At 38.1% G+C, this 144,179-nt stretch overlaps 3 protein-coding genes, 1 non-coding gene and 1 pseudogene across 6 annotated transcripts; 3 read left to right on the top strand and 2 right to left on the bottom strand.

Annotated features, from left to right (window-relative positions):
* Positions 1-15,594: 15,594 nt before the first annotated feature.
* Positions 15,595-23,613, top strand: LOC149018489 (uncharacterized). Of its 2 annotated transcripts, XM_089152715.1 has the most exons (3): positions 15,595-16,003; positions 16,157-17,487; positions 23,484-23,613. In XM_089152715.1, the coding sequence occupies exons 2-3, from the start codon at positions 16,383-16,385 to the stop codon at positions 23,486-23,488; spliced, it is 1,110 nt and encodes a 369-aa protein (XP_089008841.1). In that variant the 5' UTR covers positions 15,595-16,003; positions 16,157-16,382; the 3' UTR covers positions 23,489-23,613. The 2 variants fall into 2 exon arrangements, with proteins under 2 accessions (XP_089008841.1, XP_089008840.1); XM_089152714.1 differs by having other exon boundaries at positions 15,595-17,487.
* Positions 23,614-26,413: 2,800 nt separating this feature from the next.
* Positions 26,414-33,407, top strand: LOC149018490 (RING-H2 finger protein ATL56-like). Of its 2 annotated transcripts, none has more exons than XM_089152717.1 (2): positions 26,414-27,182; positions 31,903-33,407. In XM_089152717.1, exon 1 carries the CDS (start codon positions 26,563-26,565, stop codon positions 27,139-27,141), a length of 579 nt encoding a protein of 192 aa, XP_089008843.1. In that variant the 5' UTR covers positions 26,414-26,562; the 3' UTR covers positions 27,142-27,182; positions 31,903-33,407. The 2 variants fall into 2 exon arrangements, with proteins under 2 accessions (XP_089008843.1, XP_089008842.1); XM_089152716.1 differs by having other exon boundaries at positions 26,416-27,182; positions 31,870-33,407.
* A 1,829-nt stretch (positions 33,408-35,236) lies between these two features.
* On the bottom strand, positions 35,237-85,919 carry LOC149018491 (putative UDP-glucosyl transferase 73B6; annotated as a pseudogene).
* On the top strand, positions 42,614-42,687 carry TRNAV-AAC (transfer RNA valine (anticodon AAC)). The gene has a single exon. It is a non-coding gene; the product is annotated as a tRNA-Val (tRNA).
* Positions 62,596-66,473, bottom strand: LOC149018493 (subtilisin-like protease SBT5.3). The gene is made up of 7 exons (XM_089154373.1): positions 66,387-66,473; positions 66,127-66,248; positions 65,922-66,019; positions 65,616-65,780; positions 64,689-64,797; positions 63,264-64,492; positions 62,596-63,152 (listed from the first exon to the last, which is right to left on the bottom strand). Exons 1-7 carry the CDS (start codon positions 66,471-66,473, stop codon positions 62,596-62,598), a joined length of 2,367 nt encoding a protein of 788 aa, XP_089010499.1.
* Positions 85,920-144,179: the final 58,260 nt, after the last annotated feature.

Here is a 144,179-nt window from a genome sequence, read left to right on the forward strand (position 1 = left end):
ATTCCAGGCTAGAGCAAAAACATAGAATTTTCAACACCTGCTCAAAAGAATTGGAAATAAGATGGCTACATGGAAAGCGTCAAATCTTTCATTTGCAGGAAGGGAAGTACTCATGAAATCGGTACTTCAATCACAACCCATATACCTCATGCAATGCTTTCATTTTCCCAAAATTGTATGCAGGACTTTGGATACAGCATGTCAAAGATTCAGGCTGGGAAAGCCCAACAAAATCAAACAAATGACACTCATCTCTTGGGATCGGTGCTGTAAACCCAAAAATCAAGGAGGACTAGGGTTCAAACGGATGGAGCAGATTAATAGTGCCCTGGTACTCAAACAAGGATGGTGGCTTCTCAACCAACCAAACTCTTTGTGGGGAGAAATCATAAAAGCAAAATATTACCCCAAAACATCTTTCTTCGACCCTAAAGTGCAACACAAAATTGGATCATGGATTTGGAAGAGTATCACCAGATACCCCTCCGCCCGTACAATGGTAAAAAGGAAAATTGGTGATGGGAATAACACGTACTTCTGGTTTGATCCATGGGTTGACTCAACAACAAACCATATGGTAGGTGATTTTAATTCCCTAATAGGGCAAAGGCAAGCTACTGTCAGAGAGGTATATGAACTACAAAGCAATAGGGCGGCAAACCAGCAAAATATCACAGGCCAAATACCTCCACTCCTTTCCTTGTCAAACGCAATAAACCCCACCCTACTATGGACTCATGGTGTCACTTATATCAACAAGTGAATTTCGCAAAACGCGGGAATTGCACTGCTAAGATAAACAGACCATGATTCAACACCAAATGTAGCACAGGGTGGAGGTTTTTGGAAGTTACCTATACATCCAAAATTTAAAACATTCTTTTGGGGTCTCTTAAATGCAGGACTACCAACGAAGAAGATCCTATCCAAATGGATGATTACAAGCCAAACATGCATGCTATGCAACAACGCCGAGGAATCAAACTAGCATCTTTTCATATCATGTGAATGGACAAAGAGAATATGGGCAGCAGGACCACTAGGGTTGCAAACAGGGCACATCCGAAACAACTCTCTCCTTAATCTATGTTTTTCATTCTTTCATGAACGACACATGGATAAACATACAAAAAATGGTTTTTTTCAATTTTCATAATAACATGCTACTTTATCTGGTTAAACAAGAATGCTAAACTCATGAATAATAAAAACCTTGACCCAATCCAACTATTAAATGATGTAAATAGATGGATTAAGGACCAAAAAATTTATCCAAATCACTTAGAGGAGATGACAAATAATGATATTAATTCTTCAAACAGCTGCCTTATTTGCTTATTGTCACAAACAAATTTTGGAAACTTACCAACACTCTTATGTGCAGGTATATCTTCTGAGTCACAAGGAGACAGATGGAGTGTAGGACTACTTGAAAATGGAATCGTTAAGGATCTACAACAAGGCAGGGCACAACCAGGACATCTTTTGAAGTTTTTATTAGAAACTATCTGGACTGAATAAGAAGAGCGATTCAAACCAATGTACAACTACGGTACATTTGGTGTGATCAAACTCTGAACAAACATCTAACTAAGGGTGGGGAGATATCACAAGTATCACCTGCTCTTTTTCCTTTGCTAGCGATGATGATACCAATCACATCGAAACTAGAAGTTTGTAATCTAAAACAGGACACAACAAGAGATTGGCTTCTCAGCCTGACTACTAGACACATAGGGTCTAATTATAAAGACAATATGTCTCACACTAGTTGTAACCTATGCTTAAATCTTTAATCCAACTTTCACTTTTATCATCAAAATAAAAAGTAACGAAAAAACACCCACAAAGCATAGGAACCTCTCAATTTAGTTGGAAAAACCAATCGACACATAAAATCCAAAGTAGAATTTGCAGAGATTAATTCGGTATTGAAACCTAAGGGACTCAAAGCAAGAATATGCACGCTTAGATAGAGGGCACCCAAAAAAAAGGCCAGTTGGGACTCATTAAAAGCTCCACAAATCTCACAAATTTGTACCCAAGGGCAACCACTTACCAAGCAAAGCTTTGACAATGGTTGAAGCAATAGTTGGGTAGAGACAACAAAAGAAGCAAGGACTTGAAGAGATAGAAGAGAGTGCAGGTGAAGTATGAGAGGAGGCAAGAAAATAATGGGAATGGGTTTTAGAGGATTAAGTTATTAAAATCACAATAATAAAGAACTAAACATAGAATTCCTATAACTAGTTAGCAAGAGGGTGGCCATTTTGCGAACTCATAGAAGAAGATTTAGGAGTTTAATTACTTTGTTGAGGGAGTTTGAAGTCAAACTTCCAACGATGGAGTAAATAGAATATATATATATATATATATTAGGGGAATGATAGAAATTTTCTCACTTAATAATAGTGACTAGTGAATTTTTTTTATTATTATTATTTTTTTATTTTTTAAGAGAAGCGGTAATTAATGAATGGAATTCTTGCAATTTAATTATGGCATAAATGTAGCTAAAGGGTTGTGCAATAAATCCTACCATTTAGATTTATTGAATTAAATCTGAATCATTTACTATGGATGGTCTAGATTTAATCCTAATAGCAGGATTTCTATGAGCATTCAGATAAGCAATTTACATGATTCACCCACCACCTTGTTTTTAATTATTCTTTCATCAAGTCCATCAATTTTGTTGTTAGTTTTACCCAAAAAAAAGGTCCATCAATTTTTGTCCTTTTTTGCACCATTTGCATTAATTGGAGCAATTTAAAATACCTAAATACACTTCCTGTTTGAGCACCCCATGCCAACAATTACGAATCTTCTAGAATTTGTGTTCCTAGAATAACTAAAATTTGTTATAAAATAAAGAAAATATATTAGAGATAAAGAAAAAAACTAGAACTAGATCAATCAAATTATTCATTGAGTTGAGTGCATTACATATTTATAGTATAATTAACATCTTCTCTGATATGGAAATATCAAAGTCTACAAAGAAATACAATATATGATTCTTACACACAATAAGATGTTCTTGATATGGAATGATAGATTGCCGTCCAAGATAGAAGGTGCATAGAATGGAAATATTGACTGCCAACATTGTGTATTGAGATGATTGTGATCTTCAATTAAAATGGGAATATAAATCACCAAGATTGCATCGCTGAGGTGGTTGAGATCTTCAATTTGGAAGTATTATCTATTTGGGGATGATGAACATCCACAATCAATATTATTTATAACACTCTCCCCTTAGATGTTCATCAATAAATAATGTACCTTGTTAAAACCTTACTAAAAAAAAACCCCGTGGAAAAAAATCTTAGTGGAGGAAAAAGATTATACATATCTAAATAATAAGTATCACTAGCTGCCTTCATTACAAACCTTACGAGGAAAACCCAATGGGATAAAACATTGGTGAAGGGAAAAAGAATTCAACACATATTTTACTCCCTCTGATAATAAGATCATTGGATATTTGAGTTTACGCATCACAATTTTATGTACCAACTTTTCAAAATTTGAAGTAGGCAATGCCCTAGTAAATAAATCTACTAATCTATCACTTGAACGAATTTGTTGAACATCAATTTCACCATTTCGTTGAAGATCATGAGTGAAGAAGAATTTTAGTGAAATATGTTTCGTTCTATCTTTTTTGATGTATCTATCCTTCAATTGAGCTATACATGTAGTATCTTCATATAGTATTGTTGAAACTCCATTTTTCAATGGAAGACCACATGTTTCTTGGGTGAGTTGAGTTCTACATGATTTAAAGAAGTGATAACTATAGTTTATTCTATTGAACGCCATGAAATAGCTGTACTTCCATTTATGAATAAAATAACCTATTTAAGATCTAGCTTTGTGTGGATCAAATAAATATTTTGCATTTGCATAACCAATAAGTTGATGTCCACATTCATTTGAATAAAATAATCTCATATCAATAGTTCCTCAAAGGTACCTAAATATATGTTTAATACCATTCCAGTGTCTTCATGTTGGAGAAGAACTAAATCATGCTAATAAACTTACGGAAAATGTTATATTTGGTCTTGTACTATTAACAAGATACATTAATGCCTCAAGTGCACTGAGATATGGTACTTTAGGACCAAGAAGTTCTTCATTGTTTTCATGGGGGCAAAATGGATATTTCTTTATTTCAAGCGATCTCACAACTATTGGGATACTCAATGGATGTGTTTTATCCATATAAAATAACTTTAAAATCTTCTGTGTATAAGTTGATTGATGAACGGATATTCCATTTTTCAAATGCTCAATCTACAAACAAATACAATACTTTGTCTCTCCAAGATTTTCATTTCAAATTCTTTCTTCAAATAGTCAACTGCTTTTGTAAGCTCTTCAAGAGTTCCAATGATATTTAAATTATCAACATATGCACTTATTATAATAAAGTTATATCCATATCTTTTAATAAAAACACAAGGGCAAATTGGGTCATTTGTGTACCATTCCTTTAATAAATACTCACTAAGGCGATTATACCTATGCCCTGATTGCTTTAATCCATATAATGATATTTGAAACTTTATTGAACAATTTTTTTGGGAATTTTTATATCTTTCAAGCATTTTGAATCCTTCAGGAATTCTCATATAAATTTCACTATTGAGTGAGCCATATAAATAGGTTGTAACAACATCCATCATACACATGTTAAGCTTTTTATGTACTGCTAGACTAATAAGATATTTGAAGGTGATTACATCCACCATAGGAGAATATGTTTCCATATAATCAATGCTAAGCCTTTGAGAAAATCCTTGTGCTACAACTCGTGTTTTATATCTTACGACTTCATTTTTCTCATTTCTTTTGTTCATAAAAACCCGTTTGTACCCCTACTGACTTTACACCTTCAAGTGTTTGGACTACAGGTCCAAAAACTTTACATTTTTCAAGTGAATTTAGTTCCGCTTGAATTGCATTTTTCTATTTTTTCCAATAATTTCTTTGTTTACATTCATCCATGAATTTAGGTTTAAGATTCTCGTCTTGTTTCATTATTTCAACCAAAGCATTATACGCAAAAATGTTGTTGACAACCATATCTTTTCAATTCCATCTTTTTCCTTTAGTGACATAACTAATCGAAATCTTTTTATTATTTTCAGGTACCTGAACTTCTTCTAAGGTTTTTTGGAAAGGTATGCCTTCAGGATTTTCATGATCAATTGTCTCCATATTATGATCATCTTGATCATTTGCTCCCTTTTTTTCTAGGATTTTTATCTTTAGAACCAATTGGTCTTCCATGTTTTAAACATGGTAGTCTCATGCCCAAAGAATCCCGGGCACAAAAAATTCACAATTAAGATTTGAGCGATTTTCACAGAAATTTGAATGTAGTTTAGTCTTGCATTTGTAATATCTAGAATTTGAAATCTATAGATCAAATCTATGGGACATCAATTCTGTTAATCTATTGGTTGTGGAATATTCACAACTAGAATATAAGATTTAACAATTCTTAGCAAGTCAATAAAAACATCTAGCAGTTGATTCACAATTTTTGTAAATGAATTATTTTTTGAATTTCAAGTTTCACATTACTTAGTTCGAGAATTTAAATGAGATAAAGATAATGTATTCCAATCAATCTTTTTTTTCAATTTTTTATTCTCTCCCTAATGTTGGAAAAACTGATTCATCAAAATGACAATTAAAAAAACTTACTTTAAATAAATCTCCAATCATTGTTTCAAGATATTGAATTATAGAGGGAAATTCATATCTAACATATATTCCCAACTTTCTTTGGGCACCCATCTTTGTATATTATGGTGGAGCAATTGAAACATAAATAGCACAACCAAATAATCTAAGATGAAAAATATTTGGCTCTTGACCATAAGCCAATTGTAATGGAGAGAATTTATGATAACTTATTAGCCTAATGCGTACAAGGGATGCTGCATGTAAAATAGCATATCCCCATGCCCTGACATAAGGAGTTTTGTTCTCATAAGCAATGGTCTAGCTATTAATTGGATATGTTTAATAAATGATTCTTGCAAGATCGTTTTGGGTATGAACATGAGCAACAAGACTATTCAATTGTAATTCTAGTTGACATACAATAATCATTAAAAGCCTGATATGTAAACTCACCAATATTATCAAGACAAATTGTCTTTATTATATAATCTAAAAATTGTGCTCTTAATCTAATTACTTGAGGAAGCAATCTTACAAATGCCAAATTGCAAGTTGATAATAAACATACATGTGACCATCTTGTAGATGCATATAATAAAACTATATAATATCTAAATGGTCCACATGATGATTGAATGTGTTTACATATATCACCCTGTATATAATCCAAAAATGTAGGGGATTAAAATCCAACTTTAACTGGCGATGGTCTAGTAATAAGTTTCCCTTGAGAACAAGCAACACAAGAGATTCATTGAATTGAAGAATCTTATAGTTCTTCAATGGATGACCATGTGCATTTTCAATAATTTTTCGCATCATATTCCACCCCGGATGGCCCAACTGGTCATGCCAAATTATTGGAATCAATTTTCCTTTGATTTACTAAAGCATAGATTTCAACCATGCGACTATTTATGTAGTTCAATTGGAAAGAAAAAATAGATAATTTTTCGAAATATATTTTCTACATATCACTTTTGTAGTAATACAAAGATATTCGGTTTTACCATCATATGCAGTCTCAATATGATAGTCATTTTGACTAATATCTTTGAAAACTAATAAGTTTATTTGAGACTTACTACAAAATAATGCATCATTGATTACCAATTTGGTTCCCTTAGGTAATAGTAAATTAGCTATTCCAGAGCCTTCAATCAATTTAATTTGTACTACCAGTTATTGTATGAACTTTGGCTTCCTCCATCTTCAAATAAGAGAAACTTTTTATCTTTTAGTATAGCATGTGTCGTAGCATTATCTGCGAGGCATTTATCATCTTCACTGATCTTGGATCTAATTTAAAATTGAGGGATATCCATACTCTTCATTAAAATGAAACTTAATACATCAAAAAAAAAAAAAATGTAGAAACTCAAAAAGAAAGGAATAAAACTAAAAGAAAAAAAATAAAATAATTGAAAACATAACATCAATTTTATTCTAACTCAAATACCAAAAAAACCCAAATAAAATAACCAAATCATCAAATATTGTCTTCAAAGAAGTCTGCAGCATCTAGATGTGTAATGTCTGTGAGACCATCAAAATCATATTCTTTATAAGCAAAATTTGCTTCAATACCATTATTTTGGAAAGTCAAATTAGTCTTCACATTATTTTTTTTCTTTTTTATTGAAGCTTAATAAAGCTTGACAAAATATTCTGGAGTACGACAAACACGCAACCAATGGCTTTTCATTCTACATCGGTAACAAACATTATCTTTATTCTTTGAAGAGTTACTTTGAGAATCGTTACGTTTCTCTTGTTTATTCCATCGTGAGGACGATAATTTTTCTGTCTTTTTCTTTGTCCACGTCCACGGCCATGATTATAATTTTGTTTTCTTTCATGCTTATCATGAATTGTTGCATTTACTTTAGGAAATTGAGCAGTAACTAGTAGGACGGACTTCATGTTTTTTAATTAATAATTTATTATTCTACTTAGCCACAATGAGGCATGAGATCAATTTAGAATACTTCTTAAAACCTTTTTTACGATATTGTTGTTGTAACAACACATTTAAAGCATGAAAAGTTGAAAATGTTATTTCTAATAATTCATCATCAATAGTATTTTTCTATATAATTTCAATTGAGAACTAATTTTAAATAATGCAAAATTGTATTCGCTTACAGTTTTAAAATCTTGTAATCTTAGTGCATCCATTCATAGCGAGCTTTAGGTGGGATTACTGTCTTTTGATTATCATACATTTCTTTTAAATTAATCCACAATTCAAGTGGATCTTTCACAGTCAAATATTCTGCTTTCAATCCTTCATGGAGATGATGGCGAAGGAAAATTATGGCATTTGCCTTATCTTGATTGGATGCTTATTTTTTCTTTCATAATTGCATTTCCAAGACCTTAAGCATCAAGGTGGATCTCAGCATCAAAAACCCATTGTTGGGAAATGTCATGCAGATTTGTCACACGGCCCCAACGTTTGATGATGACAAACACTACAATGATTCCATGTAGATGGTTGCCCACCACCACGGGACTCGTTGAAAAATAACCGGATCAAAGAATACGGGAGAGTCGTTCAACCAAATCAAGACAAAGAACCAACGCAAGATGAGTATCAAGACCGTGCTCAAGATCAAGCGAAGATCAAGTCAAAGATCGAGGCGACGCAAGACAGGCCGAAAGGGCTAGGACACCGCATACACATTAATGTAAATGCATCAATCATATGTAATCATGGATTAGAGTGACCTAGGACATGTAGTGAGGTGTACAATGCTATGGTTGACCAAAAAGTCCAAAACCAGGGCCATGCCCGCCCCAAAGGTCAAAAACGAGAGAGGCGATCACCATATGAGAGTCTCAAAAATAGAAGGCGACGGAAGCCCGCGAACCGTGGGCAGTCCAAGCGGACGACCACGGCGACGCCGCCCCGACGAGATAACGGCTAGAAATGGATATCTCACCACGGCAACGGATACCGACACGCGACCGCGGAGTAAAATCTCACGAGATATATCCGGGGGAAAGGGGAGGGCAGAATTGAGGTCTATAAAAGCCCACCACCCCCAGAGAAACCTCTCCCCCATCAAGCAATACTCACCACAAGTGAAAGAGCAAACCGGGGTTAGCACCACAGCTCCCAACTCCAAACGAGGGATATTCCAAAGTAAAAGCAAGCTGAAGCAAAGCTGGAGTATTGAAGGCCATGGACTCAGATGCGCTGATGATTCATTCATCATTGCATCACTCACACAAGGGGTAAAGGTCACTCTCCGTAGGTAATATCTAACACTCTTGTATTGAATGGTATGAATTCTAGTCTAGGGATAGAATGTGTGGGGCCGCCAGAAAGATTATTGGGGCTCGCCCGGAACAAAGATTGTAAAGGACACTGCCCGAACAAAGATGTAAGGGTTGACTCTCTACCCATGTATTGAAAGAGATCATAGTGGAATACTCCTTGAGGTTAAGAGGGATGTAGACTCGGAGTCGAACCACTATAAATTATGTGTTGTGATTGCTTGTTTTCATAGATTTCATTTAAAATCATCAATTCACTTTAAAATTGCAATCAAACCAATAATTTAGTATAAACCACGAGGTACAACCTAATCACCCCCCCCTCTAGGTTGCACCAACACCCATGACAGATAATTCTTGCCCATTATATCGAGGGCCACAAATTCCAATTTCATAAGATTTGACATGATGTAAGCTAATATAAAAGAAGAATAAAAGATAAAATTAAATTTCTTCTAAACATTAATTAATATGTGCATCTTCTAATATTTGAAGTAATGAAGAATATTTGAACATAAAACTAAATATAAAAATTTACCTCAAAACACAATTACTTGGACCGAAGTCGTACATAATTATTTTGACTAGTGTTGTGTTCAAAACACAATTACTTCGAGCAGAATCGTGCACAATTACTTCGACAGAGTTATGCTCAAAATACAATTACTTCAAACATAATCGTGTTGATAATGTGTTATAAAATAAAGAAAATATATTAGAGACAAAGAAGAAAACTAGAATAATATCAATCAAACTATTCGTTGGTTGGGGTACTTATTAAAAGTAGCACTTGAATTGAAAATATCGCTAATATTCATCCCGGATAGTTTGAATATGTTCCAGTAGAAGTAGCATATTATCCCATCCCCCTTAATAACCTTTGAAATAAGAAATAAAATAAATTCAATCAAAGTCTACAAAGAAATACAATATATGATTCTTGTACACAATAAGATGTTCTTGGTATGGAAAAATAGATTGTCACCCAAGATAGAAGGTGCATAGAATGAAAATATTGATTGTCAACATTGTGTGTTGAGATAACTGTGATCTTCAATTAAGATGGGAATGTGAATCACCAAGATTGTATAATGAGGTAGTTGAGATATTTAATTAGAAGTATTATCTATTTGGGGATAATGGACATCCACAATTAATATTATTTATAACAAATTTTCCTTTTCTAATTATATATTTCATTTGAGGTTTCTCTAGGCTAGCTTAGGGGCACCTCGACTCACATGTGTTTATTCAATTTAGTTAGCAATTCACTTTTACCATTTTTTTATTTCCTTTTTATATTTCATATCTAGAGGTGAGGGGCCATGAAATTAAAAATCAGATTAGAAACCTTATGGCTTTTTCCTTTTTTTGGGTAGGAATATGGCATTAATTAGCTAGGTGGGTAAACATCTGGAGTAAAACTTTTATTTGACAACTGTGAATAGGTGTTTCAATCTACCCAACCCATAATTCAAGTAGGGCTGCAACAAGGTCAATTTGGACTAAGTTTTTTAAAACCTTGATCCAACTTGACCCTAAATATCCTTGCATAGTATTGATCCTAACCTTGACCCTACAAGGTCGGACATGGAAGGCTAGGTTAGATATCAAAGCGTGATGTCTAGCTAGTCCTGATCTTGACCCTAACTATGAAACAATAAAACAAGTATTTATATTAATATAGATTGAATCATATTATTCTCTTCCACAAACGTAGGGACTGCAGATCAAAAGTTTTTGTCAATTTGGCACCCGAGTTTTTTCGACCCACGCGCAACCCCTATGATGGGTGAGTCTCCGGGGGATTCTTGCATCCCAAGGATTCTATATCCCTTGCCTAGTGAACCAACTTGATCCTAACCTTGATTTTTTTCTTTCGTTCTTTCCTAATGCTGGATATTGTCTTTCCTAAAAGTACTTCTATCAATATCATAATCATAGAAATTATCCGTTATACGATTTATTATCCAAGAAATTTCTCATAGTCCAAACTTTATCAATGAATAAACATTCCATCAGTATCTATTCATCTAAGGACCAAGATTTCCTTCAAAAGGAATCCCTTAGCAACTTTAGTTTTATTTTTATTTTTTGGTTTTATTTATCAAAATTCAAGAGTAAATACAAAATATATATCATATAGAAATATCCTATTGAACTGCATATTTTTAACACACTTCCTCAAGCGTAATGTATAAAAGATTGTAAGCATGTCACAAAGAACGGACATGGCAGACTTTTAGTGGGAGCATTAGCCACTTGAGCGATAGTAAAGAACAAACAAAACAGTGAGACAACATGAAACCACTAGGTTGTGGAACAAAATAAAAATCTATCTAAAGATGTTGGGTATGTGAATAAAAGATTGGATTAGCTGATAGCTAAGAAGGACCAACATTATCACACCAAATAATGTGTATAATAGGAAGAAAAACTCCAAATTAAACTCACCCAAGAGAGAATGAGTCCTAGTAAGTTCAATTGGAACAGTGCATTGCTTTTGTGAGTACCAAGAAATTATCAAATGAGATCTCAAGGAGATGCACAAATCGGTTGGTGGAACGACGATTATCAGGGCAACTAGCTTAGTTGACAATGGAGTATGCAAAGAGACCAAATGAAGAAAGTGGCCAAGGAATTAGGAAGCGCCAAAAAGATAATGGAGAATCCGTTTGACAGCCGACGAATGCAAGTCAATACAAGAGATGAACTAAATGTGATTGACTGCATAACTATTATCGGATAACATAAATGTGCATTTTACTAATTTGTTTCAATTACTCATTTTATCATGTGTAGGGTACATAATTCACAACTAAACTTTGCATAATGGAGTGTAAAGTCTATTTTGGGGAGGTCAGCTTCAATATATCAGTACAGGAAACTTAGGGAATAAAGATATCATGGAAGTTGTTATAGTTGGACTTCACATGGGAATAGATCAATCAAATCAACAATTGTCTGGTCAAGCTAGCTAACATATGGTGTAACTTGCAAGAAATAGTCGATCTATTTAACATTCAAAGATACATTCAATGGCCGATTGCTCATGTCCTATTTTTTGGCAAACTTAACTTCTTGCATAAACAAGATAGACATCAATACCTTCCAGAACCCCGCTCTAACAATATAGAAATCAGTGCTTTCGAGAACCCCACTCTACAATTATGGTTCACTTCCTTAGCATATAGATCTTCACTAACACTTAAAGAATGCTTGAAATATGGTAGATCAAACCAAATTATGTAAATGCCTTCTTAGTAATATAATTTTTTCTTAAAAAAAAAATGTGAGATCTAAAGTGAGCCCATTGTTTTCCAAGGCAAAGAACCCTAAATGCACTATAAGGGATTACCAATAGCTAAATTGGTTTAGTGTCAGCTGAGATGCCAATTTACTTTAGTAAGCCCATATAAAATATACTTGTGTTGTGTCAAGGTCAAACCATCAGAACTCCGAACAACCCCAGGAATTAGGCCTTACAAAGAAGGTAGTTGGAAGCAAAGATCTTTGACATAATAAAGGAGTGTCACTAAAGACCGGAGAAGCCATATAGAGATAAAAATCAAGAAAGAGAAAGGAAAAGACAGAAGGGGCTTGTAAGATTAAAATTAATAATTAAAAAAATAAAAAATAAAAACTAAAAATTAAAAACTAAAAAGAAGCAACAACTCATGATATCATGTTGAGATTATGAAAAGTGTTTTCATGTTATACAATAAAGCGGTGGGTGGTAGTACATGAGGCACCCTTGTAAGATGCTTATGTGTTTACCCCGCCCCCCCCCCCCCCCCCCCCCCCCCCCCCCCCCCCCTAATCGATCTTTCATAAGAGGGGAGGGTTGGAGTAAATAGCAATGAATTACATGTAGGATAGAAACATGTTTACATGGTTTGTGTAGTTGTTACATGGGAATCTATAGAATTTAATGATCTCTCGGTTATTTTGATTCATATAAAAATCTAGTGGGTTAGCAATTGAGCAAATTTCTATTATTACTTGAAAAAAACTAGTAGATAGGGAAGGGAATCTCGACTATCAATTAGAAAAAAAAATTTCAGATTATAAGGATGGATCAAAGGGTGCGAAGGATTAGTTATGATGAAATCTGGCCCCTAAGTTTTTAGCTATTAACCAATCTCAATTTAAATTTCAATTTGTAATTTAGTCTAGGATAATTCTATTTCTTATTATTTGTTTGAATAAAATTGATATAACTAGTTTGATACTTACTCTATAGTCCTTAAGGGAACAATTTTTTCGTCATTATATTACTTGTTACGGTGGTGTACACTTTCGTTGTTATTTTTCACAACAATAAAGAGTACATGAAATAAATGCGATTGTTAGAGACAACATAAATGTGAGATCTAAAGTAAGCCCATTGTTTTCCAAGGCAATGTACCATCAGACAAAGGAACCATAAATGCATTATAAGGGACTACTAATAGCTAAATTGATTTAGCTTTAGATATGCCAATTTACTTTAGTAAGCCCATATAAAATATACTTGTGTTGTGTCAAGGAATTAGGCCTTGCAAAAAGGTAGTGGAAGCAAAGAGCTTTGACATAGTAAAGGAGCATCATCATTAAAGACGGGAGCACAGAGGGAAAAATCAAGAAAGGGAAGGGAAAGACCGGAGGAGCTTGTAAGATTAATAATAATAATAATTAAAAAGGAAAAGCAATAACAACTCATGATATCATGTTGAGAATATGAAATTGTTTTTCGAACTTTTGGATGGGTGTCCTCAGATGGGCTTCATTAAAATTAATGTGGATGCGGCCCTTAATGGTGAAGGCTTAAACTCCAGGCGATCTTCCGTGAATCTTTGTAGAGATTCTATGGGTAGGCCCATCAAAGGAGTTATGATCCATGATGAGCCCGATTGAAAAACAAGCTCTTGAAGGGGATCAATTCTATCGGGCGTTGAAGTTACTAGCCAAGTGAATACAAATGGCATCTTAATTAGTTGATGAGAATGGCGATGACTATAGGAGCCTATCTATGTTTTTGTCTCGATGTCGACATGGAAGATGAGACCTTGGAAGCCATTAAATATAGTTAGATTGTGAAATCTATCTGAAGAAGACCTTGATTCCGGTGGTACATCCAAAGGTCTAAGTCGCGGGATATTGTGTCGTTTAGCTTCTCGATTTCAAAATGTAGTACCAAATTTTACATCATGTTCAAGCAATGGGTAAGTCCATAATGTTATTTCAGTCTTTATATTTCCTTGGTTTTGGTTGGGAAGACTCAAGTATGTGTTTCGTAGGGTTTTCCAAATAAATTTCAATTTATGGTCTAATTTTTGATCCTTGGTTTCTCGATTTATTTGTCCAAATTCTTTGATGCCTTACATAAGTTACGCTTTGATGATTATTGATTACTTCAAGAAGAACCCTTTTATCGTGCCAATGAATCGCTTTAAAATTTAAAATTTTACGTGGCATATCACAAAAGAGTTCTTTGACAATCAAAAGGATTTGGACTTTTAATAATCTTTTGAAGAACTAAATTGCACAACACATAACACGATCCACTCAAAACAAACCAATTGACGACCACACCAAACTTAGAGGGAAAAATACACTTTTTTCAAGAAAGAGAACCCCGGAAAAGACAGGTTGAGCTTGTAAGATTAATAATAACAATAATTAAAAAAGAAAAAAAGAAAAAGCAATAACAACTCATGATATATGTTGAGAATATGTAAATTGTTTTTCATGTTATATGGTAAAGTTGTGGGTGCACTTCTAGTACATTGGGAGTGAGAAGCTCTCTTATTGCTGAAACGCGTAAACATACACAAACACACTCTGTGCATGTGTTAGCTGTTAATCTTTCCGTAATATGCATGATAACACATCTGGTCTGCCCCCTTCGCAATTCCAAAATGCCAGGCTGGGAAAAGGCAGAAAATGAAGTTGTATCCTTGAAGCACAACTAGATGCTGCTAAGTCATGATGATTAATATCCATTTGATAAAAAACAAAAAAAAACAAAAAGAATTAAGTGAATACAAGTTCTTATTGGGTGTTGAAGTTACTAGACCAAGTGAATACAAATGGTAATAAAAATTAGTTTATAGAATGGCGATGACTATAGGAGCCTATCTTATGTTTTTGATCCCTCGATGTCAACATGGAAGATGAGACCATATTAGTACCATTAAATATAGTTAGATTGTGAAATGTATCGTGAAGAAGACCTTCTACATATATTGGTAAAGAAAAGCATAAGAACTGGTGGTTGCACAATGCGTGCTCATGTAGTTAGCAAAGGTAGGTGTTGGCACATTTAGAAGAAGGGGAGAAGAGATTGAAAGATTGGTGAGAATATAACCAGAAGGAAGGGATGGCTCAAAAAAATTGGGAAAAAATTGAAGAGAGTAAAATAAAACCTTGAATTTATAGAAGCAGTTAGCGATGAAGGATAATTTGGTCATTTTGAAGAAATAATGGAAAAGATTAAGAATGCAACTATTGGATCATTAATGGAGACAAAGCACATATGCATCGACCGTTTTCTGGTTTACAGCGCACGCGCAGAATCATTCGTAGGTTCTCTATCTCATGAACCGATCGTGTGATGTTACGTTTGAGAATCCAAAGAATAGTGTTCTCTTCTTCATTTTTGTCCTCAGCATCTGACGCAAGCTCCCACCCAACTCAGGTCCCCAAAGACTTCGCATTTTCTCTACAGATGCTCCCTTTTCTGGTTTTTGACGTCGCAGATCCTACCACGTGGCCCCAATGGAATCATCGACAAGAATTGGTACCTGAGTGTATTGATTCGTGGGTGGTTGATGCTCTGAAAGTCTTTATCCCTCATTTGCACGATTTTCTTCCTCTTTCTTTATTCTGTTACTTTGATTACTTCACTACAGCATCTTCTTGCTGTGGGAGGAAGGAAGGAAAAGAGGGGGCATCTCAACAGCTGAACCCGGCAAGAGCCTATTCACTAGATTCTTCTTCACTGTTCATTTGGAATGGAACTCTTTGCTTACTTGTAAGTTCATCTGTTAATCTGCATTTCTTTCTTTAATCTCGCATCCATTGTCTGCTTCTACTCATTTCTTCTCTCTTAAGTATAAAGCTTGTATCAAGCTCTGATTGGAGTCTTGATTTATTGAGTAAGTGATGGTTCTTCTGGTGTTTTAAGGATTTGGGTGATGGGTTTGGGTGATGGGTTTCGCTTGAAATTGAGGATAGCACGAAGGTTTTTACACAAGTGAATCATCCCAGATGATAGTTTCGCCGCAAAAATTTCAGAAGGTCAGAGAATTTGATTCTCTAGTTTGGGTTTGTTGAAGGAATGATGGGTTTTTATGGGCTGACTCATGTTTTAGGGATCTTCGGGGTGGTTTTTGCTTGAAATTGTGGATTGGATGGATGGTCTGCAAATAGGGAATCGTCCCATGAATGAGGGTTCCCAGAAAAGAGTCCCAGAGAAGGATGTGTATAAGCCTGCTGAGTGCCTGCAATCGTCACAAATCCAAGTGGGTGGTGGAGAACTTGCAGCAGTAAAACCCCCAGATAGGATTAAAAGGGATGAATGGAGTGAAGGAGGAGTGATGAGCTTACTTGATGTTTATGAAGCAAAATGGTTTCTTAGGAATCGTGCTAAGTTGAAGGGAAGCGATTGGGAGGAGATAGCCCAGCAGGTTTCAGTCCGATGTAGTGCCACAAAGTCGGCAAAGACTCCCAATCAATGTAAGAACAAGATAGAATCCATGAAAAAACGCTATCGGGCAGAATCAGCTGCTAACAACTCTGTTTCCACCTCTTCCTGGCAATTCTATGCCAGGATGGATGGATTATTGAAAGGAACTTACTGCTCTCAATCCAAGGTTGATGGTTGTGCCAATGTTGTGCCTGAGTCTGGTTTGCAGCCTCTGTTGAAAGTAGAAACTGATGACACGCAGCACGTCCTACAATGGGTTAATGACAGCGGACATACCCATCCACAGAACCTTGGGAAGCCTTTAAATTGTGAGCTTGTTGATGTGGAAGCTGATCCAAATATGCAAGACAGCAATCAAGATGACGAGTCTAATGCACTTCCCAGTAACAGGAAATCCTGTAGGATAACAGACAGTGATGAAAGTACTCCGACCAGCAAGACTGCCATCAGGGGAGAAGGGTCTGGCAAGGTCAACCCATATAAGCGAAGGAAGAATTCAAGCAGTGATGTGGCAGAGGAGCGGAGGAAGAATTCAGGCAGTGATGTGGCAGAGAGTATAAGGTTGCTTGCGCATTCTCTCCTGAAGATTGAGCAGGCACGAATGGAAATGCACAAGAATTCAGAACGCCTGAGGGCTGAGGCAGAGATCAGGAGGAGCGAAATGGAGCTCAAGAGAACTGAAATAATAGCTAACACTCAATTGCAGATTGCTAAGCTTTTTGCCAGGAGACCACACAATCAAAAGAATAATGGTGGAAGTTCATCCTTGATGGCCGAACCAACTGTTCCCTCAAGCACGGAGGCGAGTGGTAAGTTTAAGTCCTTTTCTGCTGTTTATAGTTCCTGATCAATTTTTAAGCAATGCTGGTTTGTTTTTTGATTTTATTTTAACAAATTTATACGATTTTAAAGCAAAATTATGCTGAGATTGCTTCATTTTGGTTCTTCACAGAACATTTGACTCTACCTGTGGATTCATGCCATTGGTTTGCTAACTTGGTATTCTTTTTAGTAAGAGAATCCATGGTTCGTGGAACCGAAAATCTTTTCTCTTCCTTTCCCTATTCGTACTTGGATGACAATAAAGTTGTTAATAAGGTTCTGGAAGGGATCTGTTTTATAAACAAATAAAATGTTTGGGTCAGCAATTGAAATTGTACAAAAATGTGAAACTTGGTTTATTTAAACATTGGAAACCCAACAAGTTGTGTATCTAAATCCTCTTTATATATATTATATATGTACGAAGAAAAAGGAATTACTGGTCCCTATCAGCTTACTAGTATGGTCTACTATAGTGTGGTGGAAATTAGAAGCTTGATTTACTTGTCCTCAATTAATAGAAACTATAATTAAAAGGAAGAAGAATTTGGAAAAATAGAAAATGGAATTCAATGAAACATCACACAAGCTCCTGAAGCTTTGAAAGTGAAAGAGAACCTTGGTCATAAAAGTTTGGTAGTTGTATATTCCTCAAAATAAGTCTAGGGAAACTAATGAGCTCAAAATAGGATTAGTGATCTGAAATAGGTGATCTTTAATACAACATCGTGTTTTTGTCCGTAAAGATTATCAAATCACTTGTTTGTTTAATTTTTTGTATGTTCAGATGTCTTCCCCCAAATGGATGTACTACTTATTTTATGAAATTTTTTTGGAGAAGAGTTTTGATAGGCATAAAGGTTTTTTAATTGTAATCCAGTGGTCATGGATTCTGTTGAAAAATAAAACTTGGTGTAATCAGGAGCACAAGATACATGACCTGAAGCCAGGCACGTACTATCGTTGTCCTTAAGACGTAATTTGCCCCTCACGAAAGGTGCTAAGAGGTACCAGCGAACCGTCTCCCAGGATACAAAGAAGCCCAAACTCAAGGTTGTTTCCCGAGTTTCCGCAGCACAAAACTCAAGAACAGAGAAAACTTCGGATTTTCTACTCTACTACTATTGAGAAACTAGAGGGGATGAATAGGCATTGAGGTGCCTCTACTGAACAGTTCATGACTCTATTCGTATGGGTGCACCTCTCTGTAGGGATACAAATGCCAACGTCAGATCCGGGCCGTTGGATCGTCGGCCGCACGATCTAACGGTCTAGATTGAACCATCAAGATGACATTTATGGATCTACTTCCATCGCCCTAGATCGCCGTTGATCAAAATAGACGATCTCGCTCGAGCGTGCTAAGTGCTAAGTGCGGTGCCAAGCGCCAAACAGCCCCACGCGCGCAGGCGCCCGGACGGACACCGTCCTTCGCACACGCATGGCATGTCTTTATATTAAATCAAAGTTAATAGGCGTACCTATAATTAACTTGGATTCCGACATCTCAGTTTCCAATGTGGGACTATATAACACACACTTTCCTAAAATAACCAAAGGAAAGTTTCCGCACTTATAAATCCAATTTTAAATGAAACGTTTATTATTTTATTATATTAAAAATAATACAACCGATTCAAGTCTGAAAACAACCTCTCTATGAAAACAGGGTTAAAGCTCTTTATGTTATGACCCTCCCCTGACCCTGCAGAGGTGGGAGCCTTGTGCATTAGGTATGCCCTTATGACTGGTAGTCTAATATTTCTTCATATGGGTAGTTGACTGTTGGAGATACTTTTGAGGTTTACTTATGTTTTCTTGTTGAAAATTACTTATTGTATTTTTTCTAAGGTTTGTTTCAGTTGGAAATATAATCTTAATATTGATGGCTTTTTGCTGAAAATTCTGAAACCAATTCATCATTTTGAAACTAGAAGATACATATAATTCATGTATTCTATTTTGGTTTTTCAAATTTCTGAGGGATGAACATATTTTCTCCATTTTATCTATCTTTTTGCAGGTTTCTGCCTATTTAGATATTATTTTAGTTTATGAGGTCAACACTTCCTTAACTGCCCCAGACTTCAAATCAATAGCATACAGCAAGTAGCTTAAATGATTCTACTGTTGGTCTACATTTGATGCAAGGAGTCCTGAGAAGTCTACAGGAAATTCTTATGGATTGTTGATTTCATCTTTTATTTTTTTGATAATGAAATCCATGTGTGGCAGTGCACTTATAAGTCAATTCTTTTTCGATTAAGATATGTCTTCAAAAAGTTCTTGTTCTGTTCTAAGCAGTCCACACCCTGGAGGGGAAAGGTTGCTATGATAATGGTCCACATAGATTTCCTGCAATTAGATAATGTTGTCCCACAAACCATTTTATTATTATGGTTGGATAATGGACCCATAGCCTCCTGTTTTTCCATGGGATTTTTTTAGTCCTCTAAATATTATGGCTTGAGGACATAGTGCAAGAGCTCACATGATCTCACTTTTGTCCATTTAGCGAGACAAGATAAAGTGCAAGACAAGATGATGTGATTAGCACATAGGATCTTGAGTCTCGACTCTCAAGTTGCAACATTGATGATTGGATTATTATTTGAACTTTGTAATTTCAACTTTGGACAAGGTGCAATGTATTAGACTTCTTTGAACTGTGAGTATTAATGTATGAGTATATGATGCGCTCATACAGTAGGCCATGTTAAGGTTTCACTTTGGTTTATAGTGGTTTCCAACCTTGTGGCCAAAGATGGAGCTCACATTTACAGTATTTTTTTCTCATAAATCTGAGGTCACCAATGTGTTCAAAAGGGCTAGAATAAGCTGGATGACAGGTTTCTGTCACAGTGTTTGGGAAACAAAATTCCAACAACTTGGTGGGATCTCGCTGAGGTCTTGAGTCAACCCGCTTCCTTGAGTTGGAGAGATGGGCTTTACAATTGAGAACTCAAACCATCCTGGGGGAAGCTTGCCACAATGGATCTCATCATGGATCTGGCTGTTAATCAGCACTTGCCATTTTATACATATCCTTGTTGCAAAACTGTATTACTGTTACCCAAGTAGGTTGAATTAAACTGAGCTACATTTAGCAGGGATTGTATCCATTAATGTAGCTTTGATAGCAAAGGTGAGAAAGTACTCTAATTAATTTCTTGAAGAGTTCCTTTTACATTTGAAAATTAGGGTGTATTGACTACTCTCACCTTTTAGGTTTGTTGCACATTTTGCTACAACATGCATGGGAAACCATGGAAATTGTAAGTCTTGTGGCTTCATGAATAATTTATGTTGTGAATGCTAATAAGCTTGATGTAAAACTTGAGTAAAACTGAACCATCTTCAATGGGACCAAATGGACCAAGTCAAATTGCCCAGCTGGTCTTCTGGAAGGGCTAAAAAGACACCAAAACATTGTTTATGTAAACAGTATCACAGTCCCTTTTTTGTCCTTGATGAGAATATTCCTAGGAGATCTTAGTGGGCTCTGTTTGCATGTACCAACTGCAGCTTCAGTGGACTTAAGGCATATTAGATTTTATAATTTTTAAATCTAATTTCATTAGTTCTATCTTAGTATTCATGCATGTGGCTGAATTATAAAGCCTAATAGTTTCTAAAATTTAGTTTCTAATTTCAAAATTAGGGTGTTCTCTATTTTATTATCACTGAAAAAATTAGCTAAATAATGCAGCAAAGTCTAGTTTCTATATCTTGTTGGGCAAACCTTTGCCTTATAAATTTGCAATTGGCTGTTCACAGCCCAGAAAAATGATGAAGTTAATGAAGAAGCCTTGCTTGCTGCTACTATACTGTTGTCCTTGTTGAGTGATAAGAAGGGTTAACACCTTGGTATGAGAGCTAAACACCTAAGGCTAAGGAGCCTTTCTGTTGAGAGCTAAATCGACTGATCCTATCTATTTTCAATTTCCTTTTCTTTTGTTAATTCCTTTTGTGCTAAGATTATTGAAGCTGCTGCAACAGTGAGACAGACATCGAAAACAGCTGTGACCTCCTTCCTTCAAATTTCCTGCTGTTCATCTCCAGACTACTAGTTGATGTGCTAATGCTGCTGGCCTTGTTGCTGTGCTAGACTGCTGCTAGAACTTCCATGCAAACAGGCGTGTTGACTGGATTTTTTTTTTTGATAGCTGCAACTATCACCGGTCCTACTGGAGATAACAAAGGGTTATAGACCTGACAGACTGTGGGAGAGTCTGTCGTCTATGTTTTTGTGGGATTTACCTTCAACAGAGTTTGCCTAGTCTAATATCTTGAAGATAGTGTAATATGATGAGTCTGGTCTGTTCCTGTCAAACTTAGGCAGTAGCATATGAATGTTTAGAAATCAGGAAGAAACTTTTATTAACCAGACTAGATGGATAAACCTGGTAAGGTGTTAGAGAAGCTGGTGAAAGATTGAGTAAACAGTTATTAGCATGGTATGAACTTTTGATTGTCCACATGCCATGATGTAAGATTTGAGTTGTAGGAATGTTTAAGGTGTGTTTGGTCAAGACTCCTTTTTATGTGTCATGTAAGGGTGCCTCATAACAAACCGACATTAACAGGGTGATGTAGCTCAAGTCTCAAGTCTGAACTACCTGAAGTTGAGTTCGGATCCCCTATCTGCGAGGGTAGAGGATTGTGCTTCCCTCACACTCCACCACACTTTTAGGGGTGGAAGTCCACCTGTGGGTACTGACAAGGTGGACTAGAGGTGGGGCCCCCTGCTAAACATGTGGTAGAGAGGTTGAGGGGAGCACAATCCTCTACCTCATAGATGGAGGATCTCAACTTCCTAAATCAGTCTTTGCTGATTGCTCTACATGTATCTATTACATGATTAATGCAGAGATTCAGACATGACCAAAGTGGTTCAAAGCAAAAATGTGACCATTCTTTTTTGGTGAAATATGATTGTTGTTGACTGACTATTCAGGTTCAACTGTTAAAGTTGCTCTAGCGTGGCCATCTAGGAACATACACAGGCCTCTGTCTTCTTCCTGTGTTCTTTTTATTGTTGGGCGCATATAACATGATATTTGAATAGGAATTGGTTGATTTTTGTGGAATTCTTTAGTGGTGGTGCAACTTATGGTCCTCTATGTTTCTGTTTTTTTTCTTTCTCATCTTCTTCTAAATCTTTAAAAAAAAAGAAGAAGAAGAAAAAAGAAAGAGAACAAGAAAACAAAAGAAAATGGGAATAATTATGATAAGTATTATCTTTGGTAGTAAATAGCTTGTGTTGGAAGACGGATGCTTTTGCAGATTTTTCAGAGGCTGAGTTGGAGGAAGCTGAGTCATTCACTTTCTACTACTGGATTTCTATCATTTCAAGTCAGATTTATGGTCGTATTACATTTGTTAGTAAATAGCTCATAAGAGAAGTAATTCATTTGAAAATGAAATAGTATTTTTTCCAACAGGTCAACTAAATGTGATATCATCTTGTCTTCCACTGCAGTATGATTGCTCTGCTGCCTCCTGAAGAATCAAATTCAACTTTGATAGTTTTTACTTGAATTCAATTTGCATCAAGCTGTTGGGGTTCTTTTTTTTTTTTTTTTTTTTTTTTGGGAGATTGATCAGAGAAGGAAAAGTGAGAATGTGGTATGAAGTAGTAAAACTCATGCATAGAAGAGAGGATATAGCATTCTAGCTAGTCCTGAGCATATTTTAGTATATTTTGGAGCTGTGATATCTGCCGTTGTTGTCCTCTGTCTTTCTAAGAGTTCCTGGTCAAGTGAATCTTTCACTTAGTATTGTCCGTTTGAAATCAAATACAAGCAAAATAGTCTCAACAAATTCTACGATTAATGCCTACTTCTACATTTGCTTTCTGGTCAAGTTAATGTGTTATTTAAACAACATTTCTGCTTGATTAAGTGAAATACCTGTGAGGAAAAATAGAAATAAATGAATTTATAAATGCAAGGATATTGATCCAAGTATGTTCATTTTTCAGGGTGATGAATGCTGATTGTAGGGCATGGCCTAAAGAAGAAACTTCCATGTCAGTTTTCTTGGTCCAGGGGTGATCTGAGCTTGTAGGTAAAGGGGTCAAGCATAAGGAGCTATTAGTCCAAAGGAACTAACAGAATAATTGATTTTTTTTTTTTTGGGGGGGGGGGGGGGGGGGGATGTTTGTTAATAAACTAACGGCTCTTCCAGAAATATTGCGTAAAAGCATGTATTGACCCCATCTTGATTGGAGAAGTATAATGGTGATCCTCTTTTCCGTAGCAGGTGTGTTACATGAGTTTTCCATTCAATACTTCATCTGTGTGTTCACTGTAAAATTAAATGTTGCAGGTTTACCCTTGCAAGTCCCACAATCCATGGTGTTATATTGGCATGCCACTGCTGCTTTGTTAAACTGAAAATGTTTAAACACCATGGCTATGGTATCTGCCTCATTCATCATTTGAAATGAAAAATTCATTTGCTGCTAGATTGTTATGGTTAGGTTGCAAGTGGTGCTTGAAGTCACTTGTGTGCAGTGTTTGTTGTTAAATCTGAATTGAAATTTTTTTAGTAAAAAGAAGCTTGGTTTGATGATGCAAGTTGCAGCTACCATCAGTGGACACCTTAACATCGAAGTCTTTGGTGCTACTGGGTTTTCTTTGCTGACTTAGCAACTCACTTGACTGAAGTTGTATTGAACTGGGTTTTCAACCTGCAAGATTGATGAAATAAGAAAGAAACGGGTAAGGCTAATCATTTGATCAATTCAAAGGCTTTCATGGAGTAGGTAAAAGGTATAGTCTTCTTCTTGAACAGATTGAAATGACTTAGTTTTCCTGGAGATGAACCAGTATTCCAGCTGCTTTCAGTATTTAATAAGAATAGCTCCCAATGTTGACTGTGTTCTGATGATCTTGACTAAACTGTACAGAATTGATTTATGGGTGGACTATGAATTCTAGAAATATAATTAATGCCATATGGCTTAATTTATCTTCTCCTTAGTTATGACCGTCGCATATAATTTACTGAATAGTTTGACCAAAGTATCCCAAATAATTCATGTATGCAAAATACAGAGAAGCTTTTCACAGAAAATTGACTTGCAATAACAATTCAAGCTTTTGATATTGTACTTAACGCTACCTTAGAATTAGGGCTGCAAGTTTAACTCTGGTAGCTGCCTTAAGCGGAACAAGGTCTTGGTTCAAGATTTTGACCATGAACGCGGATCAAGGACGACCTAGATTAGTGTTTGTTTGCTTGATCCATTGACCCATCTCTAATATTTTATGGTCCTGAGCCCAAATAAACAAGAAATCAACTTGCATAGAGAATGAGAAAAGAATCACTACATTTGTCCTTTCTTCTAGGTTTAAGTAATTAATTTTTTTTATATCAGATTTAATTGGGTCAAGGTTAGGATTTAGTAACAAGGGCAATCCAAAAATAGAGACAGACATAGAAACAGAAGCAAGGAGGGACAAGGCCAACTGTCTCAACCCGGCCCACTTAGGGACAATAAGGGTGGGATAGGACTTGGCTTGGCACATTAAGATTTAGGGTCAGGAATAAAAAATTTTCAACTCTGAGTCAGGTTTAGGGGGGGGGGGGGGGAGTATGTTTAACTAAGAACACTAAGAAGTGAGATTAGCTTTTGAAACGCCCTTAGTCCTTATTGAAACCAGGATTACCAATACCATATTTCCCACCATTCCAATAAGCTGATGATGAAGAAGCAAGTTGAAGTCCAACCTTACGAGTTCAGCTCAGCTCTCTGTTACGAAAAAAACCAATGTTTTTTTTGGTACTAGTGCTTTTTAATACTGGAAATTAAACGTTGCCGGATGGATGCGAACCCAAGACCTCCCCATGGCAGTCTGGGCTTTTAACCGCTCTACTAACCCACCATTGACCAAAAAAAAAAAAAAACCAATGTTCTCCCTTGATGTTTTTGAATGTAAAGGATAAGCCTCTGAATTCGAATTCACCGTAACTAACTTTATCCTCGATTGATTTTATATCCAATTGATAAAAAAGAGTTTGAGTTATGGTTAAAGCGTCAGCAAGTTGTAGAGCTTGATTGTAAACAAATTATAATTCAAATTCAAATAATATTAATATAGATCTTCCACTCAAGAATTTGAGTATGAAAGAATTCTCTTTCAATTTAGTTATTTCTCAAATGAAATTCTAACTTTGAACCACACAGCAAGAGTAGGTCTCACATGAGACTCATTGAGTGTGCCTTATTACTATGTGTGGTTCAAAAGGGTTAAGGGAGCACATTGTTCTCCCCGATCGGAGAGCTGATCCAGACTCCACCCTTACATTATATTATTTATCTGAGGATTTCTGGCCGGTTCAGCATTGAACGAACTCAGTACTTTATTCTGCCTTTTATTGTAATGGATTTTCAAATCAGCACCTTTTCAGAGACTGGACGACTTGAGACGGTAGACTAGACTGGAGAGTAGAGACCGCAAAGAGTTTTCTAAATCCGCGGCGCTGACTTGGCCAGGAGCCCACAGTTTCACGGCACTACCGATATTCCGTTTTCCGGGAAGGGCATTAACGACTTTTTACCCCTCAAGTCCTTTTTAGTTTTTTCCGCTTTACAATGGCATTACCGACTTAAGACTTAACCAGGCAAGGAATGTTTCATGCTTACGTGGCACACACCACCCATCATTGCGTGGACTAAATTTCAGTGACCCCGTCAGGCAACCGACTTTTTAGAATCTTTGTAATAAAGATTCCAATTTAATGGTTTTGCGTCAGATGGGTCTACTCTATTGATACATCACCGTCTGATTGTAATAATGAATACACGAACATGATGAAGGGTTAGATTAGACAAATGTGTACGGAAAATCGATTTTGGGATGATGTCCATATCTTCTCCCAAGAATATTCTGAACAGAGATCAGATATCTCTCCTTTTCTTCTGTGCGTATCTATATATCTATCTCATCTCCCTTTGTGAAATTAAAATAAAGCTTTCAAGAACATAACTACCACGCCACAGCCAAAGCAGAAGCGATTTTTATTGAGCACAATTCTTGCAGAGAAAGAGAGAGATGAGCAGAGACGGAGAAAATGGCATTACCTTGCAGCCTGGCCGTGAAAATTCAGTTTTTTCAGGCCGTTACACATCACGACCACACCAAACCACTACAAAGCCGAACCCTAAGCTGCTCTCGTTCTTTCTTCAAGCCATAGTTATGGCCTTCGTTATTTCCCTCTTTTTCATCTTCCTCGGAATCGCTGCCATCGTCCTTCTTCATATTTGTCTCGCAGGTGGGGCGCTGCAACGCCGTCGCCGCCGACAGAGTCTCTCTTTCGATTTTGCTTGTGAAAATGATGAATTGGGTCTTGGGCTGTTGCAAGAAGAGCTGCGTAAACTTTCTTATTTCAAATACAGTGTTGTGTTGGAACGTGGGTTGAATAAAGATTGTGCTGTTTGCTTGGAAGGACTCAAGGAAGGAGAGAGATGCAGGGTTCTTTCAAAATGCAACCATGTATTTCATGCGAATTGTGTTGATTCGTGGTTGATAAGGGTAGCTGCTTGTCCGCTTTGTCGTGCATCTGTTGAACTAGGGTCACAATTGGGTTCGGAGGATTATAGGAAATTGAGGGAAAGGGATCAAGGTTTATAAAACAAATGGGTTCGGACCCTAATTCATCCGTTGATGAATCTGTAAGTTTTTCCTTTTAGACTTTTTCCCTCTTCTAGGTGATGCACTATTGTACACTATGTTAGCAAGATTACAATTTTTGGGTTCTGATTCTTTTGTTCTTTCGAACAAATTTAATCCTTGTGGGATATAATTGAGGCTTGAATGTTATTCGTATTTGATGTCATTGAATGTGGATCAAATTTTACTACAATTACTAATATCTAAATTGAAAAGAATCCAGCATAATTTTTCTTTCTGCTATTTATATATATATTTATTTATTTGTTTATCCAAATTATTAATCGCTTCCTTCTGTTGAGTGCTTTGCTGGAGATATTAATGCACTTCATAGCTTTAAACAGGGAAAAAAGCCTTGTTAGAAAATATCAACCTATTTCGATCTGAGAAGATTACCCACAATATGGTAATCAATTCCGATGCGGTCACTGTGAGCATGGAATAACTGGATTGATTGACAAGAATGACCGGGGAATAAAAACGAGAGAGTTAAGATAGTGACTGAATCTCCTTGAAAACTGCACTTGTTCTAGCATAGCATGGTTGATTGTTTTTTAGTGCCCTGTAAAGGATAAGCCTCTGAATTCAAATCCACCGTAACTAACTCTATCATTGATTGATTTTATCTCCAATCGATCAAGAAGAATGTCAAAGTGTCGACAAGTTGTAGAGTTTGATTGTAAACAGTTGAATTATTCGAATTTGAATTACAACTTGTTTATAATCAAACTCTACAATTTGTGGACACTTTAACCATAACTCAAACTCTTCTTGATTTGTTGGAGATAAGATCAATCGAGGATAGAGTTAAGGTGGATTTGAATTTGAATTTGAATTCAAAGGCTTATCCTTTAAATGCCCCATGATAAAGAATTTGGACCTCAGAGAGTGCAAAGCCAGTGGAAGATCAGCACAGCATGCCAAATGAGCTTCAAAGTTGCAATGAGGTCAAGTAGGATAGGACTCTAAGGGAGACAATTTCAATCCTGCTGCAGCAGAAGTCAAAGAAGGTCTGCAGTCGCTAATGGTAGAATATAGTTGGAGACCAATGTTATTATTTGAATTCTTTTTTCTCTGTGCTGAGATCAAGTGAAATGCCATTGACAGTTAATATTTAAACCATACTTAGTGGGTCTACCATACAAATAAGTTCTGGGGTTCATTTAAATTTTTGTGCTTATAAGAGACCCAGTTGAGGACATTTTCATCTGGACTGAGGGTAAAGGTCTTCTGTTTGGCTGAATTGTGCAAGAGAGTAACATGGAATAGTTTCTGTTGCTGATTCATTTCACTGGATTAGTCACCAGATCAAGTAGTTGGAGTAGCTGGGTGGTAGAGTGGTAGGTTTTTCTCCACTTCAACCCTGATTGTGGGCCCTGTAGGGAACCAAAAAGTTAAGCTCCCAATGGATTTTCTGTGTTTATGAGGCCTGAATCCTTGAGAAGGAGATGACCTTCAAAACAGAAAAAAGCTAGTCCCCCCCTCTCAAAAACCCTTAAAGTGGGATAATCATATCCTTCACAAATGAAGATCGGATTATTTAACTTAGGCAATTTTGAAAGATCTTAAGGAACAACATTCTTATTATTGTCAATGTTGCTTTGGAATCTTAAGTCATTATTATCAACAAAATTCTGTGATTGGGTTGAACAAAAAGATTGGGCCATTGCCCCGAGCAACCTGATATTATTAGATGCAGTGGCAACCGGGAGAAACTAAAGCATTATGGGGAGTAAATCTCTGTTTGTGCCTGCTGGTTTGGATTCGAATCAATGGCGCACCTATTTTTTTATTGAACCTGTTCAATTTCTATGGTCTGGCATCCTCTGACGTGCTGGACAGGGCTGTAGCAGATTCTTGCTTTTGAAAATGAATTGCTTGGGGTAATTTTAGATTCAGAAGTAGTACTTATGGTTTAATTCCCCTGAGCAACCTGATATTATTAGATGTAATGGCAACCAGGAGTAACTAAAACATTATGGGAAGTAAATCTCTGTTTGTGCTTGCTGGTTTGGATTTGAATCAATGAAGCTCCTTTTTTTTTATTGAACCTTTTTTGATTTCTATGGTCTGGCGTCCTCCAACGTGCTGGTCAGGCTGTAGCAGATTCTTGCTTTTGAAAGTGGATGGCTTTGGGTAATTTTAGATTCAGAAGTAGTACTTATGGTGATTGGTTGGAAAGACTTATGTTCTGTGTTGCTTTGTACAGTATCTAGTATGAGATAAGCCTTGGAATTTGGATGAGGAAGTCTAGAACTCACCAAGAGTTTTGGGATTATATTATGTTTGAGACTGGGAAGCAAAGCTTGGAATGATATTCCAGCTGTTTGCAGACTAGTACTCACTTTCTTATTGTGTTTAGTAACTCCTTCCTCATGAAGCCTTTCCAACTTAAATTGGCATCTTTCCTTCCATGGTAATTTTGTGACTTGTTGAATATAATTCCATTTACCTTACACAAAAAACACACAGACACTACAACCACAACAACAACAATAGGAAGAGATGATCATGGAGAGTAAACCCGGTCCCGAGGGCTCCTGTAGAAGCAGAGTCTGGGGGGAAACTTTCCCCCACAGCATTACCCCACCCTCCCTGCCACAAATTTCTTTTGCTGCTAGGCTGTTTCCATGCCTTGACGTCAGGCTTACAACTGTAGTCAACTGACCATTGTGCCTAGGTCCACCCCTACGAGATGACCACAGATGATGACCATAAATAGCTTAAGTGGTTGGGGTTGAGTAGGGTGCACATATTTGAGAGACTTTCGCATACATCTTTCATTTGGTCAAATGTTCAACAGAAAACAATTTTTAACATTTGACTTTTATTGTACAGGCTCTTACTGCAATTCGACAAAGTAAATTTCAGCTGGTATTAAAGCGTGGCTGAAGATTTCAAATATTAAGGCAGTGATCTGAAGGTTTCAAAAATCAATCTTCTTGAAGTTTGGCTGCCAAAGGGTCTTAAAAGTGACAATAGTTTAATTAGGACATTGATTCATGGTGATACAGTATACCCTTTGGCAGCCGCTAATGTCTTTTGGTGTTGATGCGGTGCAACATGCCTATTCTTTGAGTCATGAGTGTGGTTTGAAATACTTATTCCCACCAATTTGAATCCAGGAATTCCAATCTGAGATGTTGAGGGCTTGTAGTGGAGTGGAGGTGGGACGTGGGTTGTGATATTTGTGTTGGTGGGCAAATGATGTGGCAATTGGTTGTGAAGGTGGACTGGCAGTTCTTAGGCAGGGAGATGGAATGGGGATGTTAGATGGCCTTTAGGTTTAGTTCTGGTTAAGAAGGGCAAATAATGTGGCTGTTGATTGTGAAGTGGTAGTTGGTAGGCATGCTGGGGTGGAAGGGTTTAGAATAACAGTAGGCTTAATATATGAATGACGGACTTTGTAATTTTGGGTTTGTCAGTTCAAGCAAAACCAGAAACCAACCTCAGTTTAGGAATAATGCTTAACTAGGTTTACTGTTATAATGGACCAATACTATAAGCCCAAAATAAGGGATTCAAGTCTGCTGTACTGTGTCGTGCGGTAGGGAAACCTTGGTCCGATGAGAAGGCTGGAGTTTGTGGGATGTCTCCTCTATGGTTGATAAGATACTTAGATATCCTACATTCCTACCTCCTCCTTTAATGCGGTTTCTTTACTGTAACAGTTTTCTTCTTTACTATCATGTTTGTGTTTTGGGTTGATCCCCCATTCTTTGTATTTATCCTTTATCAACAAGTTCCAGATCTCATACAGACATTGCAAGACATCTTCAAGTTTCCATCAATTCCTGTCTAGAAAATAGTAGCATTTTCAAGGGTATCCTGCACCTCCATTTTCATGATTCATTTTTGACCCTTTACTGTAGCAACCTGAAATTCTGGTCTGAAATACTCAGCTCAGAGATTTTTGCTTTGGTAAGGTGGAAGATGTCTTAGTTGATCTATCTTTTTTTCTTTATTTGATTTCAGTTATTTTTCTTAATTTTTATCTGTAGTTTACTATTAATCTAGATTATCCAAGGTAGTTGGGCTAATGCCGAGAAGTTTGAATTTAGAGTAAGAGGTGACAACTGATGTGTCTGTTTTTGAACCTGATAAAAGCTACTGTGTCCAACTTTCTGATTCTTGTTTAATGTAGTAATTACTAATAGATTTAAAACCAGCTACGTATTGAGGATGGTGATGATGTGGTGCCTTAAGCCTACACTCACCACGTGGTCTCGAGTTTAAGCCTCCTGTCTGTTACCTTGCCCTGCTGCATATCCTGAAATGAGGTTAGAGGAACCAACAACAACAACAACAATTACTAGTGTGTTTTGTTTTTCTTTTCTTCTTTCTGTAGTCTAGATAGTCGCATGTAGTGACAGATCACAACCATTTTATTATTAGTCTAAACTTTTGTATGTTCTCTGTTTGTGTGGATGGGGTGGAGTTGAGAATGTGAGTTAACGCTACTATGTTTTGAAACCTGAAATTAGCTACTGAGTCTAACTTTGTAGTTCTTGTTTAGTATGTTAGTTACTGATTTCATTCCTTCTACTTTTTATTGCTTCTCTCTCACTATTCTAATCTGAGTTGCTACTCCTATATCAGATTTGGTGGCCTTATATTTCTGCTGTGAGTTACTGTAGTTTATTGTTCTAAAACTGATTTGTCAAGTTTCTATTCTTTGTGCAAGGGCAGATCGCCTAACCCAGTATTGGCAATTTGTCCCAGCTTGGAGGATGGTTCCTTGCACCAAGGATACTCAACTAGAATTCTCGCTTGACGTGACTTGTCAATCTTCTATTGAGAGATGTAAATCCGATGGGGAAATGTTCTTTGCGCAGCAAATTCTCAACCAGAGTTCTGGCCTGACCTGGCTGATCACTCATATATTGGGAGATGTAATTATTCAATGTTGCTCACTTATATTTCTTTTCACTCTGCTAGTAGCATTCAAAATAAAGAGATGGTAAAATGGAACATCTTTACCTTTGGCTGCACTTGTATTCTACATGGCTTGAAATCATTTTATTTTGATTCTGAATGGCAATTAGAACTCAAAAGGTTGTGATCAGAGTGCCTGAATCAAGTGAACACAATCTTGTTGTAATGTACAGGACTTACTGACTTGTGTATTTGAGCTCTACTTTTCCATGTCACAATACTTTCTGATCATCTTCTTTGGGCTCCTCTAACAATAACCACCCTTTGTGCAACTTCTACAGCAAAGCGCAATTCTTCTCCGCTCTCTCCGATATGCCCTTGCCCTTCTCCTTTCATAAGCTATTCCAGTCTTGCAGGGATTTCACCCAGTCCCTCAAACACAAATTTGGCTCCAATTTGGCTGCAGGTACTCGCCTCAGCAATCATATGCCAGAGAGTTCATTGAAGCTCTCCAACAGTGACTTCTATCTGCAGTGGTTGTAGAACCTCTTAATTAATTCCTATGGTGTTCTGCCAACTTTATGTCAACCCTCTTTTCTTCACTCTCTCATCTAAACCTGTTGCTGGGTGCCATAATCTTTGACCTGACCACTCAATGAAGGCATGCTCCAACGTTTCTAATCTGGAAGGAACCTCATCAACTGCTTTTGGGGAAATTCAGCCTTTGTGGCAAATGCAATATTCCATACTTCCTAATTGTTTGCTTACCTAAACCCTTGATGCACCTATTAGTTGGGGACTGGATATTGGTATTACCTCTCCAGCCTTCCTGGGTACTCTCAATTTGATTGCATATGAACAACAGCAAAAGCATCATATCATGCCTACATTAATGTTGAGATTATGTATATGAACTGGTTCTACCTCATTGAAACCGTTGAGGATCATCCAAGTTTTTCAGATAAAATCTTCTCTGTCTAGAAAAGTCTATGTTAAGGGGCTCTCTTTTGTCCATCACTTAAAGATAATAGTTTGCTCCGGTTAATAGAAGATGGAGACACGCACCTGGTAAGTGCAAGGTTCTGTATCTGACTTTGCTTCCTTACGCATCAGGTGAATGAAGATAGGTGATCTACGGAGGCCAAACCGAGATGTATCAGATAGAGAGAGGATATGGATTTTCTGTCCTTGTAAAGAACCAGAAAATCATAGCTTAAGACCTCGAACTTTTCTCAAATGGGTTTTATGGTGTTTGAAGGCCATGAGAGCTTTCTGGATTCTTGATATGGATTCCTGAGCTTTGACCGTTTCCAGTATTGGTTTCTTACGATCTTACGAAGCTTGAGACAAGAAATGGGGAAGAACTGAAAAGAACAAGGGAGAGAGTTCCCGTGTTGCCCAAATATAATAAAGCTAACGTGAGAGAAGGTGTCCAATTAAAAATTACGTTAACCATTCGAATCAATTTGCTCAGTCTACTCATGTGCATAAGAATTAACGAGACGTGAAGAATACAAATTTGCTAAACTGGTGAAAAATAAAAATAAGTCAATAGAAAATCTAGTTAATCGTTGGTTGGTGAATTGCTCAATAGGTAATGATCTTCTTGTGTTATTTGTAATAGTCACCATTTTTTAATATAAAACTATCAATTTCAAAACTAAAAAATAAAGACAATTTTCATTTAAAACCCTTGTACACACTTTGCTTCTGTCTCTTGAATTCAAAAGATAAAATTAAAGACAAATTTTCATTTTTATGACCATAATACTCTTACATCTATTCTATAGTTAGATTTGCATCATGTTATTTAGATCCAACAATAAAAATCGAAAGTACATATTTTTAAATTTACCTTTAAAGGTTTAATAATTTATAAATTGACAAAATAGAATCCTTCAATATGTTGCAACGGTTCCTTTTCATATAAAAGCACGTACTTATTTTGTTTTACAGTGAATCCAACTAGAAGCAAGGATAAGTAGGGGCAGAACCAGGATTTAATATTAGGTGGGGGGAGGAGCGAAAAATGAGAGTCCAGATCATCTTTCCGTTGGAGAAGCACTAATGTTTTTTCTCCACACATATTATGTGGGTCCTTATAAGACCCATTGAGGGTTTCACATATGAGTTATTTTATTATATTAAGGCATAGGCTCACATATATTTGAAAAAAATAGGTAACTTATTACTCATTTTATGATTAGAGTGACTACGGTTGACTCTATTATGTCGGATTAAGGTTGGAATTGTTCCAATGAACTCCGGCTACCCTCAATGATGAGAATTGTCAAGGGTAAAGAAAAAATAAAATGTTCTTCTTAACTTTAGATTGATCTCACCCATTGAATCTTTGTTGGTGCGCAATATCATAAATCCATGAAGAAATTGAGGGATTTTATTTTACAAATTATTAAACCTTTGAATGTAAATTCAAAAGAGCAAATTGCACTGGCACCCCAAAATAGAGGCCTTAAAGCTCTGACACCCCACTTTATATTTAAAAAGGATAGAGACCCCAAAATTGGATTTTCATTGGATATATTTGTCCAATTTATCACTGAAAACCTTTCATACACTGTTTATTATATAAATATTTTTGAAAATAAACAGTAATTTAACTGTTTTTAGTGATGAATTGAACAAATATATCTAATGAAAATCCAATTTTGGGGTCTCTGTGCTTTTTAAACATAAAATGGGGTGTCAATGCTTTAAGGTCTCTATTTTGGGGTACCAGTGCAATTTGCTCATTTAAAAAGTATTCACACATAAACCCATTCTTTTGACTCTCCATTGTAGGATTTAATAGTGATAATATGAAGCAAATCCAACGGTAAAATGGATGTTAACGTATTTTAGTTATAAAAATGAATATTTGTCCTTAATTTGTTCTTTGTGTATACCTCATAGGAGGTAGAAGTAAAATATCATTTTATTTGGACTAAAATGAATTGGACCAAACTTCAAGGAGTTCAAATGAAAATTATCAAAAACTAAAATTTTCAGTTAGAACTTTTAATGTGATTTTAAACTTGTAGGGTTATGGAGCTGTAAGTATAAGTTTTGCAAACTTAAAGGGCATATGGGTAATTTGTTCTTCAAGAAAAGTAACACGGTTATTGATACAATTCTTAATTTTGAAAAGGTGATCCTACCCTTACTTACCCTTGGCCTTTGTTCACAAGGAAACGGATTGAATAAAATTCCTCCAAAGGAGAGAATTAGACTTTTCCTCCAAATCTTTAGGTTGTGCACCAAGGCTCTCTTTTTTCGGTGAAGATGCACCAAGTCTCTCACAAGCAAGGTTCGACATGTCGGCCCGTGTTGCCGTGTTTGACCCTGGCGACACGGCTACTTGAGCGACATGTCGCCAAAAGTCGGGCGACTTTTGGTTGGGGATCGCCGGCCTTGAGAAAACGGTGAGAGATGGGTCTTCATTGACAGCCAGGAAGATGAGAGCCGGGCATTTTGCATTGGGAGGAAATAACGAGAGGGCTTCAAGGAGGACGGAAAGAGAGAGGGAATCGACGAAGATGAGTTTTGATTCGGCGTGGCGAAGGAGGATTGAAATGGTGCGAGTGTCGAGACGGACGTTGATGGTGTTGAGAATTGCTTCGGCCATCGAAATGGCAAAGTGGAGTTCGTACATGGCCGGAATATTTGGGGCAAAGACAGAGATGACCTGGCCTCTTCGAATTCCGAGAGAGGAGATTGCAGAAGTGATTTGGAGGCAACGCTGGTAGGTTTGAGACCAAGTGAAGGTGGTTTCATTGTAGACGATGGAGGCACAGTCACTGTAAATAGTAGAAGCTTGTTGGAGGAACCCTAAGGGTGTGAGAGGAGAAGAATTTGCAGAGTTTGGCTTGAGAAGATCTTAAGTTGGCGACCCTTGGTAGATATTTCGACAATTGACGATATATCGGCGAGAAGTCGGTGATATATCGACGAGAAGTTGGCAATATATTGTTGACTTTTGGTTACTTTGGTGTCGCTGGGGGATGTCGTGTCACCCCCAGCGACATGGCGATTTTTCGCCCCGTGTCGGTGATATATCGCCGACACGAGGAACCATGCTCACAAGTCACAACCCATATAAAAGGATGACACGACATCTCCAACCAAAAAGCAACCTCAACCAGTTGAGCCTCCAATAGATCAACTTGTGTCCCAAATGACATGTAGGTCGCTGATTCTAGCGTGGCGTGCTCTTTAAGCGACTTTATGCACATGTTATTGTGTGATTGGATTGGTTCAGTCGGTGGGTCCTACAACACGAGTGGTCCGGTACACCCTCATTTGGCTCCATTAAGTGTTGTGCCCAAATCTAACCCTTTTGAGTAGACCATGCTAAACTTCGGTTCTTTGGTTTGGCATCTGTCCACACAAAAGAAAGTGATCGCAGAACGACTCCAAATATCAAGTCAAATTCAAAAACAACATCACATCGATAGGGGCTTTTAATTACTCAACCTAATGAGCTTAGTAGAAAGAGTGGGAGTAAATGAGCAACACATTAATTACTATAAGAGAGGGGTATTTATAGTAGAACTTGAATCATGAAGACTGTCGGATCTTCTTGGCTGAACACGTTCTCTCTGAGGTTGACACATCATTGGGTGCAGGTTAATGTTCTGTCAGGTCCATACCTAGCACTAAAAATGCTCGGAGGTTTATGTGACAACTCCAAGCCTGATCACCAAACAAATTTGGCAGGAGCTTTTTTTTTTCTTTGTAAAAAGATAATTTATTGAGGCGTACAAAGCCAAGTACACAGAGAAACAAAGAGACTGTAACCAAGGAGAGGAAATGGGCCAATTCGTAGAGGTCGCGACCGAAAAGGCCCTCCGGGCTAAGGCATCAGCCACATGGTTGATGTCCCTAGAAATATTGGAGAACAAACACCATCCAAAGTACTGGCTTAGGTGGTGGATATCCCAGATTATGGGCTGGATAGCCAACAAGGGAAGCTTGTTCTTGTCCTGAACAAGGAGAAAAAGATTCCTACAGTCTACTTCAAAGATGGCTTCATGAATCCCTTCACCTAAAGTGTAAAGGAGAGCAATCCTAAGAGCCTGAGCTTCAGCCATAAGAGGGGAAGAGGCTATACTAGGCACTGAAACCGCTAGCACAGGGTTCCTCTATGGTTCCGAATTACAAAGCCCAAGCCAGCCTTCCCGGAGCTAGGATTAAAAGCAGCGTCCACACTCACCTTAACCCCAAAAATAGGGGGAGGTCTCTAGCTTAACAATGTTGGCCTACTCTGTTGCATCTGATGAGAGCCTAACTTGGCCTGTCGGGTTTTTGTAAATTCAATTGCCGCGTTCCATGCATACCAACTCACTTCTTCTGGAGACCAAGACCTTTTCTTGAAGATATAATCACTCCGAGCTTTCCATAGGAACCAACACAAGTAAAACAACATTTTTGATGGGCCTTCTTTTTTGTCTTTGGGCCTAAATCCATATTGTTAGATGTTCAAGCCAACTTTCCAATTGTGTTTCTAATTGTTCACACATTTGAAGCCCAATGGGCTGTTGAACCATGCCACCTGAGCGAAGTTATAGTTGAAAAGTATATGGTTGATGGACTCAATGGTGGTTCCACATCTACCACAACTTGAGTCGATATTGAAATTTCTCCTTTGCATGTTCCCTCCACATAAAGAATTTAATTTTTGGGGCCACCGAACTCTTCCAAATGGATATCCAAGTTGTCTCAGGTATTGATTTCCAGTGAGGGGAGTGTGAAGATGAAGCTTGATGGGTGATGGCACTTTCCTGCTCTATAATGAGTGCCTTATAAACCTATTTAACAGTGACTTTTCCATCCTCTAGCCCCCACCCAAGTGAGGGCATCATCCCCTGGAAATAGCCTAAGTTGGATTTGTTGGATTCTTCTACCTATCTAATTGGCAAAAATCTTGTTTACTGCCCTTTGGTATGTTGCCTTTGCATTTTTTAGGTGAATGACATCACCTTATAGTAGTAACTAACTTTGTCAATCATGAAGGCTATATGTTTTTTGTCATCTAGCTAGGTGCATCAGAATTTGATTATACTCGGAGTAAGCATCCATGGAACTAAGCACTTCATGTCTCACAATTGCAACTATAAGGAGGTCAACCCTAGGAAGTAGGTAACAATCTTCGGGACGTGCTTTGTTGAGGTCGGTGTAGTCCATGAACATTTATCATTTTCCATTGTCTTTCTTGACCATTACCACATTAGTCAATCAGGTCGGATGGTCAATACGTTTTACGAAACCTGACTACTTCAATTTTTGAACCTCTATTTGGGTCTCCTCATGTTTCTCAATAGAGAAGTTTCTTCTTTTTTGGACAACTAGAATCACTTGAGGATCAGTACACAATCTATGTTCAACTACTCATTTGTCTATGCCAAGCATATCATTTGCCGACTAGGCAAAGACATCCGATTTTTCTTCTAGAAACTGAGTTCAATCTGGCTTTGAAATCTATTTCTTGTTCAGCACCAATCATTGTTCCCTGATTTGGTTCCTTGGGATTGAGACAAATTCTTTCTAGCTTCTCGATCTATTCGGCTCTATGCATTGCTTATTTGTCTCAATCATTTCTAATTTTGACAGACATGGTCGAACTGGTTTTTTCTCTTTTCTTCATGTAGTTGACATAACTCTGTTGACTGATCTCTGGTTGGCACTGCACTCTTCGATACCATTCTTGGTAGGGAATTTCATCTTCAAGTGTGGTGTGGACACTACTGCTTCTAGAGCATAAAGGGTTCGTCGTCCTAGTATGACATTGTACATTGATCGGTCATGAACAACTATAAAATTTGATTAAATGACCTAATTGCATGGATGCTCGTCAATGAAAGTCAAACTTAATTGTTCCCTTTGCCCGAATAGAGGATCCCGTGAGTCCATATAGCTGAGCTCCACATGGGATAAGCATCTTCTCACTTAGTTTCAATTTTTTGAAAGCTTCTAGGGATAAGTTGTCTGCTGAAGAACCAATATCAACTAAGACCATGTGGACTTCAGTTTTGGCTAGAATGACTTTAATCACCAGGGCATCATCATGGGGAGTCTTTATATCCTACATATCTTTGTAGGAGAAGGTGATCGACTTTGATACCACCCTCTCGTCTGACCTCTCAAGTTTGACATTACCTACGTAACGAGCTTTCGTTTTTCTTGCCGGATCGACTCCTCTATTTGACTACCGATGATATATATATTGGGGATCATTTTCTTTGGTTGTTGTCCTCACTCCTTGGTCGACCTCTGCTAGGGCTTCTATGCCTTTCTTTGCTGGTCAACCTACCTCTTTTCCTGTTTCCGTTGGGTGGTTGAAGGGCTCGAACATACTTCTTCAATTGTCCTTGAGAGATTAATTTCTCAATCTCTGTCTTCAACTACCTGCAATCATCAATCCAATGACCATGATCTTTATGGAACTCACAATTCTTGCTTCTATCACAATCTTTTGGTCGGCGTTGAAGCTTGTTTGGCCATTTAAGTTGTCCTTGGCCTTTGACTTGCATAAGGATCTTTGACCTTCAACTATTCAGGGAAGTGTATGCTCCCTCAGGCTACTTTGTTGGCTCTCGCCGACCACCTTTGCTCGGATTTGTGGTTATTTTTTTGCTTTGCTAGAACATTTCCTTATTTTGTTTATGTGGTTGGCTCTTTCTTTTGGAACTCATTGGTTTTTGATATCTCGGCTTGCTTTTATGGCATTGTTCGAGCAAATCTGCATATCTCTTAGGCATATCTAACAAGATGTGTTCGAGTAGTCCTTCGTGATTGAACCCTTGATAAAGTGCATGAAAGTTTATCTTCTCATCTAAATTCTCAATCTGAATGGTTAAGTTGTTAAACCTCCAAAGATAGCTTCTGACTGACTCCGTACATCCTTGTTTATGGAGAACAAAGTGTCATTTCTTTTCTTTGTACTTACTCCGCTTTGAAAGTGTGATAGAAAAACCCAACCAAGATTGTTAAAATTCTCAATTGTCCCATTTTGGAGTCCCAAAAACCATTTGGATGCGGCTCCAATCAATGAAGTGGGAAAAGTTTTCCACATGGCTACTTCATTATGTTTGTATGAGGACATGATAGACTTGTAGTGCACGATGTGATGTCTTGGGCATCTTGTCCCATCGACCATTGTGAAGGTTGGGCACTTGAAATTCCTTGGCATCTCGGCTTTTGAAATTGCTCAAACAAAAGAATCTTCTTTTAGGACAGAATATAAAGCATCCTTGCCAAATCTTTTAGCTTTTCAACTTCTCATCAAGTTCCTTGAACCGCTTGTTTACATAATTAGCATGTTTGGCTAGAACTTCATTGTTATCTCCTCCTTGTAGGTCGTTGGTAGGATGAGAACTACTTCCTCGATCTTCATAATTGTCACTTGGAGGAGGGTCCTTAGACGCTGCCTCACGTGATGGTCGAGATTTATCCTTGACCTTTCCTTTTCCTTTCTTCGAGATGGTCATGATGAGTGGTTGGGTGGAGGTGTTCGTACCTCCTTTCGCTTTGATATTCGACCGTCTCTGATTTCATCAAGGTTAATTGGATTAACCTGTTGGCCGGTCCCAGGCATTGCTACTTGTTGACGGATACTTGCCCTAATTAGTTTGTTCAAGTCTAGGATTTGCTTTTGCAACTCGTTAAATTGACCGATTGTTACGAACTGATCAGATTGATATGCTAGGGCATCATTATGAGGAACTATTTATACTCCTTAGGGTGCATCCTCTTTATTAATCTCCTATACGCCTTCACTAGAATCATCTCCAACTAACCTTCCTAATCTAGCAAGTATGCGTAATGGCTTTTTGATCATCTTCCCACAGATGGTGCCAATTGTTGCTGCAAAACCTTGCTCGACCGCAATATCAAGTACTGTACCTGTTGAGAATGTACTCGACTGGGTTGGTTAAGTAACACCTCCGACGACCAAGTTAGTTGAATACCTAATCCTTGAATGAAGAAAGCAAGTTGTAGCAAGCATATAGCTAGTTGGTGTGATTCTAAAAAGCGTACTTGATTATGGGTGAAGGTATGGGTATTTATAGTTGAAGTTACTTGGACATATAGAGAGAGAGAGAGAGAGAGAGAGAGAGCAAGCAGAGAGGTAGTTGGTGTGATTCTAAAAGCGACTTGCATATGGGTGATTGAGAGAAGAGAGAGAGAGAGAGAGAGAGAGAGAGAGTTTAACTGGCATTGTGATTGTTGAATCCGACTTGGACTCTAAGAACAATTCGATCTTCCTACCTTGATTGGGATTCCCATCTCTAATTTTAAAGGAAACAATTGCTATTCCCAAGGCCAAGGTTATTGGACGAAGGCACCTTGGGTCATTCGAGGTCCAACCAAGATTTGGTTGAACCATGTTAAACCTGGTCAATCTTTATAAACTTGGTTCGACGGAATTTGTCCATATCAGTAAGTGTCGTGGACGAAAGGAGAAAAAATGTAATACAAATAAGACATCAAATTCTTTTTGGTAGGAATATGACATCAAATTTAACACAAGATGACATGCCATTTGCCTAGGTATAATCAATGTTCGAAATGTTGCCAACATTTCACGTGTCAGTGGTAGACGACACCACCAACATAGCAAAATGTCGCCTACTTTCGGATTGGTGTTGGTGAAAAATCGACCCCTAGTTTCATGGGGGTATTTGTGGTCATTTTGGCATGAATTTTGTTATGTAGCCTAAGTTGAGGCCAATAAATACATTGAAAACATTATTTTGGCCTAAAACATCACGTAAACTAATATTCCTGATCGACAGATGCCCAGTTGTAAGGGGCCAAAATTGAAAGTCTGAAAAATTCATATAAACCAATGTAAACATGCAAAGAGAACACAAGTACACAACTAGTGAAAGAGAAGTACTAAAGTCTACAATCATTATAAAATTATGTTAAGCATGACTCATGCTTCACATTCTCCGCCGGACGGACACGAGGTCCCACTCCCTTGTGAGTAGTCGGGGGGTGGGGTGTATAGAGGTCCTATGTCACTTTGGGCGTTGGAGTTTCTTTGCAGTTTGAGTAAAATAGGGTTAAAATGGAAAAAAATCGAATGAAAATAGAACAACCCGAATTTGGCGATATATCGCCAAGAAATCAACTGTTCACGATATATGGTTGATTTATCGACGTTATATAATCTACTTTAGGTAACCCGCGTTGACCAGGGGGTGTCGTATCGGCTTCAAGGAATACAATGACATATCACTGACATTTTGTACACTGGGTATATTGCATCTTTGCATTCAAAGTTTTAAATTAGAATTTCGATTTGATTTGTGATTTTCATATGAAAAATGATTTTAATTTTCTAACCTTTATATTTACATGATTAGTGCTTGAATGAAAAATGGTGTGGCATGTTTTTTATTGGTAAAATTATGATCCTTTTTATTATAATAAATGGAATGAGATCACCATAATGCTGGAGATGGTTGAATGCCATGTTTGCAAACTGAAGTGCCGTGTTGCATTTTTATGAATATTATTAGAGATCATTAAAGGGAAAAGAATTGACACAGCTGGTTTCGTGGTGTAGTTGGTTATCACGTCAGTCTAACACACTGAAGGTCTCCGGTTCGAGCCCGGGCGAAGCCAAGTCCATGCTTTTACTGAAATTTTTGAATCCCTACAATTCATTTTATACGAAAAATATATAAAAATCATTTGCCACATAGACCCATTTTAAATCCACAAAACATCACCTATAACAAGGAAACAATACAGTTCTTTTGTCGCAGGAACCTTAAATCCTCAAAGCAGAGATCCATCCTGATCTACAACATCAAATTCAGCTTCCCCAGTATGAAACATATAATTGTGACTCAAATCCTAAAACCTAGAGCAAAAATACAATCTCAATAGCAGCTAGGGAGATAGTAGAGACCGACAGAGTTTTAGAAGAGACTCAATAGCTTCATTCTAACTCTTGGACCTGCAAGAGATGGATCTCATCTCCAAGCTTGTCATCCTACTGAGGGAGGAAGAATTGTATTGGCACCAAAAATCCCAGGTAGAGTGGCTTCACGTTGGGGATGGAAACACAACGTTTCTTTCACTCCGACACAAGTTTGCGAGGATAGACCAATGTTAACCATAGCCCATAGGTTCAAATCTCATTTGGGGTAGTGGTTGACTAATGACCTATCTATCTTTGGGGAAATTCTAGGTAACTCCTCTTTATTCTCCTCTACTAATTAAGCCTCAATTCCCCATCAATTCTTAGCACATGTCCACCTTCTGTCTTCCAGCAAGAAAATGAAATGCTTTGCAACCTTTCTCTAGAATTGAGATTAAAGGAACACGTTTTCAAATGAAGGGTAATGAAACCCCAGAATAGATGGTTTACCTGGCAGATTCTATCATAGAAACTGAGAGTTGCTAGGGGATGATATTATTTTGGGAGTCCGTTTCTTTTATAGGGGTTACCTGTTGAAAAGCCTTAATCGAACAATCACCACCCTTATCCCGAAAAGGAAAAACACCAGGAAGTTAGCCTCTTAGGCCTATAAGCCTTTGCATTGTACCCTACAAAATTATAGCCAAGTGTATTATTAATAGATTGAAACCCTTGTTTGCTCATCTTATTAGTGAAACACAAAGTGCCTTTGTGCCCGATAGGGCAATTTTAGACAACATTTATTGGGCACATGAGTGTCTTTACTACATGGAAAAGTCCAGCTCAAAAAAAGGGTACAAAGCTCTCAAGTTAGATCTTTGCAAGGCTTATGATAAAATGCCATTATTTGAAACACTTTGTCTCAATTAGGATTTGCTCCAAAGTGGTGCAATGGGTTCTACAATGCATTTCTACTGTGGAGTATTAGGTTAAAATAAATGGCCAGCTACATGGAAGATTCAACTCCTCTAGGGGATTAAGACAGCGATGCCCACTTAATCCGTACATTTTCATTGTATGTCACAAAGTCCTGTCCAGAAGGCTTTCATTTGTGGTAGGAATCCCTCGCTTCCTAGGTCTTAAGATATCCAGATCAGCCCCCAAAGTTAATCATCTTTTCTTTGCTGATGATTGTATGTTCTTCACCCCTAGCATAGGCAGGGAACACAATTCAAATAGGATAAATCATCCAAGACTAGATAGAGGCCTTAGGGAAACCTATCGACCATTCTAAATCATCTGTCCTATTAAGCAAAGAGGTCGCCCCTCTACATGAACTTATATATTGCAACTCTTCAACATCCGAGAGGTCACATCCCATGGCATCTATTAGGATTACCCTCATCATTAGGAAGCTCAAAGACACAAGTTTTTCCCTACATTTTTGAAAAGTTAGACAGGAAACTAGGAAGACGGAATGAGAAGTTTCTCTACTTAATAGGAAAAAAAGTTTCTCTAATTAATAGGAAAGAAAGTGCTGTTAAGGTTGTTGCTATTTCTGTACCAACTTCTGCAATGTCAACTTTCCTTTTCTTGAAGGATACGAGCTCAAGACAATTATGATAGTTTTGGTGGAAAAACAATAGCAAATTGGGGATCAACTAGGTGAAATGGGAAAAATTGTCTCCCCAAGAAGCAAGGAGGTCTTGGTTTCAAGGATCATCACCAGTTCAAGAAAGCCCTACTGGCTCCACAAGGGTGGAGACTGCTCACCCATCCACACACTCTTTGGGCAAGAACCATGAAGGAAAATTATTTTCCGCGCACATCTTTCTTGGATGCCTCCATGCATGGAGATGTTTCCTGGGGGTGGAGAAGTATCATGGCTGGCTCATGGCTGGCAGGGATGTCCTTAAGTTGGGGCTCTAGAAGAGTGTAGGCAATGGGTTAGACAACTACATTTATTTAGACCCCTGGATAACTAGGGAGTCCACCTCTCACCTACAGCAACACTCCTCATGGCCCCTGTTGTGGGGAGCTAGAGTCCCGAGTCCCCATCTCGGGAGAGAAAGGCACCCCCGTGGGCGGGTGCATCTCATCCTTGAAGAAGGTCCCGAGGGCCTCATTCGGGAGAGATACCTCCCTCTTGGGCAGGCTCGTTTCTTCGTTGGAGAAGGTCCCGAGGGCCTCATTCGGGAGAGATACCTCCCTCTTGGGCAGATTCATTTCTTCGTTGGAGAAGTGCCACACTTGGGAAAAATATCCAACTCTAGCATTTCTCAGAAGACTCTCTTGACTAAGTCAAGAAGAGTTAGTTACTCATAAACACTCAGCATATCTATTCCGAGAATTGGGGAGGTGAGTCATCATAACGGCAATATCAGGTGCGACAAAGAAGGAGCCGTTATTCCACTACACTCACTCCTCAACTATCGATCCGGAATCTAAGGAATCGCCGCCTCCAGGTAACTTCTATATAAACCTACCTCCAACATGGAGAAAGGGAACGAGAACTTTCATCTGAGTACTTACTCATTACGTTCTTGAGAACTCTCTCAAGAACGATTATTGTTATCTAGGCTGATTTGAGCGTCGGAGGCGGTTCCCCGGCCAAAACTAGGCCGGACCGTTCTTGCTTTCTTTGTGTGTGCAGGCATCTCAGTTATTCCAACTTGGTTGGAGAGCTCTTAAGGTGGTCATCTCAATATCCGACTCTCGAAGAAGTTCTATACGCAACAATTTGGCGCCGTCTGTGGGAAACGTCACAAAAAGTCATGACGAGACGTACCACACCTCAGGTGGCAAGTTCTCAAATTCTCACTTTTGCTCGAGAAAGGGAGACAGGAAACGGACGTGTTGAAGAACAAACTCTCCCTTCTCTAGATCGACAAATTCCTATTCCAGAGGAAGGTCAAGAAGGAGTTCCGGAGAATCCCCCGTTAACTATTCCAACTCCATTTGGAGAAGGTGGTTCGAGTCAACCTCCAATTCCAGCGACCGTAGCCGATTTGCAGAATATGCAAAGAGAAGTCCAACAACAAATGTTGGAACTCCAAGGAGTTGTTCAAGGCTTAGTCCATCAGATCGGGGTACCATCCGGACCCCCCAGAAATTCCCAAGAGGGACGAAGGCGTGAAGCCGTCCGTCAGACTCGGGATAGGCAACGTCCGGCGAATGAAGAAAGGAGAAATCCCAGAATACCAAGAAGGCCAGCCGAACGAGTTGGAGAAAGATCTCAAGGAGTGCATATTGAAGAGCCACGTCCCCGAGAGGATCGGTTGAGGGGAAGTGTGTTCCACCGTTTGGCTGGGCTTAGGCAAACTCAAGATTTACCTAGAAAAGGGCGCAGAAATGAAGGAGTTCGGGAGCAAGAAGGAGAAAGTCACGGAAGAGGCCATTCTAGATCTAATAACCCGAGAGGGTCGGTTAGTCAATATGTATCTTCTCATGGACCAACTTCCCAATATTCTGATCTTGGAAGTGTTCGGTCTCCGCAAGTGCGTCAAGAGGCGCATGGTCTCGGGAGAAGATTAGATGCCATGGAGAGACGACTTGATGATCGGGACCTCGATGACGACTATGATGTGGTTGATAGAGAACCCTTCTCAGAAGAAGTCATGAGAGCACCTCTTCCACCAAACTTTATCATGCCGACATTCACTCCCTTTGAAGGTAAGTCCAATCCTCGAGAACATATTAGTTATTTTAAATCGGTCATGGCTGTTATTGGCCGAGAAGATGAGCTATTATGCCGAACTTTTCCGGCATCTCTCAAAGGCCCGGCGATAAAATGGTTTTCTAGCCTACCGCCAAGATCAATCCAAAACTTTCGAGAACTTGGGAGAAAATTTATTGCCCGATTCCGAAGTTGCATCGGGAGTAAGAAGACAGCAGATAGCCTTTTTGCCATCGGGCAAAAACCAAATGAGTCCGTTCGGGACTTTCTTCCGATCGATAAAGTGGCTATCGAGGTAGAAGAGTTGGATGACACGGTGCGACAATGCACTATGGAGCGGAATAACCCAAAGCGTTTGCTCGAGGTATTACCCAAGACAAGGAGGACTATGGAGCACTTCTCAAGAAATGCCAAAAACAAGCAAGGTGGAAGTATCGGCCGGAAGAGTCTACGAGAGGCGTGAAGGAAAAGAAGAATTATGGAGAAAGAGGCAGAATTCAAATGCTCGGGCAAGAGATGACAAAAAGGGAGTTTGGAAAGAAAGACTCGCAATGGAGACTTTACACCTCTTAATACTAAGAGGTCGAAGTTCTATTACAGATCGAAATAACGACAATTTGAAGTGGCGGGCAAGATAAGAGCCGACCGAAGATAGGAATATGACAAAGTATTGCCGTTTCCACAAAGACTACGGTCACCAACGGATGAGTGCGAAATCTAAAGATCGAGATCGAGAAGCTCATCCAGGAGGGCAACGAAAAATATCTTGAAGAAGCGACAAGATCGAGAGAAGTCCCCACCAGATCAACTAAAAGACTCGGATCCAAAAGTCGAGAGGGGATAAGAATCCAGAAGAAACCCGATACGGAGTTTCCCATACATCGTTTGGGAAACGACGGAAGAATCCATAAGAAGGCGAAGCAAAAGGCACGGTTCGGGGATCGATGCAATTGCCAAGAAAACGAAGAAATGACTATGCCCAGATCCAATAACCCAGAGAAGATCTCAAGGGCGTCACTTCTCCTCAGACGATGCTATAGTTATCAAAGTGAAATTGGCAAAGAGAAGTTCACGAGTTCGGGACACGGGATCTTCGGACTACTATCTTATGAAGCATTTAAGAAATTGAAGTTTGAGGACGAGATGATGACTCCATGGGGACTCATTTATATGGGTTGGGGTGTGCCATGTCGAAGGGACTATCAATTGGATCTAAGGATCGGGACCTCCCCTGGGATGGGCAAGCAACATTCATGGTGGTTCGGGACCTTTCAGCACAACGTTCTACTCGGGAGGCCAACTCTTAACGCCTTAGGGGCGGTGGTTCTCCAACACATATGAAGTTGAAGTTTCCAACCACAGGGGAGTCGGGGAGTGCTCTTGGATCAGCGACTCTCCGGACAATGTTAGTGAATTATCTTAAGAAAGTAAAAAGCGAGAGATCGGCAATACAATGAGTATTGAAATTCGGGATGATCGGGATGAAGAAGCTATGCGAGAGCCGAACCAGTTGAAAAGCTGAGGAACAACCATCCGGATCTTCCGAAAGAGGGACTATGATCGGGTCCGAACAGCCTACGGAATTCAAGGAAGAGCTCACCGAGCTTCTCCAAAACAACCAGATGTATTCGCGGGGGGAAGACATGCCGGAATAGATCGAAGAATTGCAGAACATAGCTTATGGATCGGGACGATGCAATTCCAATGATCCAAAAAAGAAGGAATTTTGCCGAGAAACATGCCGCCATGGACCGAAGTAGAGAAACTAGAGCAATGGGTTTTATAAAACCCATAGAATGCCCAACTGGTTGGCGAATGTAGTCATGGTGAAGAAAGCCAAGGCAAATGGAGAATGTGTACAGATTACAAAGACTTGAATAAAGCATGCCCAAAGGATTGCTATCCACTTCCCGGATCGACCTTTTGATCGACGCTACAGCGGGACATGAAGTATTGAGCTTCATGGACGCTATTGGGATATAATCAAATTATGATGAATCCCAAGGACGAGAAGGATACGGCCTTCATGAGGATCGAGAAAGTTACTTTTATAAAGTAATGCCATTCGGGTGAAGAAGCGGGGCCACTTATCGGAGAATGGTAAACAAAGTCTTCAAAGACCAAATAGGAAGAAATATGGAAGTATATGTGGATGATATGCTCATAAAGAGTATCGTCGAAGAAGTCATCTGGAAGATCTTGAAGAAGTTTTGATACTTTGAGAACATACCAGATGAGGCTAAACCGAAGAAATGTGCTTGGAGTTTCTTCGGAAAATTCCTTGGGTTTATGGTATCCAGAAGAGGAATTGAGGCAAACCCGGAGAAAATCAAAGCCTTGCTCGAGATGGAGTCGCAAGGACGGTCAGAGACATCCAATGTCTAACCGGAAGAGTAGCAGCCTAAAAGATTTATCTCACGATCGGGTGAGAAATGTTTGCCTTTTTCAAAGCTCTTAAAGAGCTGGGAAGGCAAAGGATACCTTATGGACCGATGAATGTAGCAAGCGTCGAGAAATTGAAGGAGAAGCTGGGACTCCACCTCTCTAGCCCGACCTTCAACGGGAGAACAATTATTCACATACTTAGCCATTTCTCCAGGCGAAGCGCGGTCTTAGTAAAAGAAGAAGGTACTCACAAAATCGTCTATTTCATAAGTCATGTTTTAATAGATGCCGAGACACGATATCCGGATGTGGATAAACAAGCCTTAGCACTTGTAATCGCATCTCGGAAACTCGGACCATACTTCCAAGCTCATCCAATTGTAGTCTTGACCAACTTCCCGTTGAAGAAGATACTACAGAAACCAGACTTAGCCGGAAGAATGGTCACATGGGCTATTGAGTTGAGCGAGTATCAAATTGAGTATAGAACTCGCCAGCCATAAAGGGACAAGTTCGGCCGACTTCATTCTTGAGAATAGCATGCCTAGTTGGGAGTACAAAATTCACCCGGTCCGAGTTATGGACTTTACATGTTGACGGCCAAGCAACTCTTCGGGGAGTGGAGCGGGACTAATGCTTATCAGCCCGGATGGATTCACTATTCATTATGCTTTAAGATTCAACTTAAAGCCTCTAATAATGAGGCCGAGTATGAAGCCCTACTAGCAGGATTAAGACTTGCCCGAGCCCTAAGAGTCCGAGAATTGAAGTCGAAGCGACTGCAGTTGATCGTGAATCAAGTTGCGTGGCGTGTACGAGGCAAAGGAAACAAGAATGGCAAATTACTTAGACAAAATTGATGATTGTCGCCATTATTTCGATCATCTTGAGATAAAGCAAATCCGAGAAAGGAAAATGAAGTAGCAGACGAGTTATCCAAGTTGGCTTTATCCAAATATTGACCTTAGGCTCAGCCGTTTATATTGAACAGTTAGAAATTCCTAGCATTCGGGAGGCCGAGGCAATGGATATTGAAGAAGAGCCTAGTTGGATGAACCCAATAATATCATATTTGAAGAACGATATCCTTCCGGAAGACGTCAAGGAGGCTAAGGCAGTTACAAATCAAGCAGCGAAGTTCACAATTATTGAAGAACAACTTTATAAAAGATCGGTCACACAGACCTCTTCTAAAGTGTGTTGGCCCTTCTCAAGCTCAATATGCCTTAGACGAAGTACACGAAGGAATATGCGGAGCGCATATGGGAGGTCGTGCTTTAGCCCACAAAATAATACGCCAAGGCCTTTATTGGCCGACTATTGAGAAAGATGCCGAGACTATGTCAGAAAATGCAAGCAAGTGAAAGACCATTTGATTCTCAATAAAGTCTACGTCTCCATTCCGACATCCTTTTTCTTGAAAAGAAAGTTATAGCGAAGAAGACACAAGCATTTCTTACAAAGAGCCCGGAGAGTTCTTAACAAGTTTAAGAACCCGGAGCGCTCTTCAAATCAACGAAGAACCCAAGAGAGTTCTTGACAAATTCAAGAACCCAAGAGCGTTCTTAAGAAGAGCCCGGGAGAGTTCTTAACAAGCAAGAACCCAAGAGCGCTCTTCAAATCAACAAAGAACCCAAGAGAGTTCTGACAAGTCAAGAACCCAAGAGCCCCCCGGGCGCAGCAAGACCCAGGTTCTTAAGAAGAGCCCGGGAGAGTTCTTAACAAGCTTAAGAACCCAGGAGCGCTCTTCAAATCAACGAAGAACCCAAGAGAGTTCAATGGCGTTACACTCGGGACCTCGCTCGGGTAGCCACACGGGAGTTTTCCCCACCTCTCATGAAAGTCCAAGTGAGACTCTCATGAGATGGAATTATTCAATGGCGTTACACTGGGACCTCGCTCGGGTAGCCACTCGGGAGTTTTCCCCACCTCTTATGAAAGTCCAAGTGAGACTCTCATGAGATGGAATTATTCAATGGCGTTACACTCGGGACCTCGCTCCGGTAGCCACTCGGGAGTTTTCCCCACCTCTTATGAAAGTCCAAGTGAGACTCTCATGAGATGGAATTATTCAATGGCGTTACACTCGGGACCTCGCTCGGGTAGCCACTGGGAGTTTTCCCCACCTCTTATGAAAGTCCAAGTGAGACTCATGAGATGGAATTATTCAATGGCGTTACACTCGGGACCTCGCTCGGGTAGCCACTGGGAGTTTCCCCACCTCTTATGAAAGTCCAAGTGAGACTCTCATGAGATGGAATTATTCAATGGCGTTACACTCGGGACCTCGCTCGGGTAGCCACTGGGAGTTTCCCCCACCTCTTATGAAAGTCCAAGTGAGACTCTCATGAGATGGAATTATTCAATGGCGTTACACTCGGGACCTCGCTCGGGTAGCCACACGGGAGTTTTCCCCACCTCTCATGAAAGTCCAAGTGAGACTCTCATGAGATGGAATTATTCAATGGCGTTACACTCGGACCCGCCCCGGGACCCGCTCGGGTAGCCACTCGGGAGTTTTCCCCACCTCTCATGAAAGTCCAAGTGAGACTCTCATGAGATGGAATTATTCAATGGCGTTACACTCGGGACCTCGCTCGGGTAGCCACTCGGGAGTTTTCCCCACCTCTTATGAAAGTCCAAGTGAGACTCTCATGAGATGGAATTATTCAATGGCGTTACACTCGGGACCTCGCTCGGGTAGCCACTGGGAGTTTTCCCCACCTCTTATGAAAGTCCAAGTGAGACTCTCATGAGATGGAATTATTCAATGGCGTTACACTCGGGACCTCGCTCGGGTAGCCACTCGGGAGTTTTCCCCACCTCTTATGAAAGTCCAAGTGAGACTCTCATGAGATGGAATTATTCATTGGCGTTACACTCGGGACCTCGCTCGGGTAGCCACTCGGGAGTTTTCCCCACCTCTTATGAAAATCCAAGTGAGACTTTCATAAGATGGAATTTCTAAGGCGTCACACTTGGGACCTCACTCGGGTAGTCACCCTTAATAAAGGCAATGACATCTCTCGGAGAACCAGGCTGGGGGCTTCTCGACTCGACGAGACTTTAGAGAAATGATGGCTATCATTCAAGACGATGCATTGGAATTTCTTCAAAAGAAAAAACCTTCAAAGAGGTATGAGAAAAGCATTCCATACACTCGAGAAACCGATCGCACGGAATGGGGGGCTCTGTTGTGGGGAGCTAGAGTCCCGAGTCCCCATCTCGGGAGAGAAAGGCACCCCCGTGGGCGGGTGCATCTCATCCTTGAAGAAGGTCCCGAGGGCCTCATTCGGGAGAGATACCTCCCTCTTGGGCAGGCTCGTTTCTTCGTTGGAGAAGGTCCCGAGGGCCTCATTCGGGAGAGATACCTCCCTCTTGGGCAGATTCATTTCTTCGTTGGAGAAGTGCCACACTTGGGAAAAATATCCAACTCTAGCATTTCTCAGAAGACTCTCTTGACTAAGTCAAGAAGAGTTAGTTACTCATAAACACTCAGCATATCTATTCCGAGAATTGGGGAGGTGAGTCATCATAACGGCAATATCAGGTGCGACAAAGAAGGAGCCGTTATTCCACTACACTCACTCCTCAACTATCGATCCGGAATCTAAGGAATCGCCGCCTCCAGGTAACTTCTATATAAACCTACCTCCAACATGGAGAAAGGGAACGAGAACTTTCATCTGAGTACTTACTCATTACGTTCTTGAGAACTCTCTCAAGAACGATTATTGTTATCTAGGCTGATTTGAGCGTCGGAGGCGGTTCCCCGGCCAAAACTAGGCCGGACCGTTCTTGCTTTCTTTGTGTGTGCAGGCATCTCAGTTATTCCAACTTGGTTGGAGAGCTCTTAAGGTGGTCATCTCAATATCCGACTCTCGAAGAAGTTCTATACGCAACAGCCCCCAACTTGTTTCAAATCTCATGAACTTGCAATCAAAGATCTGGAATGCACGAATTTTGAGGACCCTGTTCTCTCCTCAAGAGAGCCTTGCCATACAACCCTTCCTATCCTCTATCAAGAAATTCAAGATGAATGGGTATGGAAGGATTCCAAGTCGAGCGAATCTAGTATCAAATAAGCTTATTACATTCAAAGTTATCACTTTGGGAATCCAGGAACTTCTTCCTCCAATGGCTTGGATTCTTCTTTTTGGGGAGCTATTTGGAATATTAAAGCTCTTCTGAAAATTAAGAGTTTCATTTGGAACGCAGCCTATGATGCCCTGTCTACAAAATAATAGCTTTTTTTGAGAGACAACTCTTGCTCTCCTATGTGTTTCCATTGCATGACTCATATGGATTTTGTAATGCATACTTTATTTCATTGTGATCATGCTGCGGCATATTGGAAAGCATTCGTGCTGAGATTATATAGTAGAGAATTTATTGGAGAATCGATCCATGACTGAGTACCTTTTATAAATGCCAAGTTGGCACTTCAAATCAAATAGATTGGGTCATTCCATTTGGAGTGCACTAATTTGGGTATTATGCAGTGTCACGACCCTAGTTCCTAAAGCTTGGTGGAGCCCACATTACCAACATTCAACCGGGGCACGTGACAGTTCCTCTTAGTATCAACCTGTTAAAGATATTAAAAACAATACTAAACTAGACATCTCCAAGGACTAAGACAAATAACCTGTTTGACAGTTTGACTCATATACATATGTATACATTTCAAAGTATTATTATGTTTACATTTGAGTTTTCAACAGTACCTAGTTAAATACAAACAACTTCAAAAGAAATATATACATTCCACAATCCAGTTTAGCAAACATCAGTTGCAACAAAAAAACAAAAAGGGTTTCCATCTTCTACTTTAAAGGCATTATTGGGTGGCAGCACCTTTGTCCTTGTCGTCTATTTGAGGACCTGTCAACATTTACAATAGTGAGCTTTGTGGGAGCCCAATAAGCAATATAGACAACCATGTAAGTAAATTAGGAAAATCATCATGCATCCATTATCACATTAAAGTCTTATATTATTATGCATTCCGATTTTCTTTTCATTTCCCTTTTTCTATTTCTTTATTAATCCATACCTAAGCGCTACCTGTAGAGAGGACACCTTCAGTCTAAACCACATAAGTAGCATCAGTCTCAGTCTCAGTCTTAGAGGTTCTCATTAAGAGATTCTTTTTTCAGTCTCTTGGCACAAGGCAAGGTGTTCTCCACAGGAGGCCATCATAGGTCTAGTCTATCTTTCCACTTTTCAGTCTTGCTTCATGCCTTTCCATTTGGGTACACTAAGTATCAAAACTTACAGGAGCCATTAAATAGGATTATTCGGGACATGATAAAACACTCTTTGGTTTCCTTTGAAGAAGTGCAACTCACTTGCAAGGTGAGGAGATTCATTACCTATGCTTATTTTTAATTCTTAATGTGATGTTTGACTTGTATATGCAATTTTTTTTTTTTTGGTAAAGAACTTGTATATTCAATTACATGCTGTTGTTTGGAGATGTTTGCATTCTTGTAATGCTCTGAAAGTATAAATTATGATTGTATACATGAATTATTGGAGCCCTGTTAAGTTAGAATAAAATGGACTTGAATTAGGGTTGTGGTTTAACCATTAACCTAGGCACCTTAGAAGGAGCATATAGAGTAGGGAACATCTCTAGGTGGTCTTAGAGGAAACATGTTAGGCACCCCATCATGTAATTACCATATCGGCAGGGGTATTGATGTCGAGTGACCCGTGGTAGCAGTGTGTGGGTGGTGGGTGCTCAAGATTGGTAACTAACCTGTGAGAAGACACAAACACATTGTGGGGGCAATTCATTGGTGGGGTTACATATGATAGGCTTGGGCTCATGGGGGCTCAAGATCATTGAAACTCTTGGTGAGGACATGAGAGCTTCCCGCCCATTATATATGGATGACCAATAGGATTAAGAGGAGGCGTAGTTCAAGTTGGTTGGAACCATAGGATACGTGGACTCTAGATAGGGAAGGATATTGAACCAAGAAGGCAAGAAGCATGAGGAGAGGTATCTGAACCTAGAATGATGTGACTAAGTAGAAGACTATGCATTGCACTAGGTAATACCCTGACATGTGCGTATTCATGCTAATGGTTGTGGTGAGAGAGTGTGGCCCTAATCTCCAACCATGATTGATTAAAGATTGTTATCCCTATACCTCGATGGTGACGCTTAAGGTTGGTGAGACTCCGTGAGAGGTCTGTGTAAGACGACCCAGAGGAGGTTGGTGTATATCTTAGTGTGTGTTTACCTAGATAGAGACTTGCATTGGTTAGAGTATATGAACATCATTATATCACAATGCATAATCATGTCACTCATATAATGTTAGCATGTATGTTATGGTTATTACTTTTGTTGAATGAAAGATATGCATATTTATATGAATTACTTGCTGAGTTCTTTGGAACTTATTCCTCGTGGCTTGTTGTTTCTAGATGTATTCACAGGTGAAGAAGAGACCCCTTAGTTCATGTTTGGAGATACTTCCCCTTGATTATACAACTGAGAAAACAATGGGAAGTGACTATGGCTTGTGGCACGATCCGAGTGCCAGTATGGAGTACTATTACGGCCCTGATCAAATAATGATAGAAGACACCTAGCTCGCTGTTAGGATTATGAGTTAGACATTAACCTAAAGATGCAAGTGTATAACCGCTTGGAGAAGAAGATGAAACATTAAAAGATATAGATTTGTTTTTGATTTATTCCTTTCCCATTAACTTCTTTTTGAGGATTAGTTTTATTAGATTAGACTTCGCTTCTGCTTTTGTTTTGGTGTCCTTCTGAGATCCTTCTGATATCCTTGGTTACTTTTGATGATCTTTCTTTAATATTAAACATTGATTTATTCTTGCTCATGATTGTGTAATTGTGTGGAATGGTGTGTGATGTGACTTGAAACTAGATCTTGTGACTGTGGATCACTTTCTTGGGTATTTGGGTAAATGGACTGGGTGGACGTGACAACGATTGTTCCATTATTAGCATATGCATTTCTCAATTTTATTTAATAAATAATATAATCTTCGTGCCTTGGTCCTAAAAAGTTTACTCAAGAAACTATGTTTATATTTTATGGAAGAGGAATTATATCACTTATGGATAGATTGAACTATCCAATACAGTGGTGACAACTTGTAGAATTCAAATGAAGATGCATTGGGGAGTTGAAGGAAAACAATGGGAATGAGGAATGTCTCTTGTCATTAGGTTTGGGGTTTCTCACGATCCTTTTGGCTTTTTTGTTCTACACAGAAAAAGTGCTAAAGCATAAAATATATTAGGGATAATTATTATTGCCCCCGTACTCTAGCTTAATTACAAAGGGACCCTGCTCTTTATGAAGTAACAATTGCCCTCTTACTTCTAATGATGGTAAGAAACCGTTATAGTTGGATAGGTGGATATTTAATGTTTATTTTTCACTTCTAGAATTAAGAAGAGATAATATAATACATACAAAATACAAATTTTACACTTGTATTTGTCAATTTAGATCCCATAAAGTTAAATCATGTTGAGATTACAAAAAGTCTGAGATTATTTTCTCACTGAATACACCAAGTCGTTTGAAGAGATGGTTTTCTCGTGTTCTAAGAATGTCCTATACATCAGGTCCGAAAAAATATTTTGGAACTTCCCACGAATTTTGGACTTACCAAATCCTCTTTATTTAAGGACACTACTATTAAGGCTGCAGGCGAATTGATGGATGGAAGTCTAAATTTCTTTCACATGCTGGCAAAGAAATTCTTCTAAAATCTGTTGTCTCCTCTATGAGCAATTATGCTGCTATGCATTTTAGATTGCTTGCATCTCACCATCAGGAGGTCAATCGGCTATCTTCAAATTTTTTTTGGGGCGAGAAAGAAGGTCATCAAAAAATACATTGGCTCTCATGGGATCGTCTCTGTGATTCCAAAGATAATGGAGGATTAGGTTTCCGGAACTCATTACTCCAAAATCAAGCCCTTCTTTGCAAGACAACAATAAAGCTATGGTCTGAACCTCATAGTTTCTTCTCCTCTTTTATGCGTGCAATATATTACCACAGATCCTCTTTCTTAGACGCTTCACCTGGTCATCGGCCAAGTTGGGGATGGAGAAGTATATTATGGGGAAGGGAGGTTTTGGTGGAAGGTCTTGGTTGGTCAGTTGGAAGAGGAAACTTGATAGATCCATGGAGAGATAAATGGATACGATGTGACATTGGTATAGAACCAGCCAGAGCACTACTGAATGCACCAGATAATATTTTGGTCTCTGGTTTTATAGATCAATATACTATGACTTGGAAGCTCGATGTGCTGTAGAATTTTGTGGATCCAATGGATGTGAGTAGAATTCTAAAAATAAATTTGAGGATTTATCCAGAAGACGATCATCAATTTTGAAGTGCTATGCGAAGTGGTCACTTCTCTGTTCGAAGCTGTTATCATCTTCTTAAAGCCCGCAAGGATTCCTCCATCTCTCAACATCCTAGTACAGCAAGAGTAAGTTCCTTGAATACCTCTTCTTCTATACTGTGGAAAACAATTTGGTGGTGTAAGACTATACCCAAGATCTCTAGATTCTTGTGGCGTGGAAGTGTTGGAGCTTTGGCAACAAGTTACTCACTTCACTATCGTCATATACAAGTAGACCCACATTGTCCTCGTTGTGGAGATTTGGAAACTATAAATCATATTCTTCTTGGGTGTCCCTTTGCTCGTGCAGTTTGGCATGGATCAAATCTTGGTTTTTCCCCACTTCTTGTACATCACCTAGTTTGAAGGATTTCATTATAAGATGGAATGATCTTGGATGTAGAACTAAGGAGCAATTTCGAACTTTCTATTCTTTTGCGTCTGGACTTACGACAAGTTCAAGAACCCGAGAGCGTTCTTAAGATCATTAGGAAGAGCCCAAGAGAGTTCTTAACTTATAACAAGTTTAAGAACCCAGGAGTGCCCTTCAAAGCGAAAAAGAACCCAAAAGAGTTCTTGACAAGTTCAAGAACGGGAGAGCGTTCTTAAGATTAAGAAGAGCCCGAGAGAGTTCTTAACTTATAACAAGTTTAAGAACCCAGGAGCGCCCTTCAAAGCAAAAAGAACCCAAGAGAGTTCTTGACAAATCCAAGAACTCGAGAGTTTCAAGGTCACCAGAAAAGGTTATTTATATGAAAGTAAAGTAATGCCAAATAATGAATGCATCCAAGACTTGTCAAATTCTCAAAATCTTCCCAATTGTTATTTCCTTGCTCCATATCCATCGATTGAATTGAATTGACCCAAAAAAAAAAAAAAAAAAAAAAAAAGAACAATCCATCCATTGAAAGAAAACCTGTCCAGTGTTGCTTAACTAAAACCCAGAGAAGAGAGAAAAGAATTGAGACGAAAGGGATGATTTTTTTTAATGTCTTTCTTCCAGTTCACTTGTTCTTCATTCCTGGGTTCAGCTGGAAAATGGTTAATGGGTCCTCTTTGTTGAAACCCATCTCCCAAATCCCAATTAATGTTCATTTTTGAAGGCCATGCTTGTCGTTCCTAGCAAGCCAGAGAGACCAGCACACAAACATAAAAAAATCTGAGATCGTGCCATTCGTTGAGGATATAAAAGATGAGTTTGCTTTTCAAGGAATTGCCCTAAGCATTGAAAAATCTATTAGGGGACCTGGATTATATGCAAGAACATCTGAGTTTATGTGCACTCTTGGTGATCTATTCACAGAGACTTCCCACCATGAAGATCATTCAACATATTAACTTATGGAGCTTGGAGTGGCAGAGCTGGGATCATTTGGCAACTCAATGGAAATTTCTTGAATTGGCTGCCAAAGTTAAATCTAGGAGGGCTGCAAATCTGTCATTTTGTATCTACTAGTCTAAGAGAATTCCTTAGATTGGATTTGTAAGTTACTTGGTGACTTTATTAAGTCCCAATTCATATTGTTTGATTCAGTCAAGGTGACCTATATTCCTAGGCATTAGGGTTGCTTCTATGGTTTAATCACAAAATTGAAAGAGATACGGACCACAAGAGAACACAACACTTCCAAGCAAAATCCAAAGTCCAACTTCAAATTTGTTCAAGTCTTATTTTCTTTTATAACTCTTAGTGTGAAATCCCCTAGAATTCTAACCTAGTAAACCTTCAATTTAATTCCACAAACCCGGAGTACTAGTAGAAGAAAGCTGTGGGCCATCCAAGTTGAGGTCGTGGGTCCAGAAGTTGAACCCATGTACATAGACAATAAAGGAGATGGCCAGACCACCATTTTATATTTCAAGAGGAGAGAGAAAGTTTGTTTGGATGGCTTAAAAATGTGATTTTGGCACATACAAAAAAATCAATGCAAGAAGACTCCAATTCTAAGGTAAAGTATACCATTGAGTCAAGCATGTTTAAAGACTTCTACACTCCAAAGCCCGTCAGAATCCGCTATCGTATGAAGAAGTTATGGGGGCAGTTGGTCCAATTGACTGCCTACCCTCACCTAGAAAAAGGGTATTTCGGGTTCTTCACTCTTGAAACGCTATTTTATTGTTCATAAGACTCACAATTTTAAAAAAAAAAATTTAATGCTATTTTGGAGGCTGAGAGCTTGGGAGAAGAGAAAGGTGAAGTGTTGGGTCAAATTATTGCGGATTGCGGTGATTATAGCGCGTGGAGGTTAGAAAATTTTTCTCTTAATTTTCTATGAATTATTTAAGTTGGTGATTGGCATTAATGATGAGAAACGTTGGTAGATGAGTTGTTGGATGTTATTAAATGTTTATTGAAGCTTCATTACATGTTTCCTAGTCTTTTTGAGTGTTAGTTGGTTTTATTTCACCCATTTGAGACTGATTGACCATCTCTGAGATGCTCACTGGCGACTCTATGAAAACCAAATTGGGACTTTTGTGTTGGAGACTAATTGGAGTGTTGGGAAGGTATTCTTATGTCATTGTTGCTATTTCATTGAAGCCCCAAAAGCCCCCACAGATTTGGATTTCGAAATAGAGCATTAGAGACCAAAGTTGGCTCGGAGCCCAGGGGGAAATTGACTAAGGGTAGTTGATCGGTCCTGGTAATCCTGACCGGCCAGGTCCATTTATGTTGATATCCTCCTATTTCCGTAAGTGTTCCATTTGATTCCAATTTTTAAGCTACTCTTCATGTTTTTGCTAGGTTTTGAGTGATATTTTGGCTTGATAATTGCTCACTTTGGTCCTTTGAAGAGTATTAGCACCTTATTAGGTAAGGGAGACGATCTTATAATATCATGTATTTAAATTCATGTTCTATCCTATGTGTATCATGCTTATTATGTGACTGTGCGACCTTGGTAGGACATGTATCAAGGGCAATGACATGAAATTTTAATAATGTTGATTATCTTATTATTTATTTTTAATTACAATTATGATGTTAATGTTATGGTGAGAATGGGGGAATTCCTATGTGTATCATGCTTATTATGTGATTGTGCAACCTTGGTATAGGACATGTATCAAGGGCAGTGACATGAAATTTTAATTACGTTGATTATCTTATTATTTATTTTTAATTACAATTATGATGTTAATGTTATGGTGAGAATGGGGGAAGTATGCATGCTTGTGTATTTCTACTCGGAGTTGTGAGTTCGCCCATTTTTATTGGTATCTTATATTTCATATAGACTTTATATGTGCATATGTTTTGAGTGTATAGACGCATGGTTAGGGTTCTCATTGTGTTATTATCCTATTGGTATGGGCATCGAGGCCGAGTGACCCATGACATGGTCCTAGAGTGGTTGGGACCCAATACCATGTTATTGCAAGTGTCGGAACCACTGTTATACCACGATTCATTCATAGTAGGGTTGCATATAAGAGGTCCATGGGCTTCCCATAGCCTATTATAGTAGGTGATGGGACATGAGTAGTCTTTCTATTTTATGTGGATGACCATAGGGTTACGTGTGCTTTTTGACAGTTGGTAGACACTCCAATGAGGATCGACATTCCCTTGTTTATGCAAGGATATCGGACCGAGTTGGTTGGTGCCATAGGAATGATATTTGAACGTTGAATGATACGATTGCCTATATGATCCCATGCATTGGGCTAGAGAGTTTCCCTGACATGGGTCATATCTCATACCAATGGTCATGGGGAGAAAGTGTGGCTCTATATCCATAGCTATGGTCGATGATTGGACTGTGATCCTAAACCTTGGTCGTAACACCAAGTCAGTTGTAGCCACTAGGGTCTGTGTGAGATTTCGCATGCCTACTGTAGATAGAGACTAGCATGGTTAGACTCATAGGAGCATATTCATACTCACATCGCATCTTACAATTCATTTGCATATTTTATTTCATACGTGAGTTAAATGCTTGGTATATAATATTATTGCCTTCACTAAGATCTTTGGAACTCATCCCATGTGGAAATATTCCTTTTAGACTCTTATACAGGTTATGAGGACACCATCTTCCCGTACTCGGAGCCTCCAGAGTCTGACAATGCACCGAAGATTGATGAGATTGAGACCCATGGCGACACGTGTCCATGCATGAAGTGTTCATATGGTGTTTGATTGTTTCGATTGCCATGTGCTTTTCTATCGGGATATAGTAGACTTTGATTGGCAGTGCATAACTTTAATTAGAGAAATTGAAGGTTTACCCTTTCAAACCTTTTGATAATATGTTAAAACTTATACTATTATATCAATGAATTTAAATGTTTAACTCTGATAATACATTGATATTTAAATCTTGGATAACTGTAATAACTCATATTTTAATACATTTTAATTCCTTGCTCCTTTGATTTTGCTATTGTGTATTGTGGGTTGGCTGCGAGCATAGATCTTGTATTGATGGATCACCTCCATGGGTATGTTGTGGGTATTATGTCTTAAGGTTGACTACATCTCCAATATATGGACAACAATATTACAAATCTTTCACAACATTATCTCTCTAATTTTGTGGCTCCTTTTAAATACTCTGTTGACCCAACAGTACTAGTTTGCCGAAATCCTATTGACTGGTTTAAATTTTCATAATAGGATTTAAAGTCCACAACCATGAAAAATAGAATATCTTGACTTCAGTATCTTTGCCCAGCCAAAAACATGAGAAGATAGACAGACACGCCTTCAAGAACTAACCTTTTGGAAAGCCCTAACAAGTAAATTGGTTTTCCATTTTATTTATTTATTTATTGGGGTAGAAAGCAGAAGGCTTTGAAGAGGTGGAGAGACAAATTGACAAGCTACTCAGATGTGAGGATGTGAAACTTCATGATCACTTGAAGATCCATTAACAATTGTTGTTTTTTAAGTACTTGTGTGTTCCAATCACAAAGAGAATAAAGCAAACAACTGCGGAAGTCTATAAAGTTAGTGCACATTTGGTGCAGATTTAGGTTTCCATCACATTAGCAGAAACACTAGTTCCATCAAAATTCATATGGGACGCATTATTAAGAGCTTACATTGGTGTTTGATGTCTCTAACCCAGCCCAAACACCCCCCCAAGTCAACTCCCACCTTTTCTCTCTTTTAACTTCTCTCTTCTATTCTTCCAGTATTCCCATGTTAAGGATGATAAATGCTCCTATAAGCTTGAACCTCTAGCTATATCACAGCAGCTGCCTTGACCGCAATCGGACTCTTGACATTGTGATGACCATCAGACCAGTTAAGTTCCCCAAATACATAGTCTTTGACTGAACTAGGTCCCTTAGTCTTTATGGTTATGTTGAAAGTCTTCTCTTCTCCAACTGAACTGAATGTAAGGATTTGTGGATCCACCGAGATGGAAATTCCTGGGGGAGAATGAATAGTGGCATTATATGTAGCTGGGAATGTCCCAACATTTTTCAATTTCCTTGTTAAAGAAGCAAAGGCGGAGAGGCTTGGAATTGTGATGGATGGGTAGTTCATGTTTAGGAGACTCATTGCGGGCTCAGGGCATTTGTAAGTCTCATTTCTTCCGATGAATAGGCTCATCTTACTTTCATTGTAGCCAATGGCACATAAAAAGTTCAAGTGGTCAGTGATGTTTAGGTCATAGACTAAACCAGGATCCATGGCAAGGTGTGGTTGAATATGTCCAGCTCCATAACTAAAGGGGGTTGCTTTTATGTACGATGCATTCAACATCGGCTTCATCAAATTATCCCTTGAACTGGCTGCACATCATATATATATAGACGTTAAAGTCATTAGCACAACACCAAAGAGAGAAGCTATGGGGGAAGAGAAAAAAAACTTCATGAAGAGGCCTCAAGAGAATTAATTACCGGTGGTCATGATGGCAGATTTGATAGCGTAGGGGCTCCAATTAGGGTACTGTGCCTTCAGGAGGCCACAAATTGCCGCAACGTGAGGGCAGGCTATGGATGTCCCGGACCCTGACTCAAAAGGACTTTCGCCACCACCAGGCATACCTGAGGGTAATGCATTAGGTGCTTTTGGGGAATAGGAGGCAACTATGTCCAAACCTGGTCCAGTGATATCAGGCTTTAAAATTTCGGGATTCAAAGAGTTGGGTCCTTGGGAGGAGAATGAGCCCATCATAGGTGCTGGTGTTATCCCAAGCATGGTCATGGCCCCTGAGATGTAAGCTGTGGGTGTTGTGGTTGAGTTCATGTACTCAAACAAGGTAATAGTTTCATTGGGTGACAAACGCAATGTAGGGAGCAGGTCAGTGACGGATGCTTTATCTTCTGCTGATTTTATATGATTAACCACTACGATTCCCACAGCCCCTGCTGACACTGTAGTAAAACTCTTTTGAACCAACTCGACACCACCGCCGCTCAAGCACACAACTATCTTACCTTTTACTTGCTTCGGATCTAATGATGTGTGATTACAAAACAAGGCTGCCACAGGCAAAGCCGTGTTCGCTTTCACTACATCACTTCTCACCAGGGGGTACATCTTGCCATTAGATGGTAGGGAACTTTGTAAGAAGCTCAAACCTTGCAATTGCATATGGTTACCAAGCTTCGCATAGGCCACACAATCACGGTCAATGGTGCTAGCAGCCACGGTAAAAAACCAAGGGGCTAAGTTATTAACAGGAGCAGGTTCTGGACCCTGGTTTCCGGCCGAGGCTACCACAATGATACCATGTTTGACTGCATGGAATGAACCAATGGCTTGGCCATCATTGAAGTAATCACGTGCAGTAGGAGTACCTAAGGAGATGGAGATTACATCAACACCATCGTGAATGGCAGCGTCAAAAGCGGCGATTATGTCAGCGTCAAAACATCCTTCCCCATTAAGGATGGGTACTCCGCATGCCCTATAGGCAGCAACACGTGCCCTTGGTGTTCCTCCCTTGGCTGTACCGTTGTTGAATCCGAGTATAGTGGCATTTGGGATAAAGTTTCCACCAAGAATTGATAAGGTTTTGGTCCCATGACCAATTTCGTCGCGTGTGGTATTGAACAAGGCTTTTCCTAGGCCTGCCGCAATGGCTTCATACCCTTTGTTGAAGAACTTGGCACCAATTAGCTTCCTGTATATTCCCATCCGTAAAGAAAATCAATGAATAAATGTCGTATATACATTCTGACTTGCCTACTTCATTGTGAGATGATCGTGGGTGAAGAAAAACTAAATATTTTATTTTCCTCAAAAATATTATAGGTATAGTTTTAGTCAGTTAAAAGTTGGGAAAAGTGGAGGAAGATGTAGAGAGATAGGGACTCGACCTATTGCATCGAACTCCATCAGGAGAAGTGTCCGTACAACCTCCTTTCCATCTTGGTGGGACAGGTCCATACCCCTCATAGCTAAAGCTCTTGGATTCCGGCCATACACCTTCACCACAGGCAAGGCGTATGAAGAATAATAAATTAGAAAAATAAGCTAAAAAAATGAAAGAAGATTTGCAATACAAAAGTGAAGCTAGAAACTGAATTTAGGTGTTTCTTTTTTTTTTTTTTTTGTAAACACTGAATTTCAGATTGAATAGAGAGAAATATTTAGTCAAAAAGTAGAGTTGCTCTATTGGTAATAATCAACACCTCTTGGTGAACCAAGAGGTTGTGGGTTTGACAATATAGTACATGTAACATCCCAATTCCCTATATATAAAAAGCTCATTTGTACAAAAAAGAAATATACAATCAAATTCTCAAAATCTATAAGTTGTATTATCTGAAGTCTGAATTAGTTTTGGTACATGAAGAAAAAAGAGTTTGATTTAAATTGAGGAGTTTAACATGATATTTTAATTGTTGTCCCACATATATAAAACAAGAAAATGTCTCATCTATATAGGTTGGATGAGATAGAAACATTTAGACAAGTGCACTAACTGCATTTACTCTTATTCTTGGATGTAACATCTATCTCTTTCTCTCCCATTCTCTCCCTAGCTTCATATAATCTCATTTGAACCTAGTAAATTATCGACCATGTACATCGAATATGTGAAGCTATATTCTCTACATTCAATTTTCAGGTCACTAGAAAATTGTACTAGCTTGCTAGCTTGTAATTATTATTTGTCAACCCACAACCACAAGATGGCCCTTTTTTTATCCACATGCCCCTGCACCCCTGCCTGGAGAATTTGAGAGACTCGATCACAACAAAATTAAGTGGAGACGAAAAAAATGGTGTGATGAACTTACCTGAGTCAATGTTTGCCATAATCAAATCTTCTCCAAATTTAGTCTTCTCCCACAATGATCCATGTTGAACTTCACCATTTTTCTCCAACCCAAGAAATTCCCACGACCGTGTCGTGTGTAACTGATGTCCTCTATTTGGGAAGACTGATATGACATTGGGATGCTCTACATGAATTGATTCAGCAGGCAAGCTATGAATTATTAACACTACCCTTAACTCAAAAGATCGAGGGTTTAAATATAAAATAACAACAACATATGGATATGGTCCATGCATATATGATTGATGCTTTTAATCTTACGTACTTCGGATCTCTGCTGCTTTCTCTTCTTCAAGGTTTGCAGCAAAGCCATTGATATGATTTGTGTAGCTGTAAACGATCGACTTTTTTGCCGCCTCGGTGCTTTGTTTTTTGGTAGAGAAAATATATTAATGGATAAGATTGGGAAGATTTGCACTACTTCATGAAGTTGCTGCATGCAAAAAAAAAAAAAAAAAATCATTTCTTACCCTCCAACAAAACCTGCCAGAAGCTCATAGTGAGACTGTTCTGCTAGATCCTTATCAACTTGCATGATTTCCCGGCCATGTGAATGTAAATGTGAATGCGATCCCAAGTATACCACATAAGACTGCAATTAACATTGAATGAGTAAATCATATTATATAACAGAATTAAAGCAGACGATCGATCGAGAGATTAACTAAGAAGAAGAATAATTATAATAATAAGACAAGCTAGCTAGCTAGGGTTGATATATTATTATTGCCTTCTTGATAGCGAATGTTGATCTGGTCTGCAAAATGGAGTAAAGCAAGAATGGAAGGAGGAAAAGGGGAAACCTTGAGAACCCCATCTTCCTGCTTCAATTCCCGTCTTGTTGTTGGTGGAAGCAGCTGGGTATCACCTAAAAGCAGTTCTAGCTGTTATGTATTATACATACACAACCGCACGGCTTAACTATTAACCAGATTAGATTATCAAGACTAGTTTCAAAGATAATTTTGTGAGATCCGGTTCCAAAGGTCCATGCATGGTTAATAGCCATCAGAATTTTATTTTTGATTTTTCTTTTCTGTTTTATTTATTTATTTCTCCTTTCTCTTGGTGGTACGGGTGGAAACCCACCTGGATTGGCAAATAGAAAATTTAGAATAGGAAGAATTCCCTTCTCCATCTTACAATAGAAAATCAGAGACAGAAATTAAGTGCCTAACTGAACCTTAAATTTGGAACAATCTTTTTTGAGCAAAGGATCAACTTTATTGATAAGAAAAGAAACGAAAAAAATCCTCTGCTGTGCTGTGTACAGTAGTGTAGCACCACAATTTGACATGTGGTATATTCTTAATAAATGGCTCAGATTAGAAGATAGGGTTTGAAGTAAAAGTGACCTATTTTAACTAACATAAAAAAAAAAAAAAAAAAAAACGGCCCCCCCCCCCTCGCCCCCCATATATAAAATTTCGCCTCCTTATTTTTGGATATTTTTATTTAATAATTTTGGTAAATTTGATGTCTATCCTAATCTAATGCAAATATGTTGGTAAATTTGAATTATTTCCTAAAATTATTCTATTTTTAATTCTCTTACCTAGCCACATTTAATATGTTACCTTCGAGGCCTACATCACTCAGACATAATTGGAATGATTATCCATTCACTCAAAGATTCTATTACAAGATTCATTAATAATTTAAATTGTTTCCATAAATTATTTCATGTATACATTCTTCCCTAATCACATGGCATGTTGACTTCGATAATTTGCCCACGAGTTTAGGGGTATTTTTGGTCATTTTGAACCCAAATGATGCCTATCTAATTTGATGCAAATATGTGGTAAATTTAAATTATTTTCTATAAATATTTCCATTTAAATCTCCTGCCTAACCACATTTAACGGTTACCTTCTAAGGCCTAAATCATTCGGAATAGTTGGAATGATTAACCGACGATTATATTACAAAATCCCTTCAAATTTAAATTGTTTCATAAATTATTTCATGTATATACTCTTCCCTAACCACATTGGCAGTTGACTTGAGGACTAGATTACTTGAATATAGTTGGAAGATTGATCATAATCTTGAAGATTTTGCTATAAAATGTCTCCTATTTATAAATTATTCTATGTATATTGCCCCCTATTACATTTAGCACATTAAATTTTGAGTCTTGAATCATTGGGATAGAATTGGTAAGATTGTGATAGAATCGCGAGAGAAATCGCCTAAAAAGTGCAAGAAATAACATAAAATCACAAATAATAAAATAATAAAATAATAAAATAATAAAATAAATACGCGAACGAGGGGGGGCGGGGCGGGGGGGAAAATCCTCAACGACAGTATTTAAAACCGGGTCCCAAAAACAGGTTTATTTATTTATTTATTTATTAAGCACCACTACTTTCTCTCTTCAATGCATAATCTACCCAAATCTAGTCAGACTAGCAACAACCCGTGAGAGTGTAGGAGCATCTTACAAGACCTGAACATGTCCTTTTTGTTTGGATTGATTGTTTGATAGGTCTTCCACCAAGTCATTTTCTTCATCAGCCACTAGGGATGACCTACCTTCCACACATACCTCATCCACTAAATTATCACTACTGAAATTTAAATCCTTCATGTTGGCTGGAAGTTAGAATTAATTGGTTCCTCTCAACTCTGCGTATTTCGTGTACCCAAGGAGGCCAGATAGTCAGGGGCAGACCCACTAAGGGGCCGGGATGCCCCCCATTTAAATTTTTTTTAAAATTTTTTATAATTCCCTTAATTTTTTTATTTTTTATATTAATTTTCTTTATTTTTTCATTTTTTTTCTATCTTTTCACATGTGAAATATCACTATTTGGCTCCCCTTCAATATTGAGAACAATTTTTAAAGATAAAATAATGAGTATAAATGTCATCCTTAGATAAAAACTAACTTCTTAATCCCTATTTATTCTCCCCTCTTTCTCTCTCACGTCTTTTCTTCCTATTTATTCTCTTCTCATTCTATAAACGTGGATTAAAGAAATTTTTGAAAAAAAAATTCTTATAAGATATTCAAAATGTCATTTCTAATTAGAAACTAACTTCTCAATCCCTAATTATTCTTCATATCTCCTCTCTCCTTATTTTCTTTCTATTTATTGTCTTCCGTTTCTTTCTTCCTTTTTATTCTTCCCTTTCTATAAGCGTGGGTTAAGAAAAATTTGGGAAAAAATCTTCTCTACAATTAGCTATTCTTTCTCTTTCTCAATTTATTTATTGTTTTCCTTATTTATTTTTTATAATTTTATTATTCTTTATTTGATTTAATATTCTTTGTTTCTTTATTTCTTCTGCAATTTTTGTTATTTGATTTTATATTGTAAATAAAATGTCTATGGTTAGTAAGGTAACTAACTACCATTGGTGTGCATCTCTTACCTTAAAAAAAAAAAAATTGGGTTTGCCGGATGAACTTTGGATCCCAAAAAAAAAAAACAAAAATTGGGTTTGCATCTGACTTCTTAGAGTTGAAGTCATGTGTAATTTTTTTTGTACTGATCCTTTAATTTACCTATATCTTGTTGAAAAAAATATCATTATCAATAATTTACTTATTTTTGTCAAATATGTGTGGGTCCCACAAAATATATGTGGACCTATTCCTTAATATAATAAAATAATTCATAGGTGAACCCCCAATGGATCTTACAAGGACCCACACAATATATGTGGCGAAAAAGCATTGGTGCTTCTCCAATCTGGACTTCCATTATTCGCCCCCCCCCCAATATTGAATCTTGGGGTCGGCCCTTGGAGATAGTCCTTGTAAAAGTCCAATATTATCTCCATTAGTCCATGCACAATGGTATCATTAGGAGAGAAGGCTACGATGTGATTTTCTTTGATCTTTTTTTGGTAAAGTTCTTCGATCTATTTGATTCAGTACTCTTAAAAAGTAGCATGCTTAATTCCAAAACATGGTAGAGATTGAAGGCCCATGATTAATTTCCTTTTGAAAGGGCATATATGACAAAAGTAGAGAGGTGAAGCAGGCGTTGGGTTTGATTCTAGATCATCTCTCCATCAGGGGCCCCTAATGCTTTTTTTTATAGCATAATAGTGGTGGGGCCCACCTAAAATTATTAAAAAAAGAGAGAAGTTTTCACCTTAGTGGGTCTCACCTAGCCCCCACCCCCTATTATGAGGTTGAAAAGAGTAGGGAAGCAAATTGTTCTCGCCTGATGGGGAGGTGATCCGGTAGGAGGTGGGTGGGTAATAGTGGGGCTATTTTGTGGATTGGAATTACAATAGGGTTGGTAATAAGGATGCATTTATCATTATTTATTTGATTTAATTTCTCATACTTATTTAATTAAAGAGAGCTAATTGAGTATTTTTGTGTATTTTTCAAAAATAAGATTATTTTGGTTATCAGAGATAATATGAAGTAAAGTTGGTAAATATATTAGATATTGGTGGATTTATATCATAGCATTCAATCTTGCTGCCCAAGAAATCATGAAAAGTGAGATCTTAGCCAAATTGGAAACAGGTGGAGGTCTAAGGAACAAAATTGGTAATAAATATGAAAACCGGGTGTTGTGGAGAGCATATATCCCAAGAGCCCCCTCGGGATGAAGACACCCCCCCCCACGGGACATGTAGGCCTTCTAAGAAAAAGATCTAGGAAACACCATCGGGAGTAGTGCACGTCCCTTTTCGGGAAGAAGCATGAAGACTACTCAGGAGACAAATTCAGGAGTATGCTCAAGTGTACTGAGACTAAGTCCAACATAACGTTGTGAACGATCAAATCAAGAAGGTTAGTTATAGATAACCGCTTGATATAGCCGTTCCGAAAATGACGGAGATGAGTGGGCGAATAACGGCTCTATCTGGCCCGCCAAAGAAGGAGTCACTATTCCCAAGATATCTCACTCACTCCTCAACTAACGATCCGAAACTCAAGGAAGTGCCGCCTCCAGGTATCTTCTATATAAACCCACATTCTACATGGAGAAAGGTACAAGATTCATCTTACCAGTTATTCATTATGTCTTGAGAAGTCTCTCAAGAATCCTTATTGTTGCCTAGGCTGACTTGGGCATCGGAGGCGGTTCCCCAGCCAAAGCTTGGCCGGTCCGTTCTTGTTTTCTTTATGAGTGCAGGTATCTCAGCTATTCCAACTTGGTTGTAGAGCTCTTAAGTTGATCATCTCAGTATCCAGCCATCGAAGAAGTTCTAGACGCAACAAATTGACACCGTCTGTGGAAACCGTCACAGAAAGTCATGACGAGACGTACCACTCCTCAGGTGACAAGTTCCCATCAAGTTACTACTCGAGTGAGAAAAAGGGAGATAGAAAACGGACGTGTTGAAGAACAAATTCTCCCTTCTCCAGATCGACAAATTCTGATTCCAGAGGAAGTTCAAGACGGGATTCCAAAGAATCCTCCGTTAACCATTCCAACTCCGTTTGGAGAAGGAGGTTCGAATCAACCTCTGATTCCAGCGACAATGGCCGATCTGCAAAATATGCAAAGGGAAGTCCAACAACAAATGTTGGAAATCCAAGGAGTTGTTCGTGGCTTAGTCCATCAAGTCGGGCGAAAGCCAAGGAAGAGGTCATTCCAGATCTGATGACCCAAGAGGATCGGTCAGTTCGTCTGGATCTTCTCATGGACCAACTTCCCAATATTCTAATCTTGGAAGTGTTCGATCTCTGCAGGAACGTCGAGAGGCGCGTGGTCTCGGGAGAAGGTTAGATGCCATGGAAAGAAGGCTTGATGATCGGGGCCTTGACGACGACTATGACGTGGTTGACAGAGAGCCTTTCTCAGAAGAAGTCATGAGAGCGCCTCTTCCACCTAACTTCATCATGCCGACGTTCACTCCTTATGAAGGTAAGTCTAATCCTCATGAACATATTAGTTATTTCAAGTCTGTCATGGCGGTGATTGGCCGAGAGGATGAGTTATTATGCCAAACTTTCCCGGCATCTCTCAAAGGTCTAGCGATAAAATGGTTTTCTAGCCTACGGCCAAGATCCATCCGAAACTTCCGAGAACTCGGGAGAAAATTTATTGTCCGATTCCGAAGTTGCATCAGGAGTAAGAAGACAGCAAATAGCCTCTTCGCCATTAGACAAAAGTCAAATGAGTTTGTTCGAAACTACCTCTTGAGATTTGATAAAGTGGCTATTGAGGTAGAAGAGTTGGATGATACAATAGCATATAATGCACTTTGGAGTGGAATAACCCAAACACGTTTGTTAGAGGTATTACTCCAAGATAAGCCAAAGACTTATGGAGCCCTTCTTAAGAAATGCCAAAACAAACAACAGTTGCAAAAGTTATCAAAGTCCGAGAAGAGTCCACGAGAGGGGCGAAGGAGAAGAAGAATTATGGAGAAAATGTCAAAATTTAAACGCTCGGGCAAAGGATGACAAAAAAGGAGGTTGGAAAGAAAGACTCGCCAATGGGGACTTTACACCTCTCAATACTAAGAGGTCAGAAATCCTATTACAGATTAGAGAGAAAGAGAACTTGAAGTGGCCGGGCAAGCTAAGAGCCCGACCCGAATATAGGAATATGACAAAGTATTGCCGCTTTCACAAGGACTACGGCCACCATACGAATGAGTGCAGAAATCTCAAGATTGAGATCGAGAAACTTATCCAAGGAGGTCATCTTGAAAAATATCTTCAAAGAAAGCGACAAGATCGAGAGAAGTCCTCACCTAGATCGACAAAAAGACTCAGATCCAAAAGTCCCAAGAGGGCAGATAAGAATCCCGAGAAGAAACCTGACCATCGGGAATTCTCTCCCATCTATATTGTTTTAGGAAATCCGACTGAGGAATCCATTAAGAAGGCGAAGCAAAAAGCGCGGTTCGTGGGATCAATGCTGTTGCTGAGAAAACGAAGAAATGACTTATGTCCAGATCCAATAACCTTCACGGACGAAGATCTCAAGGGCGTGACTTCTTCTCATGACGATGCTATAGTTATCAAGGTGAAATTGGCAAATACGGAAGTTCACCGAGTTCTTGTGGACACAGGGTCTTCCGCCGACTTGCTATCTTATGAAGCATTTAAGAAGTTGAAATTTGAAGATGAGATGATGACCCCATGTGGGACTCATCTATACGGATTCGCCGGGTCGTTGGCCATATCCGAAGGAACCATTCAATTGGATCTGAGGATCGGGACACCTCCTTGGGATGCTGTCGTCCAGTCAACCTTCATGGTGGTTTGGGACCTCTCAGCTTACAATGTCTTACTCGGGAAACCAACTCTTAATACCTTAGGGGCTGTGGTTTCCCCAACACATATGAAGTTGAAGTTTCCAACAACAACAGGAGTCGGGGAGTGCTCTTCTGACCAGCGACTATCAAGACAATGCTATGTGAGTTATCTCAATAAAGTAAGAAGATCCGAGAGATTGGGCAATACAATGAGTATTGATGTTCGAGATGACCGAGATGAAGAAGCTATGCAGAGAGCCGAACCTGTTGAGAAGCTTGAACGAATTCAACTTCATTCGGATTTTCTCGAGAGAAGGACCATGATTGGTTCAGAACAACCTACAGAATTCAAGGAAGAACTGACTGAGTTTCTCCAGAACAATCTTGATGTATTCGCATGGTCAGCCGAAGACATGCCAGGAATTGATCGAAGAATTGCAGAACACAGCTTATGGATTAGGGAAGATGCAATTCCCATGATCCAAAAAAGAAGGAATTTTTTGCTCGAGAAACATGTTGCCATTAGAATGGAAGTGGAGAAGCTAGAGCAATTGGGTTTCATAAAGCCAATAGAATTCCCAACTTGGTTGGAAAATGTAGAAATGGTGAAAAAGCCAACGGCAAATGGAGAATGTGTACGGATTACACAGACTTGAATAAAGCATGCCCAAAGGATTGCTACCCACTTCCTCGGATCGACCTCTTGATCGACGCCACGATAGGACATGAAGTATTGAGCTTCATGGACGCTTACTCGGGATACAATCAGATTATGATGAATCCCAAGGATGAAAGGGACACGGCCTTCATGACAGATCAAGAAAGCTATTTCTACAAGGTAATGCCTTTCGGGTTGAAGAACGCAGGGGCAACTTATCAAAGAATGGTAAATAAGGTCTTCAAAGACCAAATTGGAAGAAATATGGAAGTATACGTTGATGATATGCTCATTAAGAGTATCGTCCGAAGAAGTCATTTAGAAGATCTTGAAGAAGTCTTTGATATGTTAAGAACGTATCAGATGAGGCTAAATCCAGAGAAGTGTGCATTTGGGGTTTCTTCTGGGAAATTTCTAGGATTTATGATATCCCAACGAGGAATTGGGGTCAACCCGGAAAAAATCAAAGCCTTGCTCAAGATGGAGTCACCAAAGACGGTTAGGGATATCCAATGCCTAACCGGAAGAGTAGCTGCCTTAAACAGATTCATTTCGAGATCAGGTGAAAAATGTTTGCCCTTCTTCAAGGCTCTTAAAGACCTCGGGAAGGCAAAGGACACCCTCTGGACCAACGAATGTCAGGTAGCGTTTGAGAAGTTGAAGGAGAAGCTTGGGTCACCACGTCTCTTAGCCCGACCTTCAACAGGAGAGCAGCTGTTCACAGACTTAGCCATTTCTTCAGTGGCAGTGAGCGCGGTGTTAGTAAAAGAAGAAGGTACTTCACAAAACCCTATCTATTTCATAAGTCATGTTCTAGTGGATGCCGAGACGCGATATCCGGATGTGGACAAACAAACTTTAGCCCTTGTAATTGTATCTCAGAAACTCAGGCCATACTTCCAAGCACATCCAATTGTAGTCTTGACCAACTTCCCGTTGAAGAAGATACTACAGAAACCAGACCTAGCAGGAAGAATGGTAATATGGGCCATTGAGTTAAGTGAATACCAAATCGAGTACAAAACTCGTCCAACTATAAAAGGACAAGTATTGGCCGACTTCGTTCTTGAGAATAGCATGTCCACTTCGGGAGTAGAAAATCCACCCGGTCGGGAGTTTTGGACTTTGTATGTTGACGACTCGAGCAACTCTTCGAGAAGTGGAGCAGGACTAATGCTAATCAGCCCGGACGGATTCACTATTCATTATGCTTTAAGATTCAGCTTCAAAGCCTCCAACAATGACGCCGAGTACGAAGCCCTTCTAGCAGGACTAAGACTTGCCCAAGCCCTAAGAGTCCGAGAATTGGAAGTCCGAAGCGACTATCAGTTAATCATGAATCAAGTTCGCGACATGTACGAGGCAAAAAAAACAAGAATGGAAAATTACTTAGCCAAAATTGATGAATGTCGCCATTATTTCGATCAGCTTGAAATAAAGCCAATTCCAAGAAAGGAAAATGAAGTAGCAGATGAGCTATCCAAGCTGGCTTTATCCAAGTACTCGACCTTAGGCTCAACCGTTTATATTGAACAGTTGGAAATTCCTAGCATTCGGGAAGCTGAGGCGATGGATATTGAAGAAGAGCCTAGTTGGATAAACCCAATTATAGCATATTTGAAGAATGATATCCTTCCAGAAGACGTCAAGGAGGCTAAGGCAATTAAAAATCAAGCAGCAAAGTTCACCATCATTGAAGAGCAACTTTATAAAAGATCAGTCACACAACCTCTCCTAAAGTGTGTTGGCCCTTCTTGAGCTCAATATGCCTTAGCCGAAGTACACGAAGGAATATGCGGCGCATATGGGAGGTCGGGCTTTGGCCCACAAATAATACGCCAAGGCCTTTATAGGCCGACTATTCAAAAGGACGCCGTGGATTATGTCAGAAAATGCAAGCAATGTCAACTTCATGCATCTGTTTCGAGAACTCTGGCTGTCCCTCTTACATCTGTCTCCAGTCCGATCCCTTTCGCCATGTGGGGAATGGATCTGGTGGGAAAGATTCCTAAGGCCACCAACAATAGAGAATATTTGGTTGTGGCAATCGACTATTTCACTAAGTGGGTGGAAGCTGAACTTCTCTCAACCATTACTGAGAAGCAAATGCAGAAGTTCTTTCAAGAAAGGGTCATCTATAGATTTGGAATTCCAAAGATCCTTGTGACCGATGACAGAAAGCAATTTGTCGGAGCCGGCTTCAAGCATTGTTGTGAAAGATATCATATCGAGCATAGAACATTGTCCGTGGCGTATCCACAGAGCAACGGGCAAGTTGAAATAACCAATCGAACGCTTTTGGATGGAATAAAGAAGTGTCTAGAGACAAGTCGGGCCAAGTGGGTAGAAGAACTACCAAGTGTCCTTTGGTCATATCACACCACAACCAGAACTCCTACGAGAGAAACTCCTTTTCGACTAGCCTACGGCACAGAGGCACTTGTCTCGGTAGAAGTATTAGCAGAGTCAAAGAGATACACAGACTTTATTGAAGAAACAAACGAAGAAGGCTTGAAGAGCAATCTTGATCTAATAGACGAAGTGCGAAGCATGTCAGAATATCGAAATCAAAGATATCAGGACCGAGTAGCTGGATACCTCAATGCTCGAGTAAAAAATAGAAGACATCGTTCGGGTGATTTAGTGCTCCGCAAAGTTGCGGCATTAGACCCAAGAAACCAATGCAAGCTATCACCTACATGGGAAGGGCCATATCTCGTCGAGCAAGAGAAAAAACCAGGGACTTACAAGCTAAAAAACTTAGCCACAGGTGAGACGATAGACCGAACTTGGAATTCCATGAATCTTCGAAAATTCTATCAGTAGAACTAGTCAAGATATGTAGCACTTCCAAGCAAGTCGAAACACCATTTGATTTTCAATAAAATCTACGTCTACATTTTTGATATCCTTTTTCTCAAAAAGAAAGTTATAGCGAAGAATACACAAGTATTTCTTCAAATCAAGAAGAACCCAAGAGAGAAATTCGTGTTGAGAGGAAACTAAGTTATAAAAAAGAAACAGAAAAAAAGTGAACCAGGTGAATTCTTTAACGAGAAAAAGGAAAAGAAAGATATTCTTTTTCCTGCCAGTGCAAGAGAGGATGACGTTCTATCCAAAGAGTCATTGGAATCTGAGATCACTCGGGCTTTTCTCTCTCATCAAACAGAGCTTGGAGTCCGAGAAGTCGTTCATAAAGGACAAAATCATTGCCACGGAGACTACCTTTCATCTCTTCACAACTCAACCAACAAGCTGAGAGCTTTGAGAAAGAAATAAAGAGAGCAAATCAAAGAACTTAGGTCAACATGTTTCAAGCAAAGTTGGAAGAGAAAATCATTGTCGAGGAAAAAGCCCTTAGGGAGACAGAGTCAAAGATGGCAGAGAAGTAGAAAAAAATGAATGAGATGAACGACAACTTTCACAAGTAAGCGATCGAAGCTGAGAAGGATCTCATTCTAAAACAACTGAAGGTGAATCGATTGAGGTCCATGGATTTTTTTTTAAGGGGACCAAATAGGTCCATGATGGTTGAGATGCAGAACAACAATGTTGAGGCTCTAAATGAGATTGTTCAGATGCAAATGAAATGCGATGTAGTGGGATAAAAGATTGAGAAAAAGTATGGAAACATGAAGAGAGATGGAAGCTGCTGCCTGAGAGAAGAATGACATTGAGGCAACAAAGTATGAAAAATGATTAGAAAAAGAATAGCACAAGTGGACCATGCTGAGTAAATTTTGTTGGGCTAAACTAGGTTGGACCAAGAAGGGGCCAAAACAAGAGTTTGAGAGAAGACCAATCGAAGGAAGCTGATCCAAAGGAAGCAAGTAAACTTGCTCCCAAAGGGATCAGGAGATGTAAGAGGAAAGGAGTCTAGATAAAGGAGGAGTCTGGAATCCTTCGGGATGCGCAAATCCTTAAGGAAGTCAAACACTGAGATTGAAAGGTCCACAAGAAAGCCCCTCACATAAGATTTGGTGATCCACATCCCAAGGTAAAAACTATATAAACCCTACATCCAAGTAGGGAAAAGGTAACTCGACTCTGTGTGATTTCTTGTTTTCACTTTGAGTGGTGCAATTACTTGCTTTTGAGTGGTGCATATACTTGCTTGATTGTTGGAAGCTAATTTTCGACCCCTAAGGCCAGTCCACGTCAAACCCACTCTTGCATGCCTTCACCGATCAGTCAAATTGAAGAAACATTATTCTGGTGAGTAGTGGTGCCAAATTGTTTCATTACTACATCAGGGGGGAAATGCTTACCATTCTTTAAGGCACTCAAAAATTTCGAGGGGTGAAAAAGAAGCACACGGATCAAGGAGTTTCAGAAGGCTTTTGAAGAATTACAGAAAAAGGAAAAGCTTGGCCAACCAACAATTCTGTCCTGATCAGAAAGAAGAAACACTACAATGTTATTTTGCAACCTCACCCTCAACAGTAAGAGCAATCCTCATTCGAGAAGAAAGCATGAAACAATTACCAGTATACTGCAGTAGCCACATTGTGTTTGATGACTAGATACTCAGAGGTCGAGAAACAAGCATTAACACTAATGACAATAGCCAGAAAGCTATGGCCCTATTTCTAGGCACACCTGGTCGTAGTACTAACAAATTTCCCTCTGAAAAAAATATTGCACACACCCCACTTAGTAGGGAGAATGGTGCCCTGGGTAGTGGAGCTTAGTGAGCATCAGGTAAATTTTCAAGCTGCAAACATCTATTAAAGCCCAAGCCTTAGTAGGCTTCCCAGTCGAGGACAACTACCCAAAGTAATGAAGAAAGGGAGTTCAATCTAGGGCCCTCTAAGTGGTGCATATACTAACTTAATTGTTGGAAGCAAAATTTCGACCCTTGAGGTCAGCCTCTCTTGAAGGCCTTCGTCAATCAGGCAAATTGAAGACACATCTTTTTGGTGAGTAGTGGTGTTGAATTGTTTCATTGCTAGATCAGGGGAAAAATGCCTACCATTCTTTAAGGCACTCAAAAAAGCTCAACGGATCAAGGAGTTTTAGAAAGCTTTTGAAGAATTTAAGGAAAAGCTTGGCGGTCCAACAATTTTGTCCTGACCAGAGAAAGGAGAAACACTACAACTTTATTTTGCAACCTCACCGTCGGAAGAAAGAGCAATCCTTACTCGGGAACAAAGCATGAAACAATTACGGGTACACAACATTAGTCATATTCTGCTTGATGCTAAGACTAGATACTTGGAGGTCGAGAAACAAGCATTAGCACTAATGACATCAACTAGAAAGCTACACCCCTATTTCCAGGTGCACCTGATCGAAGTACCAACAAATTTCCCTCTGAAAAAAATATTGCATGGGTCCCACTTAGTAGTGAGAATGGTGCCTTGAGCATTGGAGCTTAGTGAGCATCAGATAGATTTCAAGCCCCGAACAACTATTAAAGCCCAAGCCTTAGCAAACTTCCTAGTTGAGACAACTACCAAAAGTAATAAAGAAAGGGAGTCATTGAACTCCAAAAGATGGAAGTTATTCATCGATGGTTTGAGTAACTCATCGGGAGCTGGAGCATGAATAGTATTGAAAAGCACAGGAGGCTTTGTAATCCGATATGCCCTCCGATTCGGGTTCCCTGCAAGCAACAATGAAGATGAATATGATGCTTTATTAGCAGGTGACTAACTACTGAATTGTGTGTGGAAGAGTTGGACCTTTATAGTGATTCACAACTCGTAGTGAATCAAGTTTGGGGGGGGAGTACAAGGATAAAGAACTTAGAATTACAAGGTAGGTAGAAAATATAAATCAAGATCAACCAACCTTCACCAATTTAGAAGTCACTCAAATACCAAGGAAATGAAGTCGCCGACGAGTTATTCCAATTAGCAATTGCCAAACATGCAACTCTTCAATCAACTATCTACATAGAAAAATTGCAGAATCGCCGCACAAAGGAACCCAAGAAAATGTACATTGAGGAGGGTCCGATATGGATGAATCCAATAATCAACTATTTGCAAGACAATCATCTTCCTGAGGACCTTAGGGAAGCCCGGCCTGTGAGAATGCATGGTAGGATACACCATCCAGAAAGGGAGGCTTTGTCGAAAATCCTACACATAACCTTTACTAAGGTGCCTTGGTCCTTAGAGTGCCCGGAACACTCATGCAGAAGTACACAAAGGAATATGTGGGGCACACATGGGAGGTTGGGTCCTAGCCCATAAAATCCTTAGGCATGAATTGTTTTGGCCAAAGATGCCTTAGCTTATGTTCAAAGATGCAAACAATGCCAATTACAAGTGAATATACCGAGAAGCCCAATAGTACCACTACTCACATCCATCTTGAACCTGATCCCATTCACAATGTAGTGGATGGACATAATGGGAAAATTTACGAAGACATCCGGACAATGAGAATTCCTGGTTGTGGCACTTGATTATTTCATTAAGTGGGTAGAAGTTGAACCCTTGGCGACCATTATCAAGATATGCATGGAAAGTTATTCATTCTCAACAAGATCATTCACCAATTCAGGCTACCGAAGATTACTATATCATGGAACCCAATTTGAGAACCCACAATTTACTCAATTTTGCGGTCTATATATGATCAAGTATCAAATGTCTTTTGTAACATACCCTCAAAGTAATGGCAAGTCAAGGTAACAAACACGACTCTGTTGGACGGGATCAAGAAGAGACTAGAAGAAAACAAGGCCTTTTGGGTTGAAGAACTGTTGAATGTTCTGTCAGCTTACCATACCACAATATGAACCCCAACTGGCGAGACAACATTCAAGCTAACATACTGAGCAGAGGCCTTTACACCTGTTGAGGCAATGGCTGGAATAGTTTGAGAACGAGAATTCAATGAACAGGCTAACATAGGACTTCTTGATAACCTAGAATTTTTGGATGAGGTTCAGGAAAAAGTAGTGGCCCACATGCAACAATGTCAGAGACGAGTGTCAGCATACTACAACACTTGGGTGAGATCCCAATGATATCGCTCAGGGGACTTGGTTCTAAGGAACACAACAGCTTCTGACCGACGCCATCAAGGGAAGCTCGATCCCAACTAAGAATTAGGGACCCCACATAGTGGTCAAAGAGGTCGGGTTAGGAGCTTATCCTCTGAGGAACACAATTAATGGTCAAGACTGGACCAATCATGGAATGCAGTAGATTGCCAAAGGTTTTACTAGTAATCAAATTTCTGAAAATTTTCAAAGTGTAAGATTTCATAGTTATTCGGTTTGAACATTTTTGATGTGTGGCTCCAATCAAAGATCTACTTATCAATAAAATTATGTTCGAGTATTACTTGTCTATTTTGAAAAATTCCCAGTGTTAATCGGGAAAGGCCTCCGGGAAAACCTCAAAAAACCTTCTCCGAAAGCTTAACAGAACAAAGCTCCATGATTGTGGGCCACACCCCTGTAAAGTTAACTAAGGAGAAATCACAGGGCAAGACCCAAGAAAATGGAGAAGTCTATACTTGGGTATAAGAGTTTGTACTTAAAAAAGATTCTCAAGAATTTTCTAAGGAGCAAAGGTCTCGGTTATCCTAGACAAGACCTAGAGAATCCATACTTAGCAAAATTCCAACATCTGTAAGAATTTTTCTTTTCAAAGAAGGGGACTCGAAAACCCAAGTAAGATCCACAGTTAGAAAATTATCAAAAACACCAATTATTTCACAAATGACACGTAGATTACTGATTCCAGCGTGGCATGCTCGTCAAGCTACTTCACACACATGTTATCCTTCAGTTGGATTGGTTCAGCCAGTGGGTCGTAGAGTATGAGTGGATCAATGCACCATGATTTAGCAACATTAACATAGAAAGACTCATAGGTGGGCACGCAAGGCCCTTCTAGCTCCATGAAGCTGTTCATGATCAACACCACCCTAGTTATTAATTTCATGTTCAGCCAACTCAGCAATGAACTGGGTAATCAGATTGTTTGGATCCGATTTTAAGAACATCTTTGGCACATCGGACAGGGTCATAGGGAAGTGGAGCTGCAAACCGGGTGGATTTAGGGGTTCGGTGTCTGAAGACACATGAAGTTGAGGTGTGAATAGCTGCTATCTTACATACAGCCCAACTAAACACACCCGAACCATGGAAGACGAGTCGAGGAACACTCAATTCTCTACAAACAGGGAGAGTCCAACCTAGGAAGAAATCCCAAATGACATAGACTGGGAGATTATTTATGAGACATATTTTGAAGGAGTTGGTGGAAGGGTTCTTGAAGCTTTCTGGTTGCTTCTACAAAGTGGATATAAGAAGCCATGGAAGATAATTGAGCTGTGGTTTCACATCCTTTGGGAATGTTTTTTGTGATGGGGAATGGAATTTTTGTGACATGCAATTAGGGGTATTCGAAGATGTGTTTGTAAACGAATGAAGCTTTCCTAGAGTGGTGATGTATGTGATGTTGATGTTTCACTGTGAGTGCTTTGGAGAGATCTATAAAAGGGATGTTAGGGATACGGATGCACAACCACGAACAACGAAGAAACACAAGCAAAATACATAAGAGGATTTTAATGTGGTTTGACAAAACCCTGCCTACATTCAGCAGAGAGAAAAGAAGTTTCACTATTTTAGAAAACCTCACACCACTCTCTCACCCACAAAGTGTTACCCTTTGCTTGCCTTGCCCCAATCCCTATCACCAGAATGGGTTCCCCGATCCCCTATAGGGATTGATAGTAAGTTACCCTACAGAGACTATTTATAGGGAAACGTAAAACCCTAATCCCAATATAATTACAATTTTAACCCAGTACTAGTAATTGACCCAAACCCTGTTTAAATTAAAAATACAATCCAATTATAATTATATGGATCCATAGAATACAAGACACCCAAAACCAACAATCGCCACCTAGGCTTGAATTCTATAAACCACCTTATCATTGATGATGTCTCTCTGCAATCACTAGTCTCTGTGTATCTGCCACACATTACCGCATGACTCACATCCCCTTTAGGGATGAAATTCCTGACCACCATCATTAAAACTAATACGGTGCACACCCCTCACATGGGGTGTTTCGTACAGTTCATCCCCATTGTACAACATTACAGCCAACTTCGAGAGATCACTGCCACTCACCAAATTCAAAGCGAAATTCACCCGCTTCTTTCCAAATTTGCCTTGTTTTGTGCTTGAACAACCTGCAAATTCTGCCTACCTGTACCCCTTGCCAAAGTGTCAATTGGAGCTTCATCTGTTTTAACACTCCCTGCAAGTCTATACAACTTACTAATCATCTTTCCTTGCATCACAACCATGGATCCACTTGAAACCTTGAGAAATCCACCTTCAAATGGTCATCTGAAACCTTTAGAATCTAGAGTACTCAAAGAAATCAGATTATTCCTTAGATCTCACACATGTCTAACCCCAGTCAAAGTTCGCACAATCCCATCAAACATGCGAATCCACACATTCCCAACTTCGACGACCCTGCTTTCCGCATTATTTTCCATCTTGACAATACCACCTTCACATGCATGATATGTAACAAATTGATTCCTGACTGAACACATGTGAAAAGAACACCCATAGTCTAAAATCCAATATGAAGTATCCAAACCTGATGATGAAGTCAGAAGGACATTATCTCCTCCATCAATGCTCCATAAGACAACACTAGATGATTCATCACTCTCCTCATTCTTCGTTTTCCTATCCTCCTTATGCCTTGGACAATCCTTCTTTATATGATCTTCCTCTATGCAATAGTAACAAGCTACTTTGCGACTAACAAACTTTGAGTAACCCCTTGACTTGCTAGACCCCTCTATTCTCCCACTTGACCTTCCTCTACTATGACCACCCCTTACAATCAAGGCACTACTTTCATCTGACTCCCTATCATAGCTATTTTTTGCCATATTTCATTCATCAACAATACAGTAATAACATCGTCAAGTTTCAAAGTATCCTTACCAAAAGTAATGTGGTCACAATGTGATGCCAACAAGAGTAACGCCTTGTCTTCCTCCTTGATCTCCTCATCAAGAGTTGACAACTCCATCAAATCCCGTTGAACTCATCCAAGTGCTTGTCAAAATTTTCTCCCTTTGACAATCGAAGGCCATATAATTGTTTATTTAAAAACAACCGATTTGTCAACGACTTGGATTTGTACCTACTCTCCAACTTTGCCTAGACTTCTCTGGATCTACCACCCCAATGACTTCACGAAGAACATTATCCATAAGATACAACTTGATTGTACTATTTGTTAGATCCCTCAACTCTTGCCACTCGTCTTCCTTCATCGCCTCTAGCTTTGCTGGTTTTTTTTTTTTTTTTTTTTTTTGAGAGCCTTAACAGTCCCTTCCCGCATAAGGATGTTCTTTACCTATTGTTGCCACAAGGTGAAATCATTATGGCCATTAAAAAGTTCTATGGAGAAATTAGAACTCTTCACCGCCATCTGATTTGTGCCCTTCATACCTGTCATCAACCTAAAAGACTTGTTTGTAAGACCTTACAAAATCAATACCAACAGAGCGAAATCTCCTTGATTTGTCACTTCCACTGAGTTTGGATGCCCAAAACCTTAAGAACACTTAACTCTATTGTACAAAATATTTTCACACAAAATCTTGTGGAAACAACATGTACAATACCGATTCGATAATAAGAAACAAAAAAAACATTTTTTTCTTTCCCTCCACCTAACCCTTTTTGTTTTCTTTACAGTTCTTCTTCCACGTTCCACCTCTCAGCTTTTTCAATTATTATTATTTTTTCAATTTTTTACATGAGTCCCCTCCGTTTCCATTGGAAACTCAGGGCACCCCCCTCAAAATTGAAATCTTACAACGCCCCTCCATATTTGGCACAGGTTAGGTTTTCATTAGTTTTAACTTTAATTTGACAATTTTACCTTCATTTGAATAAATTTATTTAAAATCCTAAAAAGCTTTTACATGAGCCCCTTCCATTTCAATTGGAAACATTCAACACCTCCCCAAAATCAAAATCTTACAAAGCCCCGTCCACACTTCACACCATCTGCTTTCTTTTAACCGTGATATGATTTTACTTTTTCACCAACATTTAATAAATTTATATAATATCATAAATAATATTTTAATATTGATTTTAGAAACCTAAACAATATTTTGATGTCACCATATTACCCCAAATTATATCACTAAAATTTTCCTCAAATTAAAAAAACTCTTGCATGATCATTTTATCACTCTATGTCCAATGTGATCATATAAACAAATTAATTTGACTTTAATCAGTTTATTGCGTACCTTCACTAATAGTGTGAAGTGTGAAGGTGTTTTGTAAATTTTGATTTTGGAGGGGGTGTGTCATGTTTCCAATGGAAATGAAGGAAGCTCATCTAAAAAAATTCTTATATATTATTTAGGATTTCAAATAAATTTATAAAGTGAGGGTAAAATTTTAAAAGCAAATTTGAAACAAAAGGAAACTTCATGCTACTATAAATGTGGAGGGGGTTTTGTAAGGTTTCATTTTTGAAGGGGGTGTGTTGAATTTTCAATTGAAATGGAGAGGGCTCATGTAAAAAACTTTTTTTTTCAAAGCAATGTAATCATCGCATCCTTAAAGAAAAAGTTAAAAAACTTCAAACTCCTTTTCTTCCTCACGGTCAACACCAGATTGGTTTCTTCCCTGACCTCAACTTTTTTTTTCTTCTTTTCACCTATCCAATCCAATCAAAACACAAGTAAAAAGAGATAAAAAATAAATAAATAAATAAATAAAATAAATAAATAAAATAAAAATCACCATTCTAGTCGTACCTTGGATCAATCCGTCGAATCCTTCCTTGTTCTCCTGGCACCTATTCTTTCCTTTTTGGATTTTCGCATACCTCTGACAACGATCTACTGAAACTTATTCTAATACCACTTGTTAGGATACGGATGCACAACCATGAACAAAGAAGAAACACAAGCAAAATCCACAAAAAGAATTTAACGTGGTTTGGCAAAACATTGCTTACGTTCATTAGAGAGAAAAGAAGTTTCACTATTTTAGAAAACTTCACACCACTCTCTCATCTACAAAGTCTATTTTAGAAAACTTCACACCACTCTCTCATCTACAAAGTGTTATTCTTTGCATGCCTTGCCCCAATCCCTATCACCAGGATGGGTTCCCCAATCTCCTATAGGGATTGATACATATAGGTTATTTTACAGAGACTATTTATAGGAAAATTTAAAACCCTAATCCCAATATAATTACAATTTTAACCGAGTACTAGTAATTGACCCAAAACCTGTTCAAATTAAAAATACAATTCAATTATAATTATATGGACCCACATAATACAAGACACTCAAACCCAACAAAGGATTATATGGCTACGTATCAAGAAATGGAAGATGACTATGTGGGGTGGTGCTGAAGAACCCATTAAATACTACTGCTGCTGCTTTCTTCTACACCTTTGAATGTCTAGGAAGAAAGATCCTGGAAATTTAAGGAGAAAAATAGATAAGCTCCTTAGTGTGGCGAAGAGGTGAACGAGAAAAGAGATGCAGCCAAGCTAGTGCCTTTACTGGAATATAAAGTTCTCTGTCTCCACTCATCTTTAGAAAAATGTTTTTACTTGGTTTTTTTTTAAGTCAAAATTTGCCAACGATTTAAGGGAGGCATGATCATAATGGGTTGCAACTGCATGCAGCCTCCAATTTATTCTAAGATAAATCATGCAACATCACTTATGCATAAAGGAAGACAATAAGATCCTCTCCACCCACCCTCTTTCTCCACTCATTCATCTACACACGAGTGTGAGACTCATACTTCTCTACTTCATACTGACAGACCCGATAAGTGTGGACCTCTGATCATTATCTTTTAGAGTAGAAATAAAACAAGTGGCAAAAAACTGTAAACTTGCAAATCTTATTTTTACCAAAACTTTGGTTCCAACAAGATTCTCCACACTCTTTTAACTATCAATCATCTTATTTTTACAGATTCTTTAAAATGTTACATTGTATGCGTTGCTGCTAAAATTGCCCAAGGGGTTGGATCGTAGTCAGACCCTTTGGTTAATTAGACTCCACTGAGATGCTACTGGATTGATCCTAAAGTAGACCAGAGATCTGCTAAGAACCATAGACAAACGTTAGAGTAGGTCAGCAAGGATGATTTTGGGCCTCCTCAGACGATAAAGTTAGGCAATGAGAAAAATCAAAAAAATATGGAATGGCAGTGAATAATAAGAGAATTAGACAGTCTGAAGTGCGTACCATTGTTTGGCCTTAATCTTATGTATTTAAACTCACTATTAGGATTTAGGATTTAAGCAAGATTGCAAAGTCAACCTTTCTTGGTTGTGGCCTAGGCAGCAATGCTCATTGCCGTTTTGTTGTACCAATTAAATAAAGCAACTTTGATAGTAGAGAGATATGTCTAGGTGGCAGTCACACACCAGATGTGTGGCTGCAGTTAGACCTACTGCTAGGCATCATGGCCCAGGGCCCCAGCCAATCTCAAACTGGGTTGGATTAGGTGGGTTCGCCGGGTTGTACAGAATCGTATGACTTATACAGGTTCACACAATGAAACCTAATTAAGAGCAGGTCATGGTGGTAGCAAGCCCAAGGTGGAGCAAGAAAGGAAGTGAGGATTGCGGGCATGGTGCATGTGTCATCCACATAAATTAAGATAAAAAGTATATCGAAAATACCATGATAAATGAAAAGAGAAGTGTCAGTTTTAGATCTAACAAAACCTAATTCCAGTAAGAAGGAACTAAGAGGATCAAACCAAGCATGAGGGGCCTGTTTGAGACCATAAAGAGATCTGTGAAGTCGACAAACATAGTTAGGATGAAGAGTGTTAGCAAACCCTGGTGGTTGTTTCATGTAGAAAGCCATGGAGGAAGGCATTTTGGATGTCAAGTTGACAACTAGAGATAGAATCAGGCGGATAGTAGTGGGTTTGACAACAGGGCTAAGAGTTTCATTGTAGTCAAGACCCTCTTGTTGATTGAACCCTTTGGCCACTAAGCAGGCTTTGTATATTTCAATAGAACTGTCAACCTTCCTTTTAATTCAAAACACCCACTTGCAACATATAATATTTGTCTGAGGAGGATAAGGGACAAGAGTCCAAGTGCCATTCTTTATTAGAGCATTAAATTCATCATCCATAGCCATTTGTTAGTGAGGGTATTTGTTGGCAGTAATGAAAGAGGTAGGCCCAAGTTGGGTATCATTAAAGATATATGTATGTAGGGCTCTAGGTGGATGGTGGGCTTTGGAGTGAGTTACCATGGGATGGATGTTAAGAGAAGAGGTTGGAGGAGGTGGGGCAGGAGATAGATGGTTAGGATCATAAGGGAGATCAATAACATGATCGAAAGAAGGAGAAGAGGATAAGGATGAGGTTGAGGTGTGGGGCCCAGGGGAAGATTCGGGTGTGAATTGGGGAGGGGAGGCAAGGAGCTCAAGGGGTGGGGATGGGGTGGTGGGCCCATAGGTGGAGGGATGGAATAGGGGAAGGGAGTACAGGAGGGGGACCTCAGTGGGTGATTGATGGTGAAAGGGAAACTGTTTTTCATAAAAAATAACATGAAGGGAAATTAAGAGTTTACTTGTTTGAGGATTGAAGCAACGATAGCCACGATGACAAGGACTGTATCCAAGAAAGACATGCATGCTAGAGAGCGAAACTCTAGCTTGTGTTTATTGTAACGGCGAAGGAAAGGATAGTATGCACAACCAAAAACTCTTAAGGAGGCATAGTCCAGATGGACATTGAAGAGTTTGTAGTGTGGTGAAAAATTGCCCTAAATAGGGGTAGGAATCATATTTATAAGAAATATTGCACTTTCAAAAGCATAGTTCCAAAATTTTCTAGGGCAAGAAGAATAACTAACAAGGTAAGGCCAGTTTCAAAAATATGGCAATGACAGCGCTCGACAGCCCCATTTTTCTCATGAGTGTGAGGACAAGGGAGGCGATGATCAATCCTAAAAGAAGTGAGAAAGGTAGACACAATGTGATATTTGCCACCCCAATCACTTTGAAATTGTTTAATTCGGCTTAAAAATAAATTTTCAACAAGTAATTTAAATTGTTGAAGAATCCCAACAACCACAAATTTCAAATGCATAGGATACAACCAAGTGTATTTACTAAAGGCATCCACAAAAATAACATAGTATCGAAAACCATCAATAGAAGCAATAGGAGAGGGTCCCCACACATTCAAATAAATCAAATCCAAAGGGGCTTTAGAAATTGAAGTAGAAGAGGAGAAGGGAAGTTTATAACTCCTTCCTTTTTTATAAGCATCACACAAAAAATGAATTTTGTTAAAAGTAACAAGTAATTTAAATTGAGAAACAAGACAATGGACTATTTTAAAAGCAGGATGACCAAGTCTGGAGTGCCACTGGGAGACAGAAGCGCGTTCACCAATGAAAGCTTGTGGAGAAAAGTCACCCAAGGACATCTGGTAAAGCCCATTCCTAATGGTTCCTTGGAGAAGACAAGTCCCTGTTGCTCGATCCTTCACATAAAACATGTCAGGATGAAACTCAAAGATAGCATTATTGTCACGAGTAAACTTGGAAACAGATAAAAGGTTCTTTTGAATGGAGGGAACATGAAAAACTTTATTGAGAAAAATAGGAGAATGCTTTGTAGGGAGAGAACAAAGTACCAGTGTGAGTGATTGGCAAGCCTGTACCGTTACCTACCAAAACTTAATCCGAAACAATGTAAGCTTGAGCCTGTTGAAGATTGTCAAGGGCATTGGTGATATGATGTGTAGTCCCAAAGTCAGGATGCCAAGTTTTGTCTGTATAAGGTCCTCCAGAGAGTTCGGAAACATGCACAAAGGGGAGAGCATTGGTTGTACCTTGAATAGCACGAGTGCAACGTTGATAACAATCACGAGCTTTATGGCCGTGACGATCACAAATTTGGGAAGTAATGAGAGAGGCTGCTATTGTTTGTAACCACTAGTAGAAGATGGAGTGGCAAGAAGTGGAGGACAGTACCTAGAAGAACGTCGACGAAAAACTCTGCCTTTGTAGTGCGATCGACCTTGAAAGGGAGGATGATAATTGCGAGCATTGCCAATCTGAGACAGATTAGCCAAAGGTAAAGAGGAGTCATAGGCTATGTAATCCTTAAGATGAATTTCTTGAGTGAGTAACGTTCCTTTTAACTCGACAAAAGTGATAGGGATGCCACGAGTTGTAGAAGTAACAAAGGCCAAAGAATTAGGGCCCAATCCATTGAGAACATGAAGACAAATATCATCATCTGAAATAGTCTTATTGAATTGGTAGTCAGAAGTTGATCGGTAGTATACTTCATAGGAAGAAGATAATCATGAATCGTACTATTACCTCATTTCATGTTTTATAAATGAAGGCGAAGTTGCATAATATTTGTTGTAGAGGGTGTGGCATAGGTAGCTTCAAGATAAAACCAGGCTTCTCTGGTAGTAGAACATCCAACAATTTGAGCATGAACCGATTCTGTGAGCGAGGCAATAAGCCAACACATGAGAAGTTGGTCATGACGAATCCATGAATTGTTAGCAAGATTCGGTTTGTTTATAGGAATGGAGTCTTCTTCAATGACTGTAGTTCCAGGAGGACAGATGGAGGAGCCATCCACAAGAGAAAATAAGTCATAAGTCTTCAAGACAGGAATAAGTTGCGACCTCCATAAAAAGTAATTGCGGTCCATGAGCTTGATGGTCAGCAAATTGTTGAGGGAGGGAAGCGAAGCAGGGGGTGAGAAAAAACTAGTGCTCTGATGCCATGTTAGAAAAGGATAGTTGAATAGAGAAAGAGGGAAGAAGAGAGACACATTGAAGGAGGAGAGATAGAGAGAGATGTGAGGAGAGAGAGAGAGAGAGACTATTATATCACATCAATTTACAAGGAGTCAGTACAAGGCTTTATATAGAAATAGAGTCTTCCTTCCTTAGTGTTCTAAGACTCTTGTAGTTGTGGTTCTAGGACTCTTGAGTTACAATGTTTTGGTTTACATGAAGGTAGATGCTTTAGTTTACATAAGATATTGATTAGGGTTTTGTACCAATCAGTATCAAACTCTTCTTTGGGTTGACTAGAGTCTTTGTGAATACCAACTGTAGAGTTCTTCTTGAATGTAGTAACCGGTGTTTGATTAGCTGTAGGACTTCTAATAGCATTGGAACCCTTGGAAGTCTTGAATGTAGTAAGTGGTGTTTGATTAGTTGTGGGACTTCTAACAGAGGTGGAACTCTTGGAAGCAACCTTAGCCGCATAAGCTTGAGATGAAGTGGTGGTTAGGATATCCTTAATACTTGGACATTCCCTAGTCAGTGTCGCTCGTTGCCGTTTATTTGTACTAGTTAAATAAAGCAACTTTGATCTTACAAAAAAATAAAATAAAAAACTATGATGGTAGAAAGGTAGGTCTAGCTGGCAGTCACACATCAAATGTGTGCATTCAGCCAGATCTACTGGTAGGCCTGGTCAACATTCCTTCGACATGGCCTAGTCAGTGTCACTTGTTGCCGTTTTGTTGTACCAGTTAAACAAAGCAACGTTGATGGTAGAAAGGTAGGTCTAGCTGGCAGTCACACAATAGATGTGTGCTTTCAGCCGTATCTACTGCTCGGCGTCATTGGCTTTGCCTTAGGCTGCCCATGGTCATGCCAGTCATGAACTAGGTTGGATTAGGCAGTTTTGTGGGTTTGTAACAATTAGTCAGTATAAGTCATAACAATATCACTTATACAGGTTCACGGTGAAACATAATTAAGGGCTAGTCATGGTGGTAGCAAGCCCAAGGGGGAGCTTGAAAGGGACTGAGGATTGGGGGGGGGCATGGTGCATTTGTTCTCTATTTCGTTTTGGGAATAGAAGAAGTGAAGGATTATGTGTGACACATTCCTTATAACCTTATGTGCTATGGCCATGTATATTTGACCAGTAGGATAGAAATATCATAACACAAAAAAGTATTTCCTTAATGCCATACTTTCCACTATTTTTAACAATTTTATTATTTTATTTTATTTTATTTTCGTGGCTTGGTATGATTGATGGAATCTTTTTGTTTTAACAAGTAGAATATCACAATTCAAAATATATTCATAGATTTTTATATTAGATCATAGTACTTGGAGAAACTTCCACATGTGTCCACATCTGTCCCAAGGCTAGAAAAGGAAGGTAGGTGGATTACCAAAAAGAAGAAAAGGAGGGTAGGTGCATCAAATCGATAGCGAACACTATAAGAAAGACTAATACTCTTTTTATATGGATTCCACAAAGGTTCTTTTTATTTTATTTTTTATTTATTTTTGTATTTTTTGCAATGATATGCATTTCATAACCTCACATGATGAATGTTATGCTGTCGTATCTTAGTATTAGTAGCAAAGTGATATTCTCTGTAGAAACATTATTTTTTTCCCTCTTTTTCTTCTGTTTTTTCACTAAAAGGTTATTTGCCTTAAAAGAGAAAAAAGCAACAACATATGATAATGAATCATGTTAATATAAATGAGCCAAACAATCAGCGTGCAACATGAGTTGCATCTTTTACATCAGTGGTTCTCACTCAAATAAAAAAACATAATCCGGGATAAATAAGAACACCACCAGAAAAATGTAGAGGAAGAATTAAGTAGAAACAGACCCAACGTCATATGAAGGAACTGAATTCCTTGTTGTCCTTTCAAAGAATAGTAAATAAATCAAAACACTTTAAACACGCCCAACTTAAAATGTTCAGGTGACGATGCCTTCTAAACTTCTAGTTGGGCGTGATTTTCCTCCATTTTTGCAACTGGACTTCAAGCTAATTGGGATTGCCTTTACCAAAAAAGCCCCTGAAGAACACAAAAAAACAGATACATTAATTATATTTTTATTCTTAATTAGTTTAATGATTAAAACACTAAATAATAAAATAACTGCAGAGAAATTAATTTGGTTGTTTTCAGTTTGGGTCCGGTAGGATATTCAAATTGAGAATCTAGAATTCAGAGATGGGAAGTAATAATTGACTAACTTGAACCAATTTCCAACGTTTTTAGCGGCAGAATGTCCACCCTTTGCTATTGCTTTGCCTGTTTTGTCAACATTTTCCCTGGCACGTTTGCCTGCACTTACGCTGTCGTCTGTTTCCTCCTGTGCATAAGCTGAACTTAACAGCAATAAGGAAAGCAATGCGAACACGACAAGATAGGTTGCAAACTTGGCCATCTGAAAACTATAGAGAAATAAACAAAGAAGCTTGAGATTGAGTTTCTCTATTTATCTGCCAATGTGGTTTGTGGGCTTCTGGTTTTCTTTATTTCTTCCTCTCTATGATGTTGGAAGGAGGTGTCTCTGAATGGTAGAAGAACTGGTGTCATTTATACTAATGCGTAGCGGATTGTGAGGATCTGTGTTTCATTTTCAGAGCCAAAGATAGCTCTGGAGAATTGTTCCAAACATCAAATGACTGGTTTTGATCCAATACATCAGAAACCCCTTTTTTTAGGTTTCAAAATGCGAGACAGCTCCTCTTAATTTTCGGTGTACCAAGACCACAAACCTGGCTAGCTTAAAAAACCAGTCATACTTGTTCTTGATATCCTATCCCCTTTTTTTTTCCTTTCCTTTTTTAGGGAATTTTTTTTTTCTCCCTTCAAAGTTGAAATAAGTTTGAGGTAAGGAACTAGGCAGTTTGAGAATCTTGAAAATAGGATAGATGCTGATTAATTATCACTTTACCACATTATTCTAACAATAGGGGTGTGTTTGATATATAAATTGAAACAATAAAATGTTACCATGACAGAATGAATTCCAAGGAGTATAAGCATAATAGTTTGCAAAGTCATAAGGTACATATATAAGGCATCGGTGAAAGAGAAAATTATATTGCCCATTAGCTCTATGTGAGTTAGACCGGATTTATTTAGTGTCAACTAAAATCATACTTTGTTAATCTAGTCAAGTTTATTTTTCGTTTAGTATTTTTCTTCTATTAGCATCTAACTACTATGTTTAGGTATATTTTTCTGAAATTACTTTTTTGATTTGTTTCTTCTTTTGTTTGCTCAGGGCAACTATCATTAATTTTGTTATTTTCTTGTTTGTTTCTTGTTATTTTCTTTTTTAATCTAGTGTGCTATTTTGTCAGTTCTGAATTTTTTCTTTCTCTCTTAGTGTCTTGCTTCTTTTCAACTTCTAATTTTATTTTTTTCGTTTGAGTAATAGTTCGGTTTGTTATTGAATATAACTTTCTAGATTTTACTTAATTCTAATTTGGTTCTCTTTGATTCGTTTTGCTAGCAGTTTCTCTTATTTTTCAGGTCTAGGTAGTGCAAGACTCAAACCTCTGGTAACCCAACAATAAAATTTTGATCCAAAGATTGAAAGAACTTTCTAAAGTGGGAAAAAATTAGCTGCTTGAAATTATTTTTGAAGTTGTTCTGAAAGGAGAGGAAGCAATTGGAAATCAAAATCACTAGGATGATTTGAACAATAACTTACCAGACTTGCAAAATAATGGACTGAATCTTGCATCAACTGCACCTAGAAGGACTTTGTGAGATTATATTGACCCTCCTGTCCGAGCCCCAATGTCAAGTATTAGAAGGCCTACGATTGAAGCAGATAATTTTGAAATAAAACCTGCTTTCATTTAGTTGCTTTAGAATGTGGTACAATTTTATAGGCTAGCCAGCACAAACCCTTATTCATACTTAGAGGCATTCTTAGAAATTTGTGACATAGTCAATTATACTGGAGTTAGTGAAGATGCCATCTGTTTGAGACTTTTCCCTTTCTCTTTACATGACAATCAAAGATATGGATACAATTTTTACCTCCATAATAAATTAGGACCTGGGACTCTTTAGTAAAAAAAATTTAAATAAAAATCCCTGAAGTTGCAAATTGTATAAGACAAACGGCAAGGAGAAGGAGAGCACAAAGGCAGGAGCATTTCAAAGAATACTGGAGTGCCCCACGATGGCTTCCCAACGGAGACATCTAGACCTTTCAATCAGTAAATGACAAACAAACCACCTAGATGCAGGAGGGCAATCCATAGCAAAGAATTAAATGAGGTCCATGATAATGAGGCAACCCAACTTATCTTCTTCTTCTTCCTTCTTCCTCTTCGTCTTCTTCTTTCTTTCTTTCTCTTTCTTTCTTTCTTTCTTTCTTTCTTTTTTTCTTCTTTTTTTGGTAATTTCTAATTTTTTCAAGTTGTTGTTTGTTTAGCTAATTTTTTCCCTTCTTCCAGAATTTTTAGGGAATGAAGAGACGAGAGAGAATTCAAACTACATCACTCCTAAAGCTACTTATCAGGGGTTAGGAATATCCTAACTCTACTTGATATCTTATTTCTTGCTAAATCATTGTATATACTTCAATTCTATTGATTTTTCATTGCCATGAGAACAATGCTTGAATTAAATTTGAAGGTGAATATTTGAGATTATACTTTTGGGATTGTACTCACTATGCTGAAATCTTTCTAGAAATCTTTTCAAAACTATACATTTTTTATTCAAAAGCAGAAGTTGTCTAGATCTTTTCAAAACTTTTTGTGGTTGGAGGTTACTTGTCTAGTTAGTTGAGTAAAATAGAAGGAAGTGATGACATTTAAATCTCTAGTCTTGTTTAGTATTTCATGTTTTAGTTGTGTTCTCCTATAATGCTCTTAATAATATGAAATTTGCTAAACATTATATGAGTATGTGAATCACGTTAACATTTATTATGTGATCCATCTTTAAGTACAAAACCTTGCTATTAAATCATATGTACTTGGGGATTTCTAATTGAGATCTGCAATTTTCTTATTTAGTCAACATATTAAGATCCATCTTGATCCTCACTTGACCCGAAATTCACAAGAGTACTACTTGTTCGAGGATATGATAAAGGCCATTTCTCTTGAGCTAAAATTTTGAAAACAATGTATTCTCTTCTATTTAGTTCCACCCTTACCATATTCCATCTTTTACTTCATCTATTATTTCATGGAGATGTATATTGGGTAATTATTGATATCTTATTGACGACTCTCCCAAGTTGTGCAATCCCTTGAATATACTGAAGGTAACCTGAATTGTTGAAAGCATAATGAAAGTTAAAAGCATTGTGAGTAGATGTTCCTACCAAATGCTTGGATAGAAAAATATTTGAGAGCCATGTTATGGGTGTAGGATATGTCTTGGGAGGTTGTTGCCTATGAGGAGGAGGGGGAGGAAAAAAAAAAAAGAGAAGAAAAATTGCACCGTAATGTGGTAATCTCCATGCATGTATTATATTTGTCCTTTTTGGCATTAATCCCATCTTCATAAGTCACTTGACCTTAAATAACTGGTTGCTCTTCATTAGTGACGAGAGAAGAGATAGATGATAGGTTGAACACATGAAAATTGATCTTGGACTAAGGTCTCAACATGAATGCATTTGATTGGTTAAGGTTTACAAACACACTTGGGTTGAAGTTTGGAATTTGTGATCTGTATACTCATCTCATGAAAGCTTAATTTATACTACATTATTATTATTATTATTATTATTATTATTATTATTATTATTATTATTATTATATATATTATAATTATGGTTGAACTTGAGTAAGATTGAATATTGAATTAAGATGAGTTTGTCTGATTCTAATGTTTGCTTGAGGACTAGCAAACTCATAAGCTGGGAGCATTTTGATAAGTTTATTTTTGCATACTATATTGAATAATTAACTGGATATATTTTAAAGTATTTGCAATAGTGTTGCATCATTTACTATAATATCGCATGCAAATGAACATCAAATGCACTCTTTTTTTTTATATAAGTAATTTTGATAATTTATATTTATCCTGGCAAATCCTTGTTCAAATTTATTATTTGTTCTTGTAGTGAATCATCTCAGTACTTAGACTACTTCTACAACTAGGATTTGCTTTGAGTAACTAGTGGAGTTTGAAGTTTGATCAAAGAAGGAGAAAGAGAAAAAAAAGAAATCCTATTCAGAAAAGGAAGATTGAAAAATCCAGTTTTTGAGTATGCTTTGTCCAATTTCGACCAAGTACTTCATCAAGTGGTCCTCTGGAGTTATATCAAGCTGATTTTTGGGTAGGAGTTTCATGACGTCTTGATATTCAAATCTTGGTGGGATTGTGAATTTGAGATCTCAAAGTCAGTCTGATTTAAATGCCACTTAGAGAAGCAAATTTCTTGATTGAATCAGATTATGAACTGAGAGCTTGTTTCAAATTGTGTTCAATTGAGTCAAGGAATCATATCGCATGTAATCTAGGTAATTACTGTATAAAAGGGGAGCAAAACTCCAGCCATAAGGGCTGCTTGAGACGTTTTGGAGAGGAGCTGCTACCATGGACAAATTTTGGAGAGCTATTGCTAGAGTTTCTTCTTCAAACCAACCCTATAACGATGTTCCCCTTTTCTTCTACAATGATGTTCTAGACTTCTATTTCTAGAGTGTGGATGGATCCTTACATGAATTAATTTATTGATTTCTCTTTTTTATGCAATGCAATCCTCTACTCTGCGTTCTCTTCAATTTTGTTCTTAATGTCTGAAAGCCTGACTAGCTTCATGAATTTTGTGATATATTTTCAAATATATAACAGTGGAGAACACATGCTAAACCTAGGGTTGAAGAATAATAAATTACATCTAACGCATAATATGTTAGACGGTTTGTTTGACATTGTTTAGGGACTTTATGTTTCATGCAATGCATTGAATTTATCTTCTATGCATAAAACCTAGGGTTGAAGAATGATAAATTGCATCTAATGCATAATATGTTAGATGATTTGTTTGACATTGTTTAGGGACTTTGTGTTTCATGCAATGCATTGAATTTATCTTCTATGCATAAACGGTAGAAGGATTTATTGTTTTAGGGACCCTCAAGTGTAACATGTGGGGTGCTTTAATTTCGTAATTCTATCGGCAAGGGTAAAGAGCATATTTATTGTATGAAGGGGACTAGATTGATAATTTATGACATGTTTGGCTAAATTGAAACTCTAGTGTTTTTGTTAATGGGCTTAATATTTTCATTCATGATTTTGTTAGTGTAATCAGTAGATAATTTTCAATTTTGATCACTAGATAATTTTAAGTGTTTTTGAAGTTTGTACGTGATATGATTCTTTTCAATACTTGTGGAAATGACATTCTTCTTACTTCTATATTATTTGGGCAACCTTGTGCACTTGCAAGTATGAATGCAATATCCTGTTGCAAATATTGTGCAACCAACACCCATCCGTTTTTCCATGAGTCCATCCCATCAAGTTACTTGAGGAGGGAATGGTCGACGTGGTCATTACTCCACTCAAAGACGATTGTTTTGCCCTATTTGTTGGAAAACAAATCACATGGTCTCTTCTTGTTTCTACTGCAATAACACAACCATGCACTAGATCCCTCCCCCCCAAAAAAAAAAAAAAAGAAGAAGAAGAAGAAAACTACCCCCATGCCACTTACCCACCACTTCCACCACCAATCCATATCCCATCTTACCCTAACTTCAGATATCTAGATAGTGGCACATCACATCATGTGACACTTGACCTTCCCACCCTTTGATCTTATATTACTTACACTGGCTTGAATTAGTTACAAGTTGGAAACGTTAACAGTCTCTGCATTTCCCATATTGATAATTTCTTTCCCTCTTCTCCCTCTCACTCTTTTATTTTATCTGATGTTCTTCATGTTCCCTCTATCACAAAACCTTTGGTTTTCGTTCATAAATTTGCTACTGACAATAATGTTTTCTTTTAATTTCATGTTGATCATTTTACTATAAAGGATCTGTAGTCCAACACAACCCTCCTGAGCAGTCCGAGTAGGAATGGACTCCATTCACTACCCATCACCCCTGGACCTACAATGCACATTGTTGAACATACTCTTATGATGGGTGGCATCATCACTTGGGCCACCCCCATTCTCAAGTTCTTAGTTTTGTTTTAAATTCCAGTAAGTTGTCCTTTAATTCATTTCTCATGCCTCATTTATTATTGCGTGTCAACTAGGCAAGGCACATAGACTTTATTTGTCTCCCTCCCCTTCTTGTAGCACTAATCCTCGGGATATAATTTTTTGTGAAGTGTGGGGTCTGTCGCACATTTCTTCTACCAATGGACATAGTTTTTTCATTATTTTTGTTGATGAATGCACTAAGTTCATAAATTTTTACCCTTCAAACATCAAATGTATTTGCCTACTTTCACATGCTTTCAAGCAATGGTTGAGTGGCAATTCTCTAGAAAAATAAAATGTACTAAAGCATGAAATTTTATTATTATTAATATTTTTTTGGGGGGGGGGGGGGGGATTTGAGTATTGAACTCTTCTAAAATAATTTGCACCTCTTGGGATTCAATAGCATCATTCTAGTCCCCATGGACATGAGCAACAACAGACTGTTGAGCATTACCATTGACATATTGTTGAAACTGGATTCACCCTACTTTCTCATAGGGAAGTTCCTCTTCAATATTGGCATTATGCCTTTGACACAATTGTTTTTCTCATCAATGTTTTCTTTCCATGGTGACCCGAAACATTTCTCCATTTGAACTGGTTAACCATCGAAAGACGGATTATAACTTTCTTAGGGTATTTTGGTGTCTTTGTTTTCCCGTTCTTTGGCCTTACAATACACATTGAATGGATTTCGTTCTCCAACCCTTGTGTTTTCCTTGGTTACAGACCCCTGATTGTGTTATTAACCAATCAAAAATAAAATCCTATACTAACCTAGCTAGCAGCAAGTATGGGGTCGAAAGTTTAAGTTACCAAAATTGAATTGAGCAAAACCTAACTTCAAGTAAAGTTGATTTTATTTTATTTATTTATTTTACTTATTTAAGAAACATAGGGAAATTAAACTAAAACTGATGTGAAAACTTTAACAATGAATTGGTGGGGTTCTTTGGGATTTTGAATCTCCAATGCTTTTCACTAACCGACTTTAACTCTATACCTCAAAATAAAAGATAGTTTTTCCTAGATATGCCCTATCTTCACAAAACTATTGTCCTTTGCCTAAGCTTGTCACGCTTAGTTTGCTTAGGTATGGTCAGACTCATACACAATTAATAGCATCAACTAGAAGGTTTATAACTACTTAAATAAATGAAAATAAGCAATTCATCTATGCGTAAAAGGCGGAAGGAATTTAGTGTTTCAAGGACCCTTAAGTGTAACAGGTGGGGTGCTCTAATTTAGTAGTCCTATCAGCGAGGGTAAAGAGCATATTTATTGTACGAAGGGAACTAGATTGATTATTTATGACATGCTTGTCTAAATTGAAACTTTATTATGTTTGTTAATTGGTCTCTTTTTGTTTCTACTGCAATAACACAATCCCGTACCTGACCCCCCCCCCCCCACACACACAAAAAAGAAAGAAAAAAAAAAAAGCCACCCCCTACCCATCATCCCTTTCCAGTTATCCACCACCTCCACCACCAACCCATATCCCATCTTACCCTTACTTCAGATATATAAGATAGTGGCACATCACATCATGTGACATGACCTCCACACCCAAAAGAGGAGGATTCAATGTGGGGAGGAGGAGTGGTGGTGGGGCCGAAGGTGGTCATGTCTACCTAGGGTTAGGTAGGACAAGAGGAGGATTAAGGAGAGAAGATAGGGGTGTTTGACAAGGAGAGGGAATCTTTCTAGGTTGTTGATGCAAGAATGGAAATTGCAGCTCATGAAACACAACATGATGAGAAATTAAAACCTTTCTTTTATGAGGTTCAAAACAGTGGTAGCCACAGTCATGAGGACTATATCCAAAAACACATGCTTCCTCTGAGTTAGGTTGACCAGATGAGGAGGTGACTCACAAACAAACTATAATGCCCCAGTCTCCATGTAAGGAAAAAGCTGCTATTGATCAAGGATCGATGTTACATAGGTAGTAAACCAAAATACACTAAGAGGTAACCCATAGACAATATGAATAGATAAAATCCACAAAAAATACAATAGATCGCAGTAAAAAATATTCAAATATAAATCTAAAATGCTTCTATGAATTGTCTCATAGTTTTGATAAAATCCAAGTAAACACTTAAATGCCATGAATTACAGCTAATAGAAATTTTCAAAATTTATCTATCCTAAGAAATGTAGTAGAAGTAAGGGCTCAATTTTGGCAAGAAACTTAGCAAGTACAACCTAACATATATCAATAGTTTCTTTTTTTTTTTTTTTTTTTTTTTTTAATATTTTAATTTTATACTTGCTATTTAATTAAATAATAATCTTTACACAAATAAAATTAACTACATGTATAAAAGAAAAAAAAAAAAAAAAAAAAGTCATGACATGCCCAGTGATATAGATGGGACTCAATGAGGTTAAGAAGATATAAATAAACCACACCCTCATTGGTCTAGGGTCGATAGGATGTCACATGCCGTTACATGGCCTGCACGCATTACACAGCCCAACATCCATCTACACTAACCAAATGTTTCCAAACTCAATGTATGTTTCATGCCATTACATGGTCTACATGCGTTACACAGCCTTAACATATATTCTCATTCAAAAACACAACTACTATCCCATATGCTGTTACATGGCCTACGTGCATTACACAACCCAACATCCATTTACCTTAACCGAATGTTTTGAAACCAACATATGTTCCATGCCATTACATGGCCTGCGCGCATTACATAGCCTTAACATATATTCTCATCCAAAACACCTACTAACTCAACATCACACATAATGCTAATATGATCTTGACATGTCTTGACGAATCATATGCAAAATCTTCTCTAAGGTAGAAACACAAGAAAACTCCGGATTATTACCTCTATTAAAACCAGGTAGTGATTGATTTTGTGCAATGAGAGACATATGAGGCACAATAGATGGATTGACAGGCCTAGCTAAATTGGCATTCTGAAAATTTGGGACTTGAGGGAACTAAACATTTTGATTACTAGAGAATTGTGCACTTTGTTTTTTAAGGGCACCAAATTGATTTTGTGTGGAATAATTGCTTATTGCATTTTGGTTTTACCCTTGGGATGATGAAAAGTTAGGATGTGTCTTCCACCTAAGATTGTAAGTGTTATTATATGGGTTTGAAAACATCGCATTAACATTCTCATGTTAGACTCCAAATAGCTAGGGCATTCCTCAATTACATGTGTAAGAGACTGATACCATGTACACATAGCAATAGATTTGTCAATAAAATGTGTTTAACTTGGTGGTGGTGGTGCAGCTTTTACTACCAAAGTCTCTAACTTTTCAAAAGACTATTTATTTGTGCTTCCTTATGAACTTGACTATCAATAAAATATCCCCTACTAGTGCTTTCAAATCTTGGGTTGACTCCTATTATCTAGTTCTATCTACTAAATCTAGAAGAAATTGTGAAGCTTTGAATTTATCAGTGAACGGTGTGAATCCTGTGGGGCACATAGATTCCAAAAGTTGCTTAGTTTTATAATCGATACCGTCATAGATTATTTGGCATAAATGTCATAAACCGTGTTGAGGGCATTTTTGGAAGAGGCTTTGAAACCTCTCCATTACCTTAGCAAAGGACTCATTGGGTTTTTTAAGAAATTGAAGAATGTCATTCCTTATTTTATTTGTTTTTAAAAAAATAAATTGTTCAAGAATAGAACATTAATTGTTCCCATGTGGTAATGCTATCCAGAGGTAAGCTATAAAAGCCATGTTTTGCTTGGTTCTTTAATGCAAATATTATAAATTGTAGTCTTACGGCATCATCAGTGAGTTGTTGCACTTTCATGACACAAACCTCGTCAGACTCCCTAAGGAACAAATATGCATCTTGATCAAGTAACCCATGAACTTAGGGTAACATAGACAAATAATAAGGTTTAAGTTCCAAATTATTACCTCTCACGTTAGGTAAACGTATATAGGAGGGTTGTGCAGATCAGGTTAGATAAAATCTATCTATAAGATTCTTAGGTGAAGGTATGTCTCCCATGGTCAAGCTAGATACTTGGACAAGTTGATTAGTTGAATCATGAGTCCAGATGACACAAATACACTAACCACCTAATGTTATTAAAGGCTCTTATGAAAGAATGAGTTATATATATATATATATATATATATATATATATATATATATATATATATATATATATATATATAAAGTAACTAAAGAAAAAAAAACAAAAAAAAAAAAGAGGAAAAAAAGAGGAAAAAAACAAAAACAAAAGGGGAAGTAAGAAGTAGTAAATCCCCCCCCTCCCCCAAATATTGAAACAATGATTCCAAAACCGTAAGATTGCCGTATAACTTAGCACTGTATAGGTTTGACAACAAGAGAATCCGTATAATATTTGAATGCACCTACAATCAAATTCTAGGGATTCTGCAGTAAAGTGGAGACTATTATATGTTTTCATTTCATTTCTACTCTAGTTAAGAGTAATATCTTTGATTTTTTTTTTTAATACTTCGATTTACCTAAGAATGAGAAAAATAAAATGGAATAATACTTCCGGCAACGGCACCAAAAACTTGTTCGTAAAATAAAAAAGTAATAGCAAGCGCACAATATCATGTAGCTAACAGGGTCGATCTCGGGAGATATATCACTTTAGAATTTAACCTCTTAATGATGGCACGAGAGTGCAAGGATTCAAAAATTTTAACTAATTAATTAAACTAAATTAGCATATCTAAATGAGTGGTACTAGCACATACATCTAATGCAATTGAATTGTGAATAAAAATAAAACAGACAAAACCTAACCATTCATCTAATAAATATATAAATAATGCATAAAAAAAGCTGGAATAAAATATACAAACAATAAATAAATAAATAAATAAATAAAAGAGAAGTGATCCAAGTGTCAGTTCTGGATCAAGGGATGGGGAATATAACTAGGATGATTTTAACTATAGACCCTTTGCTGTAGTTTATAGTCCACCGATCGAGGAAACATATATTAAAGAAAAAGAAAATGCATAAAGTAAATAATATAATAAATAACAAAACAATAAATGAAAAAGGGAAACCTTAACCCAAAGAGGGACATGGCTATAGGCATTTTTGATTAAGGACCCAGGGGATATAAATATTGAAAAGTAAATCCTAAATTAAGAATATGGAGGGGTAGACAAAATCAAGTATGGAGGGGGGAGAGAAGATTACTGACGACGGATACTCACTTGCATCCTCGAATCTTGAATATTAATAATAAAAACCTTGAACTATCAATTCAAATCTCAACCAAGCCTAACAACCAGATCTGGAATGATCCAAATCTGCATATGCTAACCCAGAGAAAAACAAATCCTCTTCGAAATTGAAACTTGATACCTGAATTCGAAATTGAAATTGAAATTGCATTGATCGAAAGAAAGAAACTACACTTGCATAAAAGAAACTAAATAACTTGAATAGCCATTGAATTACGAAGACAAATTAAACATAGACATTGAATTTTAAAAAATAAGACCCTCACGAAGCAATCAAAGAACTAGAGAAAACAGAAACAAACTAAAGAGAAAAAAGCGTAACCTAGGTCTACGAGAAGAGGTTATTTATAGAGGATGGTGAATGGGGGTAGAAATAAGGAAATAATAGTAATAATAATAATAATAATAATAATAGATGATGATGATGATGATGATGATGATGATAATTGAATAAATAGAGAAATATGAGTTAAAAAAAAAAAAAAAAGAATGAAACAAAATTCGTTTGAAAATGCAAGGGGGAGAGAGAGAGAGAATGAGTGGAAGAAAATTAAAAAATATAAATTTATTTTGAGTTAGACATGGAGAAGAAAGTGGAGAGGAAAGGAATTATATATATATATATATATATATATATATATATATATATATATATATATATATATAGAGAGAGAGAGAGAGAGAGAGAGAGAGAGAGAGAGAGAGAGAGAGAGAGAGAGAGAGAGAGAGAGAGAGAGAGAGAGAGAGAGAGAAGTAATGTGGATTAATTAAGGAAGAAAAAAAAAAGTAAAGTGAAAGAAATAGAAAGTGGGGAGAGAGAAAAATAAATAAAAAATAAAATCTTCTAGAAAATCTATGGAAAAAAATAGAACATCCTATTCTTTGACTACTTGTGGGTCCCATACATTTTTTAATTTCAATAAAAGTAAAATAAAATAAAAATCCTAAGTAATCTTAGTCGTGAATCAAAATTGGCTTCTTTATTTCTAAGATATTCTTAGAGTTGGTCTATGATTGCATCTCTAGCCCATCATGCTCAAAATCAAGCCATTTTTGCACCTAAGAATTTGAATGAATCTCTTGGTGTATAAAATTGCATGTTTCTTACCCAAAACTCTAAATATTTGTTCAAGTCCCGAGAAATCCTAAAATCTGCAAAAAAAACAACATGAAACCAAAGGTAGTTCTGCTCTGAGTGTGTAAAATGTATGATTTATGCCTTAGGATTTCATGCATAAATGTAATTATTAGACTCCTTAAGTGGTGTTCATGTTGGAGGCCTCTAACAAAGAACCCTAGCCACATAAGCCTGAGAAGAGGTGGCGGCTAGGAGTTGAGGGGTACTGCCAGAGATATCCCTTTATTCATGATAAATTCAGCAACTAGAATTTCCCGTTTAAACACATGCCAACCCAACTCTTGGTGCCTATGCAGCAAACTCGACTTTCAAATTAGATTTGCCCAGTCTATCTTCACTGCGAGTCTCCTGTATAAGTCTCAAGATGATTTGATAGAAAACTCCCAAGCACATTACCTTTTCAGTGACATATATCTTGTTGATTTACACTTTGAAGGGGAGTGAAACAAACTAACTTGTTGCATTCATACTCGCAAGTGCACGAGGTTGCCCAAGTAATATAGAAGTAAGAGAGATTATGTTCCCACAAGGATAAAAAAGAATCAAATTACATACCAACTTCAAAAACACCTATAATTATCTAGTGATCAAAACTGAGAATTAGCTTCTCATTATATATACTAACAATGTCACAAATGAAAGTACTAAGCAAATTCACCAAACATGTCATAAGTTTTCAATCCTCCCCCTCATACAACCAATTACTCTCTACCCTTGCCAACAGGATTATAGAATTATATCACCCCACTTGTTACGCTTTATGGTCCCTAACTATGCATAGAAGATCAATTTAATGCATTGCATGAAACATAGAATCTTTAAACAATGTTGAGCAAACCATCTAACCTTTTACGCATTAAATGTAATTTATCATTTTTCAACCCTAGGTCTAGCATATATTCTCCACTGTTACACGTATGAAAACATACCACAAAATTCGTGAATGTTGGCTAAAGATTAAAAAGTTAAGAAAAAAACTGAAGAAAGTGAAGAGTAAAGGATTGTGTAGCATGAAAGAGAGAAATCAATAAATTAATTAATTTAAGGATCCATCTACACACTAGCAACTGAAATTTAGAACATCATAGGACAATAACAAGAAGAAGAAGAAGAAGGATAGGAGAACATCACTCTAGGGTTGCTTTGAAGAAGAAACTTCAGCAGCACTTCTCCAAAACGTCTTCATCAGCTCCTTGCGTTCTATGAAATTCATCCCTTATGGCTGGAGTTTACTCCCATTTTGTAGAGTGATTTCCTATATTACATGGGAGATGAATCCTTTACTCAACACCAACCCCTTCTTACTGAACCTACTTGTTTCTCATAGGCCAATAGGTTCCTAAGTGGCATGCTCCCATGGCTACAGAACTCAATGCATTACATCACAACAAATATTTGGTGTCTTGTCCCCCCCCCCCCCCCCCTCCTCCCCCTCCCCCTCCCCAACCTAACATGAATTTAGTGGGTTGTAAATGGATTTGTAGAATCAAATGCAAAGTTGATGGTACATTAGAAAGAAACAAGGCCTGTTTAGTTGCCAAGGGTTTTCACCAACACCATGGCTTCGACTATGATGAGAAATATAGTCATGTGGTTAAACCAACAACTATTCGCACAGTCCTTTCCTTTGTTGTTTCCCATGGTTGGTCCATCCAACAATTGGATGTCACAAATGCCCTCCTCCATGGAAATCTTAATGAAATGGTTTACTTGACCAGACTTTGAGGACAAAACTAAGCCTAACTATGTGTGCAAATTACAAAAATCATTGTATGTGCTGAAGCAACCACCTAAGGCATGGTTCCACAAGCTTTCATAGTTTCTTCTTGTTTTATGTTACTTTCACTTGCCCATTTGTTCCCTACTCTGTGAACAAGGTTTCCCAGTTCATGCATGCTCCAACTAATGAGCATTGGTCTTGGTCAAATGGATATTGTGTTATCTAAAGGGCACTCAATGCCATGATTTCTTCATTGAAAAATCCTCGGATATAACATTACAAATATTCAACGATGCTGATTGAGATAGTAGTAGTGACGATTGGAAATCTACGAGAGGATACGAATAAGAATATTAGAAATATTTAGTGATGTCTGTCTCGGCCCAAATATCATTTCTTGTACCTAGCTCATCCATTACAGCTGAATACAAGGCCTTTGCCAATGCTTGTTCCGAGTGACTTGGTTGCGCTCTCTTCTCAATGAACTCAAAATTGGCATTCCTACAACATCCATTTTATGGTGTGATAACAGTGGAGCAACTTATCTATTTGTCAACCTGATATTTCATGCATGGACCAAGCACATAGAATCGATTTCCATTATGTATGCGATAAAGTTGTTAAAAAGGAAATTACAGTCCTGTTAGCTCTATGTGAGCTGGATGGGATTTATTTATAGTGTTTGTATTAGAAGAGTTAGAGTATAAATAATACAAGAAAAGAAAGATGGATTGAAAAATAGTTTACAAGATTAAGATGGATTGTGTGTTAAGATTGTGTATCTTTGAGTTTAATTTTCAATGGGATCCTGATAATATGCATGTGAAGATCAAGTTTGATTAGACTTCTAATCATTATAGAGTAGGAATATGTTAGGTTTTTTTATTAAAATCTATTTTATCTATATTAAGTTTCAAAATTAGCTTTTGCTTTTCTTTTATTTAATTGTTTTGTTAGTGTGTGGGACCCATGAGGTAAGGGTGGTAATGAGGCACCATGAGTAAAGGAGGCCATTCATGAACTTGGTTATGAGGCTCTTCATGACTGTTGGTGCAACCTAGAGGGGGGGGGTGATTAGGTTGTACCTCGTGGATTATCCCAAATTCTCGGTTTGATTGCAATTTCAATGTAAGTTGATAATTTAAATGAAATTCAATAAAAGCAAGAATCACAACACTGAATTTATAGTGGTTCGACTATACAAGTTTACGTCCACTCCTCTCTTGGCCTCAAGAGAGTATTCCACTATTGATTCTCTTTCAATACAATGGGTAGAGATCAAACCCTTACAATAATCTTTGTTGCGGGGCAAGAGTACCCTTTACAATCTTTGTTCATGGACAAGAGCACCCAAGCAATCTTTGTTAACGGGCAAGAGCACCCAAGCAATCTTTGTTAACAGGCAAGAGCACCCAAGCAACAAATTCTAATCAATCTAGACTAGAATTCAACAACCAATTCAAATACAAGAAGTGTTGGATATTACCTAACAAGGTGAGTGACACTTTACCCTTGTGTGTGTGTGATGCAATGAATGAATGCTTCAAGAACAGCAATGCATCAATAAAAAGTTCCAATGACCTTCAATGACTCCAAGCTTGGCTTTAATGAGCTTGTTTATCAACTTTGGAATATCCCTCAAAGTTGAATGTAGTTGGGAAGCTAGTAATAGTGCTAAAACACCCAATATTGGCTCTTTCACTTGTGAGTAAGTATATGCTTGATGGGGGAGAGGAATAAGTCTCAAATGGGGGTGGTTGGGCTTTTATAGACCTCAACTCAATGCCCTCCCCATTTTCCCAACGGATATAAAATTTCAGTAAAATTTTACTCTAGACGGTCAGTCGTCTCAAAAACTAGCCATTGAAAAATAGCCGTTAAAAAAAATAGCCATTAAACTTAAGTCAGGTCCAGACGGTTGTTCGTCTAGCTTAAGTACCCCAGACGGAATTCCGTCTGGCCTTCTGTGTTCAAAAACACAGAAAATTGCAAACAGACGGTCGACCATCTGGTGCAGTTTTGTTGAACTAAATTGGGGCTGGGACATGGCTTGTGTTTTTGGACTTTTTGGTCAACCCTAAGCATGTACACCTCACTAGCATGTCCTAGGTCACTCTAGTAATATGAATTACATATACTTGATGCATTTACATATATGTGTATGTGAGAGTGTCCTATGACCTAATTCCGCCTAAGTCTTGATCTTCAACTTGATCTATGACTTGATCTTGTGTATCGGTCTTGATACTCATCTTGACTTTGATTCTTTATCTAAGATGGTTGAATTTGACTTGAGCTTGACTCTCTGATATTTATTTGGCCCGGTCATATTGCATCGAGATTCACTGTAGTGATGAGATGGCATTTCCCAACAGTCATGTCCATCTTGGCATGGTCATCTCGACTTAGACTTCATGTCCATCTTGGCATGATCTTGGCTTTGGCTTGGCTTTGGCTTGACTTGTGGATATGGCTTTGACTTGGAGTTGGTACACTTGTTTCTCAACTTGAACTAAAACAATACTACTCAATATAGTCATTAGTAATTTATGTTTGTTATCATCAAAACCAATGGAGGCTGATGTGGCAAATGCTGACATGGCATTTCCCAACAATCTCCCCCTTTTTTATGATGACAAACATACAAGTGATGGAATGATAGAGAACTGTAAAGACTACCATTTAAGCACTTGGATAATCATATAGCCATGAAGTATATTAATTTCCCCTATACTTTGGAATAGTTCATAAATCATTTTGTGAATCTCATATGGCATATGCATTAAACGCATTAAACATTATGCTAGTATGTTTCCAAACTTCATGCTCTTAAGGTTTACAGTCTAAAGAGAATTCCAACTGACTGTAATATTTTCTCCCCCTTTGTCATAAACAAAAAGGAGGAAAAGCATGGCATGCTCCCCTTACATATGAAGCTCCCCCTAAGCATGAACTTCTCTTTCAATAAGAGGCAGATGATAGTAGAGTAGGGAAACATAAGCTTGCATTTCATATCAACCAAGTCATTTGCATCAATACTATAAAAAATCATGTGTAAAGACAAAGCTCAAAAATAGTCATCATAACAATGAAACAGTAACTTGTCCAACAGTAAATAACATGAAACAAGAGCTGGTCAACTAGAAGAACTTGCATAAAGCAAAAAGATAACTAAAGCTAGTCTTCATTTTTGCTGCTGTTTTCTTCATCTCCACTACCACCTTCACTGCCACTGCCACTTGCCTCAACATCATCTACATCTCCTTCCTTATCCTCATCTTCTTCTTCATTGCCTTCCGCTTCTTCAACTTCATGAGACGGCATAGGAGGAATCTTGAGTGTCTATGCGAGTACCCATTGAGTCAAAACGGGTATCAAAGTGCTGTTGTAGTGAGGTGAGGCAAGAATCAAGGGCCTGAAATCTTGACATACTTTGAGGAGACTTTGATAGACATCATCTATATTAAGATCCTCAGGAGGGGTGTTCTTATAAGTCCAGAAACGAACATCTCTTTCAGTAGAGATCCGAAACAAGATGTGAGATGAAAGGGATAGTGAGAACAATGTCCACCCCTTTGACATAGGAGGTCACTTTCAGATTTTCGCTTACTCCTTCATGGCGAAGATTTGCATAGAAATGAGTCACAAGTCAAGGATAAGTGACCTCAATGGCAGAAAGCATGGGACCCCAGCCCATGGCTTCTAATACATCCTTGATTTGAGAAATTTAGAGAAGGCATCAAGGTCTGCAGATGTGCCTTGCTCAATGCTCCATTGGACAGCTGTAGGATAGATTCTCTTGGCTTTAGTGTTCCTAAACTACTTATCTAGTCTAGGAGAATCTTCATGGGACTCTTCACGAGGGGGTGAGGGAGGAGGGACTCTAGAAGAGGAAACAACACCTCGAACTGAAGAGTTCTTGCTGCGAGACATGATGAGCTGTCAATCACAGAACACACCAACTAGAATTGGACCTTAAAGGTTTCAATAACATATGCATGATGGTCCTTAAGAAGGATTACTCATGAGTGATCAGAAGCTTGTTTTGACATTCAGGTTTGGCAACTGAAAATCATAAAAGAATCCAAATGTTGGATCATAGTTGAGCATGAGTATTTCAAAAGCTGAGGTTAGATGGAAGGCTAAACCAGATTTTGAGAAATGCAGCAATGCTTACATTTTTAGGGTTTTGCATCATGATTTGAAAAGCAAATTTGCCCTAAACATGTGATCTTCAGAATTTTGGAAGAAAATTGATTGTTACTCATTTAGAGTCTTGTTTCAACCAACAATTATTCAAGAGAATATGGTTTGAACAAGAGTCTCAGAGCATGTTTGAGTCTAATGGGAAACACAGATTTTGAAAAAGAGTGTTGGCTATTTAAGTTCAGCAGGCCAAAAACAAATCTGAGAAGAGAACTTCTTTGGTGAAGAATGTCATTCTTATAAGAGTTCAAAATAGAGACTGTGTAATACCGTTGAATCAAATATGATAGCAACTCAATGACTCATGTAATCCCATAGTTTTCAAAAGAACTGTATTTTTGTAAGAAAAAGACAAATTTCTTTAACAGATAACCCTTGAACAACAGGGTTTTAGAGAAACTTAATGGTCTCTAAGTGCCAATTCATATGGCTTTAAAGGACATTTACCATGCAGCCAAAATAATGCTATTTCAGCCACAGTTTTTCCTTTAGACAGATAATCTCCAAATATTTTTGAAGGAAATCAACATGTAACCAAAACTTGTTTTAACCAACATACATTCCACAGAATATGGTTTTAACAAGAGTTGCAGAGTATGGCTTAACCTATTAGTGAAAAGTAGGGTAGAAACCCAAAATTCAGTATGGTTCAAGCCCAAAAAGATTCTGCTGTTTAAGAAATACAACAACTCAAAGACTAAATCTTCAAATGATTTGAGATTTATGCATCATATGGATTTGAATTATCCAAGAAGCGATGAGGTCTTTGAGGACTTACCAGAAGTAACTGTTTGAGGAGATAGGAGGTCTTGCTGAGAAGAACTTTCACCAAGGTTCTCACACAGGAGATTATTTATTTATATTTGTATTTTTTTGCAATGATATGGATTTCATAACCTCACATGATGAATGTTATGCTGTCGTATCCTAGTATTAGTAGCAAAGTGATATTCTCTGTAGAAACATTATTTTTTCCCTCTTTTTCTGTTTTTTCACTAAAAGGTTATTTGCCTTAAAAGAGAAAAAAGCAACAACATATAATAATGAATCATGTTAATATAAATGAGCCAAACAATCAGCGTGCAACATGAGTTGCATCTTTTACATCAGTGGTTCTCACTCAAATAAAAAAAACATAATCCGGGATAAATAAGAACACCACCAGAAAAATGTAGAGGAAGAATTAAGTAGAAACAGACCCAACATCATATGAAGGAACTGAATTCCTTGTTGTCCTTTCAAAGAATAGTAAATAAATCAAAAAACTTTAAACACGCCCAACTTAAAATGTTCAGGTGACGATGCCTTCTAAACTTCTAGTTGGGCGTGATTTCCTCCAATTTTGCAACTGGACTTCAAGCTAATTGGGATTGCCTTTACCAAAAAAGCCCCTGAAGAACACAAAAAAAAACAAATATATTAATTATATTTTTATTCCCAATTAGTTTAATGATTAAAACACTAAATAATAAAATAACTGCAGAGAAATTAATTTGGTTGTTTTCAGTTTGGGTCCGGTAGGATATTCAAATTGAGAATCTAGAATTCAGAGATAGGAAATAATAATTTACTAACTTGAACCAATTTCCAACGTTTTTAGCGGCAGAATGTCCACCCTTTGCTATTGCTTTGCCTGTTTTGTCAACATTTTCCCTGGCACGTTTGCCTGCACTTACGCTGTCGTCTGTTTCCTCCTGTGCATAAGCTGAACTTAACAGCAATAAGGAAAGCAATGCGAACACGACAAGATAGGTTGCAAACTTGGCCATCTGAAAACTATTGAGAAATAAACAAAGAAGCTTGAGCTTGAGATTGAGTTTCTCTATTTATCTGCCAATGTGGTTTGTGGGCTTCTGGTTTTCTTTATTTCTTCCTCTTTATGATGTTGGAAGGAGGTTTCTCTGAATGTTAGAAGAACTGGTGTCATTTATACTAGTGCGTAGCGGATTGTGAGGATCTGTCTTTCATTTTCAAAGCCAAAGATAGCTCTGGAGAATTGTTCAAAACATCAAATGATTAGTTTTGCCTCAATATATCAGAAACCCATTTTTTTAGGTTACAAAATGCGAGACAGGTCCTCTTAATTTGCGATGTACCAAAACCACAAACTTGGCCAGCTTAAAAAACATATCTTGATATCCTCCCCTTCCTTTTTTTTTCTTTCCTTTTTTTTTTAGGGATTTTTTCCCTTCTAAGTTGAAATGGGTTTGAGGTAAAGGAGCTAGGCAGTTTGAGAATCTTGAAAATAGAATAGATGCTGATGAATTATCACTTTACCACATTATTCTAACAATAGGGGTGTGTTTGATATATAAATTGAAACATATAAAGTGTAACCATGACATAATGAATTCCAAGGATTGTAGGTATAATAGTTTGCAAAGTCATAATGTACATATATAAGGTATTGGTGAAAGCGAAAATTATATTGCTCCTTAGCTCTATGTGAGTTAGACCAGATGTATTTATAGTGTCAACTAAAATCATACTTTGTTAATCCAATCAAGTTCATTCTTTACATTTAGTAGTTTCTGTTGTTAGCGTCTAACTACTGTGTTTGGTTGAGCATCAAGTGGGACCATGTGGGGTTTAGCAAATTTCGGTTAGAGATAATGATTTGTTGGTCAAGAAAAATTCGGAATTGAATTCGAAATTGGTTACAACTCCTTTAAATAGCGTAAATTGCTCTGCTGGAACAAATGGAACCCAACGAAATTTAAATGGAGATAATGATCAGTTGGTTGAGCATCACGTAAGACCATGTGGGGCCCAACAAAATTCGGATGGAATTAATGATTTGTTGGTCCAGCAAAATTCAACATCGAACTCTTGCCTTTATCTAAAAATTTTTGAAGTTGAAAAGGATCACTTTTAAGAGAGAGAGAAAGATCAAGAGAAGAGTTCTCACTAGACACGATCACCACATCAGAGGGAACCAACCTTGTTGATTTGAAATTTGAATTGAAATTTGAAATTGAATTTGCCGCATCCTCATTGGATGAAATAGAGTCCTCCAAACCCGCCACCTCTAGAGCCACACGAATTCGATGTTGGAGTGAGCTTGGAGTCTGCACTCTCACACCATCAATAGGAATTCCATCCACAATAGGATTATCTGCTGGGAGGTTTTCTGTAGGAACGATAGAGGGTTGAACCTGCAAACCATCCACAGAATCGTTTGAAGCAAACCTACAATGAAGACCCAAGTGGCCTTCTCGATTACACCGTGAGCACCGTAGAATATCATCCTAAAAAATTACCTTCTGAAGAAAACTAAAAACTCGAAGAGTTCCTGGTTCAAGGCGCTCAATCTGAACCTCATTCACTCGAACAGCATCGACCTCCAATTCAACCAAAATTTGAGCATAATGACCAATAGAACCAAGACGAGTTCGTCTATCAAAAGAAACAGGTCTCCCAACAGATTTTGCTATAGAAAGAAGCACTTTCTCATGCCAATACTCAAGAGGTATATCAAGGAAACAAACCCACACCAACTTACCCGCTGGTTGAGGAGAGTGGATAAAATCCGGCCTCAACGAACTCCCCACTATCTTTGATAATTTATAATTATTGGCAAATCCTTATTCAAATTTATTATTTGTGCTTGTAGTGAATCATCTAAACACTTAGACTCCTTCTACAACTAGGATTGCTTTGAGTAACTAGTGGAGTTTGAAGTTTGATCAAGGAAAAAAGAGAAAAATAAATCCTATTCAGAAAAGGAAGATGGAAAATCTAGTTTTTGAGTATGCTCTATCCAATTTCAATCAAGTCCTTCATCAAATGGTTATTTGGAGTTTGATCAAGCTGATTTTTGCTGATTTTTGGACAAGAGCTTCATGACTTCTTGATATTCAAATCCAATGGTGGGATTGTGTATTTGAGCTCTCAAAGTCAGTCCGAGTTAAATGCCACTTAGACAAGAAAATTTCTTGGTTGACTCAGATTATGAACTTAGAGTTTGTTTCAAATTGTGTCCGATTGAGGCAATGCGAAATCCCTCGGATTTCTACCCTTTAACCCGTGGTGTCAAGACCGAAAACCCGAGCCTCGAGTCGTTGAGAACTGTGGGCCATTCAAGTGGAATCCAAAGGATTGGAAATAGAACCAATGTTGGTGGATGACCCTTGTGATGACTCAACAACTCTCCTAGAGTTTAAGTGAAGAGAGAAGATTAATCACGATGGTGTAAAAAGTGTGACTTTGGAAGGTATGTAGATCGGCAATGGAGAATCCAATTGACGTGAATAAGGTATCAAATCGAAGATTGTCGAAAGACCTTTCCAACAAGAAAAAAATCACCAAAATCGAAGTCCGTTTGGGGGTCCAACCATGGACCGGTTGGTTGGGCCAGTTGGGTGAACCAACCCCCACCCCATTTTCTGTTTAGGGGCAAAAACGGAATTCCGGATTTTTAATCCCTAGTTTAAGTTGTGAATCCGTAACCGCATTTCTTTATTCTAGAACGAGGTGGGAGGCTACGGGAAGAGGAGAAACCAAGAGGAAGAGCAGTTCCCATCTTTCCGAAGGTGTTTTGTGATTTGAATCTTCACGAAAACATTAGGAAATGTGAGATTTATTTAATCCTTCTCTTATGCACAGTTATGTGGGCAACTCTCCTCTCTTTATTTGTGGAATTGTGGTTGTTGGAGCATTTTAGGGTTATTGTTACTCTTGTTCAATTGTTTTTAATTTTCATTTCTAGTTAGAGAGTAATGGTGAGTCCCCTTGCGAAAGATTTTGCATTTTGACTCTCCGAGTCCCCTACGAGTGATTTAGGAGAGCCAATTTGAGGCTTTTTAATCTAGATTGAATTTGATCATATTGAGGACACCCTTATGATCTCTTTACTGCCAATTAGTTTTTTTCCAAGGTTTTATTTCATTTTGACTTCAGTTCAAGGGAGAAATTATAACTTTTAGCCGATTTAGGTTAAAAAGGCAGGTTAGAACCTAGTTTTCTGTTTGAGTTTTTATGGGAATATTCTGAGATATCTTTCTAAACCCAAATTAACTTATATTTTATTTTTGTTAATCCTCTTGCATGATTAGGGTAAATTATCCTTTTGTTACCTTCTTGTGGGAAGGAATTACTAATCTTTGGATAAAGGAATCTAGTTAGAAGGTGAGGAATATACTTAAGCTTATATTACATATATAATGATGTTAGTTAAATTTTATTATTGATATCTTGACTTGCTTTAGTATTATCTTGTGATTATGTCTTCTATTTTTCAATATCCTTTGAATGGTGATAGGAGAATGTATGCTATGGATGAGATGTGAATTTTTTTTTTTTTTAATCTTAAATTATTGATATGGAAATATATGGATGATGTTGAATTAAATTACTCATTTTATTTTATGTTGCTTACTAGGGTTGTGGGTTCACCCATTGCCCTAGTGACCTTATGTGATTGCCTAGATTGTGATTGGGGAATGGAGAATGCCATTTTGGCATTTCTGGCATTGGACACCAGTGGATGTGAAATGGGACGTATTCCTTTGGTGCCCTTGGCGCTTTCCCTGATTATTGGTTGACATACCTAGGGCATGTCTAGAAATGTTTGGCTAGGTGACCTCATGAGTACTACTATCCTTTCGGCAGGGTATTGAAGCCAGTTAACCAGTGATGTTAGTGGCTAGGTCCTGAATGTCAACCAGGCCCACTATCATCATAGAGAGATAGGGTTGCATATAATAGATAAGGGCCCCGGACGCTCAAGACCGGTAACCAACCCGTGAAATGACATGGAGAGCATCCTACCAATTATATGTGGATGACCACTGGGTTAAGTAATAGGAACCAACAGATGCCTCTCGTCAAGGATTCCATTCATAGGTGGACAAAGATATTGAACCGAGTTGGTTGGTGCCATAGGGGAAGTATCTCGACCATATGTACTATAAAACCATATGACTTTGCATTTATCCTTAACATGCGCCAGATCTTATACCAATGGTGATGTGAGAGAGTGGTAACCTAATCCCCAACCATGGCTTGACAGGACTTTATCTAGCAACTGCGGAGAACCCAATAGACGTGTTTGAGTGCCGTGAGGGAAGAGTGACTCAGACTGCCCAAAGAAGACTGATGTATGACTTAATGCGTGTCTACCATAGAGACTTCATGATAGAGTTAGGAGCATAATATCATAATCATTCATATGTCATATCATTGTCATTAATTACATTATTGATATTCATGTTATATGTGTGGTATGGAATCTTGTGAATGAATGCATGATATGATGTTGAATTGACCTCACTGAGTTCTGTGGACTCATTCCTTTTATATGTATTTTTCTATTAGAATATACTGCAGGTTATGAGGACTTCTTCCAAATAGAGGATTCGTTGCTGACATATCTTCTTGAAGAGTGACCGAAGAAGAAGTGGACGCGCATGGAGCTTCATGTTAGTGTTAAGACTATTATTGTGGAGTTGGATTCCATTAAAGAATTAGTCTAGTTTATTTTCCACTACGAAGAAAACTATCCTACTTTCTTTTCAAAACTTTGATGTTATACCTTTTGATTTGAAGTAATGGATGATTGTAATCATTATTTCAGATTTGATAACTTTACATAAGAAACTTGATTTATTCTTCTCCGTTTGATTTTACTATATCACATGTTGTATGGAATTGTCACTAAACCTAGGTCTTGCGGTGTATCACTCCCACGGGTATTCGGGTATGACCAGATCCGGCTGGGTGGGGTGTGACAATTAAGGAATCATATCACATGATAAGTAATTACTCTATAAAAGGCGAGCAAAACTCCAGTCATAAGGGACAAATTTCATAGAGCAAGGAGCTGCTACCTTGGGCAAATCTTGGACAGCTGTTGCTAGAGTTTCTTCTTCAAACCAACCCTAGAGTGATGTTCCCGTATCCTTCTTTTTCTTCTTCTTCTTCTTCTTCTATGATGTTCAAAACTTCTATTTCTAGAATGTGGATGGACCCTTACATGAATTAATACATTGATTTCTCTCTTTTATGCAATGCAATCCCCTACTCTGCGTTCTCTTCAATTTTGTTCTTAATGTCTGAAAGTATGGCCAACATTTATGAATTTCGTTATATTTTCACATATATAATAGTGGAGAACACATGCTAGACCTAGGGTTGAAGAATGATAAATTACATCCAATGCATAATAGGTTAGATGGTTTGTTTGACATTGTTTAGGGACTTTTTATTTCATGCAATGCATTGAATTGATCTTCTATACATAAAAGGTATAAGGGATTTAGTGTTTTAGGGACCCTTAAGTGTAACAGGAGGGGTGATCTAATTTAGTAATCCTGTCGGCAAGGGTAAAGAGCTTATTTTGTTGTATAAAGGGGACTAAATTGATAATTTATGACATGTTTGGCTAAATCGAAACTCTAGTATTTTTGTTAATTGGTTTACTTAGTATTTTCATTTGTGATTTTGTTAGTGTAATCAATAACTAATTTTCAATTTTGATCACTAGATAATTTGAAGTTTCTAAGTTACATAATATGACTATTTTCGATACTTGTTGAAATGACATCCCTCTTACTTCTATATTATTTGGACAACCTTGTGCACTTGCAAGTACGAATATAACAGTCATATTGCAAATATTGCGCAACCAACACCCATCAGTTCCTCCATGAGTCCGTCTAATCAAGTTACTTGAGGAGGGAATGGTCGAGGTGGTTCTTATTCCAATCCCTACCCATCATCCCTTGCCACTTACCCACCACCTCTACCACCAACCCATATCCCATCTTACCCTAACTTCAGACATCTGGATAGTGACACATCACATCATGTGACAAATGACCTTCATACCCTGTGATCTTATATTACTTACACTGGCTTGAGTCAATTGCAAGTTGGAAACGTTAGGGTCTCCCCATTTCCCATATTGGTAATTTCTCTCCCTTTTCTCCCTCTCACTCTTTTATTTCATCTGATGTTCTTCATGTTCCCTCCATCACAAAACCTTTGCTTTTCGTTCATAAATTTGCTATTGACAATAATGTTTTCTTTTAGTTTCATGTTGATCATTTTACTATAAAGGATCCGTAGTGCAACACAACCCTCCTGAGCAGTCCAAGTAGGGATGAGCTCTATACACTACCCATCACCCCTGGGCCTACACTGCACATTGTTGAATGTACTCTTATGATGGCTGACATCATCACTTGGGCCACCCCCATTCTCAAGTTCTAAGTTTTGTTTTAAATTGCAATAACTTGTCCTATAATTCATCTCTCACACCTCATTTATGTATTGCATGTCAACTTGGCAAGGCACATAGAGTTTATTTGTCTCCTTCCCCTTCTTGTAGCACTAATCCCTTGGATATAATTTTTCGTGATGTGTGGGGTTTGTCGCACATTCCTTCTATTGATGGACATCATTTTTTTCATTATTTTTGCTGATGATTGCACTAAGTTCATATTGTTTTACCCCTTAGTCCAAAAATTTGATGTATTTGCCTACTTTCACACTCTTTCAAGCAACGGTGGAGTGGCAATTCTCTAAAAAAATAAAATGTACTTAAAACAGATTTTTTTTTTTTTTTTTAATTGGGGGGGGGGGGGTTGAGTATTGAACTCTTCTAAAAATTTTGCACCTCTTGGGATTCAACAACATCATTGTTGTCCCCATGGCCATGAGCAACAATAGACTGTTAAGCATCGCCATTGATATATTGTTGAAACTGGCTTCACCCTGCTTTCTCATAGGGAAGTTCCTCTTCAGTATTGGCCTTATGCATTTGACACAATTATTTTTCTCTTCAATGTTTTCTTTCCATGGTGACCTGAAACGTTTCTCAATTTGAACTGGTTAACCATTGAAAGCCAGATTATAGCTTTCTTAGGGTATTTGGGTGTCTTTGTTTCTCCTTTCTTCGGTCTTACAATACACATCAAATGGATTTTTTTTTCTCTCCAACCCTTGTGTTTTCCTTGGTTACAGACCACTTGATTGTAATGTTAACTAATAAAAAATAAAATCCTATACTAACCTAGCCAAAAACAAGTATGGGGTCGAAAGTTTAAGTTACCAAGATTGATTTGAGCAAAACCTAATTCAAGTAAAGTTGGTTTTATTTTATTTATTTATTTTACTTATTTAAGAAACATAGGGAAATTAAACTAAAACTAATGTGAAAACTTTAACAATGAATTGGTGGGGTTCTTTGGGATTTCGAATCTCCAATGCTTTTCACTAACCGGCTTTAACTCTGTACCTCAAATTAAAAGATAGTCTTTCCTAGATATGCCCTATCTTCACAAAACTATCATCCTTCCCCTAAGCTTGTCACGCTTAGTTTGTTTAGGTATGGTCAGACTCATACACAATTAGTAGCATCAACTAGAAGGCTCATAACTACTCAAATATATGAAAATAAGCAAAGATTCACCTACATCTCAAAGAAAATGAACTAGCCCCTCATTGCAATAAGACTCATAAAGTAAATAATAATGGCATTCGATACTCTTGGACGGACTGCTACTGCTTGCGGACAACACTCTGTCAAAGGCTTCAGTTTCGGACAAAAAACACTACTGAACTGTTGGACAGAACATGGGTGGAGATTGGTTTGCAGTCTTCTTCTTCCACAATGAGAGACAGAGATGAGTGGGTGTCAATAATATGCAAGCCAAGATATATGACCTTTATACACCTACCCCCCCCCCCCGCATGGGTTATCGTCGCTTGGACTTGACGACTCAGCTCCATAAACCATCTATGTTAGGGCCACCACCATCCAACCCATCTCCTTCCCTTCCATACGTGGCTTCTCCTACTTATGTTTCTACATCCATCTCCCCAAAGTCATTTCCACAACCACGAACCCAAACTGCTCCACCCACTTGCTCTTTATCAACCCCATTAGTCCTATCTCCCCACCTGACTGGAACATCCCCCGAACCCTCTATTGGATCATTGCCTGACTTGAAAACTAGCTCTCTCAATGACATTTATCACCAAACTGTTCCCTTGGCCTTACATTCCACTTCCCAGCCCCAACCCCTTCTTACTGAACCTACTTGTTTCTCATAGGCCAACAAGGTTCTTGAGTGCCATGCTCCCATGGCTACAGAACTCAATGCATTACTACACAACAATATTTTGTGTCTCTTTCCCCCACAACCTGACATGAATTTAGTGGGTTGTAAATGGATTTGTAGATTCAAATGCAAAGTTGATGGTACATTAGAAAGATACAAGGTCTGTTTAGTTGCCAAGGAGTTTCACCAACACCATGGCTTTGACTATGATGAGAATTTTGTCGTGTGGTTAAACCAACAACTATTCACAGATTCTTTTCCTTTGTTTTTTTCCCATGGTTAGTCCATCCAACAATTTGATGTCTCCAATGACTTCCTCCATGGAAATCATGAAATGGTTTACTTGACCCAACCTCCAGACTTTGAGGACAAAACTAAGGCTAACTATGTGTGCAAATTACAAAAATCACAGTATGGGATGAAGCAACCACCTAAGGCATGGTTCCACGAACTTTCATAGTTTCTTCTTCCTTTTATGTTACTTTCACTTGCCCATGTGTTCCCCACTTTGTGATCAGGTTTCCCAAATTATGCATGCTCCAACTGATGTGCATTGGTCCTTGGTCAAATGGATATTGCATTATCTAAAGAGCACTCAATGCCATAATTTCTTCATTGAAAAATCCACGGATACAACATTACAAATATTCAGTGATGCTGATTGAGATAATAGTAGTGATGATCGGAAATCTACGAGAGGACATGATGTTTGTCTCTGCCCAAATATCATTTCTTGTACCTAGCTCCATCCATTACAGCTGAATACAAGGCCGTTGCCAATGCTTGTTCTGAATGAACTCAAAATTGGCATTCCTACAACATCCATTTTATGGTGTGATAATGGAGCAACATATCTATCCGTGAAACCGGTATTTCATGCATGGACCAAGCACATAGAATGGATATCCATTTTGTATGCGATAAAGTTGCCAAGAAGGAAATTATAGTCAGATTTATTTCTACAAAAGACCAACTCGGAAATGTCTTCACCAAAGAAAGAGAAAATTATATTGACCGTTAGCTCTATGTGAGCTAGACCGGAGTGTGTTAAGATTGTGCATCTTTGAGTTTAAGTTTTGTTGTTCCGTTGGCCTAAAATGAAGGTGTTGTCATTGTTGGCAACTTAAGTGGGCTTTGATATGGTATAGCAACACACAAAAAGGTTCCGAGAGAAAGAATCCAATTCAAATAAAGAAAACTCAAGAATCCCGTTTTTGAGGGTCTCTCAAGAATCCCGTTTTTTGAGGGTCTCTGTCCAGTTTTGATCAACCTCTTCATCGGATGGTCATCCAGTGTCCGATTAAGCCTATTTTTGGAGGAGAGCCTCACGACTTCTTGATCTTCAAATCCAACGGTGGGATTGTTCATTGGAGATTTCTAAGTTAGTCCTATTTGTATGTCAAAACACTCCTTGTTTAAGTCAGATAGGAACTCTGAGTTTGATTCAAACTCTGAGTTTAATTAATCTATAAAAGGAGAGCAAACTCCAGCAGAATAAATAGGACGTTTTGAGGAGCTTGAGAAGAGCGTGGAGGTCGAACCAGAAGACGTTGGTTGGCTTTGGAGATCTGAAGCTTGGGAATACGAAGTCCTTTGTTTTGCTGAACAAGAAAGAAAGTGAAAGAGAAGGAAGAAGAAGCAGCAGAAGAAAAGAAGGGAACATGGTTGTATGGTTTTTTCAAAGAGAGAAAACTGAAAAAGATTGAATAGAGAAAAAAAGAGTTGGAGAAAAAGAGAAACAAGTATTGTTACCATGCATCTTACACAAGATGAGGTAACCCGTATTCACAAGTTATTGTCTATTATTTTCTAGGTTATGTTTAATGATGAAGAACCTAGATCATGAATGTAATTTGGGGAACTTGAATTATTGGTTTACATTGTGACCTAGCAAGTTGGAGCTTGTCTAGGGGGTTGGGGTTGGTGCCCTTGTCTGAATTGCATTTTAGACTATAGCTAGGATTGGTGTTCCTGGACTGTTGTAGCAGTCAAAATATCTAGGAGTGTATTGAGTAATATACGAAACCCTATGTAGGGTATTACTCCGTGGATGTAGGCAATTTGGCCGAACCACGTAAACTCTGGTGCATTGCGTTTTGTTTAGTTTTCTTTGTTGCACATATTGGAGTGCCTTGATTGCGAGTGGTGGTACAACGTCCGGTAGACCCAGCCACATTGTGGTGTGTGGTGGACGTGTCCTTGTGCAGTTGATAGTTACGAGTGGTACACTGTCTGGTAAACCCAGCCACATTGTGGTGAATTTTTGAAGACACTGATTCACCCCCCTCTCAGTGTCAATTTGGGAATAACAAGTTTTACTGGGATCCTGATAATATGTCTGTGAAGATAAAGTTTGAATAGACCTCTAATCATTATCTTTTAGAGTAGGAATAAAACAAGTGGCGAACAATGTAAAGTACCGATGCGTCCAAAATCTGCTCAGCCCTTAGATCTCCTCGTGATGACCTGCAAAACGAAAGCGTCAGATGTGGCCCGACCGCGGGGGTCGGGAGTCCACCTCCGAAGTCGCTTGATGAACTTAATCACAAACGGCTCGCTAGAAACACGAGCTAAGGAATAAAGACCGGGAAAGGTGATCTAGATCGTAAGCCTCGATAGTTACGTCATCGGAGACGGATCGAGCTAAGTCCGAGGCCTCCACCGTATGGCGGAGGTATATAGAGTGTACCGAATCTCCCGTGGATGCGCGAGCCCTTCGGGTAGTCGTTGGATCTTAACAGCTAGATCCGTTGAGCAATAGACTTCTACTAGTTTGGACTAGTAGAGGACTCCGAGATAACCAGGTTATGAATGATTATCCCTTCGATAATGATTAGCCGCAGCCGTCAATTGAATTTGTCATCATTAGGGTAATTAACCTAATCCATAAGTAGGATTAGGGTGTGCTGAGCTGAAAAGTCCCCCAAGCCACCGACCCGGGCGGAGCGAGGAACACACGACCAGGGTCGAGGGTCGAACCAGGTATGAACCCGGTCCGATCATAATTTCTCCATATCAAGTACAAATCCAAATTTTACCCAAACTTTGTTTCTAACAAGATTTTCCCCACTAAATGTAAATCATCTCTTACAAGTTCATAAAAAATACATTGTATGCATTGCTGCAAAATTGGCTAAGTGGTTGAATTGCAGATAAAACCCTTTGGTTAATTAGACTCCACTGAGATGCTAATGGATTGATCCTGAAGTAGACCTGAGTTCTGCTAAGAACCATAGACAAACGTCATAATGGGATGATCAAGATGATGGTCGGACTACCTCTGATGGTAAAGTCATACAATGAGCAAAACTAAAACACGTGGAATGGCAGCGAGCAATAAGAGAATTAGAGGGTTCAAAGGGAGTTCCACCATTTGGCCTTAATCTTAGGTATTTATACTCTATGTTAGGGCTTAGGATTTTGACAAGATTGCAAAGTCGACCTTCCTTGGACATGGCCTACTCAGCGTCGCTCATTGCCTTTTTGTTGTACCAGTTAAATAAAGCAACTTTGATGGTAGAAAGGTAGGTCTAACTGGCAGTCACACATCAGATGTTTGCTTTCAGCCAGATCTACTGCTAGGCGTCATTGGCTTTGCCTTAGGCTGCCCAATGCCATGCCAGTCTCGAACTAGGTTGGATTACGTGGTTTTGCAGGTTTGTCACAATTAATAGTTAGCTTGATCAATGATCGGGCAACCTTGTCATAACAGTATGACTTATACAGGTTCACGGTGAAACATAATTAAAGCGCTAGTCATGGTGGTAGAAAGCCCAAGGGAGGACCTTGAAAGGGAGTGAGGATTGGGGGGGGGCATGGTGCATGTGTTCTCTATTTGGTTTTGGGAATAGAAGAAGTGAAGGATTATGTGTGACACATTCCTTATAATCTTACGTGCTGTGGCCGTATATATTTGGCCAGTAGGATAGAAATATCACAACACAAAAAGGTATTTTGGGTTCAAGTGTGTACCTTAATGCCATACTTTCCACTATTTTTTATAATTTTATTTTATTTTAATTTCGTAGCTTGGTATGACTGGTGGAACCTTTTCATTTTAACAAGTAGAGCATCACAATTCAAATTATATTCATAGATTTTGATATTAGATCATAGTACTTGGAGAACTTCCGCATGTGTCTACAGCTGTCCCAAGGCTAGAAAAGGATGGTAGGTGCATCAAATCGATAGCTAACACTATAAGAAAGACTAATACTCTTTTTATATGGATTCCACAAAGGTTCTTTTTATTTTATTTATTTATTTATTTTTGTATTTTTTGCAATGATATGGATTTTGTAACCTCACATGATGAATGTTATGTTGTCGTATCATAGTATTAGCAGCAAAGTGATATTCTCTCTAGAAACATTATTTTTGTCCTCTTTTTCTGTTTTTTTTTTCACTAAAAGGTTATTTGCCTTAAAAGAGAAAAAAGCAACAACATATAATAATGAATCATGTTAATATAAATGAGCCAAACAATCAGCATGCAACATGAGTTGCATCTTTTACATCAGTGGTTCTCACTCAAATAAAAAAAACATAATCCGGGATAAATAAGAACACCACCAGAAAAATGTAGAGGAAGAATTAAGTAGAAACAGACCCAACATCATATGAAGGAACTGAATTCCTTGTTGTCCTTTCAAAGAATAGTAAACAAATCAAAAAACTTTAAATACGCCCAACTTAAAATGTTCAGGTGACGATGCCCTCTAAACTTTTAGTTGGGCGTAATTTCCTCCAATTTTGCAACTGGACTTCAAGCTAATTGTGATTGCCTGCACCAAAAAAGCCCCTGAAGGACACAAAAAAAAAAAACAAATACATTAATTATATTTATTCCCAATTATTTAATGATTAAAACACCAAATAATAAAATAACTGCAGAGAAATTAATTTGGTTGTTTTCATTTGGGTCCGGTAAGATATTCAAATTGAGAATCTAGAATTCAAAGATGGGAAGTAATAATTTACTAACTTGAACCAATTTCCAACTTTTTTGGCGGCAGAATGTCCACCCTTTGCTATTGCATGTCCACCCTTTGCTACTGCATCGCCTGCTTTGTCAACAGTTTCCCTGGCATGTTTGCCTGCACTTGCGCTGTTGTCTGGTTCCTCATCTGCATAAGCTGAACTAAACAGCAATAAGGACAGCAATGCGAACACGACAAGATAGGTTGCAAACTTGGCCATCTTTATTTTCTATAACTTGGAAAACTGAAAATTATTGAGAAATAAACAAAGAAGCTCGAGATTGAGTTTCTCTATTTATCTGCCAATGTGGTTTGTTGGGCTTCTAGTTTTCTTTATTTCTTCCTCTCTATGATGTTGGAAGGATGTGTTCCTAAATGGTAGAAGAACAAGTGTCATTTATATTAGTGTGTAGCGGATTGTGAGGATCTGTCTTTCATTTTAGAGCCAAAGATAGCTCTGGAGAATTTTTCAAAACATCAAATAACTGGTTTTGACCCAATATATCAGAAACCACTTTTTTTAGGTTTCAAAATGCGAGACAGATCCTCATAATTTGCTATGTACCAAAACCACAAACCTGGCCAGCTTAAAAAACCAGTCATGGTTGCCCTTGATATCCTCCCTTTTTTTTTTTTTAGGGATTTCTTTTTCCTTCCTTTTCTAAATTGAATTGGGTTTGAGGTAAAAAAGCTAGGTAGTTTGAGAATCTTGAAAATACAATAGATGTTGATGAATTATCTCTTTACCAGATTATTCTAACAATAGGGGTGTGTTTGATTTATAAATTGAAACATATAAAGTGTAACCATGACATAATGAATTCCATGGAGTATAAGCATTATAGTTTGCAAAGTCATAAGGTACATATATAATGCATTGGTGAAAGAGAAAATTATATTGCCCATTAACCCTATGTGAGTTAGACCGAATTTATTTATAGTGTCAATTAAAATCATACTTTGTTAATCTAGTCAAGTTTATTTTTCATTTAGTATTTTTCTGCTATTACAGTCTAACTACTATGTTTGGGTATATTTTTCTGAAATTTCTGTTTTGATTTTTCTTCTTCTTTTTCTTGTTATTTTCTTTTTTAATCTAGTGTGCTATTTTGTCAGTTCTGAATTATTATTTTTTTTCTCTTAGTGTCTTGCTTCTTTTCAATTCTGATTTATTTTTCTTCGATTGAGTCACAGTTCGGTTCATTATTGAATATAATCTTCTAGATTTCACTTAATTCTAATTTGATTCTCTTTGATTCATTTTTCTTGTAGTTTCTCTTATTTTCAGGTCTAGGAAGTGAGACTCAAACCTCTGGTAACCCAACAATAAAATTTTGATCCAAAGATAGAAAGAACTTTCTGAAGAGGGAAGAAAAATTAGTTGCTTTGAAATTATTTTTGAAGTCGTTCTCGAAGCAGAGGAAGCAATTGGAGATCAAAATCACTAGGATGATTTGAACAATAACTTACCAGACTTGCAAAATAATGGATTGAACCTTGCATCAACTGCACCTAGAAGGACTTTGTGAGATTATACTAACCCTCCTGTCCGAACCCCAATGTCAAGTATTAGAAGGCCTACGATTGAAGCAAATAATTTTGAAATAAAACTCATTTTTATTTAGATGCTTTAGAATGTCGCACAATTTTATGGGCTAGCCAGACCCTTATGCACACTTAGAGGCATTCTTAGAAATTTGTAACATAGTCAATTAGAATGGTGTTATTGAAGATGCCATCTGAGACTTTTCCCTTTCTCTTTGCATGACAAAGCAAAGATATGGCTACAATTACTACCTCCAAAATCAATTAGGACCTAGGAGTCTTTAGTTCAAAACTTTTTAAATAAAATTTTCCCCTATTAAATCTGCTAAATTGCATGACGACATTATTATTTTGTGCAAGGAGAAGGAGAGTTTTTACATAAGACATGGGAGCATTTTAAGAATACTTGCAAAGAGGCCCACACAATGGTCTTTCCCAATGGATGATCATCTAGACCTTTTACAAAGGATTAAATGTACAACTCAAATCCATCCTAGATGAAGATGCAGATGCAGGAGGGCAATCCATAACATAGAATTAAATGAGTATGAATTTGTGGATGAGATGGCAACTAACTCCTACCAATGGGCATCTAACAAACTGTCACACCCCACCCAACTAGATCCGGTCATACCCGAATACCCATGGGGGTGATACACCGCAAGATCTAGGTTCAGTGACAATTCCATACAATACATGATAAAGAAAAATTAAATGGATAGGAAATAAACAAGTTCAAGTATTTAATTAACAATAATGAAAAGAAAGGATTACAATATCCAAAACTTCCTTTCAAAAACTAAACATCAGAGTTTTAAGAAAAGAAAGAATGTTTAAAGTTTGCAGTGGAAATAATCTAAGGAAACTCTAAGGAAGAGAAACTCCATAAGAGCAGTCATGGCACGAACAAGAAACATCATGATCTTTCACTTCTTCTTCGAGTACGCCCTCCTGGTGGCCATTCATCAAAGGATCCTCAACGAAAGAGGGGTCCTCATAACCTGTAAAGCATTCTAAAGAAACAAACAAAATAAAGGAATGCGTTCATAGAACTCAATGAGGTAACTAACATTCACATCATATATTCATCCAATTTTCATGCCATAATTCATAAGAAAATCGTGCATTTAATAATATAAAGGGTAAATATCAATTACCTCCCCTCTTAGCTGGACAAATAGCACTTACACCCCCTCTTAGCTGGATAATATCACGTACCTCCCCTCTTACCTAGCAAATATATCAAACACCTCCCCTCTGCTAACTTTCCGGTTAAATTTAACTTTACCGTTAAATATTTTTCTAAAATCCTAAACTACCCTTGGCTAAATTTTTTAGTATTTTATTTTAAACCCTAAATTACCTTAATTACACTAACAATTAAACTACTAAATTTTCCTCAATTAAAATAATTATTAAAAACCAAAATATCATAGTTAAAACTTAAATTATTAAAAGCCCAACATACCCTCTCTTTTTTTTAAAAAAAATTATCAAACAATTTTAAAAAACACGACACTATCAAGTAAAATTAAAAACAATACTACTATTTTGGATTTTTTAATTGTTTAATAAATTTTATATATTGGGCTTTAATAACTAAAGATAATTTGGGTTTTAACATGGATTTTGGTTTTTAACATTATTTTAATTGAGGGTAATTAATATTTAATGCAGAGTGATTAGGTAATTTAGGGTTTAAAATAAAAAATATTTTAATCCAAGGGTAGTTTGGGGTTTTAGAAAAATATTAGCGGAAAAGTTAAATTACCGAGAAAGTAAGGAGGGGAGGTGTTTGATATATTTGCAGGTAAGAGGGGAGGTAAGGATATTATCCAACTAAGAGGGGGTGTAAGTGCTATTTGTCCAGCTAAGAGGGGAGGTAAGTGATATTTACCCTAATATAAATAAACGAATGCATGGTGATGATATGAGGTTCCTAACTCTATAATATAGTCTCTAAAGTAGATACGCATTAAGTCATACATCAGTCTTCTTTGGGCGGTCTCAGTCACTCTTCCATCACGGCACTAAAGCACGTATGTTGGGTTCTCCGCGGCTATTGGGTAAAGTCTTATCGAGCCATGGTTAGGGATTAGGTCACCACTCTCTCACATCATCATTGGTATAAGATCTGACAAATGCCAGGAATAAACCTAAGCCCAGTGCAAAGTCATACGGTATCGTACTACATATGGTCAGGATATCTCCCCTCACACCTAGTGCTCTACTGATTCAATACCTTCCCACCTATGAATGGAATCCTCAATGGGAGGCATCTTTTGGATCCCATTCGTCAACCTAGTGGTCATCCACATATAATGGATAGGATGTTCTCCATGTCCTCTCATGGGTTGGTTACAGGTCTTGAGCGCCCAGGAGCCCTTATCTATTATATACAACCCTACCTCTCTATGATGATAGTGGGCCTGCTTGATATATAGACCCAGCCACTACCATCACGGGTTAACCGGCTCCAATACCCCTACCGGGATGGTAGTAATACTCATAGGGATTCCTAGCTCAAAACTTCTAGACACCTACCAATAATGCAATTGGGTTTAATGGCACCACATATGGTTACTAGGCTAATGGGCAAACCCACAACCCTAGTGGAAAATACAAGGTAGAGAGAATAATAATGTTCCTCCTCTCCCTTCACATACATTTATATTCCATCCTCATAACAATAGTAATAGATTTAAAGGCGAAGAGCAACATCATAAACAATAGCTTTACCTTCCTTTTGTGCAAAGTCACACACAAGCATAGTATGATAAATAGAAATTTTAGCAATTTATATTTAACAAAAGACATTAAAATAACAACAATTAATTAATTATAATGTGGTTAGTTATTCCTCACCTTCCAACTGGATTCCTTTCTCCAAAGATCAAAATTTCCCTCCAACAAGAAGGTGAGAAAAAGATAATTAAACCTAATCATGCAAGAGGATTAACAAAAATAAAGTAGAAGTTAATTTGAGTTTAGAAAAATATCTCAAAATATTCTCATAAAAACCCAAACAGAAAACTAGGTTTTAACTCACCTTTTCAACCTAAATCGGCTGAAAGTTATAATTTTGCCCTTGATTTGAAGTCAAAATGAAACGAAACATTGGAAAAATCTAATTGGCAATAGAAATATCATAAGGGTGCCTTCAATTTGATCCAATTCAACCTAGATCAAAAAGCCCAAATTGGCTCTCCTAAATCACCCATGGGTGACTCAAAGAGTCAAAATTCAAAACCTTTGCAAGGGGATCGCTCCATTAACTATTATACTAGAAAGGAATAATAAAACAAGAATTCAAGGGTAACAATAATCCTAACATGCTCCCACAACCACAATTCAACCAATAAAGAGAAGAGAAGTTCCTAAAAACTGTGTCTAAGGAGAATGGTTAAAGAAATCTAACATTTCCTAATGTTTTCGCAAAGATCCGAATCACAAAACACCTTCGAAAGGATGGGAACCGCTCTTCTCCTTGGTTTCTCCTCTTCCAACAGCCCCAACCTCATTCTAGCATAAAAAAATGCGGTTAGAGGTGAGTTAAAACATAAAATAGGGTTTAAAAACCCGGAATCCTGTTTTTGCCCTGAAATAGAAAATGGGGTGGGGGGTTGGTTCACCCAACTGGCCTAACCGACCGGTCCATGGTTGGAACCCCAAACGGACTCCAATTCCGGTTATTTTTGACTTGGTGGAAAGGTCTATCGACGATCTTCGATTTGATACCTTATTCTTGTCAATTAGATTCTTCATTGCTAGTCTACGGACGTGCCAAAAATTGCCTTTTAACACTATCGTGATTATTCTTCTCTCTTTTTTTTAACTCCATGAGAGTTATCAAATCATCACTAGGTTCATCCAAAATCATTAGGTCCACTTTAGAAACTTCAGGCTCGAGTGGAATGGTCCACAGTTGTTGCCGACTCGAGGCCCGGGTTTGGGGTCCTGAGATCGTGGGCTAACTGGTGAGAAATCCGGGGGATTTCACACAAACAACCTAGGGGTAGAGTTGCAAGGGTACATGAAGTTCACACCATCACAACAATTGAAGCTAAGCTCAATAACCCTGGGAGAAGAATAAAAACATAATTGTCTCTAAAACTAAGAGAGTTTCTTATAATAAAAGTAGTGCTAGCCATGATTCTAATATATATTCTAATAATTTTTAAGAAAATATTAATTGTGCTTTTAATAATTTTGGCAGAAAATGTCAAGGTAAATGTATAGTAATATTTACAATTAAAGGTGGAGGAACCACCCGAATTTTGCATGGGAAGAGTGAGAGTAGCAAAGACAAGAACCAAAGGCCCCACCTCCTAATAATTGTTTGGAAGAGATGATGATACAAATGGCAAATAATACTACTAAGTTTATGAAGAGTGTGGATGTGCGCTTCCAAAATCAGGAAGCATCCATACGTAATTTAGAAAAACAAATTCTTGAATGCCGTATGGAGATCTACCTATTGACCCCAAGACAAACCTAGTGCTGAAAGCACAAGCCATTACATAGAGAAGTGAAAATAAATACTTTTAGTGCAACAGTGGAGGAGGAAAAGAAGCAACCAGAGAAACAAAATAATTCTAAGTTTATTAATTTTAATGCTTCGACTCCCAATCCCTCATCTAATATTCCTACTATTCTTTTTTCCTGAAAAGCTTGTTAAAAAAAGGGGACCAACAATTCGTCAAATTTTTATACGTCTTCAAGAAACTTAAAATTAAAATTCCTTTTGCAGATGCAATCTCCCAAATACCGAGCTATGTAAAATTCTTGAAGGAGATCATTGTGAAGAAGAGGGGACATGAAGATTATGAAACTATCAAGTTGACCAAGGAGTGCCCAACGATCCTTCAACTTAAGCTTCCACAGAAAATGAAAGACCCAGGGAATTTTACTACACATTGTCAGATTGATGATCTTTCATTTAATAAGGTTTTATGTGATTTAGGAGCCTCAATTAATTTAGTGCCTTATTCTATGTATGAAAAATTGGCAATTGGGGAGGTCAAACCAACTACAATGTCTATCCAATCATAGACCGATCCATTAAGTACCCATGGAAACTTTTAGAGGATGTTCTAGTAAAAGTTAACAAATTTATTTTTCTTGTTGATTTTGTGGTACTTGAGATGGAAGAGGACTTTGAGGTTCCCATTATTTTTGGATGATCATTTTTAGCCAAGGTTAGTTTTGATTGATGTACAACAAGGGAAATTGACACTTAGGGTAAGAGATGAGAGTACCACATTTAATGTCTTTATGGCTATAACACACCCTAATGTGTATATGGGCTGTTTTAGAGTGGATGTTACTAAATCCCTACCCCAAGCAATGATAGACCAAGAACCCTTAGAGATGTTATGTGATGAGTGTGAATAGAAGAGGTACAAACAATATTGCATGAGCTACATTGAGTTAAGCCTTTTAGTAGTCAATTTGCAACTCGCGTGGCTGAATTAATGAAGGAGGGTCTAGACCCAAATGTTATATTGAGGACCATGAGTAGCAACTCAACATTACTTGGGAGGTGTCTTCAACCCCTAAAACTCACCCCTATCTTGGACCTAAAAGTTAGGTGAGTTTGGTTGCAAACAATAATGCAAGCACTGTTTGGGAGGCAACATAAGTTATATATTTTGTTATTTCTAATTTTTTTAAGTTGTTGTTTGTTTAGCTAATTTTTTTCCCCTTCTTCCATAATATTTTTAGGGAACGAAGAGAAGAGAGCGAATTCAAACTACATCACTCCTAGAGCTACTTATCAGGGGAGTATCCTAACCCTACTTGACATCTTATTTCTTGCTTGTCCCATTGTATGTACTTTAATTCTATTGTCTCATTGCAAGGACATACAAACTTGGGTCAAACTTATGATTTTGTGATCTATATAGTCATCCCTTGATAGCTCATTTTAAGGTGTTGTTTGTTTAGCTAATTTGTTCCCCCTTCTTCCATAATATTTTTAGGGAACAAAGAGAAGAGAGCGAATTCAAACTACATCACTCCTAGAGCTACTTATCAGGGGAGTATCCTAACCCTACTTGACATCTTATTTCTTGCTTGTCCCATTGTATGTACATTAATTCTATTGTTTCATTGCAAGGACATACAAACTTGGGTCGAACTTATGATTTTGTGATCTATATAGTCATCCCTTGATAGCTCATTTTATACCCTTTTTTCTAGTTATGGTTGAACCTGAGTAAGATTGAATATTGAATTAAGATGAGTTTGTTTGATTCTGATGTTTACTCGAGGACTAGCAAACTCATAAGTTGGGGGTAATTTGATACGTTCATTTTGTGCATACTATTTTGAATAATCAACTAGATACATTTCATGTATTCACAATAGTTTTGCATCATTTTACCCTAATATCACGTGCAAATGAACATCAAATGCACTCTCTTTTGGTCTAAGTAATTTTGATAATTAATATTTATCCTGGCAAGTCCTTATTCAAATTATTATTTGTGCTTGTAGTGAATCATCTCATACTTATACTCCTTCTACAACTAGGATTTGCTTTGAGTAACTAGTGGAGTTTGAAGTTTGATCAAAGAAGGAAAAAGAGAAAAATAAATCCTATTTAGAAAAGGAAGATGGAAAAATCCAGTTTTTGAATATGCTATGTCCAATTTCAATCAAGTCCTTCATCAAATGGTCATTTGGAGTTTGATCTTGATGATTTTTTACAGGAGCTTCATGACTTCTTGATATTCAAATCTAATGGTGGGATTGTGCATTTGAGCTCGAAGTCAGTCCGATTTAAATGCCACTTAGACATGCAAATTTCTTGGTTGACTCAAATTATGAACTCAGAGTTTGTTTCAAATTGTGTCCAATTGAGTTAAGGAATCATATCACATGTAACCTAGGTAATTACTCTACAATAGGGGAGAAGAAAAAAAATTCAGCCATAAGGGACAAATTTCATAGAGCAAGGAGTTGCTTGAGACATTTTGGAGAGGAGCTGCTACCTTGGGCAAATTTTGGAGAGCTGTTGCTGGAGTTTCTTCTTCAAACCAACCCTAGAGTGATGTTCCCCTATCCTCCTCCTCTTCTTCTTCTTCTTCTTCTTATTCTATGATGTTCTAAACTTCTATTTCTAGAGGGTGAATGGATCCTTACATGAATCAATTCATTGAATTCTCTCTTTCATGCAATGCAATCATCTACTCTATGTTCTCTTCAATTTTGCTCTTAATGTACGGATGTCTAGCCAACATTCATGAATCTCGTGGTATATTTTAAAATATATAACAATGGAGAACACATGCTAGACCTAGGGTTGAAGAATGATAAATTACATCTAATGCATAATAGGTTAGACGGTTTGTTTGACATTGTTTAGGGACTTTTTATTTCATGCAATGCATTGAATTGATCTTCTATACATAAAAGGTAGAAAGGATTTAGTGTTTTAGGGACCCTTAAGTGTAATAGGAGGGGTGCTCTAATTTAGTAATCCTGTCAGCAAGGGTAAAGAACTTATTTATTGTATGAAGGGGACTAAATTGATAATTTATGACATGTTTGGCTAAATCGAAACTGTAGTATTTTTGTTAATTGGTTTGCTTAGTATTTTCATTTTTGATTTTGTTAGTGTAATCAATAGCTAATTTTAAATTTTGATCACTAGATAATTAGAAGTGTTTTTGAAGTTAGTACCCAGTATGACTCTTTTCGATACTTGTGGAAATGACATCCCTCTTACTTCTATATTATTTGGGCAACCTCGTGCACTTGCAAGTAGGAATGCAACAATCCTATTGCAAATATGGCACAACCAACACCCATCGCTTCCTCCATGAGTCCATCCCATCAAGTTACTTGAGGAGGGAATGGTCATGGTTGATGTAGCCATAGGATTTGTGGTCGAGGTGGTTGTTTTTTTTTTCCGCTAAAAGGATCATTTGTATTAAAAAGCGAAAAGAAAAATTACAAACATACAATCTCTCAAACCCACAACATCAGTTGTCCCCAAATACACCCAACCTCACTGGAACCAACTCACATAATCATTGATAACGAATCAAAATCTGAAACGAGAACAACCAGAAGCCTCTAAATCAAGTTCACTCCTTATCAATGCTGTCTAGGGTATATTAACAGTTGAGGAACCCCTTCTTGCTGCCCAATTTGCCAAGAAATCAGCCGTCTGATTGTTTTCCCTATAACAATGCGAAATTTTACAAGGACGACTAGGAAGAAGAAAATCAACACCTCTCCGGCGTTGCAAGAAAAACCATGGAATCTGTCTTTGCTAAATTAAAACCACAACTACTACTGAATCACATTCTATCCATAAACGTTTAATATCTAACTTTACCGCCCACTCTATACCTTGCATCAAGGCCTCCATTTAAGCCTCAAAATTATTTTTGATACCTAAATAGGAGCTAAAATTTAACAGAACAACTAATGATTTATCCCTAAACAAACCACCTGCTCCAACCATACCAGGATTGCCCAACGAACAACCATCAACATTTAACTTAACCCACCCTACAGAAGGAGAAACCCAGAAAACTTCTTGAGGAGGAGAAGTGTTCTTAATAGAAATTTTCAGACTCATCGCTCACGATTGAGCAAACACCACTAAAGAAACATTTATGCTAGCAAGAACATAATCATGACAACTGAGATCAAAGAAGATCTGATGCAAAACCCAATCTTTAAACAAAGCACCTCCTCCTATCGATATTTGTTATGAGCATACCACATATAATATAATAGCAAGAAGCAGCCATGAAACCACATATTACCCAAAAGCAAAGACTTACCCTGCAGACACCACCACTTATAACTATCTTGAAGAGAAAAGGAAGGCTTTCAACTGAAACCGAACGAAGAACACAAAGCCTCCCAATAGCTGTGAGCAAAAGAGCAAAGAAGAAAAATATGAGGAATTTCTTCAGAAGCCTCTAGACACATACCGCATCGTGAGACCAAAGAGATTCCTTTGGACATAACAATTGCATCAGTAGGGATCTTCCAATGGAAAACCCACCAACAAAAGATCTGCTGCCTAGGAAATAACTTCAATTTCCAAATCTTCTTTGCCCAATCCACAACCACTCTCTTTTTCCTGTGCATATCCCAAGCTGATTTCATTGAAAACTCTCCTTGAACAATATCAATCCAATGACAAATATCTTCATGAAAACCAGTAGGAAGATGGATAAGATTGACACACTCCAAAATTTCTTTTAAACTAGGAGATTGCACCTCCCATAAAACACCACTATCGATCACGAAAGCAGTCCACCACTTTAAGATTCAACTTGTCTATCAAAATGAAAGGAATCTCCAAATGAGCAACAACAAAAAAGTCTCCTAACCAACAATCCTTCCAAAAATTTATTTTTGTCCCATCGCCCACTGTCCATCTCTCATGAGAAGCAACAAAATGCCAAACATTTTCAGACCAAAAAGAATTGAAGAGCAAACCCTAGATTTCAGAAAATTTCCCTTATCATCAATCAACTTTCCTCTCAAAAATCTTGAAAAGAAAGAGTTACTATGTTTTATTTGCCAAGCCAACCGATAGTAACAAGCAAAATTGACATCTCGCAAGCGATGAAGACCCAACCTACCTTCACACTTCGGAGCACACACAGACTCCCATTTGACAGTGATTTTCTTTACTGACTCTATATTACCAGTCTAGATAAAATTACGCATCCATGCTTTAGTTTGCTTTATAATAGTTCTTGGCCACCAGTACACTGAAAAATTATGAATGGGAATACTAGAGACTATAGAGCGAACAAGTTCCACTCTTCCTACCATAGATAGGAGCTTCCCTTTCCAACCAAGAAGGCGACTTTTAATTTTATCAAGCACGGGCAGCAGCCTAGATTGAGTAACTTTCCCTTTAAAATTATCTACACCAAGATACTTTATAGGGAAAGAAGTTGTTGAAACATGAAGAAGTTCTGAAATTTTTTGCCTCCCATGAGGAGCAACTTTGCCAAGAAAGAGTTTACTTTTTTCAACGTTGATATGTTGACCAGAGAAATCTTGACATTTTCCCAGAAAGTCCACTAATCCCTTGACATATCGCAAAGAAGCATTAGCAAAAATAAAAATATCATCAGCATATAACAGAAAGGATGGCACTTCCAAACCCCTAGGACCAGGCAAAGCCTTAAGTTGCCCTGACTTCATCATCATGCGAAGACCTCTACACAACACTTCTTCTGCTAAAAGAAAGAGAAGAGGGGAGATGGGATCACCTTGACACAGCCCCCTCTCAACACCAAAAAATCCCACAGGACCCCCATTCAATAGAATGGAAATTCTAGAAGACATGTCTATTAGCCATCAAAGTAGCCTTCCAAAAGAAACACCTATTGGCCATTTAGGTGTTTTTTAGGAAAAGACCCAATAGTTTTTCTGGTTTGACTGTATGTTCCCCTACTCCTTCCTCCAAACATCTGTTCACATCAATTGTGCCTGGCTTAATTTTGCAATCAAGTTAAAAAGCGAAGCTTGAAATCTCAAACGGAAGAATCCTAACAATAAGTGGGAAATGAAGAATACCTATCGATTCTTGCCAAGACATTTTCCGACGACATAATCACCATTGGAATCTATCTGAAAGTCAAAGGTTCCTATTCGGAAAACATATATATAAATTAAATGAGACACTAATTTGATTCCACCTTGGGGAAGGAGGAGATCTCATAGAAGTCAAGCGAAATCAAACCCTGATTTTTTTTAGCAACTCATGTCTAGTCATTGCAGGCATACAATAATCTGTTATGATCATATTCACTTTCAAACCACCGAAAAAAAAGGGTGCCAGAAACCCGGGGCCAACCAAAAAAAATAAAGAAGACACAAAGGGGGCCCACACAAGAAAAAGAAAAAGAAAGAACCACAAAAAAGGACAAAAACAAAAAAAAAAAAAACACAGACCAATCCCAAAAAGAGATGCAACCCAAAACCATTGGTAGGCAATGTAAACCAAATAGTCTTAGGAAGAGAGCAATCAAGGAGTTAGTTACCACTAACTTAGATAAAATCAAAAAAAGAAACAAAAAAGAAAAAAAAAAAGGAAAGAGAAAGAGACCAAGGGAGAACCAAATCAAGCAGCAAGAAAGGGAGGAAAAGGAAAGGGGGGGAGAGGGGGGAAAGGAGAAAAAGAAAGAAAAACAGAAAACCAATAAGACAACAAAACACAAGAACGAAGAGAAAAGGAAAGGGGGGGGGGGAGAGAGGGCCAGAAGGGGGGGGGGGGGCCGGTGGGGGAAGAAATCTTCTCCCCATTCAATCCGAGAAATTGTAGAGGTCTTCCCACTATCGAGTGTAGTCACCGAAGAAATTCCACCTCGTTAGTTCAGATTTCAGGAAATGAAAAACAGAAAAGAGTAACCAACCAACTGATTAGGAACTATTAGGGATAGCCTAGCTGCCACTTCATCTCAAGCTTATGCGGCTAGGATTGCTTCCAAGAGTTCCACGGCTATTAGAAGTCCCACAACTGATCAAACACCAGTTCCTACATTCAAGGCTTCCAAGAGTTCCATTGCTATTAGAAGTTCTACAGCTGATCCAACATAGGTTTATTCAAGACGAATTCTACAATTGGAACTCACAAAGACTCTAGTCAACCCAAAGAAGAGTTTGATACTGATTGGTACAAAACACTAGTCAATATTTTATGTAAACTCACACTGTAAGTCAAGAGTCCTAGAACCACAATTACTAGAGTCCAAGAACACTGAGAAGAAGGACCTCTTTAAATAAAAAGCCTTGTACTAACTCCTTGTAAAGTTAATATTAAAATTATACTCTCTCTCTCTCTCTCTCTCTCTCTCTCTCTCTCTCTCTCTCTCTCTCTCTCTCTCTCCTCACGTCTCCCTCTATCTTTCCTTCTTCACCATGTCTCTCTTCTTTTCTCTTTGTCTATTCAATACCCTTTTCTAACATGGCACAAGAGCACCAGGTTTTTTCTTCCTCCCCCTACTTCGCTACCCTACCTAAACAATCTGATGACCATCAAGCTCATGGACAGCAATTACTTACTATGGAGGTGGCAACTTCTTCCTCTCTTGAAGACTTATGACTTATTTTTCTTGTGGATGGCTCCTCCATCTGTCCTCCTGCAACTATAATCATTGAAGAAGACTCCATCCCTATATGCAAACCGAATCCTGCCTACAATTCATGGATTCATCAAGACCAACTTCTCATGTGTTGGCTTATTGCCTCGCTCACAGAATCCGTTCATGCTCAAATTGTTGAATGTTTTACCTGCCAGAGCAGTCTGGCTTCATCTTGAATCTACCTATGCCACACCCCCTATAGCAAAGATTATGCAACTTCACCTTCAGTTACAAAACATGAAACAAGGTAATAGTACAATTCATGAATATCTTCTTTGTATTAAGCATACTATTGATCAACTAGCAGCTGTCGTTAAGACTGTTTCAGATGATGATATTTGTCTTCATGTTCTCAATAGATTGGACTATGATTATTCGGCCTTTGTTACTCTTCTATTACAACTCGTGGCATCCCAGTCACTTTTGCTGAGTTAAAAGGAATGTTACTCACTCAAGAAATTCATCTTAAGGATGACTTAGCCTATGACTCCTCTTTACCTCTGGCTAATCTGGCTCAGTTTGGCAATACTCGCAATTATCATCCTCCCTTTCAAGGTTGGTCGCACTACAGAAGCAGAGTTTTTCGTGGCCATTCTTCTAGCGACCATCCTCCACTTATTACCACTCCAACCTCTACTGATGGTTACAAACAACAGTAGTCCTCTCTCATGACTTGCCAAATTTGTGATCGTCATGGCCATCAAGCTCGTGTTGTTATCAACGCTACAATCATGCTATTCAAGGTACAGCCAATGCTCCCCTTCTATGCATGTCTCCGAACTCTTTGGAGGACCTTATACAGACAACACGTGGTATCCTGACTTTGGGGCTACACATCATATCACTAATGCCCTTGACAATCTTCAATTGGCTCAACCTTACATTGGTTCGGATCAGGTTTTGGACGGTATAGGCTTGCCAATCACTCACACTGGTACTTTTTCTCTCCCTACACAGCATTCTCCTGTTTTTCTCAATAAAGTTATTCATGTTCCCTCCATTCAAAAGAACCTTTTATCTATTTCCAAGTTTACTCGTGACAATAATGCTATCTTTGAGTTTCATCCTAACATGTTTTTTGTGAAGGACTGAGCTACAAGGATCTGTCTTCTCTAGGGAACCATTAGAAATGGGCTTTACCAAATGCCCTTGGGAAATTTTTCTCCCCAAGCTTTCATTGGTGAATGCGCTTCTGTCTCCTAGTGGCACTCCAGACTTGGCCATCCTGCTTTTAAAATATCCATCATCTTGTTTCTCAAATTAATTTACCTATTACTTCTAAGAAAACTCAATTTTTGTGTGATGCTTGTCAAAAAGGAAAGAGTCATAAACTCCCCTTCTCCTCTTCTACTTCCGTTTCTAAAGTCCCTTTGGATTTGATTTATTAGGATGTATGGGGACCCTCTCCTATTGCTTCTACTGATGGTTTTCAATAATATGTTATTTTTGTGGATGCCTTCAATAAATACACTTGGTTGTATCATATGCATTTGAAATATGAGGTTGTTGGGATTCTTCAACGGTTTAAATTCCTTGTTGAAAATTTATTTTCCAGCCGGATTAAACGGTTTCAGAGTGATTAGGGTGGCGAATATCGCACTATGTCTACCTTTCTCACATCTTGTGGGATTGCTCATCGCCTCCCTTGTCCTCACACTCATGAGCAAAATGGGGCTTTCGAACGCCGTTATCGCCATATTGTTGAAATTGGCCTTGCCTTGCTAGCTTATTCTTCTTGCCCTAGAAAATTTTGGAACTATGCTTTTGAAACTGCAGTATTTCTTATAAATAGGATTCCTACCCCTATTTTGAGCAATTTTTCACCACACTACAAACTCTTCAACGTCCATCTAGACTATGCCTCCTTAAGAGTTTTTGGTTGTGCATGCTATCCTTACCTTCGCCCTTACAATAAACACAAGCTAGAGTTTCGCTCTAGCATGCATGTCTTTCTTGGATACAGTCGTCATCACCGTGGCTATCATTGCTTCAATCCTGAAAACAAGTAAACATTTAATTTCTTGCCAGTTATTTTGTATGAAAAAACAGTTTCTCGTTCACAATCAATCACCCCTTGAGGTTACCCATCCATCTCAACCACCTTTACCCTCGCTGCTTGGTCCCCCTCCTGTAATACCTCCCCCTATTCCATCTCCTTCACCTATGGGCCCCCCACCCCTAGCCGAATCCCCTCCCCTTGAGCTCCACGCCTCCCCTCCCCAACTCATACCCGAATCTTCCCCTGGGCCTCACACCTCCACCTCATCCTTATCCTCTTCTCCTTCTTTGGATCTCGTTATTGATCTCCCATATGATCCTCACCATCCATCTCCCTCCCCACCTCCTCCACCCTCTTCTCTTAACACTCATTCCATGGTAACTAGCTCCAAACCCCGCAATCCACAAAGAACCCTACATACATCCATCTCTGATGATACCCAACTTGAGCCTACCTCTTTCACTTCTGCCAACAAATACCCTCACTAGCAACGGCTAGGGATGATGAATTTAATGACCTAATAAAGAATGGCACTTGGTCTCTTGTCCCTTCTCCTCAAACAAATGTTATAGGTTGCAAGTGGGTGTTTCAAATTAAAAGAAAGGCTGATGGTTCTATTGAAAGATACAAAGCCCGCATAGTGGCCAAATGGTTCAATCAACAAGAGGGTCTTGACTACAATGAAACCTTTAGCCTTGCTGTCAAACCCACTACTATCCGCTTGGTTCTATCTCTAGCTATCTCCCACTTCTTGCCTATTTGCCAACTTGACATCCAAAATGCCTTCTTCCATGGCTTTCTAAATGAAATAGTCTACATGAAATAGCCCCCAGGGTTTGCTGATACTCTTCATCCTAACCATGTTTGTCGCCTTCACATATCTCTTTATGGTCTCAAGCAAGCTCCTCATGCTTGATTTGATCGTCTTAGTTCCTTCTTACTAGAATTTGGTTTTTTTGGATCTAAAACTGACACTTCTCTTTTTATTTATCTTAGTATCTCTGATACACTTTTTTATCTTAATTTATGTAGATGACATCATTGTTACTGGCAGTTCTGAAGTGTTACTATCAAAATTCATGACTGTTATCTCCTCTATCTTTGCTGTCAAAATCTTGGTCCCTTACATTATTTTATTGGAATGTTTGTATCTTTATTCACTAATGGTCTTCACCTTTGTCAACAACAGTATATTACTGACCTTCTTCACAGGGCCAACATGAATGACTGCAAGCTTGTTACTAATCCTCTTTCTCCCTCTACACAGTTGAGCAAATTTTTGGGGGAACTCATGGCTGATCCAACATTGTAGAAAAGTATTGTGGGGGCCCTACAGTATGCTACTATGGCTCGTCTTGACATACAATTTGCAGTAAACAATGTCTATCAGTTTATGCAAAGTCCAACTCTTGATCATTGATCTACTGTAAAAAGGATTCTGCTGTGAAACCCAGCTCTGACCCTAATCCGGAAACTTTGTTATTTGTAGGTCCAGTGACCCGAAGTAAGGCAAGAACTCATCTTTGGGCCATTACTGTTGAAGACTTGATGGCTGGAATGGAATCCATAAGTGTTGATGCCAATGTTCCAATGGTGGAAATTGCACCCTGATGAAGATTGGATTAGTTGATGCTCTTGGAGTGGCCTCTGTATTGATTCAAAGGCATTTCTAACTCCTAGGTATGTCACTCTAGGTGTGTGCAAAACCCCTTGATGTTTGGACTTGATCTGAGCCTTCAATTCCCTGTTTTGAAGTTGTTGTCTTGATTGGTCGACTCATTGGTCAATTGGACCAATCGACCAATTGATTCTGTTTTTGAAATTTGAATCCTGTCTCTTCTATTTAAGTCTAATCTCGGGAATACTCCGCCTCCTCTGCCTCCTAAGCCTCTGGAACGAGTTAGAACCCTAATCTAACCCATTCCCTTGCATTCTTTGGTGATCTCTCGCAAAGACTTGAAGAATTCTTCATCCTCCTACAGCAAAGGTATGATTTCACTCACTCTTTCTTCTATCTCTGATTTTCTTTCTTTAATTCTGTTCTTCGTTGAGATCAGGAAGAAAATGATGCACTCTTGCAACCATCTATTCCATGATCTAATCATGTTCTTTAAGATCCATGATCATCATCATGATCTTAACCTCAGCCAGTGGAACTTTCGAAACCCTAACACTAATCCTTTGAAACCCTAACCTGTGTGATCGTCTGGAGAGCTTTTGGTAACCTCCCTTGTGAAGGAAAATCCTCTTGGGTGATATTGAGTTAACCTAAACTTCATCATTGAATGACCCTTCTTGTTATTTTTGGCTAACAATTTACCTCCCTTCATCCAGAGCTCTCAATTAATTTTCGAGGGAACCAAAAAGGGTAAAACCCTAATTTCTTGGGTAAGATCAAGAACCACTAGTTTGATCATGGTAACCCAATCAATGTGTTTTCTTTACTATATCTGTAATCCTCATATCCTAGTTCTTGAATCTTTGATTATAATATTTTTCCCTCATAATCTATGTTTAACCTAGTAGGTTAACCTTTGTGTTCCTAGGTTACAATTTGGGAACTTGATTTGATTTATGATTTGATATCCTCTATATCCTAGAATACTACCATGATAACTCCCCTCTGATTTGTACCCT

Source organism: Hakea prostrata, chromosome 4 (assembly GCF_041222555.1).
Source record: "Hakea prostrata isolate BN-2017 chromosome 4, UWA_Hpros_2, whole genome shotgun sequence".
Taxonomy (NCBI): domain Eukaryota; kingdom Viridiplantae; phylum Streptophyta; class Magnoliopsida; order Proteales; family Proteaceae; genus Hakea; species Hakea prostrata.

Coding starts and splice junctions, on each gene's coding strand:
- LOC149018490 (XM_089152717.1), top strand. CDS start 26,563: ATGAGCAGAGACGGAGAAAATGGCATTACCTTGCAGCCTGGCCGTGAA.
- LOC149018493 (XM_089154373.1), bottom strand. CDS start 66,473: ATGGGGTTCTCAAGGTTTCCCCTTTTCCTCCTTCCATTCTTGCTTTAC. Junction 66,249..66,386: donor CAACATTCGCTATCAAGAAG/GCAATAATAATA, acceptor TGTTAATTGCAG/TCTTATGTGGTATACTTGGG. Junction 66,020..66,126: donor CTGGCAGGTTTTGTTGGAGG/GTAAGAAATGAT, acceptor CAAAAAACAAAG/CACCGAGGCGGCAAAAAAGT.
- LOC149018489 (XM_089152714.1), top strand. CDS start 16,383: ATGGATGGTCTGCAAATAGGGAATCGTCCCATGAATGAGGGTTCCCAG.